Genomic DNA, 144,179 nt, shown 5'->3' with positions numbered 1-144,179 from the left:
TTATCTTAGTTTATTTTTAAAATTTTAAATTTCAACTTGATTTCCTTTTTTCAATCTTCATTTGATGTTTATTGAATTTCTCTCTATCTCATTTTTCTTGAATTTATTTAATTTTCTCTTTCTATATTCTTATAGTTCATCCTAAAATTTAAACTTGATTTTTTTTTTTGTATCTTTATCTTATATTTACAGAATCTACTTTCGCTCTTAATTTTTAGTTGAGTTTATTCTTTTCAGAAGATTTATCTAATTTTCTCTTTTTATATTCATCTTCAAATTTAAACTTAATTTTTTTTAAATTTATCTTTATCTTGTATTTATAGAATTTCACTATTACTCTTCATTTTCAATTAAGTTTATTCAATTGAGTATATTTTAAAAAATTTAATTAGTCTTACATATTTATATAAACATAATCACTCAAATCTATTATTTAAATACACATCTAAATTAATATCATAATTTTAGTTAATTTTTAATATATTTAATATTATTTATTATATTTTATTATTTATTTATGCATAACACGAGTTTTACGCGAGTATAATTAAATAAAAATATATTACTTGTTTATGCATAACACGAATTGTAGGCAAGTATAATTAAATGAAAAGAGGGGGGTTGGAGATTTTATAATCTTGGCTAGTGAGGAAAAAATAAAGTGAGCAAAGCAGATATAGTTGAGTTCAATGCGGATTGGAAATCCTGTCCCTTCCTATCTCCATAGATAGCTTACTCCAAGAAAGTCTTTTGGCACCGTTTGTGAAGTAGTTTTGTGGTTTTTTTTTTTTTTTTTTTTTTTTTTGACTATTTTAGGTACGAAAAATAAAATAGATTATTTTAGTCACAATAAATAAAATATCACATTCAATTCATAATCATTACACTATTCTCTCATAAAAAAGGTTAAAAAGTCAAAAAGTATTTTCCAAGGTTAAAATAGTCAAAAAAATTAAAAAATCAAAAAGTCAACCAACTTCCCAAACCAACCCTTATTTTTAAGTTTGATTCATAGTCCTCTTTTAACTTTTTTTTTTTCCCACACTTATTTTTCATTTTTAGTGATTTTTTTTTTATTTGTAAGTAAATCCTTTAACTTTATAAATACATCTAAACAAGATGATTTTGAAAATTTTTAAAAAATCACACCAAAGAAAAAAATTATACAATTTTTTTAAAAAAAATTGGCTCTTTCATTAAGAAATAGTAAGATCAAGATAAATCATATCATTTTATATATATATAAAAAAAAATAATAACTAATGGTTCTATTTGGTTGAATTTTCATAATTCAATTTTTAAATTTTAAAAAAATAAACACCAAAGATGATGTTTTTAATTATTTATTTTCAATCCTAAAAAATAATCATACAATAAGTAATTATTAGTTTTTTTGGTCTTTCTAAAAACAATGCGATAAACTAAACAATTGTACAATACAATTTACAAGGAATTGAATCATTTGTCTTCTACTAGTGTTCTCTTTTTGTCATTTCCTCTCACTTATTACTATATTCCTTTGTTGTTCGTTCCTCTAATCCGAAAAAACCAAAAAAGAAAAAGTAAAGCAGGCTTGGTTTTCTTAGCCGAGCCGAGGAGAAGCCAAACAAATGAGCAGAGGGCAGAAGCGTAAATTGGTGAAGAAGAGGGGCGAAAAAGGAAATTGAGGAAAAAACAAACGATGACGGGAAGTGGAAGTAACGGCGATAATCGTCGGGTAGCCTGTGACTGTGAGAGAAGAGAGGGTCGGTCAGGTCAGGGTGGACTGAGAAAAAGGCGGGAATCTTTTGCAACGTACGGCTGGAGGTTTCTAAGTGGGTCCCATACACCACCCTAGTAAAATACACTCACGCCTCATTATTACTCCCTCCACCCCCTCGCCGCTTCCACATATGAATATCTCTTATTTATACTATTATTTAATTTTAAAAATTGTGAAAGAAAAATATTTTATATTTTTCATTTTTTTCCCCCAGATATCCCAAAAATACTTAGGAAGATCCTACATAGATATGGAAGGTAATTATTTAACAAATTCATGTTATTTAGGTCAAGTTTGGCAATTCAAAAATAATCTATCTTTTTATCTTTTTATTTTTTTTCATCATATCATCTCTCTACTTTTCTGCACATTTTTTCGTAAAAACATAAAAAATACACTTATTTAGGTTATCCCAAACAACCATTTATTAAGAAAAATTACAATTCAGTGGAAGTTTTCCAATAAAATAAAATAAAATAAGATTAGTAGTAAACTTTATCAACTTGAATAATTAAAGTTGTAATTTCTTTCATGAATTTGTAAATATTTTGTGAAGATCCCACTAATTTGTAATTTTTCCTATTTATTATGATCAAAAATTCCAAATTTAAATATTGTTTTCAAAATTATTTCTCACATTCATGTTTTTCCCTTTTAAGGATTTGATTTCAAAATAACATGAATTTGATTATTAATAAAATTTTTTATTAAAAATAAAATATTTATATGATTATTAAAAATACTTGTGGTTTAAAGACTGTACACGTGTGTAGCGTGGCGTGATGACCGCGGTGTGGCGTCACATGAGGAAATAAAAATATTAATATTTCAACAATGTAGATTGATTTATCAACAAATTTTTACTAAATATTTCACATCAGTGAATGTGAATGTGAGGTATTTGTTAGATTTTATTGATAAATTCCATGAGATCCTCAGCATTTTTCTTAATTTTTAGATTAGCGTTTATTAAATAAACATGTTAATATATTTTTGTTTTAAATTGAAAACACTTAAGTTATTTTAGAATTTATAATAATTTAAAAATTATAAATCTTTTATTTTGATTTTTAATAATATACTACAATCTTATTCATTAAAATTAAGATTTTCGTTCAATTCAGATAATTAAATGAAGACGATTTAAATTTTTAGATGATAGCATGGAAAGTTTGGCAGTATGTCACCGTAAAGAAATATAGATGACAAATGTTTCAAACTCTTCCCCGTTTGTTTTCAGAAATAGAATAGAAGGGATTGATAGTGAGGAAATTAAGTAAAATTATGTTTATTTTGATGATAGTTGTTAATGTAGAGATTGTGAAATTATTTTTATATAAAATAAATATAAAATAATACAAAAATACAAAAAATACAAAAAAAAATTAAACGTTAATGTTTTAAAAAAAATACACAACATGTAAAAATTTTTAAAAAAATAAAACAAATAAAATAATGATTTTTACTTAACAAAAAATACAAAAAATTAAACATTAATGTTTAAAAAAAAATGCTTGACATGTAAAAAAAAAAAATTAAAAAAAAAAATTCTAGTCCGTCGGACTATTTTTCTAATACTAAGTCCTGGAGGCCCATCCGAATCCCCTTAGGAAGGCCCATCCTAATCTAGAGCTCATTATCAATCTCCTCCCCATCTCTCAAAACATACACAATATTAGTGGATCTCACCTCACTACCAATTCCAATCCCCCCTCTAACTCTCTAAACAAACGGGGCCATTTCTTAATTTTTTCTGAATGACAAATTTTCTCCATATATGCCGTGGCGGAGGGAACATGTGACCGGGGGGTCACGTGCCCCCTGAATTTTGAGAATTTTTTTTTTTTTGCAAATATAAAAATATTTTAAGTAAAAAATTACAAAATTATTATTATAGTGAAATGTCAATGACATTTTAAAAATTATGAAAACAATAATGGTTGTTTTGATTGAAAATGAAGAGACTATTATAAATAAATCATATTAACTATGAAATTTTTTGAATGTAACGACGATGTCATTATTATTGATATGCAAGTATAAGTAATCTCACTATAAAGATATGAAATTTATTAGATTGTTAGTTACATTTAACATGTGAGGTTCACTCTTTATGGGTTTATTTATCATTAGTGGCTGATATCACATTCCAATGATGACGTGATATTGCCATTATATTGAATTTTTAATCAAATTTTGTATCAAAAAATAATTTATCATTATATAATTTATTTTAAGACTTATATCCATATTTTTCTTTGTATTGTCCATGATACATTAGTTATAAATAACATTCAGCTTGTTTGTTTCCAGTTTTCAGAAAATTTACTTTTTTATTTTTCTTATTTTAATGTTTTGAATGAATTTTTTTAATATTTTAAGTAATTTTTTTAATTTTTAGACATACCTAACATAAATACACTTAAAAAGTATAATATTTGTGAAAAAAATATTTAAAAAATACATTAAATACCAAAACATACAAAAAAAAAAAAACGAAAATTTAGTATATTTTTTTTTATATTTTTGTGTATTTATTAATTTTTTAAAATATTTTTTTACAAATATTTTACTATTTAGATACATCTAAGTAAGGTGCATCTAAAAAATTACTTAAAATTCAAAAAATATTCACTAAAAATAAAAAAACTCAATTTTCAAAAAACTGAAACCAAACATACTAATTATTTTTTTTTGATATTTCTTGAAATCAATCGTAAAAACTTGTATTAAATATTTTTATAAAAATTATTGTAATTAATAAGTGTCTTTCTAATTTAATTTTCTAATTCCGCCACCCAATATATGCATGTCGATTTATGTAGAAATTAAACATTTTATGACGCAACTTCATTATACGTCATTGTAAATAAATTTAATAATTATATTTTGGAAGTTTCTGCAAAAATTTCTTAGAGAGAGGTGGCTGGTGACAATTTTGGTGATTGCAGCATAGTTTGCATGAGGAGGTTGAGTGAGGAGAGCGTGGGGTGGTCAAACCCTTTCATAAACAGAGTGCGTTTTTCATGCTTCTCTCACTTGTCATTAAATTCAGTTGTAATGTTGGAAATATAAAAAAATATAAAATAAGACACAAAAATTTTATAAGTGGAGTTCACATATAGAAAGTATAGAATAAGAAAAAATTATTTAGGCCAAGTTTGGTATACACAAAATAATTTATCTTTTTTTTCATCACATCACCTCTCTATTTTTCTGCACATCTTTTCGTAAAAAGACAAAAAATACACTTATTTAGATCATTTCAAACAACCCCTTAGTGTTCTTGAAGTGCTACGTAGCGATACTTCTTACCAATCATAATACATCATGTTTCTTGCTATTCCTCAATCACTTAATACAAAATCGTAGATTACACATCCTTTACCAATCAAAACACTTTTGAAACATTACGTGATAGTACCCAGAACCAATGAATAACTTCTCCAAAATGAGACACAAATGTCTTGCAATGAGTCCCAAATCATATCGATCTCACTTTCAGTGAGACATTTGTATCTCATTTGGTATTTGCCATCTTTATACTTAGATTTATTTAAATTTAACCTATTTTTTGAGATATTATTGTTAATTTAGCATAGGTATGATGGACCATATAATCATTGCCGTTAACTATTTAGCTTACATGCCGATATATGAGTTCAAAATAAAAAGTGCTCATAATAATAATAATAATAATAATATAACGATTCTGTACACCATAAATTTGAATTAAAACCACAATTTGACTAGTTTTGAAATATGTTTATCAGCTAATTATATTTTTATTTGTATTTCTCCTTTTTTTTTTTTTTTCTTTTTTTTGGGGGGGGGGGGGGGGTTGTACATCAGAATAAAATTTTGTTTGTATTTCAAGCTATATGATCAGACCACTAGGTTATGACTTTGTTTTTTAAACTTTTAGACCTTACATAACATTGCAAACAAGTATCAATTCCGAAATTTTACTACATTTCACTATTCTTTGGCCTCTTTGGGAATCCTTCTGTTTAGTTAAAAAATTAAAAAATTACTAAATTAATCAAAAAGTCAATAATTCATACAAAAAAATCAAAAATTTTCTTTTCTCTTTACTTTTTACACATTTTTTCGTAAAAAGTTAAAAAGTCGTCCCACACATACTAGTTTTTTTTAATTCATATTTTAGCCAAATAATCAAAAAAATTACTAAATTAGTATGTTCCTAAACGAGACCTTTGTGATAGAGGATATGTGAATAAAGTTACATGATTAACTTAATGAATGAAATATTTTTTTTACTAAGCTCTTGTTTGGTAACATGGTTGAAACTAATTTAGTTCATTAAAAAATAAAATAGACTAAAAAGTTAATAAGATAAAATATCATATTCAAATCACAATTATATCACTTTTTTTTTCTCACAAAACTGTAAATAAAATTTAAAGTTCATCTAAAACGAATTTTTTTTAACAAGACAAGAAATAACCGAAAAATCAAATTAAAAAAATTCTCCTCAAACAGAACCTAAGCGTAATATTTGAATTCGACTCTATCCACTTAATTACACATTCAATTCTCTCTCCTATCAATTATACAAAAAATAATGCCTGTGAAAAATAGGTCAGAAAATTACAAAAGCGGTTGGTCCCCCACTTATTTGTAGAAAGAAAATTGATCAGTGTGTTTAGTTTGAATTTTTTGAATTAAGTTTTTTAAAAATTAAATTTTTTATTTTTTATATTTTTATATTTTTAGTAAATATTTTTAAAATTTTAAGCATTTTTTTTTTTTACTTTTGTAGATGCATCTTACTTATATATGTTTAAAAAATAAAATATTTGTGAAAAAATATTTTAAAAAATTAATAAATATACAAAAATACAAAAAATGTACTGAATTTTCATATATATATATATATTTATATATTTTTGGTATTTAGTAAATTTTTTAAAGATTTTTTTTCACAAAAATTATATTTTTAAGTGTATTTATGTTAAGTGTGTCTAAAAATTAAAAAAATTACTGAAAATATTTAAAAAATTCAATAAAAACAAAAAAAAATTGAAAAACAAGAAAGTAAATTTTTAAAAAAAAATTCAAACCAACCAAAATGAATAATTTTTATACTAAAGTGATATTTTCTCTTATAAAAATGTCCAAGTGAATTGAATGACAGCATCTAACAATTTCAACAAGAGAAATGAGGTATTGGAGCCCAAAGAGGACGGGGTTAGGTTGGATTAGATTGAGGTAGGGGCCTAACACCCTCCTCGATTGGAGCCCCCACATAGGTTTGCGTTGAAATTAAAATTTGTGATATGAGAGCTATAAAGCCCCTACCAAAGTACCTTTCAAATTTTTTTTTTTTTTTTTTTTTTTTTTTTTTTTTTTTTGGGGAGAAATCAACATGTGATCTAACACGCTATGTTAGTGGCAGGCCATACAATCCTTAATTCATGTTTTTCCTTTGGTTTATTGTGTGTATATGAGTTTAGGTGTTTGGAAAATTAGGGTAGCGTTTGATAAAGTTTTAAAATTATAATTTAAAAATAGAGTTATATTTTGAGTTTGTGAGTTTTGAAATTATAATTTGAAAATAAAAAATTTGTTTGGTTATAAATTTTGAAAAAAGTTTTGAATTTTTGATGTGACATATGAAATGAGAAAAGTTGTTTGATTATGAGTTTTAAAAAGAGTTTTCAAAATTTAATTGAAAAACTTATAACTCATAACCAAATACATAAACTTATAACTCATAACCAAATACATAATTCAAAATTTTATTGAAAATTTTATTTAAAACTCACAACCAAACTTTTTTAAAAATTCAATTCAAAAAAATAATTTGTCATTTTGGTTTAAAAAATAATTTCTATATCTAAAAAATATAAAAAACAAATATAACTTTTTTCCCTCAAATAACAGGTGGCGATTGGCAATTGTAAAAAAAAAAAAAAAAAAAATACTGTTCCAGTCAATTGGCTCGACATCCTTCGGATGTCCGGGCGAACAACTGGGTAGACTAAAAATATAAAAACTGGCTGATTTACCAAACATGTTTTCAAAATATGTTTTAAAATTAATTTGAAATCATAATTTAAAAACTTAAATCAAAACATAATATTAAAATGTAAGGATGAATTTAATTTTAAAAAGTTAAACCAAACACAGCCTAGGTCTTTGATAGTGAAACTAATGATAACATAAAGGTTGTGTTTGTTTAGGGAGTTTAGGCTATATTATTAGACTATGTATTTCGGTCAATTTTGAATATTATGTTTAATACAATAGTGGATATTTGGATGAACAGTTTTTCAGAATATATATATACATCCTAGATATAGAAGATTATCAAAATATCATTAAACTGTGGTTATACTAATTACCATTCTAATATAGGGACATTACAAACATGAGATATGACACAGAAAAAAGCTAAGTACACAAAAATAGTACACATAATCAGTTACAGATAAGATACAAAGGGTGGATCCCATCTGTGTGTGTGGGACTTACTTTTTGGTCCCGTTTGTTTGGGGTTATAGGAAGGGGATTGAGACTACTAATATCTTGGTATTACTAATACTTTGTTTGTTTTGAGAAATAGCCTTGGTAATACTCTTGGAAGGGGGATTCATAGTGAGGAGGTAGAGATGGTATTAGAAAAATAGCGAGGGGATTAGAAATTTTTTTATTTTTTATATATTGGGAATTTTTTTAAAAATATTAATGTTTAATTTTTATATTTGTTTTATTATTTTATATAAAAATAATTTAACAATTTCTCACTATTAATCCCTTCACTATCAATCCCTTCCTTTCAATTGTGTGGGACTCACTATCAATGTCTTGTCTGTGATTAATTTTGGTACACCATTTTTGTGTTTGTACAAAGTTCAATGACATAATTATAAGGAATTAATAAACTCAAGATTAGTAGTTTAATCTCGCAAAACAAATATGACAAAAACACAAAATAGACTGATTATCAACCCACGAGAAAATCACTATAGCTGCATATGATCAAGATCAACAAAATATCAAAGGTCCGTGTGCGAACATGTTGTGGAGGAGGAGGACTCGTGATAATTAACTTAAATGTTCTTTTAAAATACATTGCATGTGACATTTGACAAAAGAATACTCAAAGAATTACTCATAATGTGAGTTGGCTTAGCTATCATGAATTTGGAAATGGAGTTGGATACATCATTCTTATGGTGTAGGCCCAGTACCTAATAATTTTGGTAAAAATGCAAAGCCCGAATGATAATAGGTCCCTCTGCGATGATGGTGGTGGACAGGCAGCCTTACCATTTGAATTTGTTTTGGTGAAACCTTTTTCATATGCACACCTTTAACTCGTTTGTACTCTTTTTTTTTTTTTTTTTGAGTTTATAAAATTCATTTTTTGTGGATCCCAAAAAAATAATACTAACAAACTGCCAATGATTGAGAGTTCTAATAGAGTTCCCAAAAAAAAAAAAGAAAAATATATATTTTGTAGACCAATAAATCTATGCTTATTATATTTTGTGGTTGGTTTACTTTTGCATAAAATTTATGAGACAAAAATATTTTAAGCAAAATTAAAAAAAAAATAATTATCAAAATGTTGGAGGATGGACATTGTTAACCTCTACATTAAGATTATCAGCTTTTAATTTGTCAGAATTTGCACCAAATAGGGTAATTTGAAAAGTTTTGGAGCATGTCAATGAACTTTCAAGACTTAAACCTTTGACCTCTATTTGTCAAAAAAATGTACTCAACAAATTAAATTTTTTTTTTTTTGTAATCTGCAGTTGGGTAAATTCTTAGTTTGACAAGGCTTTCACAGGCCAATATGGGTTAATATTTTTATTTGAAGTCAAAAATTCAGGAGGCGAAAATGATTTGGGCTCCCTTGACAAAAGCCTTGATTGATTATGAAATATTCGGCCCAAAAGATCCAGATTTAACGTTAAACAGGCCGAGATTAGGCTAGCCTAGCCTAGCCTAGCCCATTTATTCATGGTTCAATCTGCGTATCATTAGATAGTTTGGGCCAGTTGAACAATGAGCTTGCATTCCAAACTTTTTGTCCCTAGTCTAAACCTTAAGAGTGTGTTCGGTTCATGAATTTTCGAAATAATTTGAAAAAAGAAAGGAAAAAAATAAGTGAAATATAACTGCATCATGTTTTCGTTTCACACCCTTTTTTTTTTCCCTTTCTAAATCCATCTCCAAATCCATCAACTAAACACATTCTAAAAAAAAAATAAAAAATAAAAACAAAATTTTCACTCAACAACATATTTTGGCAATTGAAATTGATTTACATGGTGTGAGAAGTAGATGAGAATTAACACAGGTTGAGATAATAAAAACATTGGACATGTGAATTTAAGTGAAATTAAGACTCTTGATCAAGTGAAATGGTTATTATAATTTTTGAAATTTATTTCATTTAATGTAATAGTTGTTAAAAAAAATTAAAATTTATTATTATTTTTTTATAATGTACTTGTTCAAAAGTTTTTTTTTTTTTTTTTTTTTTTTGTTTTTGTTTTTTTTTTGCTTTTTTAATTTTTTAGTCAATTGATAGGAGAGCCAGAAGTTAGAAAATAATGTTAGAAAGGCACATATCTTTCTTGTCATCCAAACATAATTGTAACATTTTTTTTTCCATGTAGACCATCAAAATATAGTAAACAAAATTTGGGTTAATTAGTCATTAATTATGTACCAATGTAGTATACAACAATAAGATTGCGTTTGGATTAATGAATTTTTAATGAAAGAATTAAGAATTAAACATTAATTATCTAAGGAGAATAAATGAGTTAAATTTATAGTTGATAATATAGATTTCAAGTTCAATAAAAATGCTTTCGGATGATGAATATGAAACAACAATAGGAAAATAGAAAGCTAAATTGATTGGATTATCAACATGGAGAAATATGCTTTTCAATCTTCATAAAGTATGATAACCGTTTCATGCTAAAGAAGTACAAAACACTTCCATTTCTTGCGCAAGTATAAAATATTTGGAATATACTAAACACGTAGAATTTCTATAGAAAAAATTCATACAGAATGATGTATCAGTGGTGTTTTTGGAATATAAATCAGCTTTTCAACTTTGGATTTAAATAGGTCGACATCATTCCATTTGAAATTTTTGTATATAAATTCGATTTGTATAGCATTATTATTATTTTTATTACTATTATTATCATTATTATTATTATTATTATTATTTTGGTTTTATGATTACTAGGCCTTGCTACAATCTATGGCTCTAATATCTTGTTGACATAAACCGCATCAGAGCAGAAGCTTTTTTGAACTTCAAGTGCTAGTTCCTCCACACTCAACTGGCACTCCAGCCCGATCTGTAACAGTTCAATTCTCAAAATTATCAGAAAATTAAATAATTAGAAAGAAAGAAACACAAAGCTCTTGTTAAATTTCATGCAGGCCCAATAAAAAAAAAATAAAAAATAAAAAATCATGTAGGCATAAATTAGTGATAGGAAAGTACACTATCAGTCATTTTAGCAAAGCCAAATAAATAAATAAATAAGAAAAAAAGGTGCATTATCTACTTGAAACTAATTAAAATTTCATAATTGTCCACTGATAAGTGAGAAATGTATTCAATATCATTAATTTTGTTAAAATTTTGAAGATATTCAATTCAAAATCAATTAATAATGGGTGAAAGTAATGATGAGATGAAATAGACTTGATTCGTGTGATATAGACTCGAAATAGATTTGATTCACGTGACATCAAAAAGTAATTGTCATATCATTTTAGAATTTTGGAAGTAAAACCAATATTTAGTAATAGGTATATAAACTGATAATACTATATTATAATTTTAAAGATATCATACTCAAAACCAATTGATAATAAATTTATGAACCAAGAAAACATATTACATTGTAACAGTAGTTGTTCAAAAATATTGTAATCACATTCATCATATTGCCTTGAACCTAGTAAAAACATGGTGTATGGCTGATCTTGCTTCAATATTTTGATATGTACAATGGGACCTGTATGTATCACCGTAGGTATGATGTATGCATAATAGACTTCCATGCATGTGGTGCACATGAATATGAACAACATAACAAAACATAAGAATCATAAAATGGTAATCCTTACTTGTTATTAAGAGTTTAGAAAAACACAGAGAAATTAATGTTGTCTCCAAATTTTCACTTTTTTCCGTTATCATATAGTCTATGAGAGTCTTTAACAATGTTATAAGTCTTGACTGACATACTGTATTGTCAATATTGATACATATAATGACGTTATTATTAAAAATCATGATATGATCATATACCTTGATGACAAAGGAATAAAGGACAGTGTCTTCCATGCTACTAATGTTCAAATGAAGAATCTCAAAAGAAAACTTCTCCAACACATTGATTATCCTCACAATTTGTCCTGGGATTCGCCGCGAAACCGTCCTCAAAATAACATTCGATCCAGAAATCTTTGCCTCCACATCGGCGACCAGGGAGTTGCAGCATGCTCCGAGGCCAAGCTCCTTGACATTTTCAGTCCCAAAGGGGCTATCAGGCGGCTGGGGAGGAGTTAGCTGCAGTGACCTTGGACTTGGACCAGGGCTAGGGCTTAGACTCTTCCTTTGTTTTTTAGACTCCAAGGATTGTAGAACTTGGTGCAACTCCTTGATGAATTCTATTACACCCCCTATGATTGATGCTTGGTCTCCCTAATTCATATGATCATAGAAATAAAGATTCAAGTTCGAGAATATATATGTATGTAAACATGTTTTCATTTCATTTAGGGTTAATTACACTTTATCTCAAGTTATAAATTTATTATTTTTGTTGTATGTCGTTAATAAAGTTGATAGGAATTAACATTTGAGTTGCAAGTAAATTTTTCTTACCAAAATATAAGTAAAATCAACCATCTTTTCTATCATCATTGCAATTTTATCAAAATTTTATTTTGCTCCTCAAAATCAGTATTTTTTTAACTCACTAGCACCATTATACTTTTGTCAAAATTTTAATTTGAATTATTCACTTCATGTATGATTCACAAGCCAATTTTTGTCAACATTATTAATAATACACGAATATAATGGTGACACATTATAATTTAATTCAAAAATGTGAAAATTAAAAGGCTATAGTAATTTTTTTGTGAGAGTAAAAAGAGGTGATAATAACACTTCATTTATCTACAAGGGTTGTGTGTGCAGAGAGAGAGGGAGAAAAGTACCCTCTTGATGTAGAAACATGGAGTCAAGGACCTCAAAACCTTCAGATGTTCATTCATCTGTCTTCTTCTGTTTCTCTCCACTGCTATGTGAGACATGTTTTGGTTGTTCACAACAATCAAACTCTTCTGTATTGCTTTATTTCTTGACCTAGTTATTCTCATCTCCATGCTACTCCCTCTCTCTCTTCCTCTATTTATAGGCAACTGGGTTGCCTTTTCTCCAATCTTGAATGGTCTAGTTCGATCAGTGAGCTCATCACAGCTCTTACACTTTAATGTTCAAATTCGTTTCTTTTTAAATCATTATTTATAAATTATCCACGGAAAAAAAAATTAAATTGATATAATAATTATATTCATATAATTTAATCATGTTTATCTTAGAAAAAAAGAGAACGTTTTATTTTATATTTGCCGTACATTTTTTTCTAGTCAACTATGTTGAAATAGTGTCTCAAATTATTAGATCATTATGATTTTTTCATTTTTAAATGATTTATAAAATATATGAATTGAATTAACGAAGTGAGAACCGTAGTGGGTCAATAAGCTTGAACTGGATTGATTTGATCGATTGTGTGGATGAGAAACAATCCCAACCCAATTGAAAAATTATTGGAAGTTGGGAGAATGATTTTCAACAATCACAAATACGTATATTCTTATGGAAAATGTTTGGAATCCCCACAAAGAAGGATCTCTACGACCCCTATTGATATATTGATTATTAATGTGTTTGAATTTTTTTTGAGAATTATGTCTGACAGTGATATGAATGGTTCAGATTATTTTGGGGTCGTGAGGATTGTGTTTTATGGGGGTCTCTTTCATTACTGATATTCTTATTGTCTCTTAAATATCAACATAAATACAGTAAGCTTCATTATCAAATCAACAAAAACAAAAACAAAAAAAATGTATCGGATGATATCTACAACCTATCCGCACTTAAAAATTTCTTGAACCCTAATGTTGTATTTGGTTTGAAGATTTGGGAAGAGATTTTAAAAGGGAAAGAAAATAGTAGGTAAAATGAGAATAAAACATACATATATTTCACATAATTTCATATATATTTTTTCTTTTTATTTCCAAATTCTTTCTTACATCTCCCAACCAAACACAGTATAAGGCCACTACTAAAGGAAAGAAAATAATTACACCTAGGTTGATATCTCTAAATACTTGTAGCTTCTTATTAAATGCAATATGTTGCACTCCCGTGAGGCTAGTTTTACTGTCTCCCTCTCTCTCTCTCTAATGTATATATTACTACTTCTCACGTTTATTATCTTGGGACAATTACGTAGGTGGTGTGAGTTAAAAGAAGGTGAAGAAATGTATATATTATACTTTCATCTTTGTCATGCACAATACCTGTCCCTTCTCCTCGTCATGCATGCCATGCTTCGTTCTTCATCTCTCCTATCTGCAACTTTGTCTCCTACCTATCCATTTCCCCAAAATAATTTTAGACCTAAGTCAACAATCTGTGTCTTTTTTGCATCCTGATGATGATTCTGGAATAATTTTATATGCAAAGAACATGATCTTTTATTTGGATAGATATATTACCACAGTTAGAAAAATGTATGTAGGTACATGATTGAAAAATGAATATGACTATGGTTACTAAGTTAAATACCTTCACAAGTCTCCATGTCATGTCTTTAATGGCTGAACCACAATTTTGTTGGTTTCTTGTGTTAGGATGGTTTACAGTCAATATGGCTAGTTCAGGTGCTATAAAGGTTTATTTATTTATTTATTATGGCTGATGATTTAAAAAAATTCTCAACGGCAATACTCAATTCTTGTTAAGAATCGTTAGATATTCTCAATTGATATTCCCAATTCTATTATGTCATAATTGATACTAGATTCTAGATATTCTCAATTGATATTTCTATTATGCCATGATTGATATTACGATTTTACATATCGCTATTTAAAACTTGATTGCAACTTAACAACTGAGTAACGTTACACTATCCCAAAGTCATGAAAAAAAGAAATAAGCATTAGAAACTGAAATTGCAGTTACTGTATGGTTTATTTAGGACTATTTTTTTGAAATACTTCATGTAATTTTTGCTTATATGAAGTAAAAATATTTTAAATAAATTAATAATAATAATAATTATAAGTTGGAGAATAGTTACTTCTAGCTTCTATTATTTATTTATTAGCTTAATAGTGCATTTATATAGCATTTGTGATTCATATTGGCCCCACTTTGGTAACTGTTCAAATCGTGACTGCCCCAAAATCTTGCCCTTCTGGTTTCACGAAGGAGAAATTATTAGTTGGTTTTGGGCACCGCGACGTATTGTTCTATGTGTTTTGATTAGTGGGAAAAGATAATATTTATAATTTTGTGTTGAGTAATTAAAAAATATGAAAAAATGTGAGAGTTTATAATTGATCTGGGACATAATAACCTTGGACCAACCAATAATTTCTCTTTCATGAAAAGCACCAAATAATCATATGTAAATAAATAAAAAAATTATAAAGAGCGAAAAAAGAAAGAAAAAAAAAAAAAAAAGAACACCCAGTTTAGTCCCCTTATAGGGTTTGGGAGGAATAGATTAGATGCAAACTTAGATAACATTTGGTTTACTTTTCAAAATTTAATTTTGTTTTTAAATTAGAACTTAAATAAAGTAAGCTAATCAAACATATTTTTAAAATACTACTCAAAATTAAGGTTGTGCGTGAATTGGTTGCGGTCACGAAACCTCTAATTCATTATTCGTCCGCCAGATTGATAGATTGGAGAAAATCAAGCCGTATCCGTTCGCCAATCCAACGGATGTGAATTGAGCAAATTAGCGGATGGATGCGAATCAGTTTGGCAGTTTAAAATTTTATAAATTTTCAACATAGTTCAACTTGTACATTTTCTCAAAAAAAAAAAAAATTACAGTCAATGACTTAAAAAAATATTACAATCACTACATGCCTTATTTAAAGAAAGAAAGTTTAAAACTTTAGAATATTACAATCACTACATGTGTTATCCACATATTACAATCATTGCATATTACAATCTGTAGTTCTTAAAATATAAAAACAGTTCAAACCATCAAAACCACGAACAAAGTAGTAGTAGAGATTTTATGCATCTGTATTGTTACATCTATATTTGTTTTTTAAAACAAAAACCAATCATCATATATCATATTTTTTATTTATTATTTTTAGAGTTAGATTTAAAAACTAAAAAATATAGATAAATAATACATTTATTTTTTTCAATTCAAAAAATATATTTAAGTTGAAAACTCTTTTTCAAGAGAACATATTCAACATAACATTTAAATTATTTTTCAATTGAAAACACAAACAAAATATCTAAACAAATTGAGAATATAAAATCTTACAAATTACTAGGGGTGCTTGCGGTTTAACGATTCGATTGCGACCAAAGGAACCTCAAATCTACCATCCGTCCAAAACTAAGTGGATTCGAAAAAATAATCCGCAACCGTCTGTTCGTCATCACACATCCCTCCAAAATGCGGCGGATCGGTTCGGTTTAGTTGGTTTAGGCGGATCGGTATATTTGCTGCTCACCCCGGTTTGGTTCGGTCGGTTTTGGCGGATCGGTATGTCTGCTGCTTACCCCTACCGATATGCCAAAACTGACCGAACCGAACCGATCCGCCGCATTTTGGATGGATGCGTGATGACGAGCGGACGGTTGCAGATTGATTTTCTCCAATCCGCCAATTTGGCAGATGGATGGCGGATTTGAGGTTCTTTTGGCCGCAACCGAACCGCCAAACCACGAGCGCCCTTAGTAATTTATAAGACTTTGTATTTTCAATTTGTTTAAATATTTTGTTTGTGTTTTCAATTGAAAAATAGTTCAAATATTCTATTGAAAAAAAGTTTTCAACTTAAATATATTTTTTGAATTGAAAAAAATAAACGTATTATTTATCTATATTTTTGGGTTTTTAAATCTAACTTTAAAAGTAATAACTAGAAAATATGATATATACTGGTTGGTTTTTGTTTTAAAAAACATATATAAATGTAACAATACAGAGACATACAATCTCTACTATTGCTCTGTTCATAATTTTGGTGGTTTGAATTGTTTTTATATTTTAAGAACCACATATTGTAATATTTTATGTGGATGATGCATGCAATGATTGTGATATTCTAAAGTTTCAAATTTTCTTTTTTTGGATGAGGCATGCAGTAATTGTAATACTTTTTTAAGTCATTGACTATAATACTTTTTTTTTTTTTTTGAGGAAGTGCACAAGTTGAATTATGTTGAAAATTTATAAAATTTCAAACCGCTAAATTGATTCAAAATTACTTTTAAAACTCCTCTCTTCTCTTCTTTTTATTATTATTATTATTATTATTATTATTATTATTATTATTCAATCAGTCAATCAATTTTTCTCTTTCCTCTTTCCTCTCACATTCTCTCACATTCTCTCACATTTTATACATATCAATCAATCAAAAAAATAAAAAATAAAAAATAAAAAAAATTACAAATCACCAAAACTAGTTTTAAAACTCATAACTATATAAATTTTATCTTTTCATAATTCAAAAATTCAAAATTCAAAGTATAACTCTACACTCAAATTATAATTATAAAACTAAATTAGACGGACCTTAATTTTTAACATAATTTACATAGTAGTTGCCATCATATATATATATATATATATATATTACGGAAAATTACAAATCAGGGGATTAAAAAAAATTATTTATAGAAAAGTAAAAAATATTATAACTATTAATAATTAAAATCATAATATTTTTTTTTTTTTCACTTTTTTGTAAATAATTTCTCGGATCCCCACTTATCAGTAATTTCCCCTCTATATTATTGCTGCTACAAATCACCATTTGATGATACTCTGTAAATCAAATATTTGATTATTGTTGTGCCTAATCAGAAAGGGAAAAATAGGAAACAAAAAGATGTTTGGCATGGGAGGCAGTCTATAAACTACGCTGCCCTGCCGAGAAGGAAAGTGAGCGGCCACTCCAATATTTGGTCCAAACATGGAGCTCGAACAAATAAAACCCGATCAAAAAGTGAACCATGTCGAGGGGGTGTTCACAACTAGTGGAATTGAGAATTGCTGGATGGACGAGGGGCACAATCTCACCAAGACAGGGGCAACATGTGCACAAAGCTCGCAACAATAATAGAAGCAAATACAAAAGAGAATTCTTCCACAAAGACTAAGGTCCATGATCATTTGCACCTAAACTAACAGTTATATTGGGCGTTCAACTTGCACCTACTAACTTTTTGAGCGTCAGAGTCCCCCCCGACTGATCAACTCCACTGGTTAGTACTCACATGTTTGTGATTGCGTGCTACCTGAAAGTTGCCGAAGTTCGTGCTCATCGTCTCTTAACTAATGTGGTTAGATTTTTCTCCACACATTTGAGTAGTGGTATTGCACTGGTAGGGTGATTGCCAGAGGTCTCTATTATTTTTCTTCCAGGATGCTTCAAGTATAAATCCAAGTGCTTTCAGTGCTCACGTTTGACATTAATCATAAGTTAAAATTCTCCATATCTCTGCTAAAATACTGTATGTAAAAAAAATAAATGAAAGCTAATTTGGAGCCATTTCAAATTTAGATTAAGTTGCAAATTCCAAACAGCCTTGCTTTTTCAAACTGTCACTGATTGATTAGTGCTAGAGTAATATGTCAATCAACAGTCTGCTGCTCGTATATCATTTTTCAATTATAAGCTTTAGTAGCAGTCTCATGTACTGAAATGCTCCTTTTCATGTAACCATTGAGAATTTGAAGAATTGAACATCAAAAGAATCTCTTTGACAATTTCATATGCTAAATCATCAACATATGCCAATTCATCTAGTAAACATTGTTCTATTTAATTTTTTTGACAAGCCAACACCGAATAGCCTTAGAGCTTTACCCCACAAGCCTTTCCAATCTTCGTTCCTGCATTCTATTCAAAAGTTGCTTTACAATCGGTGCAACCAACGGAGAAATAACCGAAGAAATGGGACATTGTAACTAAAAATGGTAATGCTCAGGGAACAAATGTGAGGCAAATCATACAAGTTACAAAACATAGGCATGGAAAGCATGATGATATTGGTTGAGACTTTATCAAGCAATAAATGGGAGAAAAATAGAACTATTTTTAAAGTTCCTAAATTACCCTGATCTAAAGTTCAATAAGATAATCTTGAGGAGAATAAATCATCAAGTAGAACATTAAGTGACTTGAGGATAATAAATCATCAATTATGGCAGTGGAAGTTTGTAAATTCAAAACTATTCAACTGCAACAATAATAACACTGTCAAAATACTCGAAACTTGTGAGGGACTAATAGTAGAAACAACTTTCAGCTATTGGGAACCAGAGCTTTGCAAACACTTGCAGAGGGGAGGTAGCACTAAGCGCCTAGAACTATACTATGTCCAGCTAAATTTTCTTAATAGTAAACAGGATCTTGCCAAATAATAGTGATCAACTTTCACCTACAACAGCAAAAGCCTACCTGGTTAAAGAAATTCTAACAACATTGATGATTACAGGAGAATACAATGAACTCTGTTGACAAAGACTTGAAGGGCTCTCTCTATCTCTCAGTGATTCCTCAATCATGACAAAAGTTGAACATCACTAGTTTTCTTTCGTTTTTTCCTTGATCTTTTTTATTTTGTTATTTTTTATAATTAGGAATGATTTGTGAACTTCATATTTCCACTTTTAATTTTCATTGCTTAACTGCCATCGCTTGACACTATCACCCATTTCTTGTTCTTAAGCAACTTCAAGACCATTTTGAAACATTTTCATATTTAAGACGGACACGGTTAAGAACACTCTTTAAAAAAGGAAATTTCTCCAACCTTCCACATCAACATTTTGAACATTGAAAAGGGACAAGAAGAATCAACTATATAGGTAAGGATGAAATATAGAACCACTCTGTTTGATTCAGTGAGAAGTATGTCCCCAAGGACCATGTACCTCGAAGAGATTTCTCAAATTCATGTAGCTGAGACATAAAACCAGAGTTTGGAGCTGCCACAGGTCGCTTACTTCTCACATGTTCCAAAGCTTCAGAAAGGCTCATACCACGCTTTTTCATTAGATAAGCAACAACAATAGTCACACTGCAAGGTAGAACAAACAAACTAAATTCATGGAAATTCAAAATAGTAAAGAAATGTTCTCACTGAAGCAACAATTACCAGGTGTTATTGGCTGTGAAAAGTTATTAGAATAATGAAATTAAACTAATAAATATTAAGGAAAAACAATATGCAACTGGTTGTTATATATTTAAGTCCTAATACATTTCTATAAGACCACTTTATTATTCTACAAAATGTCATTTACGGAGTTTTTTTCTTCTTCTTCATATTCTCCCTTTTAATTTTTTTTTTCCACCCCCACTTCTGCAATTACCATCAAAGTTCTTGAGAATATAAACCTCAATTAGGAAAATAACAAAGGGCAAAGGAAATGCCCACCACGTGTAATTTAATGATAATCAGTTCAACAATTGCTCACCAATGCAAGAAGTTAGATTTAAAAAGGATAAACCAAACTCTGGTAAAGTAAAAGTGCAATATACATTAACAGAGCTAAACAAAAGCATACCAGTGATCTACCTGGCTAGCCTCATTTACAACAACATTCAAAGCATTAGATGAATGTGGTGTATCAGTCTTGTGATTGATAAAAATATTTCAAAGTTCATAGGTGTTTAATTTCAATCCCCACTACGACTATAGAGGATTCATAGAACTATTATCCACAATCTAAGTGCAGGTTTAATATTTAAGGACCAAGAGATGTGGGGTATTAACCATTCTACAATATTTCTTCACTAGACATACAACATAATCCCTGAAAAGCAAGCAAGGTAAATTAAAGCTACGAAAAATCACCTTCTAGATATTCCAGCAAAACAATGAACCATCACACCACCATGCATTCTTTTAGCTCCATCGATGAAATTGAAACACTCATCAAAATACTGTGCTATATTTATGTCTGCTCTGTCTGGGACTACATCAATCCACAAACAATGACATAGATTATTATGAACTCTGGTCATAGAAAGCTCAAGGTGGTTTCAACCATTAAATAACATCATAAATTTCTATTTGACTAGAACATGAGAAACTCTACATAAACAGTAACAATATAACCATAATACTGCAATAAATTGAAGAAGAAAAGAAAACTAGTAGAACAAAATGTATGAAAGTGAAACTAAAACAACTTCAAGGAAACATATGATTGAGCCCCAGCTTCCTAGTGAGATTGAATAGGAGATGAAGGACTTCCTCAAAGGTAATTTAAACATGCAATGTAGATATAACTTAACAACTAATTTCAGTAAGACAAAATAATTCATTATATTCAAGGATCATATATCTTAAAAAGATGTCAGTTCAAAAGAAGAACACCAATCCACAGAAATTGCTAGGAAAAGAAAACCAGAACACAAAAATTGCTTACCAGTAACTACTTTGTATACAAAGTCATTAGGATGAGCCGGTCCCAATGAATTGGCCACAGTTAAAATGTGAGTAACATTCAAGCTTTTCAATGCAGTTTTGTTAACTGTAGCTCCAACAGAACCTAGGTAGAGACCCTGAAAAATTAAATTGTCACTGTGAAAGGAAAATCCCACATCAATGAAGAAACTAACAGGAAAATCTAAAAAATAAACAAATTAAGCACTAAACAAAAAATTATCAACTCACATTTATTTACCTCTTCAATTTGGCAAGGAACATCACTGTCTTTAATGCATGTCATCGCATACATCGCCCGCCAAGCTGCTGCAATTGGTTCCTTACAAATTTCATCAATTCGATCCATTGCTACGAAGGAAACTTTATTTTCCCTCTCTCTCTCTCCCCTTATGAAACTCTTAGAACAGCCAATACTTTTAGTCTCTCTTTCCTCTATTCGTAAATTTCTTCAAACCTAGAAATTGTTTGTATCAGGTTTCCCACTCCCGCGAAGTGTCAACCTGCAGCACATCCTAATGGAGGTGCCAAGAACAATAGCGTAGATCATATGTCGAAAGTCAAATTACGACTTTTATTGAAGAGGTTCCAAATCCCAAATATCATCTTTCATTCATATTATATTAGAGGTTGCAATTTCAGGCATAAAATCACTATATTGCGCTTTACATCCATGTCAAGATAAGTAACAATAATTATTGGAAGAGACTGGCATAATATCAAAACAATATAGAAAAATAAGATCATTCAGTGTAATCCTATCCTAACAATGCTCTCTTCCTTGTGAGTGAGTGTTCACGAAAACAAGAACAAAATTGCATCAAACAGACTCTTTGCACTTGTCAATGGGAGCACTAAATCCCAAAATTTTATCAATATTGATTTGCAAGAAAAGCATGTTACTCAAACCAATCACTGAGTTACAATTGAATTACGAGTCCCATGAATTACGAATCTTCGCACTTTCACCTTAGGGTTCCTGATCAAACTCACGATCATTGATTATACGTATACATATACGCAATTAATTCAACAATTCTAATCAACAAGAAAACGAAAAGCAATATAAAAAAATAAAAAATAAAAACCTAGAAAATTGAAATTCTCATCAAACAGGGTGAAAAAATAGAGAGACAATCATTGTGTCAATAAAAGAAACAAAAATCACTAACAAATTTAGTCGCCTGAAGAACTGAGATCAGAGACTGGTGAGATGCTTCACAAAAAACGAGAGGTGTGTTTTTAGAGCCGCATGACTTTGCTTAATCGGAACATATTTAATTTTAAATTTTGAATTTTATTTTAAAAGAAGATAATTAAAGATATTATTGTTTAATTTTAAGGATAAAATTATTAATTTAATAAAATATAAATTAATTTGATAAAAATAAATGTCAAAAAAATATTTTAAATTTTTAAAAATTTATTTTTATCCACCAACGATAAAATTATGTAAAATTGATAAAAATTACATGATTAATTTTTAAAAATTAATTTTACATGATTATCATCCAAACACATAATAAAAATTAATTTGGTAAAAAAAAAATATAAATGTCTAAAAGATTTATCAATTTTACATAATTTTATTTTTAGTGCGTAGAAATAATTTTTAAAAATTCAAAAATATTTGTTTGACATTTGTTTTTGTCAAATTAACTTATATTTTTATCAAATTGACGATTTTACCCTTGAAAAATCTAATGATATCTTCAATTGTTCTTATTTGGAACAAGATTTAAAATTCAGGGTCAAATGTGTCACAATTGAAAAGTCAGGGACCAAAGTGACACAAACCCCAAATTATAGGGACTATTAGTGTAATTCACCATGTAACAAGAGACTCACTTCCACCAGTATACCCTGCGTTTGCGAATGACTCACCCGTTACTTTTTCTACGTGGCAATTGAGTTACTATTATTTTAATTAAAAAATAATATATAGGGTAAATTATAATTTAGCCTCATGTGGTTTGCTTAAAAAATACGGAACTCCTCTATAATTTCATTTGTAATACTTAAACTCTCTATACTTTTATATCAGAGTGCAAAATCTAACGGAATTGTTTGTTTAAACAGTGCGTGTGTTGCACGACCAGAACTGGTGAGTGGAGTACGTTTTTCCGCCCAAAAACATAAGGCAAATGACCAAAACACCCTTATTACCATATTTATACACAAATCAAGACCCAAACAACATAGAATCCTAAACTAAAATTTTCCCAGATTGTTCGAAAGTTGCCTAGATTTTCCCAAAGTTGAAGATTATTGTTGGATGGCTTCTTTATTTGTTTTCGAACTTGGACAGTTAAGGACAAATGCTCCAAGACTATGTTATTGTTGGAGAGAGATCCCTTGTGAAGACTTCAATGACATTTGGAAATATGGGTAGAAGGTTTTATGGTTGTTTAAGATATAGGGTAAGCAAAACTTCTTTTTTTTTTTTGGAAAAAAAGATTGAATTTTGTTTGAAAATGAATTTGTGGATTCATATTGTTTTATTATAGGTTGATGCAACTTGTGGCTACTTTGAATGGGTTGATCTATCCATGTGCCAACGTGGGAGGGAGATGTTGCCGAAGATGGTTGCAAAGATGAACAGGTTGGAGAAGGAACTAGCAAGAAGTCGTAGAATGGAGAAAATGTTTTGCAAAGCTCTGTTTGGGACATGGGTTTTTTTCTTTATCATGACAATGTTCTAGGTGAAGTTTATTGGAGTGAAGAAAAATGGGTTGTTATTGGGCCATAGAGTTTGAGACATGAAAAATATAGTTAAGGTAGAAAATGAAGGTGTACAATGGTTTGTAAAGTAATTGTAATGAAAGAATGTTTTGGTCATGAATTATATGCATCTGATGAACCAAAGAAATTGTAATGAAAGAATGTTTTGTTGATTACATCTTCCAAGAACATTAAAGAATAGCAACATATTGGTTCCCATTGTTCCCTTATTTGAAACATGCTTCATTTGTTTCATACAAAACAATTTCAGCAAGTAAACCTGTGTATTAATAAAGGTACACAAAACAAACAATAAAGTACAGAAACAACAAACAATAAAGTACACAATACTATTTAAACAAGTAAGCCTGTGGACAAACAACACAAACAATGTGTAAATATCAACTCAGAATTGTATAATTCAATTCATATTACTTTAATATAAGCCATAATTCAACTCACTGGGCTTCTCAAAACATAGTAAACTAAGATAATTGTTTACTAGCCAGTTTCAAATTCAAAAACAAATTGGCACAAGCCACTTACTGGTTTAACAAGTTGAAAAGTACTCAAAACACAACAAAAGCTGACTGAAAATAGAAAAACAGATGCCTAGTCCATCATACATTCCCTTTGCCTTTGTCAATTTGCCTCTGAGTTGTAGCTTTTGCAGACTCACCTCTTCCTCTACCTCTTGCAATGAAGTTACCTCCCAATGCAAATCTAGACATAACCCTGCTACTTCCAACTGGTTCACCCCTTATTTTGCCATAACTAGTGGGCTGCAACACACATAAGCATCCAATTACATTTTGTGAAATACTATAAAAGCAAATAAAGTTATAAGTTATGTAAAAAGCAAATGAACTTGCAAATGAAATTTGAGTATACTTGAGGTGATGAGTAATCAAATTCTGGAGAACTGTATTGAATTCTACTGGGCTGTAATGATAATGGTCCAAGTAAGCAATTATATGTTGTTAACTATGTCAAAAACCAAATGGCACCCATAGGAGAGATAGCTTACCTGAGATGCTGATATGTTGCCTGTTATACTTGGAAATTCTTCAAATGTGTGGCCAACTCTAGTAGGCTGCAATGATGTAACAAATATGCAAATCAAAAATAGAACCGGGCTGCAACGATGTAACAAGTATGCAAAGTGGACAGATATTACTTGAGATGAGGATGTATTGGCCCTCCTACTAGAGAGCTTCCTTCTGGGCTGCAATGATTTATATCTGTACGAAGTTATTGTTGTGGAATGTATTGCAAAATGAAATGAAATTGGAGGTTTAGGTTACTTGATATGTTGTTGCTGTTGCTGGTGTTGATGAAGTAGTTGCAGTTGCTGTTGCTGTTGCTGCTGCTGCTGAAGGTGGTTGTTGCTGGTTACTTCTTGTTGGCTTAAAAAGCTTGGACTTGGGATGGACAGGACCTTTACAAGACCTCTGGTTGTGACCTTTCTGAAGGCATCTAGCACAAACAATGAACCTATTCTGCCTTGAAACTCTGACAGGGTTTCTTGGCTCATCTATACCCTTCTTTTCTCATTTTTGGTGGGCTTCCAGACTACTTTCTGTACAATGAAGGAGCCACTGTTGGTAGTCCTGTTTCAACCCAATCATGCTGGCCTGGAACAGGGTGCATCATTGAGTTATAGGCTACAAGATAATGTTACTTACTGTAATAAAGGTGCACATAGTCCTTTGGCTTCTCTCTTTGAACAAATATGGAACTTATTCATGTTTACAAGGTATTCCAGTCAAACCCCATATCCTACAACTACATTTCTTTTCCTCCAAATCAACAATATGTGTGGTATCACCACAATCTACTTCAAATTTTTTGTCACCACAATAGGTTGCAAAACAATTCCTAGCTTGCATTTTTAGTGCTTCTAAATCTTTGACAATGTTGGGACAAATTTCACCAGTGTATTTTTCCATCTATTCCTTCTTGATTTGGATCCTGTGCATTACCCTCATTCTAATCCATTCAAGCATGCTAATTATGGGTTTGTCCCTAGCTTCCAAGATGTTGTTATTAAATGACTCACATATGTTGTTGACCAATGTATCACATCTAGTTCTTGGGCTGAAATGGGACCTAGTCCATAAAGTAGGATCTATCTCTCTTAGCCACTTGTATGCCTTCTCTTCTGGATCCATCTCCTTCAACTTGTTCATGTGAAATTCAAATTCCCTCACAGTCCCAGTTGCAGTTGCCTTCCACAATAGGTCCTTCAATTTAATCCATTTGAACTTTGCTCTAAAATTGGAGTAAATATGCCTCATACAGAACCCATGTTTCACATTTGGCACTACCTCTTCAAATGCAGGTACCAACCCCTTCTTTTTGTCAGAAATGAAGACTTATCCCATGTCATCAGCACTATCAATATCATCCATGAGTTGCCTTAAAAATCACACCCAAGAATCTTTACTTTCTGCCTCAACAGCTGCCCATGAAATTAGAAAATAGTTGTTGTTCCCATTCCTTCCAAGTGCACATAATAATTGTCCACCATAGATTCCTTTCAAATGACACCCATCCAATCCTATAATGGGTCTGCATCCTCCAACAAATCCTGTTCTAAGGGCTGCAAACCCAACATATAACCTCTGAAAAACTGGGGGCAATTCTAAGTTGGGCCTAAGCATGTCTTAATTAGCCTTATCCACCAATACTTGCATTACACTGTTTGGATTATGCAGCCTCACTGTTTCACAGTAATCATACACCTTTGCATATTGGACCCTTTGATCCCCTTCAATAACTTCTCTTGTGTTTTTTTTAGCCCTATACAATTGAGGCCTACTAACATCAATCATTAACTTCCTCCAAACTGTCTTCTACATAGGCCAAACTTTCATGTTAGGGTTATCCCTTAACTTGTCCATATACTTATGTGCCAAGTAAATTGAGTTCACCAAGTGATTATTTTATGACCTTCCACATGCATGCTTTGGTTGGAATGATTTTATTTGAAAAGTTCTCTCACCTTGCATGGGAGAAGCATGCAATCTCCATCTACATCCATGCTTGCACACTATAGTAATCCTAAAGTTATCATTCCTTATGTACTTTATGTCATAACTATGTTGGATATTCCACTCTTTCATTGCCTTTCTAAAAATTTGAAGGGTGGCAAACTTCATTCCAAGTTTGAGTTGTGGCTTCTTCATATCTACTTCCTCAATGAACTCATGATATTTATCTTCACATTCCTCATTTGATGAGTTATGTACACTTTGTAAATCTCCATCCTCAGGATCAGAATACCACCCTTCATCTGCCTCTTGATCACATGAAAGAGGTTGCCTTTTTCTTTTCTTTATAGTCTTTCTTGGTAAGAAAATATCATCATCTTCTGGCCTCTCTAAACCCTCATTCAACCAGCCAGGTTCATCACTTTCATAGTCTTCATCTCCTGAACCACTATCAACATTCCCATAATCCATGTAATTAGGATCATCACTATCTTCTTCATCCCAGGCTCTATTATCCATTTCCTCATCTCTAACATCTTCATCTGCTGCTTCTTCATCCCCATCTCCAGTATGCATTTCCTCATCACCTACATCTTGCATTCCATCTCTTCAATCCATCTTTTCTTCACTTATGTTTTCCATGTCATGCCAAGTCAGTGCCTGCTTAGCACTAACTGGTACTCTTAGGGGTACCAAATGTTTCCCTTTTGGACTTACCACTTATAATGGGTCCTAACCCTTCTTCACATATAATTGAATCATATCTAAACCTTTATAATCACATATCATGGTATATACATCAACATATTCTTCAATTATTGTCAACTCATCATCCAAAGTTTTTCCAGATTTCTTATACCACAAAATAGAAGTACTATAAACATCTATTTTCATCTTCCTCAAGATGGTATGAATCTCAATAAAAGACAGTTTGTCAGGATCAACATCATATATATATTCCACTTTCCTTTGTTTATAACTAATATTAGGAGGCTTACTAAAGTGCCCATTATAGTTGATCTCAAAAATCTTTTTTTTTTAACCTCATTGCAGAAAACAACAAAACTTCACAATATTACGTTATAAAAGTCAAACTCATTGGGACCACATAACAACAATCATAATCCTTGGACCACATATCAGAATATATGAATGGAATATATGAATACAACTACAGAATACCCCATTTAAAAAGTCAACATCATAAAAAAAATCCCAAAGTTAACATCATAAAAAAATATCTGTTGTTTATGAACCTCTATACCCCACCCCACCCCACCCCACCCCACTTTAACCAACATTCCAAAAAAATAAAGTAATAAAAGGCATGAATACTAAAGTATACAAAAACAAATTTGTGAATAAAAAATACTCAAAGTTAACATCATGAAAAAAAATTTCCATTATTTATGAAGCTCTATTCCCTACCCCGTCCTACTTTAACCACAATTCTCAAAAATTAGAGCAATACGGGCATATCATGCCTAAAACATTACAAATTTTGTAAATCAAAGTCAACACACACTCAGTTATGAATCAAAATTAGGGAAAATCAACATCTAACAATCAAAATAAATTAGGGTAAACAACACATACCTAAACTAGTAGTGGCGTTCACAATATGATGGTGAAATTGATGATGAAACCCTAGATCAATCCAATCAACCATGGTGAGAGAGAAGATAGAGAGAGAGAGAGAGAGAGAGAGAGAGAGAGAGAGAGAGAGAGAGAAAGAGATGCGAATACTGTGAAACGGAACGACTGAGGGATGTAAAATATCTAGGGGCATTTATGACTTTTTACAACTTTGTTACGTCCGTTGAATTTTGCACTCTGGTATGAAGTATAGGGGGTTTAAGCGTTACAAATGAGACTATTGGGGGGCTCCGTGTTTTTGAGGCAAACCACAGGGGGTTAAATTATAATTTACCCTAATATATATGTCTATTGTTTAAACTCATTCTTTAAATTTAATAATTTTTAAGTGATATATAATTTATTAACAATCAGAGAAAATATGAGAAAGAATGTTACTTTTAATATCTTAATTGATAATTTCTTACATTTAAATTTAAAAATTGAGTCTAATTTTTTATTTTATTTTAAATAACAATATTCGTTTAATTATTATTTTAAATAAATTACATTAAACTCATGAGATTTAAAGAAAAATATTAATAATCTCATCATTTTAATATAATTATAATTACGTTTTTTTAATAATGCTTGAAGGACTGAAACTGTGAAAATGCAAAAAAAAAAAAAAAAAAAAAAAAGGAAAGAAAAATATATATTGTACAGTAATAGACATGATAATATTATTTTTATTTATTTATATTACTAATGAATTATTGATGAAAATGGATTAAGATCTCGTTTGTTTTCAGAGATAAAATAGAGATGATTGATAGTGATGGGATTGTTAGTGAGGGGATTGATAGTGATAGAATTAGCAAAATTGTGTTTGTTTTGATGATAGTTGTTAGTGTGAGAATTGTTAAATTATTTTTATATAAAATAAATATAAAATAATAAAACAAATAAAGCTATGATTTTTACTTAGCAAAAAATACAAAAAATATTAAACATTAATGTTAAAAAAAAATCCCAACAAGTTAAAAAAAAAAAAAAAATTACAGTTGACCGGTTAACCTGCCAGACGTCCCCTCGGACGACCAGTCACCCCTAAGCCGAACAGACTGTTTTCTTAATACCATCTCTCAGCGCAGACTCGAATCCATCCGTGTTAGGCCTTTCATAATCCATTAGGACTACCAAGGCCAAAGAGAAAAACAAACATGAGCTTAGTGCGGGAGAGCTCACTGTTAGTCTAGTTCGGAGCCATAACTCAAAATTGTTATGTGAATTATAATCTTAAGAGAGATTAATGTAACTACAAAATTGTGAGACTTGCTATATTTTTTTCAAATTTAAAATCAATCCAATTTACCATAAAAAAGTTACATTTAGCGACAGAACTTAAAAAATGTTGATAATAAATACATTATTAGAGAAAACAAATTTGGAAAAAATTACAAATCAGTGTACTTTTGAAAAATAATTACAAATTCATGAAAGAATTTATAATTTTAATTATTAATATTTATAAAGTTTATAATTTATTTGTAATTATTTTTTGAAACTCTCATTGATTGATATTTCTCATAGTTTCATTCCAAAAACACACTCTATCAAATTTAATTCTTTACTAACTACTTTAGTTGAATATCAAACCACTAGTTACATGTAGTTAGGAAAAATTGACTCAGCAAATGATTTTAACTAATAAAATATTTACTATCATGTATTATATTTATCATTTAATCAATTATTACTATATTAATAACAAATATGTGTTAATATTGTATTAGTTTAATAGATTTCATCATTTATATTTGTTATTAATACAATGTAAACACATGATATTATAAATAAAATATAAACTACAAAAAAATAAAAAATAATATTTTAATAAAATAGAATACAATGTCAATCCATAAGATTATAAATAAAATATAATTAAAAAAAGGAACAAAATAAGAAAATATTTTAATAAAATAGAATTTTAAAATAGAGAGTCTGATGGAGTGTGCACGCAAAACAGAAACAAGCTAAAATATAAGAATAGATTTTGGATTATAATTTGATTTAAATTTTGCTGAGTTTGGTGTGAATGTCATTACAGGAAATATGGGTTTAGGTGGCGTTTTTTTAACGGCGTTTTTTAAAATGCCACTATTTTTAATATTTAACGGCGTTTTATAAACGTCTTATTTTTCTTTAATTGAAACGGCGCCGTTTTATGAATAGGAGGCGTTTATTTACGCCTTCAAATGCGTGTTGTCTCACGCGCCTGTTTCCAATCAATCTGAGAATCTCAACTCCCAAATTGAGCCGATGCACTCACAAATAATCTCTCTCTCCCTCTCCGCTGTCTAAACCCTGATTATCACAGATTCAGTTGCTTATCAATGGAATCCTCAGAAATCGAAGTTCTCTCTCGAAATCGAAGTGATTCATCAGAGCGATTTCGAAGTTCATCTCAGCGATTCAGATCTTGAAATCGAAGTTCATATCTCGAAATTTTAAAATTCTGAGTTCATATCACTTCGATTTCGATTTAGATCGTGATTCAGATCTCAGCGATTCAGATCGGTCTCAGTGATTCATATCTCGAAATCGAAATCGAAGTTCGATTCAGATCGTGATTCAGATATCAGCGATTCACATCGGTCTCAGTGATTCATATCTTGAAATCGAAATCGAAGTCGAAGGTCATCTCAGCGATTCAGATCGAAATCGAAGGTCATCTCAGCGATTCATCCCCTGGCTTCTGGGTTTCTTTTACTCTACAGCAGTTAGAAGGGGAAAATTAGTACGAGGCTGTGGATTCTGATTACTGGGTCTTTTATTTATTTATTATTAATTTTATGTTTGATTTCCTTGTATTATTTTTTATCACAGAGTTGAAAATTTGTCTAAACATAGATTGTGATCCTATTCCTCTTAATTCATAAGTCTCTCTCTCTCTCTCTCTCAATTACTATGCAAATGCCTTTGACCTACATTAGATGTTTGTGGAGGTACCCATCAGAACTATTCCTTCTTCTAATCTTTTATACTGACCAGATGTAATGCCCCACTATTTCTTGTAACCCCTTGTAAACTATGTTGGATGTTACTATAATGCAGCAATACTATAGTTTATGTCATGGATTTAGCGCATTCCTTAAATTTCTTCCGCATTCATTTTTTATTAAACTTCAATTTTTTGTTCCCTTGGAAATTAAATTATAATTGACGTTTAGATTTAACACTTTAACTACTTCCAAAATGGAAGCAGCGAAATGTGGGACTGGCATGGAGAGGGTTATTGTCTCCAGAAGGAAACCAATCTGGGTGAGCCTTGCTTTGCTTTTCGCTTTAATGTTAAGTCAAGATATTTGGGTAAAGTTTTGATGTGGAACGGGTTTATTGTTGTGAGCAGACATATCTCCATGCCTTTGGGATGGAGTAAGCCAGAATGAAGAAGATCTGTCCTACATGTTTGACGAAACAACACCTGTTAAGGCCTGTGGGGATTTGGCTTACCATGTTGCTGACAATGGTAGTTTTATACTTTACTAAAATGTTTCGACATTTGCTAGCTTTTAATGCTTGTTCGATTTGAAGGACACTGTTTTTTATCTGGAAAAAAATGAATTGCAGTAAACATGGACAAGGAATTACAGCAATGCACGGAGATGTCTTCACAAGTAAAGAGACGTCGAATGCTGCAGTTTGACAATGAGATTTTGGGTTCCCCTCTTTGCAATGAGGAGATATCATCTGTCTTCTTAAAATCGAAGGTTTGTGCAAGCCTATTTCCTCGTGGAAAATGTTACATGATACATCTTTTGCTGTTCTTGGGGAAAAATTCTACATAGTGGTCTTATTTTGGTTTCACACAAAAGATAATTGTTGAGATACCTGTTCTGTTGTATATTGACAATTATATGACTTCTATCTTTTGGAAGGGAAACAAATTTATCATCCACCACATATCAAGATAAATTATTTTATGATATCAACATTTTGTCAGGGGATCATTATTGGTCAATGATCATTATTGGTCAATGCAACTTCTGAACTAGTTTAGATTTGGGTTTCACCTAATTAATTTGTTCTTGCTCACTTCATTAAGGAAGTTTCAAACACTTGCATTTATAATCAAAGTTTCAGTTGAAATTACGTTTTAGTATTAATTTGTGTGATTGAATCAAGTTTCACAAAACCATTGGATCACTCTTTTTTGGTTCTTTGATTAGGAGAGAGAAGATTCGCTTGAAGAGGCTTTATCTGATATGTCGCATTAGGAGTCTGGTTTTGAAGGTTTGTCCTGTAAAGTTCTGTTCTGAGATGAATAGGTTCTTAACATTCATACATGTTTTTTTTTGTCTTGCTTGTTATAATGTGCTTAACAGAGGAAACATCTGCAACTGGTCACGAGGGCCTGGATCAGTCATCTGAGGGATGGCTAGCTGATTGCTTCAATAATGATGAGATGCATTGCAGCCCTGATGATCTGTATATATCTCTCAACTTTTCAATTCAGTCTTCTTCATCTTCTCCCTTATTTTATTAAAAAAAAAAAAATTATGTTTCTTTTTTGTTTATTATGTATATAAATTATGATTCAACCACTATAATATGTGGAACACAGAAATCTGTCTGGGCCATCCAATGTTCAAATTGATATTTCAGGTAAATGAAGTAGTATTTTCCATTCAATGTGTTGATTATTTTTTAATTTCTATTTTCCTTGCACTTTTATTATTAATAATTATAGATTATGTTTAAATAAGTTCCCAATTTATTATTTTTTTTATTCTGCTTTCAGTGCAAGCCTTTTCTGGTATTTTTTATGTAGTCCTCTTTGCAATTTAAAATCACTGTTAAATTGTGAATTTCTTCAGAATGCAGTTGGTTCTCATTTATACCCTCAGAATCCAGTCCTCCGCTTTGGAAGTCAGCTCAACTTCAGTGTAGAAGGTTGGTGTATGATAAAATTTTACATTAATTTTTAGTTGGTCACAACTAAAACTCACAAATCCATTTCGGAAATCTAGATCTAAAAGACAACATTGAATTAATGTTTAAAAAGCCATACTAATTGTATATGTCAGGTAGAAATCTTAGTCTGAAATTGATGAATAATTCAAATGCTATTTTTTTTTGTCTGAAATCTATACTAAACCATTGGAACAGCTTAGCTCAGCTAACTCTAATCCTTAAGTTGGATATGCCCAGTAGTTGCAGGAATGCCATCAAGGATTTATCCGTTGGGTTAAGCTTGAAAGCTCAAACATTGAGTGTTTATATTTAAGAGCTTCTTCCTTCCATGCTATTGGAGAATATAGAGAAGCGGTATTAGGGATTCTTTTTCTTGATTTTCCCATTTAAACTACTGGGCATCATGCTCAATTCTTCTTTGCTTTGGTTTACTAAATTTCATTTTATGATAAAGGTGAAGGATAATGATGCAGAAAATTACAAATTATATGAAGAAGTTGGAGAAGGTGTCAGCGCCACTGTTCACCGGGCTCTCTGCATTCCTTTGTGTTGACTGGGATTTGGGAATGTATCCTGCTCAAAATTGTCTTTGTTGTACATGAACCTATTATGATTAATTGAATACGAATCCCTATTCTGCAGTGTAATGATGTGTAATATGCTTGACTATTCCATTGCATCTGCATGTGCAAGCAAATGACTTAACCTATTTTTTCTTTTTATTTTTTGATTGTGTTTGTTGTTTGATTTTGGTTCAGACACAATCATGTAATGTTTATTTAGTCAATATATTGAAGTAGTTGTAAAATTTTATTCATATTATTGTTATTTTTCAGCTTTATTACAGGTATGTTTTTTAGTTAAATATAACAGATTCAGAACAATTTTTTTTTAAAAAAAAGAGCTATTATAACGGCGTTTTTTCAAAACGCCACTACAGTGCCAACGGACTTTTTTTTAAAATAAAAAAATCTATCACGGCGTTTTAAAAACGTCGCTAAATATTGGATGACGTCATTTTATTATTATTTATCGCATTTAGCGGCGTTTTATACTAATTTTACGACGTTTTTAAAGCGTCATAAACTTATAGCGACGGCCGCGTCCTCGACGTTTGGTGATAAGCGTCACTAAAGGAATTAGCGGCGTTTTTCATACATATAGCGGCGTTTTTAAAACGCCGCTAAAAACGCCGCTAAAAGTCATTTTTCCAGCAGTGTGTTGTAGTGGACAATGTGATTTAGCCTTTGTTTGACATCCTATTCTTAGGCTAAAATAGTTACAAAATGATAAAATAGGCTAACAAGTCAATACGATAAAATGTCACATCCAAATTATAATTATTTCATTTTTTATCTCACAAAAGTAAAAAAATTCAAAAATTTCATCTCAAACAAGACTTTTTAACTCAGGCTAAAATAACTAAAAAAGTTAAAAAATCAACCCACATTTCAAACGAAACGTTAACATTACATTCAACTTTGTTAAATTAAATATTTCCTAATATAATTTTTATTACGTTAATACATTTAGGTATATAAATGATGAAATAAAATTGATTATAAATAGCATCTCTCTTAACAATATTTTACTGAAATGGATTATCATTAGTTTGTGGACTGGATAAAAAGGTCTAGTTTGGCTTATTGAGAGTCTATTTTAATGATTTATTTTTTAGGTCTTGTATAAATTATCTATAAACAAAAATTAAATTAATCAAGTAATCATAATTACATACTTATGTTATCTTACTATTAAAAAATATGAAAATTTTATTTTTAAAATCATACTTGCTGTCTATTTTTTTAAAGATAATTATAATAAATTATTTAGCTACATTTATTAAATTAATTAAAAAAATTCATAAATAATTTACATAATGAGATTTCTTTTTTTGATAACCGAGTGTTCAGTTAGCTTATGCACGTTTCAATTAATCAACATGGTCTCAAGAAACATATTGCTACTAGTGAATATTGAAGCTAAAATAAAAAAAAAAAACACACCCCATACTCCATTAAACCAACCCTTGAGGTTTACATAATGAGATTTAAAGGCCAAGTTTGGCATAATTGAAAAAAGACAAAAAGTCAAAAAGTCACTATCCTATTTAAGTCATATCATCTTATTTAAGTCACATCACCTCTCTAACACATCACTTCAAACCCAACACAAACCCAATCCATATTTCATAAAAAGTTAAAAAGTACACTTATTTAATCTTCCCAAACTAGGTCTTAATAGTATATCATGAAAGCAAGACGTGCACAGGGCTAGTCTATTTTAATTATACAAAAAACGACCGGAGAAGACATTTTATATAGCCTCATCTCAAATAATAAAATTTCAATAAAAATAAGACCTTAGTATTTTTATATTTTTTGGCCAAATTTATAAACTGAGACCACTGATTTATAAATAAAAAATTTACCAAACAAGTTTTTATTTGAGTTTTTAAAATTTTTGTAAATATAAATAGGAAACTGAAAATGTAAGTGTTACCAAACGACACCTCAACGTTCTTGGAATATGAATACGTAAGGTGTGTTTGGTTTGTGTTTGTAGAGTAATTTTTGAGATAAAAAGTACGAAAACTTGTTTGGTTTATTTTTTTTCAGAAATGGTTTTGAAAAATTGTTTAGGGAGAGGGTTTTAAAAAAAGTAATTGATTTGATATATATATGTGAGAGAGAGAGAGAGAGAGAGAGAGAGAGAGAGAGAGAGAGAGAGAGAGAGACTTTGGAAAGTAGGTAATTAAACAAAATTTGAAATTTTTTTTGAAAAAATTTGTTTAGTTTGATTACTCTTGAAAATTTGTTTGTAGAGAATATTTCCCAAAAAATTTTCTGAAAACAAACCAAACAAGGCCGTAGAGTTTTTTGATTGGTAGAGAAAGGTCACGATTTATTTATGTTGGGAATAAAAAAATAATATAAGATTAAATAATTAATGATTGATTTAGAATATAATCACATGACATTTCGAGATTATTGAATAATTTTTTAAAATTGACGGAGAATAAAAATCTATAAATAGATAGATGCATGGCATTGCAATAGCACCACCACATCACACGCCAATTTTAATTTTTTCCTATACATTACAGTTACACAATGCCTTCCACTACCCATCTCCCCATCCTCTTCCTCCTCCTCATCTCCGCCACGTTCACCGCCGCCAAACGATCTTTCCAGCCACGCGCCCTCCTCCTCCCAGTCACCAAAGACCCATCCTCTCTTCAATACCTCACTCAAATCAACCAAAGAACCCCTCTCGTGCCCGTAAAACTAACCGTCGATCTCGGCGGCCAATACTTATGGGTTAACTGCGACCAAGGCTACCTCAGCTCCTCCTACCGCCCGGTCCGGTGCTCCACCCCCTTATGTACCCTTTCCAAATCCAGTGCCTGCGGCGACTGCTTCGCCGCCCCCAAACCCGGGTGCAACCACAACACATGTGGTCTCAACCCCATAAACACCGTAGGCAACCGAGAAACTCCCGGCGAGTTTGCTCAAGATATTATCTCGATTCAATCCACCGATGGCTCGAACCCGGGTCGGGTCGTTATTATCCCTCGCTTGACTTTCGTATGCGGCTCTACATGGCTATTAGGGGGCCTCGCTAGCGGGGTTACCGGAATGGCCGGTCTAGGAAGGACCGACATTTCACTTCCTTCTCAATTTTCCTCCGCTTTTCACTTTCCGAGAAAATTCGCAATTTGCTTTAGCTCTTCCACTACATCAACCGGTGTCATGTTCTTCGGCGGCAACGGGACTTATGTTTTCCAACCCTACATTGATATCTCCAAATCTCTCATTTACACTCCGCTCATCAAAAACCGACGCACCACCGCTTCACCGGATTACTTCATCAGAGTAAAATCTATTAAAATCAACGGTAACAATGTTCCTCTTAACACATCATTGCTTAACTTTAAAAAAGGCCGAGGCGGAACAAAGATCAGCACTGTAAATCCTTACACAGTCATGGAAACTTCAATTTACAATGCCATCACTAATGCTTTCATCAAAGAGCTAAGCAACGTCCCGAGAGTGGCGGCGGTGTCGCCATTCGGGGTGTGTTTTAGCTCGAAAAGTATCGGAAGCACACGGGTTGGGCCGGGAGTGCCGCAAATTGATCTGGTGTTGCAGAGGGAGAGTGTGTACTGGAGGATCTTTGGTGCGAACTCGATGGTGAGTGTGAGTGACAGTGCATTGTGTTTGGGGTTTGTGGATGGCGGGGTTGACATGGAGACTTCGATTGTGATTGGTGGGTATCAATTGGAGGACAATCTTGTGGAGTTTGATCTTGCTAAATCGAGGCTTGGGTTTAGCTCTTCGTTGCTGTTCAGACAAACTACATGTGGGAACTTCAACTTCACAGCCAATGCTTAGCCTTAGAGAGTTCGATAATAGTGCTTGTTTTGTTTGACTTGTTACATAAAAATGGCCGTTGTTGCGTCACGCAGCCTTGCAGTTGTATCTTTTGTTTCGAATCAAAGTTTAAAACCCATAAAATCAATTGTAATAAGGGCACATCAATTGAAGGACAATATTTTTCTTAAACATACTTTATTCGTATTGACTTCATATTAATAATCAATAAAATAAAGACTACGTGCTACGGTCATACACTCAAAGCAGAATTAAACTTAGACTTTGTGTCCCCTTATTATTATTATTATTATTTTTTCATTATACAACAAACAGTGCATTATTTATTTATGTTACTTGGTCACAACTCACACAAAGTGGTGACATTACAACTTTGGTCTTATCTTATACAACAAATAACAGTACATTATTTATTTATTTATGTCCCCTTCTGCGTCTTATCTTATTATCCTCAGCATAAAACCACAGATCTCAAGACGTAGTAGTAAAATTGAAGTTACCACATGTGGTCCTAGCAAAGAACAAGGTAGAACTAAACCCCAACCTTGACTGATCCAGATCAAACACCAGGAAGTTATTCTCCATCTGGAATGCTCCGAGGACCATCGCTTCATTGGCTGCCTTTCCCCCATCGACAAACGCCAGACACGCCATGTCGGCATCACCAATCTGCTTCATGGAGTTTGCACCAAATATTGACCAGTTCTTCCCATTACTCAACTGCAAATTGTGTGGGTGATTTTCCGACCACACTGCCCGCCTAGTAATCAGCTGGAGAGCACCGGCAGAATAGATGGCTTCAAGGAACCTACAACAGAAAGAAAAGGCTCCGGCGGTGGCTCCTCCACCCGAGGGCACTCCGACGATCAAGTCAGTATATCTCTCAAAGATAATCAAGTACTAAACTCACAAGCTTGAGTATAAAACTACGTACCTTAGACCCACGGGGTGCCTCTTTTTTATAGTTTACTAAATCCAAGTCCCACTAGAAGTCTGACTTCTATGGACTACAATCCAATGTTGACTTTGGACACTTCAAGAGATAACGATAAACTCCCTAAGAGCTTTATCCTTATCTTAGCAAAGTCTTCTCTTTACTCTAGGACTCTTGTCCCTTATCCGCTTATCTCGGATTCCGATATTTTCGGAGATTACCTCGGCCTTGCCTAGGTAACCTCGGCAGAACTACCAGGACACGTGGCACCTCGGCTGACACGTCGGTATCACCATGCCACGTGTTGGTATTCAGAAAATACATCCCCACAACTGCCCCCTAGGTTCTATTACCTCGGCATTCTGAGGTGATGGAACCTATTTCTGTATTTTCTTCCAGTACCTCGGCATGAGAACTCTTCAGCCGAGATCATTCATGTTAGGCCGACATGCCTTCATCAAAGAACAAGAACTCAAACGAACTCCTCCACGCGCATGAGCTGTCATGCACCTTTTCTCAACCGTTCCCCTCACATGCTTTATCCTCATTGGCCCGTGTCTGTGATGCGCCTGAAAACTGTATTTCACCCATCTGTGCCGTTTGACGTGTGCGTTGCTCCAGGCGTAATAAATGCCCTGCTTTTTGCCGTCGTTTTAAGTTTTTTACAAAACTTTTCTCTCCATCTTCATTTCTTTACTTTTGCATTCGTTTTTCTGGCTCTCTCTCTCTAAACTTTCTCAAACCCGCCATTGCTCTAGCTCCAAGCTCTGCAATTGCCTTCATTCTTCCATTCCAGCGAAGCTTTCGTCGCTCCGTCTTGTCTACAACCGTTGCCTTACCTCGGCGACTTTCATTCCGGCTTCATTTGTTCTGGTAAGACTCTGTTCCTCTTATTCCCAATTTCTTTTATGTGTTTTCGTTTACTTACTGCCATTATTGCGCTGTTCAAACCTTTGATTTGCTGAACTATTCATCTGGATGCGTCTTTTTCATGATTTTACTTATATCTTGAACACTTTGTTCTGTTTAATACTTTTCTTGCCACTGTTCTTGACCTTTTACTTCTGTATTTCTGTCGCTTTTAAGAACCGTACCTCTGTTCTTCGTTTCTGAAACGTCATTCTTTGTTTTGTTGTTTGCTGTTTTTCCTTTCCAGATCTGTGCCTTTGATCTTCATCTTCATAGTTCTTAGGCTTGGAATTTGTTTGTAGAACCTTTAATTTAGGGAAAACCGAAACAATCCTTACCAGCATATACCTAGGGTTTCGCCGAGGTCCGGATAACCCCTTAAGAACACCTTTCTATCTGAAACCTTGCCCTCTGTTTTTAGGCCGACGTTATGGGTATGTGGAGACATAGGGTAGATACCCCAACCAAACTCGAGTACTTTAGGCGGGAGTTCTCTATTCCTGCCGATATCCATCTGAAGCTAGCTGAAGATAGTGACTCTATCATGCCCTCAGATGATTCAATGCCCTTTCCTATAGTAGCCTTTACTGAGTGCGGACTCCGGCTCCCACTCAACATTCTTTTTCACGAAATTCTTCATTTTTACAAGTTGAACCCTATGCAACTGGCCATAAACTCTTATCGAGTGATTAATGGTATCATAGCCTTGGCTAGGCAGGAGAATGTTAGGATCACCCTTGCCGATGTATAATATTGTTATACCATGTGCCCCCTTAACCTGAAGGAAAAAGGTTACATCTACTACCTCAAGCCGAGGTCTACTGAATTCAAAATTGTAGCCGACCTCCCGGACTCCAACGAGGGAGCCGGGGATGACTTTATCATTGCTTCGGGAAATTGGAAATTTGGTCCAGACGAAGATGTTCACCTCTACCCTCTTCCTCGAACAGTTAAAGAGGGCAAGGGTAAGAGCCCAGTGTCAATACTTAATTATTTCTTTTCCAAGTCTTCAAAACTTTGTCTATTTCTAATGTCTGTTTGTTTGTCCTGCAAATCTTCATCAGCCACCAAAAAACTTCCTTCTTCTCAAGAAAAGATTTAAAGAAGCTCCTAGACCTTCCAATCCACAAGCGCAAGGCTCCCCTGTTACTGAATTTTATTCCGACATACAAATCCACATTGCCCGACGTCCCAAAAAGAAAGAAGAAGAGCCTATCTCCTCCCTCTGCTACCACTTTGCAAACAATATCAACATCTCGGGCTGACCAAGGGTCAACCTCTGATCCAGCCGACCGACCATCAACTTCAGCCCCATACTTAATCCCAATACCAGAAAGAAAACGTCGGCGAAGACTCGTAAAAACTGTTGAGATGGGTCACCTGAAGCCTGTTGCCCAAGATCTCCTAGCCGACCTTCCAACCGACGTCGATGCTGTTCCGACCCAACCTTTGCCCCCACCGAAGCCAAAAAGAACTAAGAAGGCCCAGCCTAAGGCCAAGGCTACTGAGGTTGAGGCTGAGAATGCTTACCCATCTCCAAGCTGGCTGAAAGCAGCAAATCTCAACCTTCCGCTGGGAAGAGGCGTGCAGAATCCTAGACATCACAATCTACTCAACCTAAGAAGCCGAGGTCATCGTCTACGACGACCTCGGGGTCCAAAAAATCTGATGTTCCTTGGGCTCCCCAGATTACTCTGGAAGATAGGCCCATAATGACCAATGAAAGCGCCGATGACATAAATGTCGACGTTGCCCTTACTACAGTGCTGCTCCTTCCTGGTGATTTGGAGCGGAACGCCGGGTATAGTGAATATGAGAACTATGCCCTAATGCTCCAGCACTCTGTTCAAGTAAGTGTTCCTGCTCGGTACTTTTTCTTCCATTCTGTTTTGTACTTAAAAATATTTTCTAACACTTCTATTTTTTTTTTTTTTAGGCCATCCAGCATGCCCACTCATTTTCAATGCAATCTTTCCAGAATCGAGAGAAGCTGGTTGACCTGAGGAGGGAGGTTTTTGCCCTCAAAAAGGATAACAAAACTCTTCTTTCAAAAATGAAAAAGCTGGAAGACCAGGCTAAGGCTGCCACCAAAGCCCAAACCTTAGCCGAGGAAAAGGCCGAATCTGCTGAGGCCATCAAGACAGTTGCTGAATCCCAAAAGAAAGAGGCCGAGGTGAGAGCGGCCCAGGCCGAGAAGGAACTTCAAGAAGCCTTGGCCACAAAGGAAGCCGAAATCAAAGAGGATGATGAGAAGGCATATGCTCAGGGCATGGCCGACGTCATTGAGGATTACAAGCTTCAAGTCAGGCAGGCATGCAACAGGGGATTTTCTCTTGGTTGGATGTCCCTGATAAAAAAACTTGATCTCCTTGTTGACTCGCTTTTCCGTAATGTCGATGCTATTCCTCTCCCATTTCCTCCTCTTCCACCTTCAAGTCAAGCCGAAGAAGAATCTGAGTCTGAGTCTGAAGCCAAGGATGAGGATAACAATGACGATGAGGCCTTGGTGAGGAAATCCAAGGATGCTGCTGAGGTCAAGTCCCCTCCTCCAACTGAGCAAGTCATGGACTTAACTTTGGATGAAGAGGGTGATGAGGTTGGGGAGGCGCTCAGGGAAGCTGTTACAGGGCAATTATCATCCGACCTTCTCTTAGCTGAAAGAAGTCTTGACAAAACGCTTGCAGAGATTGATGCCGAGCTGGCTGCAGAGAAGGTTGCCGAAGTAGTTCCCCAGGAATCTGCCGAGGTCCAGACCCAAATTGCTCTTGAAACTGAAGAATCATAACTGTGGATGTATTCCGTACTCTTTTTGTTTTTTGGATAATATAAGTTTTTCTGTACTTCTGGTTTTGAAACAATGTAAGCTCTTCTATTTAGCTGATGTATCTTCTGCTTCTGTTGGATATAACTTTATTTCTGGTTGGCCATAGTGCCTTCTTTGTATACAACTGCAACTGTTTTCGTCTGAACGCTTTAATCTTTAATTTCTCTTGATTGTGTCTGTATGATTCTATACTTGGAATTTTTTGCATGCCTTCCTATTTTGCCTCCTTTGTGCAATCTTCTTCGGGTTTACGTACCTCGGGTACAATAACGTTTTACTTCGGCAAGATACAGACCTGCAAACTCTTCATAAATTCCAACAAGTGTTTAACATATACTATTCAATGTTTAACTTTGCAAGCTTCTTCTCAAGTTTCAACAAGTATTTAAACAGTGATCTCGGTCTAACCTACTTGTAAATTGCTACAAATTTCAACAAGTGTTAACATATACTGTAAATTTTTCTTAAGTTATGACAATGATCTACTTGTAAATTGTTACAAATTTCAACAAGTGTTAAACAATATACTTTAGCTTTTACCTCAACCTGTAAATTGCTGCAAATTTCAACAGATGATCACATGTCGGCTTAACGTCATCTTGTAAATTGCTAGAAATTTCAACAAGTGAAGATAAGGAATCAGTTTAATTCCAACTTGTAAATTGCTACAAATTTCAACAAGTGAATTAAGGAATAATCTCGACTTAACTTCGACTTGTAAATTGCTACAAATTTCAACAAGTGAAGATAAGGAATCAGCTTAATTCCAACTTGTAAATTGCTACAAATTTCAACAAGTGAATTAAGGAATAATCTCGGCTTAACTTCGACTTATAAATTGCTACAAATTTCAACAAGTGAAGATAAGGAATCAGCTTAATTTCAACTTGTAAATTGCTACAAATTTCAACAAGTGAATTAAGGAATAATCTCGGCTTAACTTCGACTTGTAAATTGCTACAAATTTCAACAAGTGAAGATAAGGAATCAGCGTAATTCCAACTTGTAAATTGTTACAAATTTCAACAAGTGAATTAAGGAATAATCTCGGCTTAACTTCGACTTGTAAATTGCTACAAATTTCAACAAGTGAAGATAAGGAATCAGCTTAATTCCAACTTGTAAATTGCTACAAATTTCAACAAGTGAATTAAGTATCTCTGTCTTCTCTCTGCCCCCAATGTGAACCTGAGTTCTACTTGGGTTCTCATTATTCATGTCTCCAAAAACACCAATATGTCACTTTATCCATCATATGTGTTTTAAAGAAAATGGAAAAATTTTTATTGATGACATCGGTCAAAAATACTGCACATCTAATGATAGAAGAATTTTAAATTACAAGTGTTCCAAGGTCTTGGCAGTGCTTTGCCCTCGTTATCTTCTAGCTGATAAGCTTCATTGCCTAATACCGAAGTAATTCTGTAGGGTCTTTCCCAGTTTGGGCCAAGCTTGCCTTCTCTGGGATCCTTCTTGTTGCTGACGACTTTTCTTAGGACTAGGTCGCCGACTTGAAAATCTCTTGGATTGACCTTTTTGTTGTAAGCTCTGGCGAGTTGTTGCTGGTATACTGCGAGCTGATTGCAGCTTTCTCTCTTTGTTCTTCCAAAAAATCTAGCTCTTGGGCTAAGAGTATGTCATCGGTGCCATTCTCTACTCCTTAGGTCCTGATCCCTAGGATGACAACCTCCAATGGGATGACAGCTTCTGTGCCATAAGCCATGGCAAATGGGGATTCCCCTATTGATCTTCTCGGCGTAGTCCGATATGCCCAAAGCACGTTGGGTAACTCGTCTACCCACTTTCTTTTTGCTGCTTGCAGCCTCTTCTTTATTCCATCCAAAATTACTTTGTTGGATGCTTCTGCTTGCCCATTACTTTGGGGAAAACTTGGTGTTGAAAAGTAATTCTTGATCATGAATTTTGCACAAAAGTTCTTGATGAGTTTGCTGTCAAACTGTGTTCCGTTGTCGGCAACTATTGCTCTTGGAATCCCAAATCTGGTGATGATGTTTCTCCATATAAAGTTCTTGACGTCCACATCTCGGATTTTGGCAAGAGGTTCTGCCTCTATCCACTTTGTAAAGTAATCTGTTGCCACCAGCAAGTATTTTCTCTGCCTAGTTGCCTGGGGAAGTTTCCCAACCAGATCCATGCCCCATTGGGCAAACGGCCAAGGGCTGGATACTGGGTTTAGGTCAGCAGCTGGCTGATGTATCAAAGGTGCAAACTTTTGGCATTGTTCACACTTCTTTACGTAGGCTTCAGCATCCTTCTGCATGTAGGGCCACCAATACCCCTGGATAATGGCCCTGTGGGCTAATGATCTGCCCCCAGCATGGCTTCCACAAATTCCTTCATGAATTTTATACAGGAAATCTTCAACCTGCAAAGGGTGAACGCACCTTAAAAGTGGTCCAGTAAAGGACCTTCTGTAGAGGTGTCCATCTTCTGTCAGACAGAATCTTGTCGATTTCAGTCTGACTTTGTGAGCTTCTTTACGATCTTCTGGCAGCTTTCTTTCTTTTAGGAATGTAATAATTGTATCCATCCAGCTTGGCCCCATGTCTACACATATTGCTTCCTGTTCTGTGCTCTTTGGTTCTATGCTTGGGCCCGACATATAGTCGATCATAATTGTTCTTGTTTTTCCAGTCTGCATTGAACTTGCCAGGTTTGCCAACGCGTCAGCGTGGGTGTTGTCATCTCGGCTAACTTGAAGTAGTCGGCAGTTTTGAAATAGGGCTGCCAATTTGATGACCTCTTTTGCATATGCCGACATCCTTTTGTCCCTGGCTGTAAATTCACCTGTGGACTGGTTAACAATAAGTTGTGAATCATAAAAAACTATTACCTCATCTGCTTCTGCTACTGCTGCCAGTTTTAGCCCTGCAATTAATGCTTCGTATTCCACTTTATTGTTTGAGGCCTTGAACCCCAAACGGATGGACTGTTCTATTATTTCTCCATCTGGGGATATCAGCAGTACTCCTGCCCCCGCTCATTGTCGGTTCGAACTTCCACCGACGAACAGTCTGAATGAATCGCCGATGTAGATGCTGTAGGGTCTGAGTTTTTCCTTCCTTTGTTCTTTTGCCCTAGGCTGGGATTCCTTTTGCTTGCTGGGACAATGCTCATCCTGGCTCAACGGAGCCCGATGTTCAATGGTTTCGGGTGTGAATTCTGCCACGAAGTCGGCCAAAACTTGGCCTTTAATTGCTATTCTTGGCCTGAACTCCAGGTCATACTGGCCTAGGGCTACTGCCCATCTTGCTATCCTTCTTGTTAAGTCTCCTTGTTGCAACAAGGACTTCAGTGGGTGCTCTGTTAGGACCACAATCTTGTGCTCCTGAAAGTAATGGTTCAACTTCTTTGAAGCCATTACTAAGGCTAGCATTAATTTCTCCAGTGGTAGATACCTTGTTTCTGCATCGGCCAAGATTTTACTAACATAATAAATAGTTTTTTGCTCTCCTTTTTCTTCTCGGATTAGTACTGCACTTATTGCGTGTTTTGAAACTGACAAGTACAAAAACAGTTTTTCCCCTGGTTCTGGATCGGAAAGAACCGAAGTTGTGGTCAAGTACTTCTTTAGGTCGGTTAAAGCGGCTTCGCATTCTTCTGTCCACAGAAAGTCTGTGGCTTTTTTCACCAAGTTGAAGAAGAGTCTGCATTTATCTGAGCTTCTGCTGATGAACTTATTTAGGGCTGCGGCCCTTCCAGTAAGCATCTGAACCTGTTTTGCTAACGTCGGGCTCTGCAGCTCTAGGATGGCCTTGATTTGGTCTGGGCTGGCCTCAATGCCCTTTCTCGTTACCAGATACCCTAAAAACTTACCTGATCCAACGCCAAACGCGCACTTTGATGCGTTGAGTTGGAGCCGGTATGTTTTGAGTATATCAAAGACCTCTTTTAGGTCGGCAAGATGACCCTTAGATTTCTTGGTCTTCACGACCATGTCATCGATGTAGACTTCTACCGTTTTGTCAATCAGGTGCTTGAACATCTTTGTTACTAACCTTTGGTAAGTTGCTCCTGCATTTTTCAACCCAAAAGCATTACCTTGTAACAGTATAGGCATTTAGGGGTGATGAACGCGGTTTTCTCCTCGTCTGTAGGGTACATGGCAATCTGGTGGTACCCCCTGTATGCATCCAGAAAACTCATCCTTTCATGCCCTGAAGTAGCATCTACGAGCTGGTCAATCTTGGGCAGAGGAAAGTTGTCTTTAGGGCAGGCTTTGTTGAGGCTGGTAAAGTCTACACAAACCCTCCATTTGCCGTTCTTCTTTTTCACCACTACTGTGTTGGATAGCCAAGTTGGGTAGTGAACTTCTCGGATAGCCTGGCCTCCAGAAGTCTATCTACTTCTTCTTCTACTGCTTCGACGTGCATTAACGTCGGTCTTCTGGCTCGTTGAATCACAGGTTTTGCGGACCTGTCGACATTCAGTCTGTGGCAAGTGACCTCGGGGTCAATGCCGGACATCTCGTAAGGTGTCCAGGCGAACACCTTAATGTTGGCTCTCAAAAAATCTTCTAGTTCTTTTTCCTCTTCTTCGGCTAAGCCTGAACCGAGAAGAAAGAAGCGTTCTTCGTCGCCCTCCTGGACAAGGATTTTCTTCAGTGTCTCTTCACTCTTTTCGGTTGGCTCCTTGCCGACATCTTCTAGGACCTCTATGTCCTCGTCTTCAATCTCTGCTTCTTTTGGCTTTTGAATGCTGCAAGTAGACTTCATTGCTGCCATGGAACAACTTTTTTCCTGTAGTTGATCTCCTCTGACTTCTTCAATCCCATGTTCTGTTGGGAACCGTAATAGTTGATGCAACGTTGAGGGAACTGCCCCCATTGCATGCAACCAAGGCCTTCCCAAGACGATGTTATACGGCGAGGGGGTATCAATCACAATGAATTTCGTCTTGATTTTCTTCGTGCCGGCTTGAACTTCCAAGCTTGTTGCGCCAAGTGGCCACGTTGGCGTTCCGTTGAAGCCCACCATCGGGCCATTCGATTGCTCCATGTCGTCTGGGTGAAGGCCCAACTCCTTGTAACATTTGACGTACATGATGTCACAAGAGCTGCCTTGATCTATCAGGATGCGTTTTACTTGGCATTCCCCAACCTGGAGGGATACTACCAAGGCATCATTATGCGGATGTTGGACCAACTCCAGGTCGGCTTCAGTGAAAGTTATCATCGGTCCTTGGCATTCTTCAGGCCGAGGTCTTTTGTATCTGACCTGGTTTACATGCTGCAGGTGTTTTACTCTTTAGGTTTCTCCCCGAATGTTGCTTTCGTTCACCTTTGAGTGGATTACATTAACCACCCGTGGTCCTCCTGCCTGTGGTTGCTGTGCTGGGGGAGGCGGTGCTGCTGGTGCTTGAGGCAATCTTGCATGTTCTTCTCTTGTCCTGGCCTCATCAACAAGGTCCCTCAGATGGCCTTGCCTTACTAGGTCTTCTAAGTGTGCTTTTAAGGCTCTGCAACCTTGAGTTGGGTGTCCTTCTTCATTATGGTAAGCACAGCGCCTACCAACGTTTCTTCCCATAAATTTCCCTGGTGCTCTTGCCGGTGCCCTAAAATAGGGTTGATTTCGTATTTGGTCCAGGACTTTATGGATAGGGATTCGGAACACCGTCGTCACTGCCTAATTACCCTTCAATTCTGTTTCTTGTTTGGTCGGCCCGCTGGTACCTCGGCCTCGCTTCGGCGAGCTGTTTCCCTTCTCCTGCTTTATCTCTTTGTTTCCCGACGTATCTTCTTCGGCTCTGGCGTACTTCTCGATTCTCGCCATGAGTTCCTCCATGCTTTTTGGCAATATTTTTGCCAGAGACTTCCGTAGTGGGCAGTCATCTTTTAGGCCGTTCTTGAAAGATACGACCGCCACTTCTTGGTTGCATTCGGGTATTCGATTGAACACCTCGTAGTACCTCTTCGCGTAGGCCCTAAGGCCTTCTTCCTTGGTGATTCTTAAAGCCATCAGGGCGTCGACTCAAGGGCTGTAATTTGTTCGTTACAAATCTGGCTACAAACATCTCGGCCAGGCCTTCCCATGTCTTTACGCTTCCCTTCGGTAGTTTATGGAACCAATCAGATGCAATTTCCCCAAAGGATGGGGGAAATACTTTGCAGAGCAACGGCTCGTTCCCATTGTATAATGCCATTGAGTTCAGCTATAGTCCAACATAAAAGTTGGGATCTGACTTACCATCATAAATTTGGAACCTTGGCATACTGAATCTCTTTGGTGCTTCAAATTTGTTCAGTTCCACCGAGAAATCTGACTTACCATCATAAATTTGGAACCTTGGCATACTGAATCTCTTTGGTGCTTCAAATTTGTCCAGTTCCACCGAGAACGGTGTTCTCGGCTTAACTGGGGATGTCACCTCGGCTTCAACATTCTGCTGCCTCCTTTTGAGGTAATCCCTCAAGTCCTCCTTACTCCTACCTAGAGCTCGGCTATCTCTGAACTTCAATCTTTTCGGCACACTGCTTTCGGCCTCGTGGTGGGCCCGTTTCGATCTTTCTCCATGGGTTGTGTCAAAGTAGAGTGCCTGCCCTTGAACATGCCGATGTTCTTTGGGCCCTGGATCCTTCATTCTTCGGGACTCTTCTTGCCTCGGCTCCTCTCGTCCGACTTCCCTGGAAGGTCGGTGTGAGTGCCTTCCACTCTTGGTGTGCTGAGGAGCTTCGGGGATTGTTTTCCTTCCTCCCTTCTGGGTGTTAATTGCCGGCATCGGCGTATCTTGCAGCGGGTATGGTGGCTGCATAACATTGTTTTGCATCATGAAGTTGACCACTGACTGTAGGTCTGCCAACTTGTTTGCCAAGTCTTTTACTTCCTCATCTCTCCGTAGGTACCTATCTCTCCATACCTGAAGGTTATCTTTGTTATAATACTTGCTTTGGTCTGTTTGCTTCGAAGTACCGCCCTCCAGGCCGACGTTTTTCTCTCCGTGGCCCTGGTCATGATTTTCTGTACCGTGGTTGTCTCCTTCAACGTCAAGATCAATTGGTCTGCCACTCCTAGCAGGAGTGTCGCCCCTAATGTTTTCCCTCTGTCCGTCACTGGCCATCTATTCTTCTAAGATTTCCACAGACGGCGCCAAATTGTGTGGGTGATTTTTCGACCACACTGCCCGCCTAGTAATCAGCTGGAGAGCACCGGCAGAATAGATGGCTTCAAGGAACCTGCAACAGAAAGAAAAGGCTCCGGCGGTGGCTCCTCCACCCGGGGGCACTCCGACGATCAAGTCAGTATATCTCTCAAAGATAATCAAGTGCTAAACTCACAAGCTTGAGTATAAAACTGCGTACCTTAGACCCACGGGGGTGCCTCTTTTTTATAGTTTACTAAATCCAAGTCCCACTAGAAGTCTGACTTCTATGGACTCCAATCCAATGTCGACTTTGGACACTTCAAGAGATAAAGATAAACTCCCTAAGAGCTTTATCCTTATCTTAGCAAAGTCTTCTCTTTACTCTAGTACTCTTGTCCCTTATCTGCTTATCTCGGATTCTGATATCTTCGGAGATTACCTCGGCCTTGCCTAGGTAACCTCGGCAGAACTACCAGGACTCGTGGCACCTCGGCTGACACGTCGGCATCACCATGCCACGTGTTGGTATTCAGAAAATACATCGCCACACAAATCAATCTGGGGAACCCTAAAACCGACACGAGTAAACCCAAGTGCACATGCCTTGAGACATAGCCCGAATGGCTTAATTGTCTCGACTCTAGGAATACCCTTTGTAGCCTTTGAAAAGCTGTTGAGGAAGTTTTTGTAAAGTTCACTCCTTAGTGTGGTGTAAGGGACTACAGTACTAAGTTTTACCCTTTATGATGAGTATGTTGAAAGGGGAATTGCCATTCCATTGATTGATATGGCCTTGACACCAATGAAATAGTCTGGTGATTTTGGAGTTTTTAGTAATGGAGTGTAAGAGAGAAGGGTTTCCGCATTGAGGTTAGTTGGGGGAAGAAGATAGTATGGCCCATCTCCGAAGAAAATCACCCCTGGAGCCAATGGCGCACTAGGCAAACAAATCGCGAACTTCTTAGCCACGCCGAGAAATGGAGGAGTGAATTGAGAGGAAAGAGAGAGAGGAGACCACGAAAGGCCGGCCAAGCCAACCGTTCCTTTAGGGAGGGACTGGAAGAGAGACACTGGTGCACACGAAAGGTACAAGTGATTGAAATTGATGGAAACACTAGGGTTTCGACCGTTTGTCCAAGAGATGGCGAAATTGTCGTAAGTGAGTTGTGATGGAGAGCACGAATTGGTGACCGGATTGACCGGTGTTACCGTGCAAGTGCATTGGCCATTTTTTGTTGTTTTGTTGATTGGAGGGCATAGAGGGGAGAGATAAGACTGGGCTTGGGCACACGGGGGCGATTTGCAAGCCACCGGGGGGTGTGGTAGAGAGCATTTGAACCATGAGAAAGGAGAGTTGAGGTCAATGACATAGTGTTGATGGAGGTTGAGTGTGATGCTGTAGAAGTAGTGATGGTGTGTTTGTTGATGGGTGCAACTAGTGTTTTGTAAGGTTGAGCTGAGACTTCACCATAGGAAATGAAGGCCAGCACAAGGTCTTGACTTTTTGAACTTGAGTTAAAATACATGAAGAGAAAATAAATTTAAGAGTTGTTTGGGATGACTTAAATAAGTGTATTTTTTATTTTTTTTTATAAAAAGATATGCAAAAAAATAAAGAGATGATGTGATAAAAAAAATAAAAAAATAAAAAGATTAATTATTTGGAACTTTCCAAACTTGGCCTTAAATTTACAATCGGCTAAAATCAAGCGGAAAACTATACTTTGACTTTGGGGTTTGACGGTTTCATTGGATCACATAGTTCATCATGTGCATTGCAAATATAAAAGAAAAAAATATTATAATTCAGCGGTCGTTTTATTAAATAATTAAGTTTTTTTTATTGATCTAAAATTATTTAAAAAAAATTATACTGAATTATAATTATAAAAAAAAACAAAAAAAATGGCATGATTTGAGAATAATATTAAATGTAACAATAATCATATTATATATATATATATATATGGGATTATCGATTAATAAAAAAATTATACAAGTCATTTCAATGGATAAGTGATGAGATTAGTCATTGAGTTAATTGAGTATTTATAACTGAAAAATTTAGAAATTTCTTAAATATTGATTTGTAATTATGTATTAATTTTAAGTAGTAAATAACAATTCTAATTAAACAATCAAGACAAATTGACACAATGATTTTAACGTGAAAATCACAATTGGAATTGTGATAAAAAAACCACAGACAAAAGTCACAAAATAATTCATTAAGAAGACAAAAGGAATTAAACAAGTGTACTCTCAATTACCTAACGAATCCACACCTGAATTGAATCAACCCCTATATGCCTCTTCCACCACGGTCTTCACTTCGGAATCGTCTTGCCCAACATTGAATCCACAATGCCGATGCCGAATCCACGACGATGAGCCACTCCAGAATCTACCAAAGTTTCAGACCCAAATTCCATGAAATCTACCGAAGAACAACTATTTCTTTTTTAATAAACTAAACTAAACAAACCTTTCGATGTAATTCACTCAATTCATGATTAAACTCTCACGGATATTAAAAGAAACAAGCAAAGAAGCTCCAAATGAAAACCCTACTATCCAAGAAGAAGATCTGGAAGCCGTATCCTAAAATTGGATTGAAATACATATTTATAGAAAACAGATCCGTAATCTCCGCTCGAGCGCAAGAATGGCTGTTCGAGCGGATAAACAACTTTGGCTGAATTTTGCATTTTGCTTCGGGGTGCTGCCCCTCGATCCCCGACATAGTCAACGAAGTGGAAAACATAATAGGATTAAGATTACAAATTCCTCTGTACAGACACAATTCAGGTTGGATTCGTATCTAAAACTCATAGTTTCACTGAAATAAAATACCGAAGAAAATTACAATTAAAAGAAATTTTGTCAAACGAGATTGTTAAGAATAAAAATCTAACAATAATCAGGTGTCACTCAAAGGAAAAAAGATTTAAAAATAAAATTTAAAATTTTTAATTTAAATTATTCTTCATTCATAAAAGTTTACGCAGTCATTAATTTTATAATATTGAGATTAGTTAATGTACGTGTAAATTACGTCCAACATCCCGTTTCTAAAAATATAAAAATAAAAATCAACTACTATTGAAATTCAGTTTAAAAAATGAAAAAAAGAAAAAGAAAAAGAAAAAAAAAAGGTTACAATGAACTATAATCAAGGTCTAGTTTGGGAAGACTAAATAAGTGTATTTTTTGACTTTTTTTTATATTATGTGTAAAAAAATAAAGAGGAGAAGTTGATTGATATGATCAAAAAAAAATAAAAAGATGAAATAGATACACTTTTTTTAATTTAGTCAAACTTGACCCAAGTCTTTTAATCAAGTGAGAAAGACAAATTTGACTTTAAAGTTTGACCACCTCTTTGGATCACAGTTCATCACGCGCATTGTACGTAAGGGTGGACGAATGTTGGGACGAGTTCAAGTTATGCCGATATTATATAATAAAGGATTTTACATTTGTTCAAATTCAGTTCTAATATCGGATTTTTACATCTATTTAAGTTCGGTCTAAAAAATAATTTAATAAATTTCAAATTTATTTATCGGACTATATATTTAAGAAAATTAAAACATTATATAATTACATTCCATCACACATTATATTTCTTAAATAAACATATTAATAGCATTATAAATTGAAAGATTTCTTAAATAAATTTAATCACACATCACCACAAATGTGGGTTATAATAAAATCAACAACGATAAATTAGATCCCAATTAACAAAATATATATATTTTGATGTATTATAATTAATTAATTTAATAGTAGGTTGGGCCAGGCCGGGGCGGGTTAAAAGTATTAATCCCAAATCCAGCTTATTAATATTTCGAACTAAAAATGTTAGACCAACCCGTGCCTTATAATCCAAAACAATATTTCTAAACCCTAAAAGATTAGGCTGAGCGAATTGGACGGGCCAGTGGGCTGATATCCACCCTTAATTGTACATAACCAAGGGTGTGATTAGGAAATATATATCACAATGCTAGGTATTTTGAATATTGAAGTATGTTTGATGATTTTTATCAATAATTTTTTTTATTGATAAAAAATGCTAGGTATTTTGAATATTTATTAAAAAAATATTTTTTAAAAATAATATGCAATGAAGATTTATTTTAAATATAAATTTCATTACACAAAAATTAAATTTAACACTACAAGAAAAGGGGGTAAAAAACACGGAAGCATTAGCGACGGCGCTTGTCCCGTCGCAAAAAATTTTTGCGACGGCAGCTTAAACTGTCGCAAATGAAGGCTTTAGCGACGGCGTTGTCCCCGTCGGTAATAAAAAATGCGCGGATAGGGGAATAAATGCATCAGTATTAGCGACGGATGTTTTTACCGTCGCCAAAAAAATGTTTTGAGACGACATACGTTTGCTGTCGCAAATAGTTTACATATTGCGACGGCAATTGTCCGTCGCAAAAAAGTCTAATTTAAACGGCGTCGTTTTATGAACAAAATACTTGCCATTTGCGACGGTGTAAAATCTACCGTCGCAAAAAGTGAAATTTTTTTTGCCCCTGCTCTTCCATATTCATCTTGCCGCTCGATCAAAACATAATCCAAATCCCTAAATGTTTGAAACCAATTTCTTTCCCCCAAATCCCTACGAAGCCGAACGGCTGTATTGATCATTTCAACCAAATCCCTATGAACGGCGAACGGCGAACGGTGGTGCGGTGGTGCTGCGGCGAGGACGACAGGTATGCTCTCTCTCTCTCTCTCTCTCTCTCTCTCTCTCTGTATATATATATACAGATCTGTATCATCTATATATATATATATTGATAATATATACATTATTAAATCTGTATATATATATATATAAATCTGTATCAATATATATATATTGATAAATCTGTATCATCTATATATATATATTGATATATATATATATATATAAATACGTAAATTATATATAAATATATATATACATTATAATTCTAATTACATTGATATTATTCCCAACTTAAAACTAAAATATGTTTTCATTGTTTTCCAATCATTTTATTTTTTTGAAAATAAATAATAACACTTAATTTGTATATTTAAATAAATAATAATAACATTTATGGAAACACTCATTATTTCCAATCATTTTATTTTTTTGAAAAATAATAAACTTTTAAAAATTCACAATCTATTTTTATATATTTAAAAAAAAAAAAATTGTTAACGGGTCTCTTATTTGTGGCCACTTGCTAAAAATGTTGGAAATGAAAATATACATGACTTATAAAAGTGAATGATGTATAATCATTTTTAGCCTGATTAATTAATTGTTTTAGTAGGGGTGTTTACATACTAGTTTAATTTGTTTATGAGATGATCCAAGTACTAAACCTATCCTTAGAGAAATTTTGGAATCATAAATTGTGAAATTTTAGAAATCGAACCAAAACCAAATTGCAAAATTTGTTCAAATCCAGTTTAGTTCCACGATTGAAGAGTTTCAAAAAACTTCATTGGTATATTTCAAATTTCATAATATAACCCAACAAATTTCTCATATTATATACACTACTTAATCACTAAAGTAATGCAATTCTCAATAATATAAGAAGTGTCCAATAAAAAATAATATGAAAAATTACAAAAAAAAAAAAAAAAAAAAAAACTCAAAGTTTAAGTCTTATAATAAAATAAATCATGAGTTTAATTTTGCTGATACTATTATTGATGTACCTATCATTTGTTCTGTTTTTCTTCCAGACAACTGTATCGAAAAGTAGTCTTTTTGATCATTTGATAAACTTTTGGGAATTTAGGCCGGGACTTGATCCAGGAACTTGAAGTCTTTATTTTTTGGTGGATTTTAAGTTCCAGTCACCACTCTATCGACAGGTAATGGTTTTGAGCTTAATTTGGTTATACTGTACATCTATCTAGTCTGTGAACTTCATAATCATAGCTAATGTAGTTCTGCTATCATTTCATTATATGTAGTTTTTGCATTTTCTTTCAAGGAGAGCATATCTTACAATGTTCCCAACATGTAGCGTGCGAGACATTTAAGTATTTACGTTACCTGGTTGATCTTTGCTGGTGTGTTTGTGGAAGTAATTTGTAGTATGGAAAGTAATTGGGCCTCCATATATATAGATAGAAAAGAAACTTGGACTGGGCTTTCTTATTCTACTTTGTTACATAAGATTATGTATGTGATGTTCAAAATTATAATATATAGAATAATGATCCATCTTTATTAAATAATTTTTGAGACAATATACTTGATTAGTGTGTTTTTGTATAACTCATCTATCAAGTTTATAAATAATGCCGCATAGTATTATGAAATACTAATAATTTGGAGAATTCTACCATACACATCCATTTATCATAGGCATCATTAGTTATGTCATTTTTTTTTTCTTTAGTTATGATGAATTATCTTCGTTAATTATGATATTATTTTAGTTAAGACTTATAAGATCTTTGGTTGTGCCTCATGTGGTGTTTGGTTATGATTTATTTATTTTTTAAGTTATGACTCAGAAAGTATGAAATTATATCATTTTTTTCTTCAATTAATTGATCTCACGTGTTGTTGTATAAGTATTTCATTTTTTATGTTATCCTATTAAATCGGTAAATAACTAACTAGGATAAGACTACCTACCTATTTGAGAGAAATTGGATGGATAGGTATCATGGTACATGAATACGTAGGTATTATATTTAGAGTTACTTTGATGAGATATTTTTGTGGATGTGTACAGATGATGGATAAGAGTTGGATCGATTTTCCAAATAGGATGTCGAGCGAATACATTAATGGGATTGATGAATTCCTTGTGTTTGCCTACACCAATAGGGTTGAAAGTTCGATGATCAGTTGTCCGTATAGGAAGTGTGAGAATCGATACTATTTTGTACGAGAGGGTGTACGGGAGCATCTGATTTTGAATGATTTTTTTTTAAAATACAAACATTGGATTAATCATGGGGAATCTTACGTATCTCTGCATGGTAATCGAGAGAATGAAACATTAGCTAATTCAGACATTGGGGATGATATGATTGGAATGATACAAGGGGCTATGGGAAATCCACATGCCGATACAAGTGTCGAGGGTGATGAACCACAGGGGCCTGATCTCCATGCATTTGAACCCCAGCTCGGTCTAAATGCAGAGATTGCAAAGTATTTCAAATTTCTTCAAGATGCACAAAGTGAATTGTATCCTGGTTGTCAGAAGTTCACATCTTTGTCATTCATTGTTCGACTTTTACATTTGAAGGTGCTTAATCAGTGGACAGACAAGTCTGTTGACATGCTGCTTGAGTTATTGAATGAGGCGTTCCCGTTGGGTGTGAAACTCCCGGACTCATATTATAAAGCTCAAAAGGTCACAACAGATTTGGGCTTCACGTATGAGACGTGGGATGCATGTCCCAACAGTTGCATGTTGTTTCGAAAAGAGGACACCAATCTTGATAAATGTGTCATATGCAACAGTTGTAGATGGAAATCAAATGGTGATGGTGGTTCAAATGGTCCTAACAAAGGTGGCAAACGAATAGCTGCAAAACAGATGAAGTATTTTCCTTTAAAGCCAAGGTTGCAGAGGTTGTTTATGTCATCCAAGACGGCCAAGTTAATGAGATGGCATGCAGAGGAACGAACTGATGATGGTGTCTTCAGGCATCCTGCTGACTCCCTTGCATGGAAAGATTTTGACCGTCGGAATATTGACTTTAGTAATGATTGCCGAAATGTAAGGCTTGGCTTAGTATCTGATGGTTTTAACCCATTCAGAACGATGAACATAGTTCATAGCACTTGGCTTGTTGTGTTCGTTTCATACAACTTGCCGCCATGGATGTGCATGAAGCAACCATTTCTAATTTTAGCCGTGCTTATTGACGGCCCAAAAGGACCTGGTGACAAGATTGATGTGTACATGCAACCGTTGATTGAGGAGTTGAAAGACCTATGGAATGAGGGTGTGTCAACATTTGATGCATCAACAAATCAAATGTTTCAAATGCATGCAGCTTTACTGTGGACAATTAGTGATTTTCCTACATACGCAAACTAGTTCCTTAAGAAACTTGAATTCGAGGAGTTAACGCCCCAAAATCACCAAACGGCGTCGGTTTAGCACGAAACCTGGCACGCATGACCGCCTAGGCACGAGAGACTTGTGGGAGAAGACGGGGCTCGAATCGGGTTCCCGGTTTGGGAGTTTGAGCCGGATTTCACTTTAGGCAAACTAGTTCCTTAAGAAACTTGAATTCGAGGAGTTAACGCTCCAAAATCACCAAACGACGTCGGTTTAGCACGAAACCTGGCACACATGACCGCCTAGGCACGAGAGACTTGTGGGAGAAGACGGGGCTCGAATCGGGTTCCCGGTTTGGGAGTTAGAGCCGGATTTCACTTTAGGCAAACTAATTCCTCTAGTCAAAATTATTTACTAAACTATCTTTCTAATTATATGGTAGTTAATTTTTTTATATTTTTCTGTAATTAAAATATTACCACCATTATATTGTTATTAATTATTTTTATTTTGTTTTTTTCAGATATTTCCTGAGTAGCAGTTTGCTTCGTGTGGAATGTAGGCGCGTAAAGATTATGACCAATTTCTGTTTTTGTAACTCACGAAAGAATCAAGACGAAAACTTTTGGTTTTGATTTTGATTTATGTTATTTAAATTTGTGACCAACATTATGTATGTATTATGTGACCAACATTAGGAATTTTTATCATTTGCCAACTTTTGTTTATGTATGGATTTATATTATTATGTCATTTTTTGATTTTTTTTAGCTATTTTTCACTTGCCAACATTAGTTATTTTATTTATGTATTTATATTATTATATCATTTGCCAACATTACAGGTTATTTTTATATTTTAAATAATTGTAAAACAGTGGTTTTTTTTTTTTAAATTTTTTTTGAGACGGCAGAACACCCCGTCGCAAAAAAAAAAAAAAAAAAAAAGCTGTGCCAGGCTTTTTTGCGATGGCAGCCATACCGTCGCAAAAGGTGTGAAATTTATTTGAGAAACAAGGCTTTAGCGACGGTGAAATTGCCGTTGCCAAAAGTCATTAACGCCACATTTTTGCGACGGCATTTTTTGCGACGGAATTTTGCCGTCGGCAAAATCTATTTAGCGACGGAAAGCTTGTGCCGTCGCAAAAAAGCCCAGATCTTCATCCACTATCGGTGACAGAAATTTGCCGTTGCAAAAAAGAAATATTCCCGTCGCAAAAACAAAGGCGACGGCAAGTGCCGTCGCTAAAGGTCTTTTGCAACCCCCTTTGTTGCGACCCCCACTTGCTGTCGCAAAAAAAAAATTTACCGTCGCAAATAGCTTTTGAGACGGCGTTTGGATTATTAGCGACGGCGTTTTGCCGTCGAAAAAAATCATTTTTTTTGTAGTGTTTGAATCGTACATCACATTTTGTAATATATTATTATTTGAATAAATATTGCATACATGCATGTTAATCGATATTGCATACATGCATATGCACCCCTTATCATGTTAATTTTTTGCATACATGCATATGCACCCCTTATCATGCTAATCGATAAGTGATGAGATTGATTAGTCGTTTGTTTTTTCTTCTTTTCTTTTTATCGGTGATTATCCGTTATTAATTGTTAGACTAACACCAATAAAAATTAGCCTCCTCACTTTTGCGAAGGGTAAGTGTTTGCTTCTGTAATTCAATTATCTCTATGGAAGGGTTAAACCAATAGCCTTTTCCTTAGGATTAGGTCCTTAAGAGTTATGGTGGCCGGTTGAATTAGATTTGGATTAATTATATATATATATATATATGTGGAGATGTGTCCACTATTGAAAAAGTAAGTCTGGGTATAGAATCCAAATATAGAATGACATATAGATATTTCACGAGAGATGGGGCTCACATGATATAGGATCTACCGTGGTAAGACATTTATATCTCATTTTGTATTTAATTTTTATATTCGTAACATTACAGCTATTAAGATTAAAGTTTAAATAATAAAGATAGAAAAAATTAATTTTATAATGGGCTACAATAATCAAGTGGCACACCGGTTGGCTCAAATGGTTAAAGATGATGTTGTTAGAGGTCCAACTGAGTTGGTTTGAAAACATACTATTTTAGTAATTTTTTAATTTTTTGATTAAAATATGAAATAAAAAAATAATATGTTTAGAATAATTTTTTTATTTTTTATAAAAAAAAATATACAAAAAAAAAATAGAAAATTTAATTTTTTGGTATAAAATATTAACTTTTGATTTTTTCGGTAATTTTTTAACTTTTCAATTAAAAGATTCAGTAACAAGACCCGAAGTCCGTAGTGTTTTGTAATGGTGCGTCTGACCCTCCACCCTCCTCAAAAAAAATAAAAAAAAACAAAACAAAACTAGGTTCTTAAAATCAAGTGTGCAAATTGACTTTGAGATTTGACTACGTTGGTTCACAATTCATCGTGCGCATTGTACGTTTATAACAGCTCATAATTTGGGAATAAATATTAAATGTAATCCTAATAATACCACCTTACATGGTCTTACTTGTTAATAGAAATTGTATTTAAAATTAGGTGGATATGGTTGATCTCCTCTCATCTTAATAATATAAAATTATTGTCAGCTCTACATACTCGTAATATATATATATATATATATATAATATTGATGTTGATTTCATAAATGTATATAGAGATATGGTTGAAACAAATTTGCTATTAAAATTTTCGAAAATTCATAGTGTGATGATATTGCTTGATAATTAACATAGTAGCTCATAGATCTTATGCCAAATGAATGCTCAATAATCAACAGCTTTATTGTCAGGGAACAGCTAGGGTACACATTTGTTCACAGATTCATTTATCTGGGTTATCAGCATTGCACCAAGCAATAATATTAACCCTTATTTACACATAATAATGGTTAATTTCAATTATGGATCAGCTGTGGAGTGGTACTGGTTGAGTTGCAACCATGGAACATCAGAGGCTTAGAAGGCCTTGTTTTGAGTATTGCATTGTTGTCAAAGAAGTTGAAAGGTCGGAGCTCGAACCCATCACTGAGTGTTGGCATCACTGGAAAATCTTCTTGGGCAGGTATGTGGTGAAACCCTAATGTGTGCCATAACACTATATCCTTGTTCTCAATATCTCTATCCCTGTAGAGTAATAACACAAACCAACATTTACATGGTTAGACTTTCGACAGTATGAATCTAAGTAATATTATACAAACATAATTTTCATATAGAATTTTTATACGGAATGACATTTACTATTTTTTCATTTCAAATCAAAACATTCACCATTATGATTCATAATTTCAAAAATGACAGTGAAAGAAAATTTTCATATTTTATTTTATTTTATTTTTGTTTGAAAAAATTGTGTATAAATCATTTCCCTATTAGTCTGTACACAACAAAACACATCAAACCTTGAGTTTGGAAAATTTAGGCGTTATTTAGAAGTTAGCCAAAATGTAACTTTATTGGCTACAATTTGACCCATAAAACAAGTTAATACTGAAAAATTAACTTGTTTAGCACATTTTTAATTTTTTGACTATTTAATAACTATTTAGCATAAGCATGTTTGGTAATCTTGCTAGTATTTTTTTTTTTTTATACTTTTTTTTATACAAAATAACCAATTTACCCATCATTACTATTGCAGTATAATATAATGTACAAAATAGGAATATAAGAAGGGAAAAATATAAATGTGGCTTATGAATTTAGGTGAGAATTGGGTTTTCCAAACAAGTTAAATTAACAGTAAAGTTTATGATGTTCAAAATTTGAATGTATGATGCAGACACAAGTTTAAATTTGCATCATACATTCAAATTCAACTCAATTTTTTTTTTTCCCGGGTACATAACAGTAGTCCCTTGCATGATACATGTTAGTCCATTCATATAAGTTGTCATTCCCATGGTCATGATCCACATACAACCCTCCTGCCCACTCCTCTGACCTGTTGTAGGGTGTGATCCATACTTGGTACCTTGTGAAAGCTGCCCTATGCTGTGGATAATCATCTTCAAGTAGGAGAGGGGGGGCAGGTGAACCAGGAAGCAACCTATACCCAACTTGGTTCCCAACATTAGTCATCTTATTAGGGTTTGTTATCACTAGGCCAGCTGGTTCCCCTAACTTCATCCTTGCTTCATTTTCAGTTTTTGCAGTCTCTCTAACCACACTCCAGTAACTCTTCCTCGGAATGCTACCATCACTACAAGAAAAGAGGGCAAAAAACACGGAAGTATTCGCGACGGCGCGATCCCCGTTTGCAAAAAATGGTCTTTTGCGACGGCAAAATAAACCGTCGCAAAAAAAAGTTTTAGTGACGGCGTTTAACCGTCGGTAATAAAACTGCACGGGCGGATATTAAAATAAGGAACTATTAGCGACGGCGTGTTGAACCGTTGCGAAAAAAAAAAGTTTGAGACAGCAAAAGTTTGCTGTCGCAAATACTCGACCATTTGCGACGGCAAATGTCCGTCGCAAAAAAAGGATTATTAAAACGGCATCGTTTATTAATCATTTTGTATCATTTGCGACGGTGTAAACCTTCCTGTCGCAAAAAGTAAAAAACAAATTTCCCCCCCTCTTCCCTTTCATCTTGCTGCTCAGTTCGATCGAAATCCCTAAAATTGTTTTGAAGCACGAAATCCCTAAAATCCCTAAAATTGTCCGATCGAAATCCCTTTCATCTTGCCGCTCAATTTTCCCCCAAAATCCCAAACGAGCGACGGGCGACGGGTGACGGGCGACGAACGGCGAAGGGCTAGCGGTGGTGCGGCGACGACGAACGGCGAAGGGCTAGCGGTGGTGCTTCGACGACGACAGCTACTCAGGTATGCTCTCTTTCTCTCTCTCTCTCTCTCTATATATATATATATATATATATATGTATGTATGTATTAGCTGTTCAAAAAAAAAAAAAAAAAAATATACATGAATATAAATTATTTGCCTATATATGTATGTATCCCCAAAAAGTTTCATTATTTTTTCATTTTAATTTTTTAGGTTGTGTTTAGATTATAAATTTGGATAAAAATTCAGAAATGAAAAAGAAAAAAATAATTTATATAGAATGTTGTTAGGAAATGACTTAATGAATAGCCAAAGGACATGCACAAGTTACAAATTCCCAAGATAGCATACCCCTAAGTTTCTTAAGGTAGCAGTAACATCCTCTTGCTGCTGCTGGAGAGTGGTCCTCAGTTCTTGAAATTCCTAGTTTTCATGCAAATCAAGCAAATTTACACATACCATTCTATATAATATCATATATATATATATATATATTAAAAGGTCAAACTAGGAAAAATATTGAGTGTTGTTCACTGATCGAAGTTGGTCAACTTCAACATTGAGTGATTTTTTTAGTTCTGAAAGCTCCTGCATTGAGTAAGAAAAAAAGCATAGAAGTTGCTGGAAGATAACATTGGCAAGTTTAAATAACACTTGAAGCACAAAAAATTGTTTGCAATAATCCAATTGGCAAGGGTTAGATGGAGAAAACTAATGTCTACAAAACATAAAGGTCTACAAAGTATCATTTTCATTTTCTGCATTTCCGTTTTTCATGCTTTCGAAAATAGAACAATGAAACATTAAAAAACACATAATTTGCATATCATTTATATTTTTGTGCGAAAGTAATTTTAGAAAACAATTTCCTAACAACATTCTATACCAACCAAAAAAAAAGCATTATAGAGAACTTTCCCACCATATATATATATACATATCACAAAGGGCGTCTGAGGTGGGGTGGGTGGGTGGAGAGTGATTGGGTTGGGGTTAATTGGATATGATGTGGGGACACAAAGAGGAGTGAAGTGAGTGAAAGATCAATGAGTAATAATATTGACTGATGACACAAGGCATAAAAAAGAAAGAAAGTACTTTGTGGAAGATATGATAGGGGGGTTTTGAGTCTGAGGATTATTGGGGATATGTCTTTGTCAATCACAGCTTTAAAAGCCATCCATGCAGAGCATCTCATGCCATGGAAAAGGAATTTTTACCTTACCCTCTCTTTTATTAGATAGGTTTTCACTTGCATGCCAGAGAGAGAGAGAGAGAATATATGGGAGAAGAAAATGTTTTTTTTTTAATTTATTTATAAATATATTATTGTTACAAAATGATTGTACAAAATTTTACTTCATTTGAATTTAAAAAAAAAAAAAGATTGTATTTTGGTTTTCATTTTTGTTTTTCTTCTAAAAAATTTGAAAATTCATTAACTTTGTTTTTCAAACTAACTTTGTTTAATCTTCCTTATTACAAATATATTACATACATATCCTGACAAACATGTGTCTCGGGGACTTACAATTGAGTTCAAATGTCTTGAAAAATTCATTATTCTCGGTTAGTAAAAGCAAGTGCAATTCAACCTCGTCATGTCAATCTCACTCCCCCTTCCCCCCAAATTCTATCAAACCATCACCAATCATGAAAATTTTGATCAGACAAAAATTTTGAGCGAAAAATTCATTTGATATGAAGCACTGAAATAGTAACCTAAAAAATTTTATGCTTTGACTAAAAATTTCATTTCTTATGAAGCACTTTAGTAACTAATTCAAAATTTTACCTGAGTTTTTTTTTAAAAGGTGTGGTATAGGTTTGAGTTTGCTAAAAGGATCTCTTGATTTTGGGTAATAAAAAAAAAAAGAGTAGAATTTAATTTTGAATAGGTTTGAGTTAAAGAGCATAGATGAGTTTTGAGTATTTTTTAGACAAACTTAAATAGATGAGTTTTGAGTATTTTTTTGAATAGGTTTGAGTTAAAGGTATTATATTTAGAGTTACTTTGATGAGATATTTTTGTGGATGTGTACAGATGATGGATAAGAGTTAGATTGATTTGCCAAATAGGATGTCGAGCGAATACATTAATGGGATTGATGAATTCCTTGTGTTTGCCTACACCAATAGAGTTGAAGGTTCGATGATCAATTGTCCGTGTAGGAAGTGCGAGAATTGATACTATTTTGTACGAGAGGGTGTACGGGAGCATCTGATTTTGAATGGTTTTTTTAAAAAATACAAACATTGAATTAATCATGGGGAATCTTACGTATCTCTGCATGGTAATCGAGAGAATGAAATATTAGCTAATTTAGACATTGGGCATGATATGATTGGAATGATACAAGGGGCTATGGGAAATCCACATGCCGGTACAAGTGTTGAGGGTAATGAACCACAGGGGCCTGATCCCCATGCATCTAAACCCAGCTCGGTCCAAATGCAGAGACTGCAAAGTATTTCAAACTTCTTCAAGATGCACAAAGTGAATTGTAGTCGGGTTGTCAGAAGTTCACATCTTTGTCATTGTTTGACTTTTACATTTGAAGGTGCTTAATCAGTGGACAGACAAGTCTGTTGACATGTTGCTTGAGTTATTGAATGAGGCGTTCCCGTTGGGTGTGAAACTCCCGGACTCATATTATAAAGCTCAAAAGGTCACAACAGATTTGGGCTTCACGTATGAGACGTGGGATGCATGTCCTAACAGTTGCATGTTGTTTCGAAACGAGGACACCAATCTTGATAAATGTGTCATATGCAACAGTTGTAGATGGAAATCAAATGGTGATGGTGGTTCAAATGGTCCTAACAAAGGTGGCAAACGAATAGCTGCAAAACAGATGAGATATTTTCTTTTAAAGCCAAGGTTGCAGAGGTTGTTTATGTCATCTAAGACGGCCAAGTTAATGAGATGGCATGCAGAGGAACGAACTGATGATGGTGTCTTCAGGCATCCTGCTGACTCCCTTGTATGGAAAGATTTTGACCGTCGGGATATTGACTTTAGTAATGATTGCCGAAGTGTAAGGCTTGGCTTAGCATCTGATGGTTTTAACCCATTCAGAACGATGAACATAGTTCATAGCACTTGGCCTGTTATGCTCGTTTCATACAACTTGCCGCCATGGATGTGCATAAAGCAACCATTTCTAATTTTAGCCGTGCTTATTGACGGCCCAAAAGGACCTGGTGACAAGATTGATGTGTATATGCAACCGTTGATTGAGGAGTTGAAAGAACTATGGCATGAGGGTGTGTCAACATTTGATGCATCAACAAATCAAATGTTTCAAATGCATGCAGCTTTACTGTGGACAATTAGTGATTTTTCTGCATACGCAAACTTGTCAGGATGGATCACTAAAGGCGAATATGCATGTCCTTGTTGCAATAAGGAAACTACATCGTGTTGGTTGAAGCATAGTAGGAAACAATCATACTGGGGTCATCGCAGATTTTTACCTACTGGCCATAAATTCCGGAAGGATAAAGTATCATTTGATGGTAGTCGGGAAGTCAGACTCAAACCCAAATTGTTGTCTGGAACTGAGATGTTGCTACAATTAGAATCTGAGGGTATTTTAACCCAATACAAGAGGGATGACCTTAAGGAGAGGCATATGAGACAGGTAGAGAAGGAGAAAGCTGGACATCGTATCCACAGTTGGAAGAAAAAGAGTATCTTTTATGAATTGCCATATTGGGAGCACAATCTAATAGGACACAACCTTGATGTGATGCATATAGAGAAGAATGTTTGTGACAATGTGTTGTGGACAATATTAGGGGTTGCAGGAAAATCGAAGGATGGTGTTAATGCTCGGCGTGATTTACAAGATATGAATATTAGAAAACCCTTATATTTGCAGTTAAGAGGGTCGAATAAAGCCTATTTACCACCAGCACAATTCACGATGACCAAGGATGAGAAAGATTTGTTCTTGAAAGTGTTGAAGGAAGTAAGAGTTCTCGACGGGTATTCATCCAATATATCACGTCGTGTGCGCTCACATGATAGAAGTATTGGGGGTCTTAAGAGCCACGATAGTCATATTCTGATGCAACAACTTATTCCATTGGCTATTCGAAGATCGTTACCGAAGAATGTAATTGAACCCTTGATTGAATTGAGCAATTTCTTTAGACAATTGTGTTCAAAAGTGAATCGTGCGACGGATTTGCAATATATTCAAGATCGTATCGCTATAACACTTTGTCATCTAGAGAAAATATTTCCTCCGAGTTTTTTTGATATAATGGAGCACTTGCCTATACATCTAGCTGATGAAGCCTTATTGGGTGAAGCGATTCAGTTTCGATGGATGTATTCAATTGAGAGGTATCTTCTTACTTTGAAGCAATACGTACGTAATAGAGCTCATCCTGAAGGATCAATTGCTAAAGGATATCTTATGGAAGAATGCATGAATTTTTGTGCACAATATCTCAATGATGTGGAAACCAAATCTAGTCGACCCGTGAGGAACTATAGTGGTGCTGATAATTTGGGTCATGCTATTGGTGAAAACACAAGCTTTTATCTTGATAATACTTCTTGGGTACAAGCTCATCGGTACATCTTATTCAATACAAGCACGGTTTAACCATTCATAAAGTAGGTTAAGTCACTCACTCAATATTTTATTATGTTTTATTGATTTTTTTACAAAATTTTTTGTATTGCTTAAATTTCAATCTACACAGCGAACACCTTGAAGTACTTAAGCTCAAAATGCCTCGTGTTGACGATCATCAGCTTCGGCGTGAACATTTTGAAACTTTTCACATTTGGTTCAAAGAACATGTATGTATTTAACTCTATAGATTCTAGTTACTTAAGTCGAACTACATTTTAAAATTTACATTTTTGTGTTAAATAGGTCCAAACTTTGCGAAGGACTACTGATGTCATATTTTCTAAAGAGATTATTCTATTGGCAAATGGTCCTCATAACTTGGCAAGGAGGTTCAACGGGTGTATACTGAATGGGTTTCGGTATCGAGTAAAGGCCATGGATGATCGTCGAGCCACACAAAATTGTGGTGTAGCTTTGAAGGCAGATACCATAAGTTATGCTAGTCGAAAAGACAAGAATCCTCGTGTGGGGTCTGTGTACTATTATGGACAATTGATAGATATTGTTGAGATTCGATATTCCAATGAGAAGAAACATGTGTTGTTTAAGTGTGATTGGATTGACAACATTCACGGAAAGAAAGAAGATGTCTTCAATTTCACGTTGGTGAACTTCAATCATTTGTTGTACCGAGATGATCGAATTACCAATGAACCTTCATCTTGGCGTCCCAAGCAGAGCAAGTTTGGTATGTTGCAGACCCGTTACAACCAGACTGGCAAGTCGTGGTGAAGATGTCTCAAAGAGGTTTATTTGATATAAGTTCGACTGATCCACAAATCGAGCCATACATGAGCCAACAATTGGAAGAAAATATAATGCTTCGTGATGAAGAAGTTGGTTGGGTGAGGGAAGCCGCAGAAGGGGAAACAGTTGATGTTCAAATAGGCTGATAGTGGTGGAAACATTAGTAATTCTATTAAGGCCAAGGTTGCAGTTAATCATCAATTTCTTAATTTACTTTGTCTTTGTAATTGTATTAGTTCAATTAATGTCATATTATAGTTGACGACAAACCATTGTCTATGTTTCTAATGTCAATTAATGTTATATTGCTTGCAGATTATTATGGGAAGGAAGATGAAGCCTGATCATCCCCGGCGCATGATGTCTAATGTGCTACATAACAGGACATCAGTAGCACCACCATCAGAGGAGGCATCACATCGGCCACTATCGGAGGGGCCTTTAGTGGCACCACAGCAGCTACCATGTACTCAGCCTCCACACTTACCATCGGTGCGTCCACCATCAGTGGCACCACAGCAGCTATCATCATCAGCTTATGAGCCATCCGCAGGTATATAAATTTGCTTTGATTTGTATGAAAATTATTTAAACATACATTTATTTATGCCCATTATATATAACTTGTTTATTCTCATTGTATTTTGCAGACCCTTCGACTTCTTCACAGCCCACCTCAGGTTTATTTGATATGATTTGTATTCACATTATTTAAATTTGCATTTGTTTATTACCATTGCATATTGTTTATTGTTATTGTATCTCGCAGGTCATGTTAGTTCTTCATCAACCTCGACTAGGCGTGGTAGAGGATGTGCCAAGGGCATTAAAGAGTGGGGTACTGGTAAAAAGCTAGACATACAATTTGATGGAAATTACTGCCCAATAGGGGATAACATGGCTAAGTTAACTACTCAACTTGGCATTATTGTGCGGAATGGTAACATTGTTCCTCTTACTTTTCTTGACTGAAACAATGTGCCTGATGATATTATTGATGCTATTTGAAAGGATGTGAAGGTAAAAGTATATTTTTGCCCACAAATTCGAATTCCAAAATTGTGTTATTATTATTTAAACTTTGAAATTGTGTTTTATAGGACAATTTGAATATATGTCCAGAGGAGTACAAGCCAATCTGCATGAAAAACTGCAACAACATATGGAAGGATCACAAGAACAAGCTTAAGGCTAAGTATTTCAAGCCTAGAAGTTCTGATCCTAATCTGAAGGATGATGTTCCTATGCACATTGTGCCAAGCCAGTGGGAAGAACTTGTGGAGTATTGGCGTACTTCCGATGCTGAGGTATACAAATAAGTTATATTTATGATATGTAAACATACAAATCATATTTACATACTCACATTTGTCGAACCTGTTATAGAAAATTGCAAGTAGAAATGCTAAAAATCGGCGAGCTCACGGCATAGCTCATACCACAGGGCGTACTACTTTCTCTCAGATACGGCATGAGGTTTACATTTTATTGTTTTATTTTTGTATATAAATAAACATTGTATATTTACAAATTATTTAGATTTTAATTTTCATATTTCTAAAAAAATGCAGATGACCAGTAAGGGGGAGTCTACTGATAAGATGAATGTTTGGCTTATGACACGTAGAGTAGATGACCCAGAGGTTATCCAGACCTTGGTAGTTTCCAAACACCTTTGATTGTATTTAAAGTTTATTTTTTGTGTGTCAACCATATTAATTTGACATATACTTGTATGTCTTATTCAATACAGGATGAGTTTAATTGTCAACTCTCTATGCTACCTGAGGATGGTCGGACTTTGGAGGCTAGGAATGCCATTTTTCATGAGTTGATAGGTCATGACGGACATGGATATTGTCGCACATACGAGAGAATTATGCCTCGGAGAGCGGTGTATAAAGATGGTGCTGGGCCATCACAGTCAACACCCCAGCCATCGACTATTGATCAGATCACGTAGAAGGTTCGTGCAGAGCTAAGGGATGAGTTGAGGGAGGAGCTACGAGCAGAGTTCTCTACACATTTACAGCAGATGAGAGCTGAGATGATGGTCTTAGTGTCACAGGGGGCGAGTGTGGATCCCAACAGACAGGTTCGATATAAATTAAATTGTTTGATAGTTCAATTTTCACACAAGATTATGTATAAAATTCGAATATGATTAACACATTATGTATTGACTATCGTAGGTTCCTGATGCATCGAGTGGCCACCGGGCATTTAGAAAATCTGCAGAAGACGAGAATCCATATACACCACCACCAGAAGATCAGGTATAAAATGTATCTTTGCATTCTAAGTTAAAATGTACCTTTGCATAATTTAGACATTCTAAGTTAAAGAGACTTGTGGGAGAAGACGGGACTAGTTAGAGCCGGATTTTGCACGAAACTTGGCACACACGAGGGCGTAGGCACGAGAGACTTGTGGGAGAAGACGGGGCTCAAATCGGGTTCCCGGTTTGAGAGTTAGAGCCGGATTTCACTTTAAGCAAACTAGTTCTTTAAGAAACTTGAATTCGAGGAGTTAACGCCCCAAAATCACTAAACGGCGTCTGTTTAGCACGAAACTTGGCACACACGACCGCCTAGGCACGAGAGACTTGTGGGAGAAGACGGGGCTCGAATCGGGTTCCCGGTTTGGGAGTTAGAGCCGGATTTCACTTTAGGCAAACTAGTTCTTTAAGAAACTTGAATTTGAGGAGTTAACGCCCCAAAATCACCAAACGGCGTCGGTTTAGTATGAAACTTGGTACACACGACCGCCTAGGCACGAGAGACTTGTGGGAGAAGACGGGGCTCGAATCGGGTTCCCGGTTTGGGAGTTAGAGCCGGATTTCACTTTAGGCAAACTAGTTCTTTAAGAAACTTGAATTCGAGGTGTTAACGCCCCAAAATCACCAAACGGCGTTGGTTTAGCACGAAACTTGGCACACACGACCACCTAGGCACGAGAGACTTGTGGGAGAAGACGGGGCTCGAATCCGGTTCCCGGTTTGGGAGTTAGACCCAGATTTCACTTTAGGCAAACTAGTTCTTTAAGAAACTTGAATTCGAGGAGTTAACGCCCCAAAGTCACCAAACGGCGTCGGTTTAGCACGAAACTTGGCACACACGACCACCTAGGCACGAGAGACTTGTGGGAGAAGACGGGGCTCGAATCGGGTTACCGATTTGGGAGTTATAGCCGGATTTCACTTTAGGCAAACTAGTTCTTTAAGAAACTTGAATTCGAGGAGTTAACGCTCCAAAATCACCAAACGGCGTCGGTTTAGCACGAAACTTGACACACACGACCGCCTAGGTACGAGAGACTTGTGGGAGAAGACGGGGCTCGAATCGGGTTTCCGGTTTGGGAGTTAGAGCCGGATTTCACTTTAGGCGAACTAGTTCCTTAAGAAACTTGAATTCGAGGTGTTAACGCCCCAAAATCACCAAACAGCGTCGGTTTAGTACAAAACTTGGCACACACGACCGCCTAGGCACGAGAGACTTGTGGGAGAAGACGGGGCTCGAATTGAGTTCCCGGTTTGGGAGTTAGAGCCGGATTTCACTTTGGGCAAACTAGTTCCTTAAGAAACTTGAATTCGAGGAGTTAACGCCCCAAAATCACCAAACGGCGTCGGTTTAGCACAAAACTTGGCACACACAACCGCCTAGGCACGAGAGACTTGTGGGAGAAGACAGGGCTCGAATCGGGTTCCCGGTTTGGGAGTAAGAGCCGGATTTCACTTTAGGCAAACTAGTTTCTTAAGAAACTTGAATTCGAGGTGTTAACGCCCCAAAATCACCAAACGGCGTTGGTTTAGCACGAAACTTGGCACACACGACTGCCTAGGCACGAGAGAGTTGTGGGAGAAGACGGGGCTCGAATCGGGTTCCCGGTTTGGGAGTTAGAGTCAGATTTCACTTTAGGCAAACTAGTTCCTTAAGAAATTTGAATTCGAGGAGTTAACGCCCCCAAAATCACTAAACGGCGTTGGTTTAGCATGAAACTTGGCACACACGACCACCTAGGCACGAGAGACTTGTGGGAGAAGACGGGGCTCGAATCGGGTTCCCGGTTTGGGAGTTAGAGTCGGATTTCACTTTAGGCAAACTAGTTCTTTAAGAAACTTGAATTCGAGGAGTTAACGCTCCAAAGTCACCAAACGGCGTCGGTTTAGCACGAAACTTGGCACACACGACCGCCTAGGCACGAGAGACTTGTGGGAGAAGACGGGGCTCGAATCGGATTCCCAGTTTGGGAGTTAGAGCCGAATTTCACTTTAGGCTAGTCAAAATTATTTACTAAACTATCTTTCTAATTATATAGTAGTTAATTTTTTTATATTTTTCTGTAATTAAAATATTGACACTATTATATTGTTATTAATTATTTTTATTTTTTTTTCAAATATTTCCTGAGTAGCAGTTTGCTTCGTGTGGAATGTGGGCGTGTAAAGATTATGACCAACTTCTGTTTTTGTAACTCACGAAAGAATCAAGACGAAAACTTTTGGTTTTGATTTTGATTTATGTTATTTAAATTTGTGACCAACATTATGTATGTATTATGTGACCAACATTATGAATTTTCATCATTTGCCAACTTTTGTTTATGTATGGATTTATATTATTATGTAATTTTTCGATTTTTTTTTAGCTATTTTTCATTTGCCAACATTAGTTATTTAATTTATGTATTTATATTATTATATCATTTGCCAACATTACAGGTTATTTTTATATTTTAAATAATTGTAAAACAGGATTTTTTTTTAAAATTTTTTTGAGACGGCAGAACACCCCGTCGCAAAAAAAAAAAAGAAAAAAAATTGTGCCAGGCTTTTTGCGACGGCAGCCATACTGTCGCAAAAGGTATGGAATTTATTTGAGAAACAAGGCTTTAGCGACGGTACAATTGCCGTCGCTAATAGTCATTAGCGCCGACATTTTTTGCGACGGAATTTTACTGTCGCAAAAACCTATTTTAGCGACGGAAAGCTTGTGCCGTCGCAAAAAAGCCCAGATCTTCATCCATTATCGGCGACAGAAATATGTCGTCGCAAAAAAGAAATATTCCCATCGCAAAAATAGTGGCGACGGCACTTGCCGTCTCTAAAAGTCTTTTGCAACCCCCCTTGTTGCGGCCCCCACTTGCCGTCGCAAAAAGAAAATTTACCGTCACAAATAGTTTTTGAGGCGGCGTTTAGATTATTTGCGACGGCATTTTGTCGTCGCAAAAAATAATTTTTTTTTGTAGTGCATCTGTTTTCATCGTCTTCATCTTGGCTTTGACAAAGGAATTCTCTCCACCATCAATATCGAGGTCAAGATAGTATGTGAGGAAATGGTCATGGTTTGTGGCAATGGTGTTTTCTGCTACAAGTGTGCCATAAACATCCTCTTTAATGGGGGTGTTTGGGAAGCCTTGGGTTAGGCTATTTTAGCCACATTTGAGAAAATAGCCAAAAAGCTCACCTGTGCATGATTTTCAAAAAAAAAAATAAAATAAGTCAAATGATTCGGCTGCTGCAGCACGCAGCCTACACTGCCACCAACAGTGTAGGCTGCAAACAGGTGCAATTACAATATTACCCCTACATAGTAATTTCGAAAAAAATAAAGTGAGGGACAAATTTGTCATTTCAATTTAAACATCATTTCAAACACATTTTTCTATACAACAACTCAAATTAAAATTCATCATATCTTCCCAAACACAAAAACTAAAATAGCCTACTAAAATAGTTAAATAGCCAAAAAATCTAAAAAATAGCCACTTCCCAAACGAAGCCAATCTCTTGCGCATTGGCGTAGAATGAAGCTTTGGCTTCTATTATACCACTTAAGCTCGCCTAGAAAAATAGAATACCAAAATAAAAGGGAATGTGTTATTATCTTTCAATGGCAAAAGAAGTATGTTCAACATTAATTAAACACACTATCTAAAAATATTTATAAAAAAAAAAACGTTAATTAAACATGAAAAAATGATATTCATATAGAATTTTATTTTTTATTTTTTATTTTTTTAACATAAAAATTATAGGGCAAATTACACTGATGGGTCCCTATAGTTTGGTCCCTATGTCATTTTGGTCTCTGACTTTTTAATTCTGACACATTTAATCTTGAATTTTAAATCTTATTCCAAATAAGAACAATTGAAGATACCATTGCTCAATTTCAAAGGCAAAGTCATCAATTTGATAAAATATAAACTAATTTGCAAAAACAAATGTCAAAAAAATATTTTTGAATATTTATAAATTATTTCTACCCACTAAAGACAAAATTATGTAAAATTGACAAAATTTTGACATTTTTTTTTACGAAGTTAACTTTTATTATGTGTTTGGATGATGATCATGTAATGGTTGGTTGTTTTTATTTTCATTAAATTAGTTTCTATTTTTTTAAAAGTCAAATATGGTGATAATTTTGATATTATTATTAAATCAATCCATTAAATTAAAAATCTAAAACTAAAATATTCCATATATTAAATATATCGATTACACATTAAAAGTCTAACAACCATCCATTACATGATTATCATCCAAACACATAGTAAAAATTAATTTGGTTAAAAAAATAAAAAAATGTCTAAAAGATTTATCATTTTTACATAATTTTATCTTTGATGGATAGAAATTATTTTTAAAATTTTTTAATTTTTTTTGATATTTATTTTTGTCAAATTAGTTTATATTTTATTAAATTTGCTCTTGAAATTAAGCAATAATATCTTCAATTGTCCTTATTCAAAACAATATTCATGGTCAAATATATTATAATTAAAATGTCAGAGACCAAAATAATATGAGTCTCAAACCATAGGAATTGGTAATGTAATTCGCCCAAAATTATATATAAAATTCATATAAATGTGAGAAGTCTTAATCTTATCACTTTAAAACAAAAAGACCCATCTAGTCAAAAATTATAAGGTGAGTTGAGAATTCCATCGTAGTCGTGTGCCCACCCGTGCAATGACAAAAATTGCATTACAAATAGAATATTTACACATGTTTTGAAATATGAGTCAAAGTGATAAGAATTTTGATTTGGAATAAAAAAATTATAAGAGATCACATCTTTTTATATTAAAATTCTGTACAAAAATTATGTTCATATATCTCATTAATCTTATAAATAAAATTATTTCGTTTAAAGTTTAAATATATAAATTTAATTGTATGTATTATTTTTTAATTTAATTGTAATTATCACCCTAATTGACACTAGAAATTTCTTACCCAAACTTTGATGGAGCACTTTGCTTGAACTCCCAATCCATGATGTAGTCGTAGTTACCAACCACTGTTGCGGACCGAACTACCAAGCTAATCTCTGGCCTAACGCCTACTATCTGCAAAATCAAATCATCATCTGCAAAGTGGACCGTCGAGAAACAATTCATAGATCTCTACCAAAATAAATAAATAAATAAATAGGCGCTACATTCATGTGTAGGGTCATCTATCTTTTTCCCTCTTCCAAAAAAAAAAAAAAAAAATTATCGTTAGTCTTTATATTTTGATCTTTATATTATTTTGGTCCATATAATTTTAATTGTCTCGATTTTAACTATAAATTTATAATTTTATCTCAATTTTGTTCATTAATTATAATTTTTTTTAAAAAAAATTTCGCGTAAACGGCATATCTAATGGTTTTATAGGTAAAATTATAAACTTATTAAACTCAATGAATTAATCTTCACTAACTCAATTACCATATTCCATTAAAAATCCTAATCGACATTATCAATTAGACGTTGGTACAAAATCTAAAATTAAAAAAAAAAAAATTAAGCTAATTAAAATTACAAAAATTAAAATGACATAACGAGAAAAATATAGGTACTATTGATATAATTAATTTGCACCAAAAAAGAGTTACCTCTTCGTTAGGAATAGAAACCTCAGTGTGGCGCCAAGCAACATCACCACTATAGCGTTCAAACACACAAAACACATTTGAAATTTTCACTGGGGTTCCATCTTGATTGGCATAGTACCGATCCATAAAGACGGCATTTGGAGGGCAATCAGTGTGAGGTTGAAGTGAAATAGTTGAGGAGCCAAACCCAAATTCCCCAGCATCAAAATAGGTCTTGTAGTACTGTGTGGGTAATTTTCTTACCACACTGTCCGTCTAGTAATCAGCTGGAGAATACTAGCAGAATAGATGGCTTCAGCAAACCTGCAACAGAAAGAAAAGGCTTCGGCGGTGGCTCTTCCATCCGGGGACACTCCGACGATCAAGTCAGTATATCTCTCAAAGATAATCAAGTGCTAAACTCACAAGCTTGAGTATAAAACTGCGTACTTTAGACCCATGGGGGTACCTCTCTTTTATAGTTTACTCAATCCTAGTCCCACTAGAAGCCTGACTTCTATGGAGTCCAATTTAATACTTACTTTGGATTCCTCAAGAGATAAAGATAAACTCCCTAAGGATAAAACTCTTAGGGAGTTTATCTTTATCTTAGCAAAGTTTTCTCTTTTATCTAGGACTTTTGTCCCTTATCCGCTTATCTCGGATTCCGATATCTTCAGAGATAACCTCGGCACAGCTACCACGACACGTGGCACCTCGGCTGACATGTCGGCGTCATCATGCCACGTGTTGGTACTCAGAAAATATATCCCCACAACTGCCCCCTAGGTTCTATTACCTCGACATTCTGAGGTGATGGAACCTATATCCGTATTTTCTTCTATTCCCTCGGCGTAAGAGCTCTTTGGCCGAGATCTTTTAGGCCCACATGTCTTCATCGGAGAATAAGAACTTCAAATGAATCCCTTTATGCGTACGAGCTGTCATACATCACTTTTCATCCGTTTTTTTTCATGCATTACATCCTTATTGGCCCGTGTCCGCGACGCGCCTGCAAGCCGTCTTCCATCCGTCTGCGCCATCTGACGCACGCGTTCCTTCAAGTGTAATAAATGCCGTTTTTTGCCACCATTTCAAGTTTTTTACAAAACTTTTCTTTCCCTCTTCCTTTCTCCACTTTTTGCATTCTGATTTCTTGCTTTTTCTCTCTCTAAAAGCTCTAGCATTCTTCGAATCTGCCATTGCTCTAAGCCCCAAATTCTGCGACCGTCTTTATTCTTCCATTCCCGTGAAGCTTTTGCCACTGTTACAACTGTTGTCTGATCTCGGCGAATATCGCTCCGGCTTCATTTTATCCGGTAAGCAACTGGCCCCCTTACCCTCTTTTTCTAATTCTTGATTGTTTCTGAAGTTTCTTGCTATTACTGTTCTTCTTAAGCATTATTTGTGAATCATTCACCTGAATGCGTCTTATTTCATGATTTTTCACATGCCATGAACACTTGCACTGTTTTACCACTGTTCTTGGCCCTTAACCCATTGTATTCTTCGTGTTCTTGATAGCCCATCCCTGTTCTTGTTTCTGAAACGTCGCTTTTGTTCTCTGTTTTTTGTGTCTTTACTAGATCTGTGCCCTCGATCTTCGTCTTTATAGTTTTAGGTTTCAGATTTGTCTGTAGAACCTTCAATCTTTAGGAAAAACTGAAACAAACCTTATTAATCCTTACCCAGGTTTGAAACCGAGGTTCTAGCAACCCTTCTGAAACACCTATCTTTTGAAACACAGCCTTCTTTGTTTAGGCCGACGTAATGGGTATGTGGAGACACCGGGTAAACACCCCAACTAAACTTGAATTTTTTAGGCAAGAATTTTCCATTCCTGCCGATGTCCACCTGAGGCTGGCTGAAGATAATGACTCTATCATGCCCATGGATAATTCAATGCCCTTTCCTATAGTAGCTTTTACTGAGTGCGGACTCCGGCTTCCACTCAATCCCCTTTTTTGCGAGGTTCTCCACTTCTATAAGTTGAACCCCATGCAACTTACCATCAACTTCTATCGAGTGATTAATGGTATCATAGCCCTAACTAGGCAGGAAAATGTTAGAATCACCCTTGCCGATGTACAATATTGTTATACCATGTGCCCCCTTAACTTGAAGGAAAGAGGTTTCGTCTACTACCTCAAGCCGAGGTCTACTGAATTCAAAATTGTAGCCGACCTCCCGGACTCCAACAAGGGAGCCAGGGATGACTTTGTCATTGCTTCGGGAAATTGGGAATTTGGTCCAGACGAAGATGTTCACCTCTACCCTCTTCCTCGAACAGTTAAAGAGAGCAAGGGTAAGAGCCCAGCATCAATACTTAGTTATTTCTAAGTCTTTAAAACTGTGTCTGCTTCTAATGCCTGTTTGTTCTGCAGATCTTCATCAGCCACCAAAAAACTTTTGCCAATCGTACTTCCCAGGAAAAGATTTAAAGAAGCTCCTTGATCTTCCAATCCACAAGCGCAAAGCTCCATTATTACTAAACTTTATTCCGACATACAAATCCGCATTGCCCGACGTCCCGAAGAAAAAGAAGAAGAGCCTCTCTCCACCTACTGCCACAACTATAACCGCTTCTTCATCCCGAACAGATCAAGAGTCCACATCTGACCCAATCAATCAACCATCCACTTCGGCCCCATACTTGATCCCAATACCAGAAAGAAAACGTCGGCGACGCCTTGTCAAAACTGCTGAAATAGGTCGCGCAAAACCAATTGCCCAAAATCTCCTAGCCGACCTCCCGACTGATGCTGATGCTGTACCAACCTAACCAATGCCCCCACCGAAGCCAAGAAGAATCAAGAAGGCCCAGCCTAAGGCCAAGGCTATTGAGGTTGAGACTGAGGATACTTTGCCTATCTCAAAACTGGCTGAGAGTAATAAGACTTCTTCTGCTCCTTTAAAAAGGTCTGCCGAGACCCAGCCCTCCGAGTCCACCCAATCAAAGAAGCCGAGGTCTGCCTCAGCTACTACTTCGGGGTCCGAGAAACCCGATGTCCCCTGGGCCCCAAAGTTGACTTTGGAGGATAGGCCAATTTTGTCAACTGAGAGTGCCGACGATATTAATGTCGGTGTCGCCCTCAGTACTGCTCTTCTTCTTCCAAGAGATCTGGAGTGAAATGTTGGGTACAGCGAGTATGAGAACTATGCGCTAATGCTCCAGCACTCCGTTCAAGTAAGTGTTTCTTGTTTTGACTTTTCTTTCTGCTTCATACTTAGAAGATTTTCTAACACTTCTGTTTTCTTTCAGGCCATCCAGCACGCCCATTCGTTTTCAATGCAATCTTTTGAAAATAGACAAAGATTGGCCGACATGAAGAGGGAGGTTTCTGCCCTAAAAAGGAGAACAAAGTTATTCTGACAAAGATGAAGAACCTAGAAGATCAGGCCGAGGTTGCCACTAAGGCCCAACAAATGGCCGAAGAAAAAACGGAGTCTGCTGAAGCCATCAAAAAAGTTGCTGAGGCCGAGAAGAAAGATACCGAGGTAAAAAAAGCTCAAGCCGAAAAGGAGCTCGAGCAGGTCCTGGCCACTAAAAACGCCGACATTACTGAAGCCAATGAAAAAGCTTACGCCTAAGGAATGGCCGATGTTGCTGAGGACTACAAACTGCAAGTTAGGCAAGCATGCAACAGGGGCTTTTCCCTTGGTTGGATGTCCTTGGCCAAAAAGCTCAATGTTCCTGAAGATTCTCCTCTGCACAAGGCTGAAGCTATTCCGCTCCCATTCCCTCCTCCTGCTCCATCTTCAAGTCAAGCTGAAGATGAGGCAGAATCTGAGGCTGAGGATGAAGATAATAATGAAGATAAGGCCTTGGTGAGGAAATCCAAGGATGCTACTGAGGCCAAGTCCCCTCCTTCAACTGAGCAAGTCATGGACTTAACTTTGGATGAAGAGGGTGATGAGGTTGGGGAGGCGCCTAGGGAAGTTGTTACAAGGATATTATCATCCGACTTTCTCCTAGCTGAAAGAAGTCTTAACAAAATGCTTGCAGAGATTGATGCCGAGCTGGCTGCAGAGAAGGCTACCGAAGTAGTTCCCCAGGAATCTGCCGAGGTCCAGGCCCAAATCGCTCCTGAAACTGAAGAATCATAACTTTGGATGTCTTCCGTACTCTTTTTGTTTCTTTGGATAATATAAGCTTTTTTGTATCTTTGGTTTTAAAGCAATGTAAGCTCTTTAGCTGATGTATCTTCTGCTTCTGTTGAATACAACTTTATTTCTGGTTGGCCGTAATGCCTTCTTTGTATACAATTGCAACTATTTTCGTCTGGATGCTTTAATTTTTAATTTCTCTCAATTGCGTCTGTATGACTCTATACTTGGAATATTTTGCATGCTTTTCCCTTTTGCCTCCTTTGTGCAATCTTCTCGGGGTTACGTACCTCGGGTACAATAACGTTTTACTTCGGCAAGATACAGACCTGTAAACTTTTCATAAATTCCAACAAGTGTTTAAACAGTGATCTCGGTCTAACCTACTTGTAAATTGCTACAAATTTCAATAAGTGTTAACATATACTGTAAACTGTTCTCAAGTTATAACAAGTGTTAAATAATGATTTACTTGTAAATTGCTGCAAATTTAAACATGTGTTTGAACAATATACTTAGCTTTTATTTCAACCTGCAAATTGCTGTAAATATCGACGGATGATCACATGTCGGCTTAACATTATCTTGTAAATTGCTACAAATTTCAACAAGTGTTAAGCATCTTCTTTGGTTGGATCAACCTGTAGATTGCTATAAGCTACAAACTATAACCTCGGCTTCACTTTGACTTGTAAATTGCTACAAATTTCAACAAGTGAAGATAAGGAATCAGCTTAATTTCAACTTGTAAATTGCTACAAATTTCAACAAGTGAATTAAGGAATAAGCTTGACTCCAACTTGTAAATTGCTACAAATTTCAACAAGTGAAGACAAGGAATCAGCTTGACTCCAACTTGTAAATTGCTACAAATTTCAACAAGTGAAGACAAGGAATCAGCTTAATTTCAACTTGTAAATTGCTACAAATTTCAACAAGTGAATTAAGGAATCAGCTTGACTCCAACTTGTAAATTGCTACAAATTTCAACAAGTGAAGACAAGGAATCAGCTTGACTCCATCTTGTAAATTGCTACAAATTTCAACAAGTGAATTAAGGAATCAGCTTGACTCCAACTTGTAAATTGCTACAAATTTCAACAAGTGAAGACAAGGAATCAGCTTGACTCCATCTTGTAAATTGCTACAAATTTCAACAAGTGAAGACAAGGAATCAGCTTGACTCCAACTTGTAAATTGCTACAAATTTCAACAAGTGAAGACAAGGAATCAGCTTAATTCCAACTTGTAAATTGCTACAAATTTCAACAAGTGAATTAAAGAATCAGCTTAATTCCAACTTGTAAATTGCTACAAATTTCAACAAGTGAATTAAGGAATTATCTCGGCTTAACTTCGGTTAAGCATCATCTCGGTCTAATTTCAGTTTTAAACATTATCTTGGTTTAACCAACTTGTAAATTGCTACAAATTTCAACAAGTGGTAAACGCATTCTTCTTCTTCCTGCCCCCAATGTGAACCTGAGTTCTACTTGGGTTCTCATTATTCATGTCTCCAAAAACATCAGTATGTAATTTTATCAGTCATATGTGTTGAAAGAACTCTTGAAAAAACTTTATTAAAGACATCGGCAAAAAATACTGTACATCTAATAATAGAAGAATTTTAAATTACAAGTGTTCCAAGGTCTTGGCAGTGCTTTGCCCTCGTTATCTTCAAGCCGATAGGCTCCATTGCCTAATACCGAAGTAATTCTGTAGGGTCCTTCCCAGTTTGGGCCAAGCTTTCCCTCTCTAGGATCCTTTTTGTTGCCGACGACTTTTCTCAAGACTAGGTTGCCGACTTAAAAATCTCTTGGATTGACCTTTTTGTTGTAAGCTCTAGCAAGTTGTTGCTAGTATACTGCTAGCTGAATTGCAGCCTTTTCTCTTCGTTCTTCTAAAAGTTCCAGATCTCGGGCTAAGAGGATGTCGTTAGTGCCATTCTCTACTCCCTGGGTCCTGATCCCTGGGATGCCGATCTCCAATGGATGACAGCTTCTGTGCCATAAGCCATGGCAAAGGGAGATTCCCCAGTTGATCTTCTCGGCGTAGTCCGATATGCCCAAAGCACGTTGGGCAATTCGTCTACCCACTTTCCTTTTGCTGCCTGCAGCCTCTTCTTTATTCCATCCAGAATTACTTTGTTGGATGCTTCTGCTTGCCCATTACTTTGGGGAAAACTTGGTGTTGAAAAGTAATTTTTGATCTTGAATTTTGCACAAAAGTTCTTGATGAGTTTGTTGTCAAACTGTGTTCCGTTGTCGGCAATTATTGCTCTTGGAATCCCAAATCTGGTGATGATGTTTTTCCATATAAAGTTCTTGACGTCCACATCTCGGATTTTGGCAAGAGGTTCTGCCTCTATCCATTTGGTAAAGTAATCTGTTGCCACTAGCAAGTATTTTCTCTGTCCAGTTGCCTGGGGAAGTTGCCCGATAAGATCCATGCCCCATTGGGCAAACGGCCAAGGGCTGGATACTGGGTTCAGATCAGCAGCTGGCTGATGTATTAAAGGTGCAAACCTTTGGCATTGTTCACACTTCTTCACGTACGCTTCGGCATCTTTTTGCATGTAGGGCCACCAATACCCCTGGGTATTGGCCCTGTGGGCTAATGATCTGCCCCCAGCATGGCTTCCACAAATTCCTTCATGAATTTCATATAGGAGATCTGCAACCTGCAAAGGGTGTACGTACCTTAAAAGGGGTCCAGTGAAGGATCTTCTGTAGAGATGTCCATCTTCTGTCAGACAGAATCTTGCAGATTTCAATATGACTTTGTGTGCCTCCTTACGATCATCTGGCAACTTTCCTTCTTTCAGGAATGCAACAATTGCATCCATCCAGCTTGGCCCCATGTCCACACACATTGCTTGCTGCTTTGTGCTGTCTGGTTTTATGCTCGGGCCCGACATATAGTCGATCATAATTGTTCTTGTTTTTCCAGTCTGTATTGAACTTGCCAGGTAAGCCAACGCGTCGGCGTGGGTGTTGTCATCTCGGCTGACTTGCAGTAGTCGACAGTTCTGAAATAGGGCTGCCAATCTGATGGCGTCTTTTGCATATGCTGACATCCTTTCGTCTCTGGCTGCAAATTCTCCTGTTGACTGATTAACAATAAGTTGTGAATCACAAAAAATAATTACCTCATCTGCTTCTGCTGCTGCTGCCAGTTTTAGCCCTGCAATTAATGCTTCGTACTCTGCTTCATTGTTTGAGGCCTTGAACCCCAAACGGATGGACTGTTCTATTATTTCTCCATCTGGAGATATCAGCAGTACTTTTGCCCCCGCTCCTTGACGGTTTGAACTTCCATCGACAAACAGTCTGAACGAATCGCCGATGTAGATGCTGCAGGGTCTGAGTTTTTCATTCCTTTGCTCTTTTGCCTTTGGCTGGGCTTCTCCTTGCTTGCTGGGATACTGCTCATCTCGGCTCAACGGAGCCCGATGTTCGATGGTTTCAGGTGTGAATTCTGCCACGAAGTCGGCCAAAACTTGGCCCTTTATTGCTGTTCTCGGCCTGAACTCCAGGTCATATTGGCCCAGGGCCACTGCCCATCTTGCTATCCTTCCTGTTAAGTCTCCTTGTTGTAACAATGACTTTAGTGGGTGCTCTGTTAGGACCACAATCTTGTGCACCTGAAAATAATGGTTCAACTTCTTTGAAGCCATTACTAAGGCCAGCATTAATTTCTCCAGTGGTAGATACCTTGTTTCTGTATCGGCCAAGGTTTTACTTACATAATAAACAGCTTTTTGCTTCCCTTTTTCTTCTCGGATAAGTACTGCACTTACTGCGTGTTCTGAAACTGCCAAGTACAAAAACAGTTATTCCCCTGGCTCTGGATTGGAAAGAACCGGAGTTGCAGTCAAGTACTTCTTTAGGTCGGTTAGAGCGGCTTCGCATTCTTCTGTCCATAGAAAGTCTGTGGCTTTTTTCATCAGGTTGAAGAAGGGTCTACATTTATCTGAGCTTCTGCTGATGAATTTGTTTAGGGCTGCGGCCCTTCCAGTAAGCATCTGAACCTGTTTTGCCGACGTCGGGCTCTGCAGCTCTAAGATGGCCTTGATTTGGTCTGGGCTGGCTTCAATGCCCTTTTTCGTTACCAGATACCCTAAAAACTTACCTGATCTAACTCCAAACGCGCATTTTGATGCATTGAGTCGGAGCCGGCATGTTTTGAGTATATCAAAGACCTCTTTTAGGTCGGCAAGATGACCCTTAGATTCCTTGGTCTTCACGACCATGTCATCGATGTAGACTTCTACCGTTTTGCCAATCAGGTGCTTGAACATTTTTGTTACTAACCTTTGGTAAGTTGCTCCTGCGTTTTTCAACCCAAAAGGCATTACCTTGTAACAGTACAGGCCTTTAGGGGTGATGAACGCAGTCATCTCCTCGTCTAGTGGGTATATGGCAATCTGGTGGTACCCCCTGTATGCATCCAAAAAACTCATCCTTTCGTGCCCTGAAGTTGCATCTACTAGCTGGTCAATCTTGGGTAGAGGAAAGCTGTCTTTGGGGCAGACTTTGTTGAGGCTGGTAAAGTCTATACAGACCCTCCATTTACCGTTCTTCTTTTTCACTACCACTGTGTTTGATAGCCATGTCGGATAGTGAACTTCTCGGATGGCCCTGGCTTCCAGAAGTTTGTCTACTTTTTCTTCTACTGCTTCGACGTGTATCAACGTCGGTCTTCTGGCTCGTTGAATCACAGGTTTTGCCGACCTGTCGACATTCAGTCTATGGCAAGTGACCTCGGGATCAATGCCAGACATTTCATAAGGTGTCCAGGCGAACACCTCAATGTTGGTTCTCAAAAAATCTTCCAATTCTCTTTCCTCTTCTTCGGCTAAGCCTGAACCGAGAAGAAAGAAACGTTCTTCGTCGCCCTCCCGGACTAGGATTTTCTTTAGTGTTTCTTCACTCTTTTCGGTTGGCTCCTTGCCGACATCATCTAGGACCTCCATGTCCTAGTCTTCAATCTCTGCCTCTTTTGGCTCTCGAATGTTGCAAGTGGACTTTGTTGCTGCCATGGAGCAACTTTTTACCTGCAGTTGATCTCCTCTGACTTCTTCAATTCCATGCTCTGTGGGGAACCGTAGTAGTTGATGCAATGTTGAGGGAACTGCCCTCATTGCATGCAACCATGGTCTTCCCAAGATGATGTTATATGGTGAGGGTGTGTCAATTACCATAAATTCTGTTTTGATCTTCTTAGTACCAGCTTGTACTTCCACGCTTGCTGCGCCCAATGGCCATGTCGGCGTTCCATTGAAGCCGACCATAGGGTTGCTGGATTGTTCCAGGTCGTCAGGATGAAGGCCCAGCTCCTTGTAACATCTGACGTACATGATGTCACAAGAGCTGCCTTGATCTATTAGGATGCGTTTTACTTGGCATTCCCCAACCTGGAGGGATACTACCAAGGCATCATTATGCGGATGCTGGACCATATCTAGGTTGGCTTCAGTGAAGGTTATCATTGGTCCTTGGCTTTCTTCAGGCCGAGGTCTTTTTTCCCCGATTTGGTAGACATGCTGTAAATGCCTTACCCTCTGGGTCTCTCCTCTGGCTTCATTCTCGTTGACCCTTGAGTGGATCACATTAACCATCCTTGGTCCTCCTGCCTGTGGTTGCTATGCTGGAGGTGGTGGAGCTGCTGGTGCTTGAGGCAATCTTGCCTGTTCTTCTCTGGTCCTGGCCTCATCAACAAGGTCCCTCAGATGGCCTTGCCTTACCAAGTCTTCTAAGTGTGCTTTTAGGGCTCTGCAACCCTGGGTTGGGTGCCCTTCTTCATTGTGGTAAGCACAACGCCTACCCATGTTTCTTCCCATGAATTCCCCTGGTGCTCTTGCTGGAGGTCTGAAATAGGGTTGATTTCGTATTTGATCCAGGACTTTATGGATGGGGATTCGGAACACCGTCGTCACTGCCTGTTTGCCCTTCAATTCTGTTTCTTGTTTGGATGGTCCGTTGTTACCTCGGCCTCGCTTCGGCGAGCCGTTTGCTTTCTCCTGCTTTATATCTTTGTTTCCCGATGTATCTTCCTCGGCTCTGGCGTACTTCTCAATTCTTGCCATGAGTTCTTCCATGCTTGTTGGCAGTGTTTTTGCCAAAGACTTTCGTATTTGAGGCCGTTCTTGAAAGATACGACCGCCACTTCTTGGTTGCATTCGGGTATTCGATTGAACACCTCGTAGTATCTCTTTGCGTAGGCCCTAAGGCCTTCTTCCTTGGTGATTCTTAAAGCCATCAGGGCGTCGACCCTCAGGGGCTGTAGTTTGTTCGTCACAAACCTGGCCGCAAACATCTCGGCCAGGCCTTCCCATGTCTTTACGCTTCCCTTTGGTTGTTTATGGAACCAATCGGATGCAATTTCCCCAAAGGAGGAGGGAAATACTTTGCAGAGCAACGGCTCGTTCCCACTGCATAACACCATTGAGTTCAAGTATAGTCCAACATGAAAGTTGGAGTCTGACTTACCATCATAAATTTGGAACCTTGGCATACTGAATCTCTTTAGTGCTTTAAATTTGTCTAGTTTCACCGAGAATGGTGTTCTCGGCTTAACTGCGGAAGTTACCTCGGCTTCAACATTCTGCTGCCTCCTTTTGAAGTAGTCCCTCAAGTCTTTTTTACTCCTCCCCGGAGCTCGGCTATCTCTGGACTTTAATCTTTTTGGCACACTACTTTCGGCCTCATGGTGGGCCCGTTTCGATCTTTCTTCATGGGTTGTGTCAAAGCAGAGTGCTTCGCCTTGAACATTCCGATGTTCTTTGGGCCTTGGGTCCTTTATGTGATGTGTCCTTCGGGATTCTTCTTGCCTTGGCTCCTCTCGTCCGACTTCCCTGGAAGGTCGGTGAGAGTGGCTTCCACTCCTAGTGTGCTGAGGAGCTTCGGGGATTGCTTTTCTTCCTCCCTTCTGGGTATTAATCGCTGGCATCGGCGTATCTTGCAGCGGGTATAGTGGCTGCATAACATTGTTTTGCATCATGAAGTTGACCACTGACTGTAGGTCTGCCAACTTGTTTGCCAAGTCTTTTACTTCCTCATCCCTCCGTAGGCACCTATCCCTCCATACCTGAAGGTTTTCTTCGTTATAGTACTGGCCTTGGTCTCTTTTCTTTGAAGTGTTGCCCTCATGGCCGACGTCTCTTTCTCCGTGGCCCTGGTCATGATTTTCTGTGTTGTGGTTGTCTCTTTCAACGTCAAGGTCAATTGGTCTGCCACTCCTAGCAGGAGTGTCGCCCCTAATGTTTTCCCTCTGTCCGTTACTGGCCATCTATTCTTCTAAGATTCCCACAGACAACGCCAAATTGTGTGGGTAATTTTCTTACCACACTGCCCGCCTAGTAATCAGCTGGAGAATACTGGCAGAATAGATGGCTTCAGCAAACCTGCAACAGAAAGAAAAGGCTCCGGCGGTGGCTCTTCCACCCGGGGGCACTCTGACGATCAAGTCAGTATATCTCTCAAAGATAATCAAGTGCTAAACTCACAAGCTTGAGTATAAAACTGCATACCTTAGACCCATGGGGGTGCCTCTCTTTTATAGTTTACTCAATCCTAGTCCCACTAGAAGCTTGACTTCTATGAACTCCAATTTAGTACTTACTTTGGATTCCTCAAGAGATAAAGATAAACTCCCTAAGAGTTTTATCCTTATCTTAGCAAAGTTTTCTATTTTATCTAGGACTTTTGTCCCTTATCCGCTTATCTCGAATTCCGATATCTTCGGAGATAACCTCGGCATCGCCAAGATAACCTCGGCACAGCTACCATGACACGTGGCACCTCGGCTGACACGTCGGCGTCATCATGCCACGTGTTGATACTCAGAAAATATATCCACACAAATACCATTCCTTTGAAGGGTTCATGTAGAGCACAAACACTTCAGAGAGGCGCCCTTTGTACATCACTCTTCTATAATGACCTTTTTTAGGGCTGGTTTGGGGTGTCCTAAAAAAGTGCATTTTTTGTCTTTTTGGACTAAAAAAGTTGAGAAAAAAATATGAAGGTTTGGGTTAACTTTTTGACTTTTTATAGAAAAATGTGTATTAAAAAATTGTATAAAAAAAGTGTGTAAGAGATGATTAGAGAGGGGTGGCCCCAGCCGTACAACCGGCTGGAGTGAATTGGGGTTGGAAATTATTGGCTAATTTTTGTACAAAGCACTGGACGGTTTTGTTTGGCCCGTGGGGGTCATCACGGGTCCCATTTTAATAATCTGAACCGTTCAATGTGTGTAACTCATCGAACATTATGAACCTATAAAAAATCACGTTAATCGGATATCGATAGGTATCTGATCAGATTTATTTATTTTTCAATCATTAATTATAACACCATCCATTTGTTGTACATAACTGATTTGATCATATAGTTATCGATATTCGATCAATGTGATTTTTTGTAGACATATAGTACTTGAAGATTTCTACACATTGAACGGTTCAGATTATTAAAACGGGACCCGTGATGACCTCCACGGGACGAACAACAGTGTGTGTAAAAACCACACCCAATCATTTCTTTTTCCTCCACTGCCGCATGCAGCACTGCCGCACACATCAATTCGGTGAATAGTGATTTTGAAGAAAATTGATTTTTTAATTTTTTTTTTTGTGAATAGTGATATCTTTTTAGATTTTAGAGTAATTTTTTGACTTTTTGACTTATACAGAATAAGCCAAACCAGCCCTTAATATCAAAGATTGATGGATGTGAAATGACTATGCCAGCTCGGGCATTAAAGTCCACGTGGAAATTCCAATCTGCCCAGCTGCAATTATTAAGGAAACAAATTGAGATCCCTCATGTTTCAAAATCAATTGGGCCATAGGAAATTATGGCAATCAAAAAAATCAATCAATGTATTTGGTTTTAGTTTTGTAAATTTAATTTTTTGAAAATTAAATTTTTTATTTTTCGTATTTTTTAATGAATATTTTTAAATTTTAAACAATTTTTTTTTATTTTTTTAGATGCACCTTACTTTGATGTATCTAACTAGTAAAATATTTGTAAAAAAATATTTTAAAAAATTAATAAATATACAAAAATACGAAAAATATATTGAATTTTTGTTTTTGTTGTTGTTGTTGTATTTTTTGGTATTATTTTTTAATGATTTTTTTCACAAATATTATACTTTTTAAGTGTATTTAAAAAATTCATTGAAAACATTAAAATACGAAAAATAAAAAAGTAATTTTTTTAAAACAATTTTTTGAAAACAAGAACCAAACAAAGTGAATATACGTCAACAATTAGACCAATTAGAGACAAACAATTGATAGATAAAATTAAGGGCAAATATCAAATCAATAGTATTTTTTAAAAAATAATTACAAATCAGTGATAAATTTTATAAATATTAATAATTAAAATCTTAAATTTTTTCATGAATTTGTAATTATTTTTAAGAATTCCACTAAATTGTAATTTCTTCTAAAATTAATATAACTGAAACCACATAACACAAATAGCAAATTATAGGACCGCCAATGTATAATTTGCAAAATAAACTAATATAATCATAAGTCCTGTATAGTTAAGAAATATACACGTAGGTTACTGAAAAATTCAACTTAAAAAAAAATATATTATAAAAATAATGTGACAATATTAATTTTATGAATAAAAATTATCGTGGAAGGTTCACATTGAATTATATCATTATGTACAGTCAAATTTCTCTATATAAAAAATTTACTATGCAAGTGGATATGAAAGATAATAAATTCACTATTTTTGCTCATTTATGGCTTTGGTGGTGTAGAGGTAGATGTATTGTTTTCATTAACTAACCTTATCTCGTGCCCATTAATCTTGAAACTAGGGCCACCAGGCTGAACAACACTGATAGGATTAACATGGGCTGCAAATGGAGGCTTGAGTTTCTTTGCTTGATACTCAGTTCCCTCAACTTTTGGCATTGGAAGCACTTCATAATCAGAGTACTCATCAATGGCCATCTTATCAAGATCAACTCTAATTGTTATGCCCTCAATGGGTCTAGCCCATATATTAGCTGACCCATCTTTGTAAAAACCCATCACCATAACCACCCTCTTCTCATTACCCTTCTCTCCAAACCACTCCACTGGAAAAACACTCAAAACCACCTCTTTCGCATCAAGTTTTATCTTCTTAAGAGATTCTAAAAAGGGTTTGTATGTGAATGGGAGAGTAGTGGCTACATCATTATCTTTAGAGCTTAGTGTAGGGAACCCAGTACCGGTATAAACTCGGTGCGACTCTATTGAATTGTTTGTTAAACTCACTATGATTTCATGGGTTTTTTGTTTCGCTCGAGCGATTGCAAAGGCTTGTCGTGGCGGTGGTGGTGGGTTTTTGGATTTGTTTGATAACCATGAGAGGACGGCTTGTTTGTGTTGGAAAATTTATAAAGAGAGTTGTGAATTGAAATAGATTCCATTTTAAATGAAAGGGTGTAATTTTTTATGGTGTCTTTTTGTTTTAAAGGAATGGTCAAACCTCCATTTGAATGAAAGGGTGCAAACCTTTCATGATGTCTCTTTATTTTAAAGGAAAGGGTATGTCCCTTCTTCATACCTTTTCTATTCAAATTGAATAGGTGCCAACAAAGCCTATATAAAGGCAACCCCATTCCAATTTTGATTGATTCCAAAAATTCATTTTCCTTGCCTTCATTTTGCTTTCTTGCGTCCTTTATTCTTCATATTATTTTAGAGTAATTTTCAGAGAGTTAGAACACAGGTTTGGTTCAACGAATAAATTGTTTGGAGTGCTATTACAATTTATGAAGATCATTGTATCCTGGGAGATAGACGCCACTCAACCGTAAGCACCGTAGCGGGGCGAATCTGTCTTAAGGACAGAGTGTCACACACTTGACTTGGTCTTTTATTTTTAATTCGGTAAGTTATTTATTTTATTTTATTTTATTTGACTTTGTTTTAATTTATTTTATTTACACAGAAGATTGTTCCAACAATCTTAAAACAGATACGAATTATTCTGTTTACAGAATTTTTCGTTTGTTTCCCTTTTTTCATGCTTCGTAAATAATTTCGAAAGAAAATTATTTTCTGTAGATTTACAAAATAATATTCTGGTTGGAAAAACAAATAGTGATTATATGCTATTTGACAGATAGTAGTAATACACCGTCTCTTTTCTTGGACAACAACTAGTAGTACGATACTGGTGTCATTAACAATTCAGAATATATTTTTGTGGAATTTTTTCAGAAATTAATTTTGGGTTTTAGAAATTATTTTCCGAGTTTTCATTACTTAAAATTCTATTTTAGTATTTTAATTATTGAAGTGCTATAGAAATTAATTTTCTGTGTGGAATTAATTTGGTTGAATAAAATTTTATTTTATTTTCAAATTAATTGAAAAATAAAAGTTATTTTCTTATTTCTTTTATTTTACCGAATTTAATTTCTTGTGTGGAATTAATTTGGTTAAATAAAATTTTATTTTATTTCCAAATTAATTGAAAAATAAAAGTTATAGTTTTTATTTCTTTTATTTTACAGAATTTATTTTTCTGTGTGTAATTAATTTGTTTAAATAAAATTTTATTTTATTTTCAAATTAATTGGAAAATAAAAGTTACATTCTTGTTTCTTTTATTTTTACAGAATTTAATTCTATGAATTTGGTTTAATTTTCTGTGTAGTGAAAATTCTAATTATAAATTTATTTTATAAATTAGAATTGATGGCTACTGAAACAAATGCCCAAACAAGTACTACAGTGGTGGCTGCAATTGCACCAACCCCCTCTCCTGTGATGACAGTACCAATAAATCATGGAGGGAAGCCAGAGAAGTTCTCAGGAATTGATTTTAAAAGATGGCAACAGAAACTGATGTTCTATCTTACAACTCTGAACCTGACTCGTTTTCTCCGTGAAGATGCTCTTATCCTGAAAGAGGATGAAACCGACCGGCAAGTGGTTGCTGCGGTTGATGCTTGGAAACATGCCGATTTCCTTTGCTGGAATTACGTCTTGAACGAACTTGACAGCACATTATACAACGTCTACAGTCCAATCAAGACAGCAAAGGAACTTTGGAAATCGTTGGGGAAAAAATACAAAACGAAAGATGCCGGCTCAAAGAAATTTGCGGTTGGCAGATTCTTGGATTTTGTAATGGTTGATTCAAAAACTGTGATCAGCCAAGCTCAAGATTTCTAACTCATTCTGCAGGACATTCACGCAGAAGACATGTCTTTCAGTGAATCCTTCCAAGTTGCAGCCTTAATTGAAAAATTACCAAAAGGCTGGAAGGAGTTCAAGAACTACTGTCACGACCCAAACCCGCCTCTATGGGTTTAGTACCGTAACCGACCAGTAATCCGAGATTACCGAAGGCCTGCTTAACAGAAGAACAGTAATACAGAGTACAAGGGCTAGCGGAAGCCAAAATAGTAAATAAATAATGTCCAATGAGCTGTGACAGTCTGTATGCCAAAAAAGACTTACCATACAAATATATACAGTCGGACAAAACAGTATGTACATATATACAATCGTTCAGTTCAGGGACCTAATCCTTGATAAACAGTACAGTACAGTACAGTAAACAAAACAGTTACAGAAATAGAAGGGGAAACTAAAACACCCTTAAGCCATAGCTTGACAGGCTCGGAACTTAGCAGTGAGGCACAGTGGTTGGCTTGACAAAACTGGAGCTTACCCCGACGCTTCTAACACGGTCTGGTGCCTGTACACCTACATATATATATGAGCAGTGAGCTAAAACCCAGTGAATAACGTAATGCGTAAAGAGGTTAAGAATGAATGTCCTTACAGTAATGAAAACAATTCATTAAATCAGTATTTCGGTCGTTCAGTCAGTACAGTCATATGTGGTACATCCTTTAGCATAACAGTACAGTAAACAATAGGCTTTAAAAGACTGAACAGTAAATGATGGCCATTAATCAGTAAACAGTAGTGGTTCCAACAAGGGAACCGACAGAGATCTCTGTAACAGTAACAGTCAGTAACAGTAGTTGCTAAGGATGCCACAATACAGTTCAGAATATAGGACATACATTCATTCAATTAACAGTATCAGTTCAAAAAGCAGTACAGTTCAATTGTTCAGAAGATAATCATTTTGAACATATCTTTACACAGTTGTTACTCATAGAGTTCTGGGCTACAGTAAAGCTAGAGCGCGTCCCCAGTCGCCAACCCTACACAGTTACAGATTGAACACACACTAAGCTACACAATTGGGAAAGATAATAACTTAATCCCTAATTTGCCTCGGTGTGTTCTACATCTATATCCTCGATAAGATGCCTTAAACTAAGCCTAATAATGCCTAGGATGGGATGAGGATACAAAGATGCACTTTAAAAGCATTTTCAGAATTTTCAGAAAATAGGGGTCACGCTCGAGCGTAGGTTACTCCGCTCGAGCGGACATGCAGATAAAGGTCTCCGCTCGAGCGTAGACTTACCCGCTCGAGCGTTCTGCAAAACAGTCAAAAGTGCTGGATAGGTGAAAATCACGCTCGATTGGGCGCTCGACGCCCGCTCAAGCACGAGACACAAAGTCCCGCTCGAGCGTCAATTATTCCGCTCGAGCGGAATGTAAAACAGTGCAAAGTACTGAGAGCACGAATTTCACGCTTGAGCGCCAGTCACCCCGCTCAAGCGTGAGTTCAAAATCTGAAATTCCCAGATTTGAACCTCAAGCTCAAATACAACTTTTAAAACATAAATTTCGATCCTCTTGGGCTAATTTTTCAAAAAACATCCCAAAACTCATAGTTTAACATGATTCCAAAGCTCAATTGTAAAATCAAAGCCCAAGGGTGTTTCAAACAACTCAATTTCAAACCAATTTTCATGAATATGAAGAACATGCAACATGCATGAACTTAAATCATTTCAAAGCTTCAATTTCATGCTCTAATGAGCCAATTCTTCCAAGGACAAGATGAAAACATGGACTTAACATAACTATAAGCATGCATATAACATTTTACCATGAAATTAACTCCCAACTCAACAATTCAAACATGCATGCATGGAATGAGCTCCAATTCAACATTAATGAACCAATTCTTGACTTAGTTCTTTAAACTACCATGATCCATGCTAGAATGGACTTAAATACGCAATAAGAAGGATGAAATTCATACCTAGGTTCCTCAATTACAAGGCTAGAGGCTCAATTATGCACTTAAGCTTTCAATTCCTCAAGATTCAAGCCAAATTGTGAAGAACTCAAGCTTTTACTACCTCTCACTCTCTCAAGTCGGCAAGAACAAGGAAAAAGGGCTGATGAAGTGTGTTATGTGATCAAGTGTGTGTAAGGCTCAAATGTTTAGATGATAGGCCACTTAAGTGCAAAATTGTGAATAAGGCCAACTTGCAATTTATCAATAATTAATCTAATTTAATCGTACCAAATCACATTTTAACTAAATATGCCATAAAATCACATTAATTCTAAGGATCACAAATCATCAATCAATTTCAGATTCGGCCGCCGATAAGGCCTTTAATTCGCAATTTAAACACAAAGGCATGAACAGATAATCAAACAGTCAACAGATAGACATACAATTGAACAGATATACTTAATCAATTCAGTTCCAGATTTCAGTCAATCAGTTCAGTACTTCAATCAATTCAGTTCCAGATTTCAGTCAATCAGTTCAGTACTTTAATCAATTCAGTTACCAATCATAATCGGTCTCAGTTTAGCAGTAATCAGTGGTTAATCGGTAAACAGTGAAGAGGGTTGTTACAGTCTCCCCTCCTTAAAAAGAGTTTAGTCCTCTAAACTCTAGTTACCTTCGTTTTGAAAGAAAACGGGATTCAGTGGAAACAGTTCAGGATATCTTTTAGCCATGTCATCTTCCCTCTCTCAAGTGGCATACACGCCACCATGGTTTTGCCAGTCAACTTTCACTAACGAGATCTCTTTGTTTCTCAACTTTTTGATCCGTCTGTTTACAATCTGAATAGGCCGTTTCTCGTAAGTGTAGTCATCACTCAGCACTACATGAGTAGGCTCTATCACATGGAAAGGATCCCGGAGGTAGTCCCTCAACATAGAAATGTGGAAGACGTTGTGCATATGCTCAATTTCAGGAGGAAGTGCGACTTGATATGCCACTGGATTGATTTTCTTAATAATCTCATACGGTCCGACGTATCTCGGCGCTAACTTGCCTTTGACTCCAAAACGAGTCTGGCCTTTCATCAGTGTCACTTTCACAAACACGTGATCACCCACTTCGTATTCTCTATCCCGTCTTCTGACATTAGCATAACTTTTCTGTCTGCTCTGTGCGGTTTTCAGTCTCTGCTGTATCAGTTTCACTTTCTCAGTCGTTTCATATACAATCTCGGGCCCAAGCAAAGGCCCATCTCTAACTTTTGCCCAGCAAATCGGAGATCTACATTTTCTGCCATACAATGCCTCGAAAGGCGCCATACCAATACTTGAATGATAGCTGTTGTTGTAGGCGAATTCAACCAATGGCAAATGGCTTTCCCAGTTTTCCTGAAAATCAAGGACACACATTCTCAGTAAATCCTCCAGAGTCTTGATGGTCCTTTCTGACTGGCCATCGGTCTGAGGATGATAAGCACTACTCAGTCTCAATTCGGTACCCAATGCAGTCTGTAAGCTTTGCCAAAATCTCGATGTAAACTTCGAATCCCTGTCAGAAACAATGGACACAGGCACTCCATGCAGTCTAACAATTTCATCAATATAGAGTATAGCCAATTTGTCCGCATTATAAATTGTCTTAACAGGTAAGAAGTGAGCAGATTTAGTCAGTCTATCAACAATAACCCAAATTGAGTCCATACCTTTACTGGAGCGAGGCAATCCCACAATAAAATTCATGGTGATATGCTCCCATTTCCACTCCGGTATGGGTAAGGGCTGCAATAGGCCTGCGGGTCGTTGATGTTCGGCTTTAACTTGTTGTCAATGAAGACATTTTGATACAAAATCAGCAATTTATTTCTTCATTCTCGGCCACCAGAAATTTAGTTTCAGGTCTTGGTACATTTTCGTATTCCCTGGATGGATAGAAAATTTTGAATTGTGGCCCTCTTGCAGAACTCTTCTTTTCAATTCAGTATCATTTGGTACACACAGTCTTTCTTGAAATTTCAGTACATTACTTTCAAATTTGAAACCCGGTCTGGGTTTAGTTTCCCTTTCTTCGATGATCTTCTTCAAGAAGTCATCCAGTTGCTGTTTCTCTTTAATCTCTTCAATCAGTGTTGATTGAGTAGAAATAGCAGCTAAGGTTCCACCTTGTTCTCGCAAAACGATTTCAATTTCAGAGTTTTCAAGGTCACAAAGTAATTCCTTTTGCCCGGTAAGTAAACAGGCTAAATTTCCAATTGATTTTCGGCTCAGTGCATCGGCGACGGTGTTGGCTTTTCCCGGATAGTACAAAATCTGTAGGTCATAGTCTTTAATCAGTTCTAGCCATCTCCGCTGTCTCATGTTCAGTTCTTTCTGTGTGAAGAAATATTTCAAACTCTTGTGGTCAGTATATACTTCACATGTCGCCCCATACAAATAGTGACGCCAGATTTTCAGCGCAAATACTACTGCAGCAAGTTCCAGATCATGGGTCGGGTAGTTCTTTTTGTACAGTCTCAGTTGTCGGGAAGCATAAGCAATAACTCTCCCATTCTGCATTAAAACACATCCCAAACCCTTATGAGAAGCATCACTAAATACAGTATAACCATCCGTACTTGAAGGTAGGGTAAGAATCGGTGCAGTTACAAGTCGAGTTTTCAACTCTTAGAATGCCGATTCCCTTTGGTCAGTCCAGTCAAATGATATCCCCTTCTGAGTTAACTGAGTCAACGGTAATGCAGTTTTGGAGAAATCTTTGACAAATCTTCTGTAATACCTGGCTAGTCCTAAAAAGTTTTGGACTTCTGTCACATTTGTTGGTCTAGGCCAGTTTACTACAGCTTCAATTTTCTGTGGATCAACAGAAATTCCATCTTTGCTAACAACATGCCCCAAAAACATAACATGATTGAGCCAAAATTCACATTTAGACAGTTTAGCATAAAGTTTCTGTTCTCTTAGGGTCTGTAAGGTAAGTCTCAGATGATGTTCATGTTCTTCTATACTTTTAGAGTAAATCAGTATGTCATCAATGAATACTACAATAAAGTCATCAAGGTATGGTTTAAAGATTCTGTTCATGAGGTCTATAAATGCAGCAGGTGCATTGGTAACTCTGAAAGGCATAACTAAAAATTCGTAATGTCCATACCTCGTTCGAAAAGCAGTTTTGTCAATGTCTTCTGGTTTAACTTTCAACTGATGGTATCCTGATCTGAGGTCGATCTTAGAGAACACTTGAGCACCCTGTAACTGATCAAATAAGTCATCAATACGTGGCAATGGGTATTTATTTTTCACAGTTACCTTGTTCAGTTCACGGTAGTCAATACACAGTCTCAGTGAGCCGTCTTTCTTTTTCACAAATAAGACAGGAGCGCCCCATGGCGAAGTGCTAGGCCAGATGAACTTCTTATCTAGCAGTTCTTGCAGTTGCACTTTCAATTCTTTCAGTTCAGTTGGAGCCATTCGGTAAGGAGCTTTAGATACTGGCTGTGTTCCCGGAATTACATCAACGGTAAATTCAATCTCCCTGTCAATCAAATCCCCTGGCAGATTATCTGGAAAAATATCTGGAAATTCTCTGATTATAGGAATACTATTCACGTTAGCATTATCATTAGTAGATACAGTCAATACAGAACACAGATATCCCTTACACTCTTTTCTAATCAATTTAACAGCTTTCACAGATGAAATCAAGTACGGAGGAGGTACTACTCCAACCCTATTAAACACAAATTCGGGTAAACTCGGTGGACGGAAAACTACTTGTTTCGTTACACAGTCTATGGTGGCATGGTATTTCGTTAACCAATCCATTCCCAATATTACATCAAAATGATCAATGTTCAGAGGCAGTAAGGCAATAAACAAATGTGCATCTCCAACAATAATTTCACAAGCAGGGTACATATATGCACAGGTCATAGATCCCCCAATGGGTGATGATACAGCTAACAGATAATTCATGGGTTCTAATGGTCTATTCAATTTTCGCGAAAAAGCATATGACACATATGAATGCGTAGACCCCGAATCAATCAGTACATAAGCATTTTGAGTACAAATAGAGAGAATACCTGACACAACGGTCTCGGTATTCTGCACGTCTCCCGGTACTAGGGCGAACACTCTGCCTTGCCTCGCCTCGCCTCATGGGCTCTTTCCCGGTAACTTTGGGGTTCGGATTTGGTGCAACAGTTGATGCTGCTACGCTTGGTGCAGCTTTACTATTGGCTTGTGGAGCAGAGGGGCAGTCTTTAACCATGTGGCCCACCTTGCCACACCTGTAATAGGCTCTAGATATTTTGTAACAGACCCCTTTGTGCTTCTTACCACACTCAGAACAAGGTGGTATGAAACCACCCTTGGCTGGGGCTAGTTGTTAACCCCGTATTCTGTTTCTTGTTCAATGGGTTATGCTTGCCTTTCTTGAATTTAAAACCCTGCCTTTTACCACGCCATTCAGATGCTGGTGTTTCAGTTTTCAGTGCTTCGATGTTCGATTCAGCCATCAAGGCTCGGTCAAGAACATTTACATAATTTGGTAATTTCAGAACGTTTATTCTGTCCAGTATTACAACATTGAGGCCGCCTTCAAACTTTCTGGCCTTCTTGTAGTCAGTGTCAACCATGTGTGGTGCATAACGGGCAAGTTCAGTAAATTTTCTCTCATATTCAGCAATGGACATCGTGCCCTGTCTCAGCTGTTCAAATTCAGTTACTTTTCTGTCCCTAACACACTGAGGGAAATACTTTTCAAAGAAGGCTCCTTTGAATTGAGCCCAAGTCATTACAGGGCTGTTATCACGGATAAGCATCCACCACCTTCTAGCTTCTTCTTGTAGAGTAAAGGTGGCCAATAGCACTTTATGTGCTTCGGAGCACAGAAAAACCTCAAACAATTTTTCTGTCTCAAGAACCCATACTTCAGCTTTTAACGGTTCAAGGCCTCTCTGAAAGGACAGCGGTTTCATTTTGCTGAACTTATGGGTGAGAGTAATTATGTTTCCATCATTAACATTCACATTCTGTTCCGGCTGTACCGGAGGAGGATGTGGGGGCTGTTGATTCTGTTGTTGATCTAGTCTTTCAGTTATTAGTTCCATCATTCTTTCCAGTCTTGCCATTCTTGCCTCAGAGGATGAGGATTCAGATTCATTTGCAGTTCTCGCATTATCCATTTCACTATAGGCAGTTATAACAGTTATTAACATAGGCAGTCATTCGTTTAAACAGATTAACACATTAGCATACATTCAGTCATGTCATACCCACACACACTTATCATGCTCATGTAATGCCCTAATCGCTTTTCTAAGACATCCTATAGCTCATTGGGACACGTATGTGCGGTATAACTCGTCGTAAGTATCGCTCTGATACCACTCTGTCACGACCCAAACCCGCCCCTATGGGTTTAGTACCGTAACCGGCCAGTAATCCGAGATTACCGAAGGTCTGCTTAACAGAAGAACAGTAATACAGAGTACAAGGGCTGGCGGAAGCCAAAATAGTAAATAAACAATGTCCAATGAGCTGTGACAGTCTGTATGCCAAAAAAGACTTACCATACAAATATATACAGTCGGACAAAACAGTATGTACATATATACAATCGTTCAGTTCAGGGACCTAATCCCTGATAAACAGTACAGTACAGTACAGTAAACAAAACAGTTACAGAGACAGAAGGGGAAACTAAAACACCCTTAAACCATAGCTTGACAGGCTCGGAACTTAGCAGTGAGGCACAGTGGTTGGCTTGACAAAACTGGAGCTTACCCCGACGCTTCTAACCACGGTCTGGTGCCTGTACACCTACATATATATATGAGCAGTGAGCTAAAACCCAGTGAATAACGTAATGCGTAAAGAGGTTAAGAATGAATGTCCTTACAGTAATGAAAACAGTTCATTAAATCAGTATTTCGGTCGTTCAGTCAGTACAGTCATATGTGGTACATCCTTTAGCATAACAGTACAGTAAACAGTAGGTCTTAAAAGACCGAACAGTAAATGATGGCCATCAATCAGTAAACAGTAGTGGTTCCAACAAGGGAACCGACAGAGATCTCTGTAACAGTAACAGTCAGTAACAATAGTTGCTAAGGATGCCACAATACAGTTCAGAATATAGGACATACATTCATTCAATTAACAGTATCAGTTCAAAAAGCAGTACAGTTCAATTGTTCAGAAGATAATCATTTTGAACATATCCTTACACAGTTGTTACTCACAGAGTTCTGGGCTACAGTAAAGCTAGAGCGCGTCCCCAGTCGCCAACCCTACACAGTTACAGATTGAACACACACTAAGCTACATAGTTGGGAAAGATAATAACTTAATCCCTAATTTGCCTCGGTGTGTTCTACATCTATATCCTCGATAAGATGCCTTAAACTAGGCCTAATAATGTCTAGGATGGGATGAGGATGCAAAGATGTACTTTAAAAGCATTTTCAGAATTTTCAGAAAACAGGGGTCACGCTCGAGCGTAGGTTACTCCGCTCGAGCGGACATGCAGACAAAGGTCTCCGCTCGAGCGTAGACTTACCCGCTTGAGCGTTCTGCAAAATAGTCAAAAGTGCTGGATAGGTGAAAATCACGCTCAATTGGGCGCTCGACGCCCGCTCGAGCACGAGACACAAAGTCCCGCTCGAGCGTCAATTATTCCGCTCGAGCGGAATGTAAAACAGTGCAAAGTACTGAGAGCACGAATTTCACGCTCGAGCACCAGTCACCCCGCTCAAGCGTGAGTTCAAAATATGAAATTCCCAGATTTGAACCTCAAGCTCAAATACAACTTTTAAAACATAAATTTCGATCCTCTTGGGCCAATTTTTCAAAAAACATCCCAAAACTCATAGTTTAACATGATTCCAAAGCTCAATTGTAAAATCAAAGCCCAAGGGTATTTCAAACAACTCAATTTCAAACCAATTTTCATGAATATGAAGAACATGCAACATGCATGAACTTAAATCATTTCAAAGCTTCAATTTCATGCTCTAATGAGCCAATTCTTCCAAGGACAAGATGAAAACATGGACTTAACATAACTATGAGCATGCATATAACATTTTACCATGAAATCAACTCCCAACTCAATAATTCAAACATGCATGGAATAAGCTCCAATTCAACATTAATGAATCAACTCTTGACTTAGCTCTTTAAACTACCATGATCTATGCTAGAAAGGACTTAAATACATAATAAGAAGGATGAAATTCATACCTAGGTTCCTCAATTACAAGTCTAGAGGCTCAATTATGCACTTAAGCTTTCAATTCCTCAAGATTCAAGCCAAATTGTGAAGAACTCAAGCTTTCACTACCTCTCACTCTCTCAAGTCGGCAAGAACAAGGAAAAAGGGCTGATGAAGTGTGTTATGTGATCAAGTGTGTGTAAGGCTCAAATGTTTAGATGATAGGCCACTTAAGTGGCAAAATTGTGAATAAGGCCAACTTGCAATTTATCAATAATTAATCTAATTTAATCATACCAAATCACATTTTAACTAAATATGCCATAAAATCACATTAATTCTAAGGATCACAAATCATTAATCAATTTCAGATTCGGCCGCTAATAAGGCCTTTAATTCGTAATTTAAACACAAAGGCATGAACAGATAATCAAACAGTCAACAGATAGACATATAATTGAACAGATATACTTAATCAATTCAGTTCCAGATTTTAGTCAATTCAATTCAATTCAGTTCCAAAAATGGGATGTATGTAGGAAAAGGTTACATGTCTAATGGCCTTTTCAAGTTAAATATAATGACCGTTGTACCCTCAGTTATTAATAATACTACATCTTCTTCTTACTTGCTTGAGTCTTCAAATTTATGGCATGATAGACTAAGACATGTTAATTATGGATCTTTGCGTAGATTAATTAATATGAAATGTTTACTTAAATTTAACATTGATTCAAATCATAAATGTGAAGTTTGCGTTGAGGTAAAATTATCTAAAACTCCTTTTTCATTCAATTGAAAGAAGTACGGAACCACTTGAATTAATTCATAGTGACACTTGTAATTTTAAATCAATTCAAACTAGATGTGGGAAAAAATATTTTATCACTTTTATAGATGACTATACTAGATATAGTTATGTTTATTTAATTCGAACCACTGATGAAGTTTTGAAAACTTTCATTCAATATAAGAATGAAGTTGAAAATCAACTTGGTAAGAAAATCAAGAAACTTAGAAGTGATAGAGGTAGTGAATATAAATCACCTTTTGGTGAGTTTTGTGAAGAAAATGGAATAATTAATCAAACCACCGCTCCTTACTCACCTTAGCAAAATGGAATTGCTGAAAGGAAAAATAGGACTTTAAAAGAAACGATGAATGCCATGTTAATCAGTTCTGGATTACCTCAGAACTTGTGGGGGGAAGAAATACTTTCTGCTAATTATATTTTAAATAAAGTACCCCGAAAGAAAGTGAATCAAACACCTTATGAAATGTGGCATGGTAGAGTACCATCCTACAAATACTTAAAAGTGTGGGGGTGTTTGGCTAAAGTGGCTATTCTTAGTCCTAAAAAGACTAAGATAGGTCCTAAGACCATTGATTGCATGTTCATTGGTTATGCCAAAAATAGTAGTGCATATCGGTTTTTGATTCATAAATCAGAACATTCCGAAATGCATGTAAATACTATTATTGAGTCTCGGAATGCATCATTTTTTAAACATGTATTTCCAAATAAAACTAGACAAGAGACTAGTAATAATAAGAGATCTTTTGATACTATTACTAGTAATGATCAAGAACATGATCAAGAGCAAGAGTTAGCCCAAAATGAGGAAGAAGAACCTAAGCGTAGTAAACATGCTAGAACCTCAAAATCTTTTGGTCCAGATTTTCTAACATTTTTGTTAGAAAATGAGCCTTTAACTTTTAAAGAGGCTATGTCCAGTCCTGAAGCTCCTTTATGGAAAGAAGCTGTCAACAGTGAAATTGAATCCATCTTGCAAAATCACACTTGGGAATTGGTGGACTTGCTACCAGGTTGTAAACCTCTTGGGTACAAGTGGATTTTTAAAAGGAAAATGAAAGCGGATGGATCAATTGACATAAACAAGGCAAGACTTGTGGTCAAAGGTTTTAGACAAAAAGAAGGTCTTGATTACTTTGACACATACTCACAGGTTACTAGAATAACATCCATTAGAATGTTAATTGCCATTGCATCTTTATACAATTTAGAAATTCATCAAATGGATGTGAAAAACCGCTTTCTTAAATGGTGAGTTAGAGGAAGAAATTTACATGGAACAACCAGAAGGTTTTTCTGTTCCAGGAAAAGAAAAGAAAGTGTGTAAATTGGTTAAATCATTATATGGTTTAAAACAAGCGCCAAAGCAATGGCATGAGAAATTTAACAAGACAATGATGTCAAATGGATTCAAAATTAATGAGTGTGACAAAGGTGTTTATATTAAAAATACAGACAAAGGTTATGTCATTGTATGTCTTTATGTAGATGATATGCTCATCATAGGTAGTAATAATGATATGATTAAAACTACTAAGAAAATGTCGAATAAACATTTTGACATGAAAGACATGGGCATTGCTGATGTAATTCTTGGTATGAAAATTACCAAAACATCAGAAGGATATGCTTTGTCACAATCTCATTTACATTGAGAAAATACTTGAAAAATTCAGCAAAGATGATGATCATCTTGCTAGAACACCTGTAGATGTTAATTTGTATCTTTCTAAGAATATACAGGAAAGTATTTCTCAATAAGAGTATGCCCAAATTATTGGAAGCTTAATGTACTTGATGAACTGCACTCGCCCAGATATAGCTTATGCAGTAAGTAAATTAAGTAGATATACGAGTAATCCAAGAGTAGAACACTGGAAAGTAATTATAAGGGTTCTAAGATATCTTCGATTTACTCGTAACATTGGGTTAAATTATACTAGATATCCAGCAGTACTTGAAGGTTACTGTGATGCAAATTGGATATCGGATATTAGAGACTCAAAGTCCACCAGTGGGTATGTCTTTATTCTTGGTGGGGCGGTTGTATCATGGAAATCTTCCAAACAGACTTGCATTGCTAGGTCTACTATGGAATCAAAATTCATAGCTTTAGACAAAGCAGGAGAAGAGGCAGAATGGCTTCGCCACTTCCTTGAAGATATTTCAATTTGGCCAAAATTGGTGCCTGCTATATACATATATTGAGATAGTCAATTAGCTATAGGTACAGCACAGAGTCATATGTATAACGGTAAGTCACGACACATTCGTCGTCGACATAACACTGTGAGACAACTACTCTCTAATGGAATTATTTCCATTGAATATGTGAAGTCTAAAGACAACATAGCGGATCCACTAACCAAAGGGTTAGCAAGAGAGTTAGTTGAGAATTCATCGAGGGGAATGAGACTTAAGCCTATTTAATAAGAGTTACCACAACGGCAACCCAACCTAGTTGACTGGAGATCCCAAGATCTAGGTTCAAAGGGACAACCGAGTTGTGAATGACTTAGAAGGATCACTGGGGAGTCTAACTCCTACCCATTTCTATGATGAAATAGTGATGTCTGCAGTGTTTTAGGTTAAGTAATACTTTTAATGATTCTTATATCTAGGTATACCTAGTGGAGTATGGTAGGATACTCTTCATAAGAATCACCTATATGAGTGTGAACTGGCCGGTTCTATGAGATTTGTGAAGGGCTACAATTCTCTAGAGCACTCATGAAAGACCAGGTTGTTCAGGGCCAAAATGAACACAATAGTGAGAACTAAACTGTGTCTGGAGATATACTGTGTGAGTTCTATTGTCTTGGTTTACACAAACGGCTGAACAGTTCAAGACATCATGTTCACTAGTTAGCTAGTAAATTCGATAGTGTCTCACAAGGGAAGGTTCAAAGCCAAAAGCTACCTATCATTTGCAGAATATTTTCAATTTTTGTACTCTCTGTATTTACACCATGTTGTTGCATTTTCTCTCTGTCAATTTCATTCATGTGGGGGATTGTTGGAAAATTTATAAAGAGGTAGTTGTCAATTGAAATAGACTCCATTTTGAATGAAAGGGTGTAACCTTTCATGGTGTCTTTTTGTTTTAAAGGAAGGGTCAAACCTCCATTTGAATGAAAGGGTGCAAACCTTTCATGGTGTCTCTTTATTTTAAAGGAAGGGGTATGTCCCTTCTTCATACATTTTCTATTCAAATTGAATAGGTGCTAACAAAGCCTATATAAAGGCAGCCCCATTCCAATTTTGATTGATTCCGAAAATTTATTTTCCTTGCCTTCATTTTGCTCTCTTGCGTCCTTTATTCTTCATATTATTTTAGGGTAATTTTCAGAGAGTTAGAACACAGGTTTGGTTCGCCGAATAAATTGTTTGGAGTGCTACTACAATTTGTGAAGATCATTGTATCCTGGGAGATAGACGCCACTCAACCATAAGTACCGTAGCGGGGCAAATCTGTCTTAAGGACAGAGTGTCACACACTCGACTTGGTCTTTTATTTTTAATTCGGTTCGATAAATAAATTCGATAAGTTATTTATTTTATTTTATTTGACTTTGTTTTAATTTATTTTATTTACACAGAAGATTGTTCCAACAGTTTGGTGGGTTCATGGAAGCCTACATAGTGAAAACAAAGGTTTTGGAAAGAGGGTATGCTGGAGTTTGAGATTATGTCGGCGACTTCATTGATTTCATGTGGAGTGAGAGAGTCTAGGGGGTGAGAGTGAGCAGTGTTGAGGGAGAGAATGAATAGGAGAGAGCACACTGTGAAGAGAATTGATGCCGTGGATGGATATCTAAAATGAAGTCTTTATGCTGGCTTTTATAGAGTTGAGGTAGGTCCTTCCATGAGGGGATTCAAATTCAATATATAACATCTTTAAATTTTTAAATAAAAAACTTCCTAGGATACGTTTTAAAATTGGTAATAGTATGGTAGGCGTGGAGGAGATAATACAAATAATATAAATAATAGGATAAATTATAAATACATCCCTTGAGGTTTGATTAAAATATGAATCGTTCCTTCTAGTTCTAAAAATTATATTATACCTCCTGAGATTTTTAATTTCATAACAAATCGTCCATTTTATTAATAAATCATCAAGTCAATTAATAGCTTTTAATAATATTATAAATATGTTTCAATCAATAATTTAGGTAATTTTATTCATATATAGGAGAACAATTATGAATTTTATTTTTTTAGTTAATTTTATTAAATAAAAAATTCTAGGGCAAATTACAGAAATAGTCCTTGTAGTTTACCTTGTATGTCATTTTGGTTCCTGTCATTTCAATTTGCGCGATTTAACCCCTGAATTTAACAACGTGTGTCAATTTCGTCCAATAATTGATGCCCTGTTTGAAAATTTGGTTAGAAAGCCATTATTTGCCTCTTACGTACTCCCTCTAGCAATTATTGAGGGGCAAACTCGTCTTTTCACCTCAAACACTAACCATGCCATCTTCATCATTTTAGCATAACTGGTAAGGTCGGCGACACACCAGAAATGTTGAGTTGACAACACAACCCGGCGACACACCAGAACAAAAACTTCTAAATACAAACCAACACATGCCGGTGGTCGTAGCTATGGTCTACCTAACAACCTGGTCGGACTACCTCTCAATCAACCGAGAATCAGAATCCAAAATTCTTGAATCCTCTCTCTCTCTCTCCCCATCTAGGTCTTTAATGGCGAGTTGGGTTTTATCATAATGTGGCCTAAGACCTCTTCCACGAATCTACCTTAAACCCAGAACAGCTCTAACCTCTCTCATTGCCAACCCTTCTAAGATCAAACTAATTCAATCCGACCCAGTTCGTTCTTCTTCGTTTTGGGTATCATCAACTAGGTCTAGAGATAGAAACTGGAAAATCAAGGTTAGTACCCCCCGTAAAAGTCCAACATATTGAAGAAGTAGAAGAAAGAGAAACAAAGAAAATCAATGGCGTCAATGGGGTCAAAGAAGAAGACGAATTCAACCTAGGCGTGCCGCCTCTGTTCCGGCTAGCCGACACTTCAACAAAATGGTTCTTTAATGACAAAATCACTTTGTCTCCAATAGTGAAATTTTCGTCACTAAATTGATCCGTGACGAAACAATTTCGTCACCACGTTCGTCATCAATTCGTTGTCACTAAAAGTACATGATGACGAAAATTTATTTTGTCACCTATTATTGGTATTTGGTGACGAAATATTTCGTCACTAAATGTTAAATATTTTGTCACCTATAATGTCCATTTCGTCACTAGAATTAAATAAAATTTTATTATATTTGTTTTGGGTGACAAAATATTTCGTCATTAAAAATAACGATAGAATTTTTAGTGACAAAAATATCGTCACTAAAAGATGGAAAAAAAAAACCTTTCAGTAACGAAAACTTTTGTTAACAAATATTTTAATTTAGTGATGAAATAGTGAATATGTGTAATGAAATTATTTGTTGAGATTAAAAAGTTTTAGTGTCAATTTTTTTTCGTCGCCAATAATAAATAAATTTTAAAAATTGGGGGAGGGTTATATTTGTAATTTTTTTTTTTCAATAAACAATACCTGTACATTTTAATAATCTATTAAATAAAATATCTAATACAAATCAATATAAAATTAAACTGTTCATTATCATAAAACCCAAACAAAATACATGTCTCATAGTATCAAGAAATTAATATATAACATCCAAACTATAACATCTATTCTAGTAAAATCAAAAACTACAACATAATCAAAATAACTTGTGCATTTTAATAACCTGCTGAATATAATATCCATTATAAATCATTACAAAAACTTGTTCATTTGGTAATATCAACAAAAACCTGTTCATTTTAATCTATTCAATAAAATATCAACAAAAAGATAAGATCCATCACAATATAATCATAACCCACAACAACATAGTCAAAATACATGTTTGGTAATATCAACAAAAAGTACAACTACACTGTGATGTGTCTGGTAATATCAACAAAAAAATTCTTGTTATGCAGGTTACCAAATTCGTTCATCTCCAATCTGCCATTTAAAAAAGAAAAAAAAAAAACGACAACAACAAAAGGTTAAGGTAACCATTCACTAAATATGTTATTATGCAACTTAGAAGAGAAAAAATAAAAATTTCAAATTAAATTTTAAACCAAATTTTACCGTGCTTGTTTCGTAAATTTTTACAACTTACATTAGTTCCTCCCAAGGTGTTCATGATATTTCTCAGCCTTTTAATGACTATTTCAAGATTTTACTCCCTAATGGCCTATTTTCAAGCCTAAATGTTTTCCAACCGAGAGTTCTATGATTGTTTTGTAAGTTTTCACAGCTTATGTTGATCCCTCCCAAAGTGTTCATGATAGTTTATGATAATCTCAAGGTGTTTGTGATGTTTTTCGGGCCTTTAGATGCATATTTCACTATTTTCCCGGGACCCTGTGCCTAAATGTCAAAAGTAATTTTTTTTATTCTACCCTAGTTGAAGAAGAAATGTTCTACTAAATTAACATATAAACATAATATACTAACCAAGAAGCTTGTCCATCAGAATCTGAACTTTCCCCACTCTCAAAATTTCCCGTGATACCTTTCTGCGTCAAACACTCTATGATACTTTGTATCTTCTTGCTTTGTTTGTTCTCTGACTTTTGAAACCTTGCAATTTGTTCATTTTGCTGTCCTATTTGCATCTCAAGGCGTTGAACATAGTCACTACTTTCAGCAGGTGCAACAATAGTCTTCATAGAAGAAGAAGGCCTCAAGCCGAGTCGTTTCACATAACCTGACCTTCGCTTAAGCACCTTGACTGACAACTCCTTTGGGCTCAAGGGGATCACACCAGTCTGCGAGAGGTGTTCTGCTTGCGTCTGTATCATGTTGTCCTATTAATTTAAAATAAATCGAAAAATTATTAATTATTCTACCCTACAAAGCAAATAAATAATTTTATCAAAATTAATATGCATTGCCTTGTACATACATAATTAGCTTGGCTCTCCGACGAAATCCATTCATGCGTGTTCGAATTATAGTGGATGGACTTGTAAAATTCTGCCAACTCGGGCACTTCTCCATTTGTAATTATCTGATTCATTTGTTTTTGAATGTTATTTCAAATATTTAAATAACAAAGCCTACTAATCTAACAAAATAAAATAGCAGAACACAACGAGCTGTGCACCCTGACCGGGATTGATTTTGATCCACATCTATGTTTTGTTTTCATTTGCATCCTATTATTCACATTAGTTAGTAATTGTTCCTACACGATTCAAACACCAATAAAAACAACAAAATTTAACATTAGTAAGAAGAAAATTAATTTTTGACAATTAACATAAAACATTATACCATGAATTCTTTACTATTCCACTTCTTGTCAATTAGTGATGTCCATTGATTAAGAGTCACACTTGTAGGTGGGTGGCTTCTCGCATACTCCTCCCCTCTTGCATCCTTAAGTTTCTTGTATTGTTTGTGCAACCTATAGGTGAAGCTACTCAATCGCCGACCAAACTATATGTTTAAAGTCCTTGCTACATCACTCGGATTGCCTTGTAGATCAAACTGATCCTGCAAAATCAAATCATTTTTTTTATAAGTTAAATAACTTAAATTTTGTTCACATACACAATTAGACGTAGCAGCAACCAACTGTGATATATACATTTTATTTTGTAGGCTTCACTAGTTATATTAGAATTTCGTGGAAGCTCTCAAATCTAATTTCACACTAACCAGAAATTCTATATTTAGATGTTCATTTTATCTTATTTTAGTTTATTTTCCTATAAATGTGAAATTGCTCTTTCATTGCTAAGAACAACCAACTCAGTAATTAAATTTCCAAGCACCTCTGTTAATGTAACAAGCCCGCGGGGGACCTCGCTACAGCTCGGACTCGACTTTGTAGTCACGGTTCTAAGTCTGAACCAAAGAGTCCAAATCCGGCAAATCGTTTTTGAGAAAACAGATTTTTTGAAAGAAGTGCCAAACATGGACTGTTTTGCCAGATACAGAGTCGCCACCTAAATATTTTTTAATGGGAAATTTAGGAAACCCTGACTCGGTGCCAAAAGGCCACGTGTCCGTCATCACCAAAGTTGCCTCGGCTCGGGAACTTGGGTACGATTGGGGAAGGTCACTTCGTGAGCACCCCCGCTCGCCCGGTCATAGACCGGCCTCTACTAACCATGATATCTATTTTTGAAAACATTGTGAGTTCTTATTCCGGTTATTAGCCTAGGTTACTATGTGATGCGCACAGCATACAAGTATAGACTGGGTCGCCTGAATTGGAACAAAACATTTCATGTTTGTTTTAGAAGATGGTTTGCTACTCACAAGTAGGCTTAAAGTGCAGATTTTGCCACCCTCGGGTGGGCTTAGAAAAGATGGTTTTGCCACTATCTAGTGGGCTTGAAACAAACATTTGATGATTCATTCCAATTTAAACAACCCAACCTTCACCCACAGGCATTCAGGCAGTTATATCACATAAGCATATTGCCTCATGGTAAGCATGCTATCATGGCATTCACTCACACGCATGTAAGGATGCTAAAGCATAAAACTCACCGAGTACTCCAAGCCAAAACAAAAACTCATTAGAAATCATGCATGAATCCTAAGTATACAGAAATGCCTAATGCAACACATGCAAAAATGCAAACTATAGCAGGCTTGGCTACTCTAAGATGGCATATGAAATGCTACAGCTAACACGTATTCAACTTGGAATTGAAAATACAATGCAGTTAGTATGATGCGCCGAACCCGGTGCATGCAAAACAGATGAATGATGCAAACATGCTGTCATACTGTATGCTAATTGAAATATGCCCTAATCTAACCATCATAAGCGGATAAATAAAATGGAGAAAGACGTGGGGTTGGAAGACATACAACACACACACACACACACTTATTACAGTTATGCCCTCGCGCAGAGGGTCCGAATAAATAATACAGTTCCGAATAAAAGAATAGTATAGTCCAAATATTACAGTCCGAATAATATACAAATTCCTAATTAATTAATGAATTAACTAAGAAAGCAAGTAAAACTGGCGTGCAAGCCCGGGGTTGCCTTGCTTCTGATGAATGATGCACGTCTGGGCTGTCTTGCGCGGAAATCCACCGGGATGCCCCAATTAGCCTCTGTTTAGCAGTTATTCTTAAAAAGCGTGCCAAGCTCTGAAAAGTTGCTGATTCTTCATTTGCTGCAACAGAGAGCAGGAAAGGGGCATAGCAATGTATTTTCACAGATATATGCATGCCTCGATCCTCGTGCCACCAATCACGCATATCGATGCATGATGGCAGAGGAGTCGAAATGTGCAACTCAATATAGAATGAATGCACATGAAAACACAACAAGAACCTAACTCCATCATGGATGATCCGGAGTGTCGGTGACTAGGGAATTGAGACACGTTCCGTCACTCGGAGTACGAAACGCACCTCGTTTCCCGTGCCTGGGCTAACTCCTATCCCGAACACGATGCAATATGCATGATATGCATGAAATGCAACTAAGATACAGCCTAGCATGCACAATGCTATGAAAATGAGATGTCTCGAAATGCGTGCACACAGGCACGTAAACCGAGAAAATGATAGAATGCGATCTAAGATACAACCTAATATGCACTATGTTGTAAAAAAGAGATGTCTCGAAATGCGTGCACATGGGCACGCAAACCGAGAAAATGACATATGCAATGTAAATGACATGGAAATGTGATATGGGCTTACACTAACATGAGAGAGCCTCAGCTACACTCACATAAGAGGCCGGTAAATGAAAATGAAGTGCCTCGAAATGCGTGCACACGGACACGCAAACCGAGGCAATGGCATATGCAATGCAATATGACTAAAATGGCATATAGAATGCAACATGGACTTATACTAACATGAGAGAGCCTCAGCCGCACTCACATAAGAGGCCGGTAAATGAAAATGAAGTGCCTCGAAATGCGTGCACACGGGCACGCAAACCGAGGCAATGGTATATGCAATGCAATAGCATGGAAAATGATATATAAACATGCTAATGGATTTTCAGCAATGAAAAGTGGGGGAAAACAGCCCCGAAACGAGGTGAAAACACACCCAATGCACGGAATAGTCCTGAAACACGAATTTTGGCACCCGAAATGGCCTATAGCTATACCAAGCATGCATAATTGGTACATGGAATGAAAATAAAGAAGCAAGGAAGCCCCAAAATAAGCATTTTACTAGTACAAAACATGGCCAAACAGCAAACCAAGATAGGGAAAAACTAGCATGCAAGAAATGGCCCTAAACATGGGATTAAGAAGCAACTCATAGCTGCTGGCCCCAAACAGGTTAGGGTCCTTCAACAATGTTTAAGGGGGACCCAAAATAAGACTATTTACAGTTTATGGAAGCCCCCAAAACAGTATACAAATATATTAGAAATGCAATGCAAAAATGAGGCTCAAAAGTGGCTATAACATGAGGTATGCAAAATATTCACCAAACAGTCAAAGACCCTTAATGAAACATGTTAAGAAGGTCAAAATAAGACTATCTCTAGGCCTGTAAAATGGCCAAAAACAAAATCATGATAGGCTAACTAAACATGCAAGAATGGGGAATAAAAGAGAGATATAGCATGAAGTGGCATATGGAGGTCCCAAACCATGAAAGGCCCTAAATGAAACATGAAGAATGGACCAAAATAAGACTATTTCCAGAACTGTAAAATATCCAAAAACAAAAGCATGGTAGGCTGCCATAGCATGCAAAAATGGGGGCCAAATAAGGGATATAACTACAAGTGGCACATGGAGGCATCAAATGGTGAGGGGTCCTTCAACAATGTTGAAGAAGGGCCCAAAATAAGCACATTCACAGATTACATCATGCTCAAAAACAGATTACTCATGGGCCAAAAATAGCATGCAAGATTATGACATATAAGAGGATCAATGAAGCAAGTGCATCATGGAGGGCTCAAACAGGGTTGAGTCCTTAATGAAAAGTGAAAATGAGCTCAAAATAAGGCCACTTTCAGTTAGGGCCGGAGCTTGAAGCAATAAGCATATAGGGCTTACAAATGGATCAAGAAAAAGGGTCAAAAGAGGAGAAAGGTCACTCACCCTTGAAGACCAAAGCTTTTGTTGCTTCTTGGACCAATTTGCAGCTCCTTTAGCCTTTGAGAAGCCCTCCTTGTTGCTGGAAATGAAGTGGTAATGGTAGAGCTTGGTGGTGATGAAGAAAACAAGGTGTAGGACTTAGGGATTTTTAGGAAAATGAGAGGGATGGAGGAAGATTTGTGTCTTGAGGCTTGAAGAACAAATTTTCTCACCCCTAAATGTGATGCCACCAGCTGGTTATATGGACAAGAAGAGGGGAGTAAAGGAGGGGCAAAAGGTGGGGGAAAATAGGCAAGTTTTCCCCCACAAAATATCCCCCGGATTGGGATATTTTCTAGGGGAAAGGGCTACACAGCTGTAAAGTGGAAGGAGAGAGGAACATGGCCGGCCACCTATTGGGCTTGGAAGTGGCCGGCCGGCCACCCCCCCTAGCCGGCCAGCTAGGGGTCAAAAGGGTCAACTTGAAATAGTGGCCGGCCACCACATATTGGTGGCCTCCCAGGTCTCCTCTTCACAACCCTGTGGTTCGAATTTGGAAACTCTAAAACAGGAGAGAGAACAAGCCATTTTGAGGAGGGGTTCATAAGGTTCAAATGGAATTAATGGCCGGCCATAAACGTTTAGGGTCCTCCCATGTGTGTACATCACAAATATGTGGTTCAAAGTTCAAGAAAGTGGCCCAAGGATGTTCAACATTGGCTCGGAAGGAGGGGTTCAAAAGGGTCAAGAAGCATTAGTGGCCGGCCATGAACTTTTAGGGTCCTCCCATGTGTGTACATCACAAATATGTGGTTTGGGTTTGAAGAAAATGGCTCCAAGGTGTTCAACATTGGCCCGGAAGTGCGAAAAACGGGTGTCGGAGGGCGCCGGAGGAGTAAAGAACTGGTTGTTGAAACAATTGCTAGCCTCCCACCCTTCCATGACCTTCCTAGTGATGAAACAGAGGTACCTGCCAAAAATGAACGAAAAGCAATGCAAAACGAATGCTCGGGGGCCAAAACACGCAGTTCGGGGTCCCGAAAATGGGCTGCCAAGCACCGAAAGCGGCGTTCGGCCACCAAGTGGGTTTCTTAGGCCCCAGTGTCCCTTGAAAGGGAGAAAATAAGATGTATGCCAAAATTTAGAGCAAACGGAGATGGTTAGGCGGTCCCGAACCGAGGCACACGGCCAACGGTCCCGAAAAAATCGGAAACCGGACTCCGAAATGGGCAAAATGGCCTGCGGCCACAAAATGTAGCCTACGGACATTGAGAGATGGTCTACGGGACCTCTCCCTCCCCTCAGGAAAAGAAACAGAGAAAACCGAGTCTAGTTCGCAAACTGAGGCAAGGCACAAAAGAGGGTTCGGAAGTCCGGAGGCAGGGCTCGCAGCCAAGACTCTGAAACTCCTGAACGAGCACATTATGCAATATCCCCAAGTGCTCAACTGGTGACGTCTGAGTCTCAAGGTCGGTCAAAAATGGGGTGTCTACAGTTAACAAAACCAATCCTATGTTTGCTAAGAAACCCACAATTATATAAATATTCTGGTTATGAAAGCAAAAATCATCCCAGTAACAACTTGCAAGTTGAAAGCCTAGAGAACATATTAGCTAATCCTAAACTTTGTAACGCTGTTGAACTTTCAACAGAACAGTGGACACTGCAACATTCAAGCAATAGTTGTTTTTTCTAGTACTAGTATAGTTTCAAATACTCTTTTTATGCTATTTTTGATTCAATGGCTGTTGACTATTTTATGGTATATATAATAAGTAAAAATGGTAGTCAATAAAAGAGTTGAGGAACCATTTGTTCAACATGGTTTCAATTCAACTAAGATCATTTACATAAACTATAGCTACTTGAACTATTTGATACAACCACCAACTGAGAACTTTTAATATGCCAAGAGCTCTTACAAAAACTAAGCAAAATACCCATCAGGACTAGGGGCTTTGTTATCGCAAGGCCCAAAAACAACATATTTAATTTCAACTTAAGAAACAGAAGAAATAAGCAAAGGGAGATGAGATTCAGATAAACAAGGTTGAATAAGCTCAGCAACTTTGGCTTCCCCATCCCTAGGATAATTAACAGAAGAACAAGCATATTTTTGAAATGAGAAGTAATATTCATCATACTTTTCATGCCTATTACCATCAAAGTCATCTATAGAGAGAGGATCTTGTTCTTAGCTCTGTCAATTTTCAGCTTCTTATGAAATTAGGATGCATTCTGATGCCCAAATGTTATACCATTATCCCTGGGCCTTTTGTTTATAAAAATATTCCTCAGCAAGAAGAAGATCAACATATGCAGCAAAGGCAGTCTTTTCAGAAGCAATAGCAGCAACATGATCAGGATTAGCTTGAACATCAATTTGGAGCTTTTCTAACTGAACTTTGCTTCAGCAACTCTAACTGAGGTATTACTATAGTGAGTCTTTTTAAAAGATTTAAGAACTGCTTTAAGAGATTTGAGCTTAGAGACAAGTTGGTACATAGGACTAAAAAATTAAAAAAATTGAAAGGCATACGATCATGTTTTGCTTCAGGCCTAACCATAACAATTCCAGAACTGCTTTATTTTCTCTTTTGAACAAGAAGGAATGGGCAGTTCATAAGGGTCAAATACATCACACAATCTAAAACAAACATAAAAAAACTAGTCTATCATTCTAATGCATGTGGGCAAAGTAATAACAGAGTACCAAGAGCATCTCCAATCCTTCACCAATTCTTTCATCAAATTCAAATCATTTCATCAAACTTGTATCAAATCATTTTCACCAAATCAAGGATGAACCAAATCCTTCACCAAATTTCCAAGAGTCGCATTTTTATTCAAATTTGATGAAATTTTAAAAAGAGCAAGTATTGGAAACAAATTTTTAGAATAAGTTTGGAATTTTCCAAAAAGATTTGATGAAACAAAGAGAGTAAGGATTGGAGTGTTCACATCAAGCCCAAAAGATGCAACCACCAACTGAGAAAAAGAGTAGAAAAGAGCAATATGTAGAACACCAAACAAAATATATTTTGATCCCAGAGAGCAATTTTCTTATTTAAAAAAATAATATCAATCTTGGTAAAATGCATTAGTCTTATCAGCTGACAGAAAATGAGGTTACCTACTCATCACACAACTTATCAAGTGAAAAGTGGCCCATCAAACATGCTAGAGTTACTGCCCTTGTTTTAGCTAATTCATCTGTTTCTGAATTGGACAATTCAGGCACCTTTGATTCAGCTAACCAAGGATCTCTGCCTCCTTCCTCCATCTATTCTAATTAAATCAAATATCCTCTGTTGTCTGTCACCTTCCTGAAGCCAACATAATGACCTCCATCTATTCATAGCTATTGTTTCCATGATTTGATTAGTACTAACAAGAATACTTCCCTATTTATTTGTTGGCATCACTAGTTATATTAGTGTTTACTAATATATGCATCACTAATTAAATTTTTAGATTTTCTATTGTGTTTCACTACGCAAGGATACAAACTGAATACATAGTTATAGTTGCATTCTTACTAATCGTTAAATTCTTTCCAAAACTAGAAGTCTTTGATATGCTACCATGTAATATCTTGTTTAGTAGCAAGTTCTTGTAATCACCCTAACAAAGAGAGTAGTTTTTTCACACAAAAAGCAAAAACTTGAGCATAACCGAGCAACAAACTGAAATAAACCCCTATGCTACACTATTTTTCTCTAATCCTTTCCATCTATCACCTCAATTTCAGTTTTAAAAAATATAGAAGGTGTGGGGATATATTTTCTAAGTACCAATACATGGCAAGGTGACGCCGACGTGTCAGCTGAGGTGCCACGTGTCCTGCTCATGATGCCGAGGTGATCTCGGCAAGGCCGAGGTTATCTCCGAAGATATCGAAATCCGAGATAAGTGGATAAGGGACAAGAGTCCTAGAATGAAAAGGGAACTCAACTTGGATGAGGGACAAGAGTCCTAGAATGAGAGAAGACTTCAGTTTGTATTAAGATAAGACTCTTAGAGAGTTTATCCTAATCTTACTGGGAGTCCAAGATTAGCAGTAATCCTGAGTCCATAGAAGTTAGGCTTCTATTGGGACTAGGTTTATGTTGGCTATAAAAGAGAGGCACCTCCATGGGTCTAAGGTATGCTTTTTTGGCTCAAGCTTGTGAGTTGAATAATTGATTATCTTTGAGAGATATACTGACTTGATCGTCGGAGTGCCCCCGGGTGGACGAACCACTGCGGGATTCTTATATTTCTGTTGCAGGTCAGTCAGGTGCCATCTATTCTGCCAGTGCTCTCTAGCTGAATTACTGAGTTGGTAGTGTGGTCGGAAAATTTCCCACACAATTTGGCGCCGTCTGTGGGAAAGAAAGAAGAATAGATGGCCAATAAAAGAAAAAAGAATAGATGGCTAATGACGGACAGAAGGATCAGACTGGAGACAACGCTTCTGCTGGGAATGGAAGATCTATCAACCTCGACGTTGAAGGGGACAACCGCAACACAGAAACTTGTGACCAGAGTCACGGACTGAAAGACGCCCGCCAGGAAGGTGACGCAGCAAAGACAACAGATCGAAGCGGATACTACAACGAAGATGACCTCCAAGTATGGAAGGATAGATACCTGCGGAGGAACGAAGACCCTTCTAGAAGGGATGCAAAGACAGGGGGCATGAGCGCTCCCAAGGAGATAATATTCAAGTATAGAAAAACTTATCCTGAGTAAGTAGATCCCGGATTCCAGATCCTGGATCCCGGATTCGAGAAGACATGATCTCAGCTTAGACAAGTAGGCTCGAGAAGATGAGAGCTCAACCTAAGTGAGCAGATCCCAGATTCTAGATCCCGGATTCTAGAAGACATGATCTCGACCTAGATGAGTAGGTCCGAGAAGAGAAGAGCTTAACTTGAGTGAGCAGATCCAAGATTCTAGCAGACAAGATCTCGGCACCTAAGTCCGAAAAGAAAAGAGCTCAGTGAGCAAATCTCAGATCCCAGAAGATAAAAAAGAAAACACACAAGGTTGGACTGCAGTTAGCCACGTTGAAGATCTTTTATAAGGTTCGCAAAGGAGTATGTGGAAGCCATGCAGGGGGCAGAGAAAAGAAGAATATGTTTACCACTTGTTGAAATTTGTAGCAATTTACAAGTTGGTTAAACCGAGATGATGTTTACCACTTGTTGAAATTTGTAGCAATTTACAAGTTGGTTAAACCGACATGATGTTTACCACTTGTTGAAATTTGTAGCAATTTACAGGTTGGTTAAACCGATATGATTTTTACCACTTGTTGAAATTTGTAACAGTTTACAAGTTGGTTAAACCGAGATGATGTTTACCACTTGTTGAAATTTGTAGCTTTACAAGTTGGTTAAACCGAGATGATGTTTACCACTTGTTGAAATTTGTAGCAATTTACAAGTTAGTTAAACCGATATGATGTTTACCACTTGTTGAAATTTGTTGCAATTTACAAGTTGGTTAAACCGAGATGATGTTTACCACTTGTTGAAATTTATAGCAATTTACAAGTTGGTAAACCGAGATGATGTTTAACACTTGTTGAAATTCTGTGTGAATTTACAAGTTGAAGTTAAACCGAGATCATATTTAACACTTGTTGAAATTCTGTGTGAATTTACAAGTTGAAGTTAAACCGATGTCATGTTTAACACTTGTTGAAATTCTGTGTGAATTTACAAGTTGAAATTAAACTGAGGTCATGTTTAACACTTGTTGAAATTCTGTGTGAATTTACAAGTTGAAGTTAAATCGAGGTCATATTTAATACTTGTTGAAATTCTGTGTGAATTTACAAGTTGAAGTTAAATCGATGTGATATTTAACACTTGTTGAAATTCTGTGTAAATTTACAAGTTGAAATTAAACCGAGGTCATGTTTAACACTTTTTGAAATTCTGTGTGAATTTACAAGTTGAAGTTAAACCGAGATCATATTTAACACTTGTTGAAATTTTGTGTGAATTTACAAGTTGAAGTTAAACCGATGTGATATTTAACACTTGTTGAAATTCTGTGTGAATTTACAAGTTGAAGTTAAACCGAGGTCGTATCGGAAGAAGATTGGTTTAAACACTTGTTGAAATTCTGTGTGAATTTACAAGTTATAGTTAAACCGGGGTTATGATAAAGGAAGATAGTTTAACACTTGTTGAAATTTTGAAACAAATTTACAAGCTGAAGTTAAGTCGAGGTTATGATAAAGGATGATGGTTAAACACTTGTTGAAATTTTTGAGAAAAATTTACAAGTTAAAGTCAAGTTCAAGCAATATCTGCGTACTTGCCGAGACTACCAGGTTATCAAAACTTAAAATATGGAAAACTGAAGTTTTGATAGAAGACATTGAGAAAGTGACAAGTCCTAAGCAATACTTGTGAAAATATTTGTTACAATATTTTTAAGTGTTAGGACAAGGCCGAGATGAGCAAGATTAGAAGCTGTGACAGAGGTATTTCACCTGAAGAGATTGCACAGTCAAGGTGTACTTTGAAGACATGCAAATTATTCTAAGTATAGAATCATACAAGAGCAGAAAAAAGAAGACATACATTCAAAGAAGAAATCAGAGAAATGCATTTAAAGAAGAAAGAAGGCACTTCGGCCTGAATACTGAAAAATAAATTATTCAGACTACAAAAATGGCACGTCAGCCGGATTAAAAGCATACAAAGACGGACAAAGTACAAAGTACAAGGTACAAGGAGTAAAAGAAAGAAACAAAACTACTCGACATCAATGGCAAGATATAGAAGATAGTTGGGAAGACTTCTCAGCAGCCTTATCGGCCTCAAGCTCAGCATCGATCTCCCGAAGAGTTTGATCAAGGCTCTTCTCGGCGATTGGCACCTCGGAGTTTGAAGGCAAGGATTAAAAGCAAGAATCTGGAAAAAGACACAGAAAACAGAAACAAGAATGTAATTCGTAATCAAGAATGGTGATGAAGCTATCAGGAAATCAAGACAAAAAGATTGCACAAGTGTGTCAAGCCAAGAACAGTGGCATAAATCAACAGATGTGTGAACAGTGACGGGTAAAACAACAATGGTGATTAACAATGAAGCAGAGCTTCTTGGAAAGCAACAAGAAATAAAACCAAGAGGAACAGTGGCTTACCAGAAAGAGGGAAGCCGGAATGAGAATTACCGAAGTCTGATGACAATGACAGAATGACGCAAGCTTCACTGGAGGAGAGGAACGAAGACAGTTGCAGAAGCTTGAAAGCTTGGAACAATGACGGATTTAAGCAAAAGAGCTAAAAAGAGAAAAAGCCAGAGGATTGAATGAAAAAAGAGAAAAATAGTCAAGAAGACGACAAAGTTCAGGAATAAAGCCAAGTGCACAGGCACTAAGTAAGTATGTGAAGAACAAGAAAGTAATGACCCAGACACGATGCTAGCAACAGAAAGCGGATATGACAAGAACAGTGCCAGGCATTCAAACAATTCAAAACTTGAAGATAGGCGAAAATAGAAGGCAACAGATGGCAAGTAAATAGATTCAGAAGAGTTATAAAAGGTTGAGCTTAATAGCAAGTAAAGAGTTTATGAACCTACCAAGTGAAATGAACGCCGATATGAAAATCGCCGGAGTCAAATAGATGACTGGAAATCGGGAACTCACTAGAGAGTGTGAGTGGAGCAGTTGCAAAGCTCTTGGAGTTTACGAATTAATGGAACCAGAACCTCGGCTAGGAGGTACGATTTCAAGCAGCTTGGAAAGCATGAAACTTGATTTTTGACACCAGTGGACAGTAAAATCCAGGGAACTTTGAGGTCGGCGAGTTTGATCTCGGACAGAGGGGCACAGATGAACGAACAGTGTAGGTTCCATTACCTCAGAATGCCGAGGTAATAGAACCTAGTGGAAAGTTGTGGGGATATATTTTCTTAGTACCAACACGTGACAAGGTGACGCCGACGTGTCAGCCGAGGTGCCACGTGTCCTGCTCATGACGCCGAGGTGATCTCGGCAAGGCCGAGGTTATCTCCGAAGATATCAGAATCCGAGATAAGTGGATAAGGGACAAGAGTCCTAGAATGAGAGAAGACTTCAGTTTGTATTAAGATAAGACTCTTAGAGAGTTTATCCTAATCTTACTGGGAGTCCAAGATTAACAGTAATCCTGAGTCCATAGAAGTTAGGCTTCTATTGGGACTAAGTTTATGTTGGCTATAAAAGAGAGGCACCCCCATGAGTCTAAGGTATGCTTTTTTGGCTCAAGCTTGTGAGTTGAATAATTGATTATCTTTGAGAGATATACTGACTTGATCGTCGGAGTGCCCCCGGGTGGACGAACCACCGCGGGATTCTTATATTTCTGTTGCAGGTCAGTTAGGTGCCATCTATTCTGCCAGTGCTCTCCAGCTGAATTACTGAGTTGGCAGTGTGGTCGGAAAATTTCCCACACAGAAGGCAATAATTACCTTCTATATTTCAGTTTTATGCAATAATTACCATGTAATTTCAGTTTCAATTTCAATTTTCATGTGTCATGCCTCTTTTACTTGACAATAATTACCTCTAAGCGTTGGATTATCGACTTCTTATCAACATCGTGAACCTTCTTCCACCTACAAATGCTCAAGTCTGGTAATTGCGTTCGAACCTCTATGCCAATCTTGGAGGCCAACTTAGAGGCTTGATCTCCTACTGGCGCACGGAATTGTTCAGGTACAGAAACCAACATCTTTCCATCTTTCTCGACAATGCGTTGGCTTTGTATGTCGCGTGTTGGACCACGGCCACGTCTGTCATGTGATGCTGTAAGGACATAATATTAATTGAGTTAATAAGTAAACAGATGCAAGTTAGACCTTAAATTGAATATAAACAACTTTGCAAACTTACCAACACTGCTAGATGCAGTCACCTCATGCACATGTTGCACATTATGAGGTGGTAAGGGTTGGGTACCAATCTCTTGACCTGGGGGATCCATCCCTTCTTCTGGGGTGGGAGTTAATGGCCTCGAATGAGGCTGTAAACGTAACCCCGGTGGCATCTCTTGTTCCTGAAATAACATAATCAAATAGTAAAGAAGATATTTAACACAGTTAAAATATATTTTAAAAAAGATATGATGTTTAAGATATATGAAGAAGATATTTAAATAGTAAAAGATATGTTCATACACAAATATAAAATAATGTATATAATACCTTGCGATAAAAGGAACCCAATGATTCATTATCACTATCGTTCTCACTCTTTGATGGATTATACTCATCATCATCATCATCTACCTCAACCCTAATTCCCTTTTCCTTTGCATTTGCACATTTGGGCAGAACCACACTCATCAAAGAATTTGTAATATTCTTCACTCCAAGATTGTTCATTACCTCATAGTTCTTCTTGATTCGCTTATTTCTTTGTTTCTCATATTCTATTGGCTTCTTAATTCTCAAATCACCTGGTTTCAGCCATTGTCTTTTTCCTTTGACCATTTTCTACAACTATATAACATAATTCAACTTTAATTGGAAAATATAGACAATATAATTATTCACCATTAAATAAAAGAAGAAAAACATAATCTCAAAATATCCAAAACACCTTAATTGAAAAGTACTTTACGTAAGCTTGTCATACCAAAATAGATCAAATGTTTTTAGCGAACTTGTCGCCAAACCATAATCCAAAAGGTACAAAATATAAACTTGGCACATGACAAAAGTACTCAAAAACATTACTCATCATGTGATCCATGTATTTTTGGAAAGCAACATCGTGAAAATTTTATAGTTCAATTTGTATGAGCTCAAAATCTGTGATGTGTATTGCCACTTAAACCTTTGACAGCCTAACATCAAATTAGATTTATAAGATTGCAATAGACTTTGATTTACCACGAGTAAAATGTAGGTAAATATGGTACCCAAATGCAGCACTTAAGTACGGAAAGAAATGCGAACAGAAAAAAGACGAATGTAATAGTTATATATGTTAGGAAAAGTTGTTAGATTTATAGTCCAAAAAGGAAAAAAAAATTATTGGTTCCACCTTTGACATTAACCATATTGTAGAGTAGTAAAGGTTTCCATGGAAAAAAAATCAAGACAAGAGATCCTCTTCTTAAAAGAGGTGATGTTCCTGTAATACATATATTTTAACTCCAATTAGGATTGATGATCATTGATGCTTAACATAATTATGTTTTGCATTAATCATATATTACATTTGATTTTCTAATTGTTATACATTATGCAATATTGAAAATTCTAAAAATATTTTTTCATAGACATCCTAACCATATTTGTATTTTTATTTATTTTTTGCTATATCGATGTATAGAATTTTATTACTTTTTAACTAAACTTGATTTTGAAATAGAATAAATATGCACTTATTTTCATTTTTTTGTTTTGAAAAACAGCTTAGATATGGTAGTGAGTATGCAGAGAAAGCTTAAAACAGTGGCAGTAGTAGTACAAGAAGCCATGGCCATGATCATATGTTGAATGAAGAATATGGAAGATATATTTATCCTACAAATGAGTCACCTTCTATCTCTTATAACAATAAGGCAAAGTAGCAGCAGCAACAGCTCAGGCAGAGCAGCAGCAGCTCCATAATTCTAAAACTATCAAGTTGCTCCATAATTCTAAACAATGAGATCTTTTGATAAGGCAGAGCAGCAATGTAGCCACAAGCAAAACAGCAACAGCCACAGCAGTCAGCTGCAGCCAAGGCCAAAGTCCACAGACAGAGCAGCAACAGCAGCCAGCTGCAGCCAAGATCACAGTTCACAGACATAGCAGCTAATACTACCGCAGCTGCAGCTGCAGCTCTCTCTATAGTATAGTTAGACAGTTATAGTCAGGTTTAGTTAAACAGAGCAGATAAAAGTTAATTTGGTTGGGGAAGCAAGCTAATTTGGCTGATTGTATTGTTGGTGGAGGTGTTAGGAGATTTAATATATAGGCAACAAATTGTTGATGGGTTTGGTGAATCAATGGTTGAGCCATGGTTGGCTTCTCATGATGATCCTTCTAGGTAACATGCTTTTGGTGTTCTTACTCATTTGTTCATAATTTTAATTTTTATACCTTTGATTAATTTTGGGTTTTGCTTTAAATTGGAATTAATAGTGATATTTTTTTTTTAATCAGCAAACAAAGGAAGTATATAAATATTAAAACACAATTACAAAAGAAGCATCCAGCATAGCTAATTGAAACCATACAAAAATTGGCATCAAAAAGCTAGCCCAACATCCGCTAACAATACAACAGTTGGTGAGAAACCAACTAGAGGAACCACAGAATACCAACCAAAATCAGTAAAACAAAGTAGACCTCATACCACCACCCAAAAACCAAAGAAAAACAACCAAAACATAGGAGAAAAAAAACCAATAAGTAGCACCAATAAAGTACCAGCAGCAGGCACCAGAAAATAGCACCAAAACAGAGGAGAAAAGAAAAACACCAGCAGCAGATCAGTAGCAGGAATGCACAACTTCAAAATAGATCAGAAAAACAAGACACCAAGCCATGCACAACTTCAAACTAGTCTGCTTGCACCAATCATCAGAAGAGAAAAGAAATAAGAAATAAGGCTAATAACACTCCAGTAGCTGCACACTGAGGAGAAAAATAGAACAAGCACAACTTCAACCTATCCCTCTTCTACAAAACTTAATTTGTTGTAAGTTAAACAAGAAATCATTGACAGAGAAAGGCAGCTTCGGATCAGCAGCTGTAACCCATATATAAGTCAAGTCCCACTAGTCTAAACTATGGAGTTTCTGAAAAAATGCATATTTTCATTCTACATAACAACGACGTAATTCCAATTCCATGGAAATCCATGAAAAATTGCGTCTTAAATTAGCAGAACCTAAATACAACATTGAATGGGGATCGACAAGAACAAAGAAACTACAACTAAAGTCCATATAACTCTATTGGCATGAAAGCTATAAACCAACATCTCTATTATAAAGCAAGAACTAACAAGATAGACAACGGTTTAATGATGTCCAGCTTGGGGTTTGCTTTTCATTTGAATCTTATAAGTGGAATTCAATGCTCATTTACATTCTATGTGTGAAATAAATTGATAATATTGTCCATTGGTCATATCAATAGTACAGTGGTTTCTTATTTTGCCTCATGTACATAATCCTAAAAATATTAATAGATGCATAATCAACCTTATAGCGGTTTGATGGAAAAATATTACTTCTAAAAATACATACAGGTAAACAAATTAATAAAGATGGGGGCATGTTCATGCAAGAGAGAGAGAGTCTGAAGAAATGGTAACTGACATAAGTTTTGTAATCAAGTTTTTCTACAATGGAAGCATCAGTTATGGTATTTACATTGGCTTCACATTGGTTCATCCGGTGGTTCTTCAAAACACTAGATCACTACACCATTCCATCTCACCCTCTCACTATTCTCCAAAACACTATTTCACCTGTTTTCTACAATCTAAAAAAACATTACAAACAAACTTCACACACACACACACACACACACACACACACACATATATATATATATATAAGATCAAATAATTTAAGATTAACTCTCATTCCATAAGAATCCACATACTGCACATTCAAATGGACAGGTTTGGATGGGTTTGGGTGGGTTGTAAATGGGTTGGGTTGGGATGGAAGTGCTGGCAAATGCGGTGGCTATAGGGGTAGTGGGGAATGGCGGTGGTAGAGAAGTGGTTGTGGTAAGGTAAGTGATGGTGGTTGCGTAGTTGGGCTGACTCAAAGAACAAAAAATAAATAAGTTGGGTTGGGTTATCTAATGGATAATTATTAGGTAGTTTAGTACTTACCCACCATGTAAGATTCAATTTTTTTTTTTTTTTATAGATTCATTTTAAATTGGTCTAAGTAGGTCATGACTCATTTAAATTTCTAATGAGATTGGTCTGTACTTACCCTTCTATTTCTCTAGGAGGAGTCTAGCATGCACAGTTTACCAAACGAAAAAAATAAAATTTGTAATTTCTACTACAAGTATAATGTATAACTTCAAAGTCTCATGGAATTTACAAGGCCCAATCAAGGGAAAAATAATATACAATCTAACTTTATTCACTAATATATCAAATTCAGGTACTGTTTCTTTCAAAGTGGAAATGGCCTGAATGATTCTGAACCCCTAAATGACTGAAAACTTTACATCTTATAAGAACAAACTCATGAAACCTAGAGATTCATATCTTTCTAGAAACTGATTTATATTGATTTCCTTGTTGAGAAACCAAATTGTGAATATTTTTATTTTTTCAAAAAAGGCATGCCCATTAGAAATATAATGAATCAATTATGGCTCACATGAATGGACAGTAATTGTTCCAAGTTATATGAATCATATTGAGAACCAATGATGTTTTTAACTAAAGATGAAATATAGCATTTTAAGTTAGTGACATATTGGCTAAGCTCCAAACATTGTATACAACATACATACATATAAATACCCCTAAGTGAAGGGGGAGGAGGATGCAGCTCATGAGACTCAAATCACCAAGCTAAGTCTTGTCATTGAGAAGCCATTTTGATAATGGTAATTTTTTTAAATTTAATAAAATAATAGTAGTCCAAAAGCATAAAGTAGGCAACAAATTAATCAGCATTTTAGTGGGTCATGCAAGAGTTCTTAACTAAGTTAAGAAATTAAATACCAAAATTCAAATAACATGGTTCAATGGAAAATAAATTCAATCTTTTTTTTACAGAAAATAAGCAAACAATGGTTCAATGGAAGCTGCATAAATGGCCAAATTCCACAACCCCAATACATAATCTTTTTCTCTCGACACAAATTCAGTCCTTAGGCCTACTTTCAAGAGGTTAGATTAGATTAACACGAACAAAGAAGCAAACCCACTAAAAAGCAAGGCAAACCCAGAATTGATAATAGAGCACCAATCGAGTATTTGGCTTTCACAAGCCCCTAATAGCACAAATCAACGCAACAAGAAGAAAATCAAGACATGTGAATCCAAAAGAACAGTTATAAAACCCTAATAAAAAATAACAAACACAGATATGACAGAGCCAAACAAATATTCGGAGATAATGAAATTCGAGTATCAAATTAGAAATTGAGAAAGGGTTTGTAAAGCACAGGGCGTGTTTGGGAATTTTGAAGAGGAAATTTCAAAAATGGAGTGATTGTAAGAGAGAGAGAGAGAGAGAGAGAGAGAGAGAGGGGAATCCGAACATACCTTAAGAATGGAACAGTCAATCGTTGCCGCCGTCGAATGGAGAGCACCGTTCGAAGTCGAAGTTGTCTTTCCTTCAAACCCTCTCTCTTCTTCCTCTCTTCTACTAGGTTTTACAGCTTACAAATTCTATGTTCAGAAGCCAAACGAAAAAATTAGTAGAGTCTATTTTGGGTTTTCTTTTTCCGCTCAATTTTCCCTCTGAAATTGGTGACAAAATTATTATTGACAACGGAACTGTTTTCTCACCAAATGATATAAAAATATTAAAAACTATTGGTGACGAAAATATATTCGTCATTAATAATTTTATAATTTGTGACTAATTTTTTCCTCACCAAAAGTTTCAAAATTTTGGAGCCATCCAAAAAAAAAAGGGAAAAATCTTCAATGGCAAAAAAAATAAAAATAATGACAAAAAATAATTTCGTCACCTACTTTTTTTATTATATATGTGGATTGGTGACAAAATTTTATTTTTTTCTCTAAAAATGGTACATTTGGAGACGAAATATTATTTTCTTCATTAAAAGGTACGTCTTTCGTGACAAAATTTATTTTTGTCATTAATTTCCGTCTCCAAAGACTCTTTTTATTGTGGTGCGATATTCGAGCTGTGATTCCGAAACATTGATGGGTTAAGAATCCATGGAGATCTATGAGCAATGTTCTGAGAGATGTTGTGGTGGTTTTTGTATTGGCTGTTATGACGGCTTATTTTAACAACTGGGCTGTTTGGTACTGAGGCATTGACCCTTCAAAAAGCACCACCAACTACAAACAACAACGGTACTGAGGCATTGACACCATGAACACATATTTACCCATCATTTATACCAAGCTATAGATGGTGATTTCACTATAAAAAACGGGAAATTGTATTTCCACACACTTAATAAGTTCAGGGCACACACTTAATGAAATATTAATTTAATGACAATTATATCCTAAACAAAAATGACTATAATAGACATCAGCAACACTCATACACGTCTTTTAAAAACAAATAATCATGCATAATAATGAAACCCATTAATTTAGATTCAATAAATCCAAATCAACTAATTCAATTCAACTAATTTTTAAATCTATTTAATTGATATATGTATATATATATATATATATACATGAGCAATTCTTCCATGTCCAAGACACCCATTGCCCCTGTGCAAGCACTCAAAAGGCTAGTTAGCGTAAACCCATTTCATTTGGCAGTTGAATTTCTCATTCGATGGTAAAGTTCCAAACACAAATCAATATTCCACTCTTGTGCAAACCCAGTAATCATTGTTGTCCATGAGACTACATTTCTCACAGGTATTTCGTCAAACAAACACTTGATACGCACTGCCTAACTCGTTGCATTTGCAATACAAACTGATCAAAGAACTCCCAATATAGAACATTGGTGAAAACCCCAGTTTTAATTGCCAAACAATGAACTTGAATTTCAAAAAAGACAGTGTTTGGACACCCATAAGAACTCAAAGTGTGAGACAGAACAATTAGGTTGGCTTTCAATTCTTCCCTGTTCAGCCTAAATAGAATTGAAATAGGACCCTCCTTTGAGTTTGAATCAATGGGTTCATGTGAATTTGTTGGCAAAATGTCTTGAACAAGACGAAGATGGATTTGGCGACCACCGTGAATAACACTTGGTTCAGACCCATCACTCAATCTTCTCTCAAAAGGTTATAATTTTTCTAGCGCAAAGAGACCAAAGTACCAGCAAGAGGAAAGCCTTGGTTTCAACAGATCTAAGCATAGCAATTTCTAAGTTTTTGTTTTGAATCGTGGGTTATCGTCAATGGTTTTCAATCAAAAGTGTGTGTAAAGGAAGGTTAGTGTTGTGTGTACAATAATTAGGAGTGAAGAGTATAATTATAACTTTTAAGTGTGTGATTTGAGAAAATTAATTAATAATCAAATTAATAGGTGTGTGTAATGAAAAAAAATGTACCTGAGTTAATTAGGTGTGTGAAAATAGAATTCTCATAAAAAACAGAGGCTACACCAGTGAAATTTTGAATATACCCCTAGTTCACACTATTACAAATTTACAACTCGCAAATCTAAGCTAAATATTCAACAGGTGATCAATAGACGATTGTAGATTCTGGAACCAAACAAGCCAGTTTCAAGGATAAACGAAGCAACACAAAATCGATCTATTCCAGCAGTTCGACATCTCACAATTTGAGCAATCAAGCCCCACGATCCATACTAGCTTAAACAGGACTCCATCGGGAGAGCTTTCTCTCTCTAGATTCTAGAGAGAGAGACTCTACTTTATTCCTCTTCCTTCAACTATAGGTTACACAAGCAATATCTCAATCATCACACCAGTAAACCGACACAGACCAAAACCGACACAGGCCAAGACACTGACTAACGGCATTAGGACCCTCGATACTGACAGGTGAACCTCTCACCGACGAGATAGCACTTGGACGAATATCCTGCCTGAGATGAACTCCCATTTCCACCAGCCATAGCCGACCTCCAATCAACATGAGCCATGGAGGCCGAAAGCAATTGAGACATAAATGCATCTCAGAACCAAACAAAACCAAATAGGGACAACGGAGGTGACCTAGGGTTTGAAGTGAAAAGACGAGTTTGCCCCTTAGTAATTGCTAGAGGGAGCATGTAAGAGGCAGGTGATGGCTTTCCGTTCATAATTTCAAACGGAAGTCAATTATTGGACGAAATTGACACACGTAATTAAATTCAGGGGTTAAATTTGGGCAAATTAGACAAATTTGATGTGTAATGACAAATTTCAGGGGTTAAATTTGGACAAATTACACAAATTAACCTTTTGTTAAGTGCTATAGCAGGAAGAAGTGGGTGTCATAGTAGGAAAAAGTATATTATAGCTTTTTTTAAAACCCTTCATTGTGATGATACATGCCACATTAGTACTCCCAACTTTTTGTTGTGTTTAAGTTGGGTGTTTTAGTAGGAAAAAATGGGTGTTACAATAAAAAAATAAAAAATACTATAACTTTTTAAAAATCCTTCCTTGTGGTGGAATATTCTATATGCCACATCAGTTAGGTTTTATTATGTGTCATAGTGGGAAAAAGTGGGCGTCATATTGAAAAAAAGTACACTATAATATTTTTAGAACACTTCCTCGCAGTGGAACATATCACATGCTACATCAGTTGAGTTTTGTTGGGTGTTATAGTAGGAAAAAGTAGGTGTTATTGTAGGAAAAAATAAACTATAGTGTTTTTAGAACACTTCCTTGCGGTGGAACATGCTACATGCAACATCAGTTAGGTTTTTGTTGGGTATTACGGAGGGAAAAAGTGAGTGTCACAGTGAGAAATGATATAACCATTCAACAAAAATTACCAAACATACAAAACAAGATCTTACGGTTATATTATCAATACCAACTGGATTTATCAAAGTAATAGAAAAAAAAAATATAAGATTGATTGGTGTAACTGTTTATGAGATGAGACTTTTTGATAAATTTTTTTTTTTAATGTTATAAAATGAATTGAAATGTAATTTCCCTAGAAAAATGGGACCCATTGCATGCAATTCGTTTCAAGCAATTAAATTTGCTACCTAATGTAAACATCTAACGAACCCAACACGTGTTTCGTAACCTTTGGATTTTTTTTAAAATTATTTATTTTTTATGCACATAACTTTGGAATTCATGCAATCAATAATTTGCTACTTGATTTGCCAATTAAAAAATAAAAATTTGATACGTAATTTGTCAATAAAATAAAAAAATAATAATAATTTGCTACACATTTTGTCTTATATATATTTTTATGGATAGATTCACCATCATATAATGAATTATTTGTTCGTTGGTGATACACAACTATGACCCTGTTTGGTAGAGTTGTGGGAAAGTACTTATACCTTACGCCTTAACAGTTTATACCTTATAACTATAAATATAAGCTGATTTCTGACTTATAAATTAAGCATCTCCTGCCCCACTCAAAGAATAAGCTGATTTCTGGCTTACAAAAAGCTATAAGCTGCATTGTTAAGCTATACCAAACACATCAAAATAACTTAAATTATACTGAAAGCTGAAATAAGAAACTTTTAAGCTGCACCAAACAGACACTATATCCAGTGTCACCTGGTGACCAAAGGGGTCACGTGTCCTGAGGATTTTTTTATTTTATTTTTTATATTTATATATGTATATAAATAAAATTTTAAATAAAAATAATATTTAGAATAAAATGTCAATGGTATTTTAAATTTATGATAATAATAGTGATTGTTTTATTGACAATGAAGTGACAACAACAAATTATATTTTTATATATGAAAATTTTGTGAAAAAAATCTCAATATAAAGGTAATATCCATCATTATTGATATGCAAATATAATTAATCTCACTATATATATATATAAATTACTAGAGTATTAGTAATATTTACATGTGAAGTTCACTCTTCATGTGTTGCTTTACTGTTGATTAGTGATATCATATATCAATGATGACGTGATATCACTATTATATGAAATTTTTACTCAAATTTTGTAAAAGTTTAATTTATCTTATTATATAATTTATTTTAATACTTAAATATATGACTTTTTTATATTGTTCATAATATATTAGTTACACACAATATTTTCTTTTCGATTTTACTCGAAATTAATTGTAAAATTTTATGTGAAATATTTTGTAATAATTTATTAAAGTTTTTGTAATTGATATTAATTCAAAAAATATTATTATCTTTCTATTGTTGTTTATGGGGAAAAAAATTAAAGTTATAATTAATAAGTATCATTTTTAATTTAGTTTTCCAACTCTCACTGACTATATCATTGGAATAATACTATATGAATCGATTAATGTACTAATTAATATACTAACAGATGATGTGACATAATTTTAAAAATTTTGCGTATTTATAATTTATATAATAAGTGGAGTCAATAATAATATTAAAATACTAGTTGATATATTAGTGTATACATTAATTAGTACATGCAGTATCACCGTGGGCGGAAAGGACACGTGGTGTATGCGATCCTTGTCTCTTGTCGTACTATGAAACGGCACTGTTTTTTATTTTCTATTTTTTTGGTGAGGGTTACTTTAATTTCTGTAGAATAAAGGGATGCCATTAAGTGTTATGCTAAAGACACATGGAGTGATGTAGAGTTTATAACGCATTTTATCTTTTACTGTATGATTTATACTAGCAAAAAATTTATGCTATGCACAAAATGAAAATTTTTGTATTTTTTAAATACAAAATGTAATAAAATAAAATAATTCATCGTACAAATTAATTTATCAAATTAATTTTTTTTTTGAAATTAAAATCAAACAAACCATACATGTGTTTGACTGCTTCAAAACTCACTTAAATGCATCAAAAGTGAAATTGAAAGGGAAAAAAAATTGTAATTGAACAAATCAATTTATCAAACCAAAAGCAAAAAAATGTAACTTCAAAAAAAAAAAAAAAAAAAAAAAAAGAAAGAAAGAAGAAGAAAAGAAAAAGAGTAGTTGTACGAAAAAAAAAACAGTTCAAGGCCAAAATATATTCAATTAACATCTAGCATCTGTATAAAAAAAACAAAAAAAATTCCGAGGCATTCAAACTTTAAAATCTCCTGTCAAATATCCCAAAACTTGGCAGGAAATTTAGAACTTTGGTTACCTCAAAAAATTTTTTTTTTTTAAATATATAGATGTTGGATGTGAATTGGATATATTTTGGCCTTAAGTGAGTTTTTTATTTTTTTATTTTTATATAGCTACTTTTTTTTTTTAAGTTACATTTTTTTTTTTTTTGCTTTTAGTTTGATAAATTGATTTGTTCAATTATAATTTTTTTTTCCTTTCAATTTCGCTTTTGATGCATTTAAGCGAGTTTTGATGCAGTCAAAACATGTATGGTTTGTTTGATTTTAATTTCAAAATTAATCTTTTAAAAAAAAATACAATTTGTAACACCTTGAATAATAACTTTTATAAAAATTATATGTTAATTTATTTTGAAATACCTTAAACTAAATTAGTTAAATTGACACTTGGAAAATTATTTATACTTTTATGATTGTATGCACTAAAATATAATTTGAAATTAGGAATCATTATGTTTTATCAAAAGTTATAATGTAATTGTATATTTATTTTGGGCCAACTGTAATTAGGAGAACAAAAATGTTAGAGGTCTCAAAAATTCTACCAAAAGTTTTACCAAATATCTCACATGGGTGTGGGACTCACATAGGACCCACATTGTGTGGGTCTCATACCCATATGAGATGCTTAGTAAAACTTTTAGTAGAATATTTAGAATTTCCAACATTACTCTTAAGAGAAAGTGTGCAATTATTTGGGGAACCTGTGCAATGCATTTATTGCATTTGAGCGAATTATGGATTGCAGGGTGTGCCATGTGCTTTCACTATATGATTGCACAGTATTAAATAGTGCAGTATACTGTTGCACGGTTGTTGGTATCATAAATTTTTAATTTTATTATTTATTATTTATATAATTGTAGGACATATGACACTCTTTTACTCATTTGGAGGTTGTAAGAAGTTATAAAATGTGAAAAGATGATAAAGAATAAAGTAGAGAACATGGAGCGTGAAGTGGAGGCTGAAGGAAGTTATAGAAGATCATGGGGTATGAAATGGAGGAGGTGGAAGAGTGGACAATTTTATGTAGTTTATTCCTACAATGTTTACCTATAAATAGCCATTCATTGTTATATTGTAAAAAGATCCAGAACTAAAATAAAAGACAATTGATTCTTATTTTTTGTCATTTATGTTTCGTGCACTTTATTTTATATACTTCATTTTCGAAGCATAGGAGTAGAAGTAAATTTTCCGCACTTTATTTTATTCACTTCATTTTCGAAGCATAGAAGTAGATGTAAGTTACTTGTTAGTTTGATTGTTCATTCAATCACCTCGATTGTTCACTCAATCATTCATCCTCCTTTTAATTTTTTCTTTTCTCTACACTGGACAATTTTGAAATCCTCTTCATTGAGGCAAAAGAACCGTTAACATAATCGCTTGATAATTGGCTTGAATTTAATCTGTAAAGATTTTTCAATTCTTATTGGTACGCTCGCATTTATGATATTTTTCTTCGTAGGAAAAATAAGCCAACAATAATAAGGGCCTTTGTAGCAATCTTGATTTTTCGTAGGTCATTATTTATTATTACTTTATTTTATTTTTTTGACTTTATTAATCGCGTGATTACATGAGAATTTAATGTGTTATTTAATTAATTAAATGTGTTGTTTAATTATATATAATTAATTTAAATATTTATATATATATATATATATATATAAAAGGTGTTATATGTATTATTTTTATAAAAAGTATTTATATATGTTGTAATACTTGTAAAATATGATATAATGTCTGTGTTTGGCAAGTGGATTTGCAGGCTTTTTTAGCTATTTTAGCCACAAAAAACAAAATAGGCTATTTTAGTCATAACAAACAAAACATCACATCTAACCCATAATCATTACATTCTTCTCTCACAAAAAAACTCAAAAAAGCCAAAAAGCCAAAAAGCCCTTCCCAAACCAAGCTTTTAAGCCCAGGCTAAAATAGCCAAAAAAGCCAAAAAGCTAAAAAGCCAACCCACTTCCCAAACCAAGCCAATATCAATTAGGTTATCACTTAGAGAGCTGTTGAAAAAAAAAAAACAAAATAAAACAAAAATTGAGGCGGCAGTCAAGAGGGAGAGAGAGATGATCAGGGGCTGTTGTCAAGAAGAGAAAGAAAAAAAAAATCAAAAGAGAGACGGCAGGCGGAGGAAAAAGGAAGAAAAAAAGGGGTTAGGATTTTATTTTGATAGTTTTATTAATTGTTCAAGTGATTTTTTGATCTTAAAAAAAATATTGTGAGTACAAAACTCACTTTCCTTGATTATTGTTTAATTCGTTATTTTTATTTATTTATTTTTATTTATTTGATGTTAGTTTGATTTTGTATTTACATGAAGATGATATATTGATTTTAATTATTTTGATTAGTTGTGTATGTCAGGTTTAGGACTTTTATATGTATTTATTTTATGATTATAATCGCATTCATGGTTGTATGAAATTAAAATAAATTTAGAACCCATAGATAAATTCGTTATACTCCACCATACCTCCATGAATTGTTATTTTATTTGAGTATTGGTGAGAAAGAGTGTATAAAAAAAAATTGAGGATTTTGAGATTTATTTAAATGTCTTAGGCTTGGCATTGTTATATTTGTTCCCATGAGTAGATGAGATTGTGTATATATATATATATATATATTGTTACCTCGTTCTCATGAGTAGACTTGTGTTTTGATTTACGCGCATACGTATATGCTAACCATCTGGGGAGTGTGGGTCAAACTCAAGATGATATTCCCGTACAAGTTTGGCTTTGGAGCGGTGCTAGGTATACGGGAGGCACATGAGATATATGTGTAGGTCGGAAGTGAAGGGCCGAAGTGGTGGAATTAAGATACAAATAATTAAATATGAGTTTATTGGTATAGTGTGAATTGTATTGATTTGTACATCTTAAAAAATAGTAAACGACCTTGATAAATTATGAAATTTGGATAGAGGAATGTATACATAATTCTAGACAACTTTTGTATTTTAACTTTGTATTAAAAAGATCGATTAGAACTTGTAATCAGATGATCCTGGTTATAGTAATTTTTATTCATTTAGCAATGCAGATTTTAGACGCTATTTTAACCCACGAAACTGAAGTAAAACATTATTCTGAACACTTTTTGTATTTTGAACTTTTTTGAAAAAAATCATCTTAGGGCAGTTTTTTTCTAATTTCAGTTCCAGATTTTTCAATCGAATTTCGTCTAGATTATTCTATTAAATTTTTCTCTCAACCTGTTCAGTTTCTACTAAATTTGTTTGCATAGTCTTTTAGGAAATTTAATTTTGTACAACTTTTGTTCTTTGAATTTTGGTCAATTCGAATGATTTAAGCATGAAACAGGACGTTTTTATACTTATTCAGCAGTTTACTTATGATTAAATTATACTAACTTCATTTTTTTTTTTTTTTTGCAAAATGGTGGGTCTTACTAATTTTTTTTATCTAGGGCTGACCCACCATATTTTAATGTTTATTTTTTACTCAATTTATGTTTAGTTGTGTACGGGTAAAAAACTAAATGTCACCGCAACTCGAGAAACTACCACATCGTCTCGATGCAGGCGGAACTACCTGTCTTGTCCTATAACAATAATTAAATGTAATCTTGTTTGTGTCTGGTGGACACGTGGGTGTCAAATCTTGTACTCACACCAGTATACTTGTATACTGACCTATTTTGTCTTTTGGCATCTCGGGTGCGTTCTATTTGAGCGCAGCCGAGCTTCCTTTGCAGGATTAGTTGAGGCTACGGTGGTGACGAGAAATAACTATAGTTGTTGGACATGTCTTTCAGACTTCTTTTATTTTTTTGGAGTTTAGGATTGATATTAGTTTATTTAGTTATTATTATTATTATTTTTACCTTAGTATTTTGACAATTTGGTATTGTGGGTTATTTTTCAACTTTACATTATTTAAGTGGTTTTAACTATTTGTTGTTACTTTATGTTGGAGGTATTAGATAGTCATAAATTATGATGGATAGTTTGGTTGGCATTTTGTTAGTTTTTTTTTAATCCGTTGTAATCTTTTGAGCATTGAAATTTACTTAAATCTTATGGAGACGAGAACAGTTAGATTTTTGTTTCACCATTAGGATTTGGATAATGAAATATTGATTAGAGTTTAGTCATAATTTAATATTTAATTGTCCAAATTTTGGGAGGTGACAATCTTCTTACCTATAAATAAGTGAGTTGCATGGTAATTGTTAGGTTTTTGTTATTGGCAATCTCGTTTGACAAAACTCCTTTCAGTTGTAATTTTATTCGATCTTTTATTTCAGTGAGGGTATGAGTATTTAGATGTGAATCCAATCCGAATTGTGCCTATGAAAAGGAGTTTGTGATCTTAATCCTATCATGTTTGCCACTTTGCTGACTATATGGGGGATTGAGCTGCCTGGCCAGCTCGTGGTGATCCATAGGCCAGCGCCCCATGTCGAGTCCAGGGTAACTGTAATGACCCCAAAGTGCGTATAGAAGGTTATCCTTATTTAATTAGGGGTTAATGTGTTTGCCATTGGAATTGAAGAACTATCCGTTGAGTTATGTCTTTGAAATTGGAGTTGGTGACCTTTTCCAAACAATCTGAAAATTTTTCCCTCCGCTCGAGCGGAGTAGTTGGCGCTCGAGCGTACTTTCGGGGTTCCCAGCAAATTTTGCAGACGGCCTGAGATTCTGGGAGTTGTGATTTCCCGCTCGAGCGGTGGAGTTGACGCTCGAGCGGACATCTTTGTTGGTCTTCGCGCTCGAGCGCAAGGTTGGGCGCTCGAGCGGGTCTCCAGGTTGAGTTGTATTTCTGAGGCGTGGGTTCGTTTTGGACATTTTATTAGTGTACTTAGAACCTTCTTATGTTATTTGGAGTATGGGTTGAGGTGGTAAAATGAAGGTAAGGTAGGATGGAACCAAAAGCTTTAATTTGAATGATTCGTCTACGATCAGTCGCCATGCTTTTGCCCTTTTCTTTTTCCACACTTTGAATTTGGATGTGAGGTTAGAACCATTAAAAAGCTTATTTCCGGGGCTTCAATTTGGACACAAGAACGACCTAAAACGGAGTCCGGATGGGAGAGTTACACCTGTTCAAAGTTTCAAAATCTGTGTTGGGTGCAGGTCCGCTCGAGCGGGAATATGGACGCTCGAGCGGGTTTTACGGGCCAGCAGCTTTAAAAACGGGATTTTGAGATCATTTCTTACATTTTTCCTTTCCCCTCTTCTTTCCTCCGTCCTAGGACCGAAAAACCCTAGGTCCTTGATCCTCAATACCTTCTATTTCCCTTAGTTTTGATCTAGATTACCCATCAAGAAGTGAAGAAGCTTGAAGATTATCGTGTTCTACCGATTGGAATTTCGAAATGGTAGAGGGATCTCATCCAAGCTCACTCCTTTGTTTGTTCCTCGAGGTAGGGGTTCTAGATCTCCTTAATATTTACATCTATGGATGGATTTAAGGTAATTTCAGTATATAAAGGCAAAGATCTTCATTTTTTTTTTTTATTTAGAGCATATTATGAGATTTGGGGATTTAGAATTTGAGATGTTGGAAGTTAAATTGTTAGGTTAAAATGATGGATTGTGAACCCTAGATGTAAAATCATTGGGAAAATTGGAATTAAAAGTGGTGATTTAAGAAGTTTGAAATTTTGTTAAAAATCCTCATTTTTCTTGAAACTCTAGGTTGATTGATGATGATAACCAATGAATTGACCCAAATTGATAGTAGAATTATGAAATTGAGGTATTGAATTATATATTTACAAATTTAATTGAATTTTAGAGATGTTTGAAAATGGTGTTTAAAATTTACGAATGAACCTCAATTATGGACATTGTGAACCATGCTATTGTGTGAGATGAAAATTAGGGAACAAGATTATTAATGTTATGGATGATAAGTGCCTTGGGAAGAATTGATGAAATGGGATTTAAGACTTCACCTTGAAAGATGTTGAATTATATTTAGGGGTGATAAGTTGAATCATGCCAAATGGTGTAGCTTATTTTGGATTGTGTTGAGATATGTATGGAAACGTATGTTGAGTTAATGATGTGAATTGCAAATTGATGTATACTTGTGAATTGTGTAGGGCTAGCTACAGGGACGGACCAAGCATCTAAACACTGTGAGTAATAGTACCTCAACCGTACGTTATTTACCATTAATCATTATTGTTACTGACATTTCCTTCTCTCTGAGCAAATATGCCAACATGTGTGTTGGTTGGGAATCAAAGTGGGCATTGAAAGAATTAGCACACAACAAAATGACTCTGAAACCATTCTGTATTCCGACTACGTTTATCGTTTATCGGTAATGTGCCATAACTTATAAATTATCGGTGATTCCGCATAAGAATTGTACTCATGGAAGTAAACCCTGTTTACCGGGAACTTGATATTGACTTCTGTTTGATTTAATGTATGTTTTGTGACATAGATATTCGTCTAAAGGGATTAAAGGACAATATTAATGTTTTGTTATCCATAAATTAATCTTAAGGAAGTGCGATAATTAAATAGAATAATGATGCTTGGGCATTACGAATCATTCTGTTTTGCCAATGATGAAACAAGACTAGTATGAGATAAATTATTTTGTCCTTACAAATAGTAGGGTGATGATACATATACTCTTTATGGGATATGCTGTACTTATTGCTGACGATTGTCATTGGTATTCTGTTAAACGTAAACTAATTATGTTAACTCATGTAAATGATTGAAAGAATCTGTGTGTGCCTCTGCCTAACTTGGGACTAATCAGTTTTGATGACATCTGAAGTTATTCTGCTTTGTGGGTTGTCCCGAGATCTATTGAATTATGGTATGAAACTGTGGTATCTACGTATTTCTGAAAGCATTCAAGCTAAAAATATGTTTATTCGTGGGATTAATGGGAAAAATGTGTTTATCTGTATTAATTTGTTCTGATATTTTCTGGTATGGAACAAAGTGCTGTACAGAACTAAGTGCTACACCTTGGTGGGAGCCACCTCTAGAATCCGTACGAGCCACCTCTTGAGTCCATACATTTGTTATTTCTGTTACCCCACGCTTATGTGTTCTGTTGCCACGCTTATGCGTTCTGTTACCCCACGCTTATGCGTTCTGTTACCCCACGCTTATGCGTTCTGTTACTACGCTTATGCGTTCTGTTACCCCACGCTTATGCGTTCTGTTGTTTCTGGGCTGATAAGCCGTTCTGTTATTTCTGGCCGATGGTAGTTTTGATATTTGTGGACCCATGGCAGTTTTGGAAATATTTACGGAATGTAGTTAATCATATGATCTGCGGTTATATGTTTGATTATTCAGGTTAAACAATACATTATTTATGTACTATTATTCATTGAGTTTCGCTTATTCTGTATTTTGTTTGTTTCTGTAGGTAATCAACCGAGAGGTCAATCATAACCCTAAGGCTTACCTCTCTCTTGTCAACCTCAGGGTGTCCAGGCACTTAGCTGAAGCCATGCATTCTGTAAATTTTTGCTAAGTTTTGGCTTATACTTTGGTTGTCTTTCATTAATGTTTGATATATGCCCAATTGCAGGGCCGAGCCTGTATATATGGATGCATATAACCGATGTTCAGGTGTATGTTTGGATTTAATTTGCATGTTTTGAATTTCGTGATCCTGGCATGATAGTAGTAGCTCAATGGTGTTTGTTTCGATTGTCTAATTTTGATATTTAATGCTTCCGTTCAGACCCCATATGTTATGTATATCAGGTTACAAGTCTGTTTTTTTGAATAGGTCATGCCTAAACTTTGGGGGCGAGATAGGGGTGTGACAGTAGCGCCCAGGCAAGGTCAAAGGGCAACGCCCCAGAAGCAAAAAGCAAAATTGCAGTTGAAGTTGTTTGACCGCTCAAGCGGCCATTCTTGCACTCGAGCGGAGATTGCGACCTTTCCGAAGTTTCACTATCCTGCAAAAGTATTAGAAGTTGTATTTTTATGCTCGAGCGGCCTCTTCTACGCTCAAGTGTCCATTCTTGCGCTCGAGCGGAGATCGCAATTCTGTTTTCTATAAATCTGCGATTAATTCAGTTTCAAGTATACGACTTTCAGATCTTCTTTTTGGGTATTAGGATTTTCATCTGGAGCTTCTTTGCTTGTTTCTTTTGATATCTGTGAGAGTTTAATCATGAATTAAGTAGATTATATCAAAGAGTTTGTTTAGTTTGTTTTATTCACAAAAGAGAGAGTTGTTCTTTGTTGGATTCTATGGAATTTGGGCCTGAAGCTTTGGTGGATTCTGGAGTGCCTCTTCGTTGTTGATTCAATGTTAAGTAAGACAATTCTGAGGTGAAGATGGTGGTAGAAGAGGCATATTAGGGTCGGTTCAATTTGAGCGTGGATTCGCTAGGTAATTGATAGTACACTTGTGTAATTCTTTTTGGTTTTCTTAGTGGATTGTTTTGTGGCTTTGACTCGTAGTTTTTTATCATAATTGGAGGCGCTCCAATTGTGGTTTTTCTACGTTAAAATCATTGTGTCGATTTGTCTTTGATTGTTTGATTGGGATTACTATTACTGGTTAAAATTGATACATAATCACAAATCAATATCTGGGGGACTTTAGATTTTTCAGTGATGAAATCAGAAGAATAACAAATGAGAGGTATATGAGAGAGTTGGCCAAAGTTAGAAGTAAGAGTTAAGGATCAATTTTAAGGTGAGTTGTATTATATTTTGAGCTACCATAAACTGTTTTATGTAAAATTTGTTTTGCAAATGATAGTTTTTAAAGCATATTATTTGATAAATGAACCCTATTTGCTTAAAAAGAAAAACTCATGGATAAAACTGTTTATTAAATGTGACTCCCTGTATATCAAACTCATGGATAAATGAACCTTGTTTATTAAACTCATGCCTTGGGAGACTTAAATAACCATTACCCTCTGTATTGTCATTTTAAGTGACCCCCTATTTGTCATGGATCTACTGACCCTCTAATTTCTAGTATAGAGCAAAGTGATGTGCGGAACTAAGTGCTACATTATTGTAGGAGCCATATCTAGAATTCGTACGAACTATCTCTTGAATCCATACATCTGTTTTGTTGTGTACCGTGATTATGATTATTTACTTATATGATTTCCGTATTATGCTTATGTTATGTAAAAGGATTTGTGTATTTCTGTTATCAAACAAGTCTCTGTTTGGTCAAATAATTATCCATTGTGATTTTTATACCCTTATGCTTTCAGTATAATATTTCTCATTTTGCTATGTGTGTGGGGTAAGCACACGGCACTTTGTAATCATAGTTCAGCTATGACAATGTAAATGAATAGAAGTTTTAATGTATATGTTTTTGTTATAATTAAATTAAGATTTGGGTACTATTTTATTTTACTCCATTGTACTATTAATTTGTTATGACTTCAGTTATTGTCTTGTTGCGACGCTGAACCTCCGGGTACTAGATTTGGGTTGTGACACAATTTAGTTTGATAAATTGATTTGACCGATGAATTATTTTATTTTATTATATTTTGTATTTAAAAAATACAAAATTTTCACTTCGTGCGTAGCAAAGATTTTTTGCTAGTATAAACCATACAATAAAATGGGTTACAAACTCTACATCACCCCATATGTCTTTAGAATAACACTTAATACTTAGTTGGCACCCCTTTATCCTACAGGAATTAATGTAACTCTCACAAAAAAAAAAAAAAAAGGTGTTGTTTCATAGCACAACAAGGAGACAGAAAATCTCCATACCATCATTCATCCGCTCCGTTCAGTTCCCCACAACTATTCTACTCTTGGATGCAATGCCCAACACTCAAAGTGTTCACTCATTTTAATTGAGATATAAATCATACTCTATTGCCAAATTTGAAATGTTACAAATCACATAGCTATTAATTGTTACCATAGATATGACCATAGCAGTCTTGTTCAACAAATATGGCAATTTTGTCACTTAGAATATTTCTCAACTTATCCATCATAATGACTACCACGGTCCTGATACATTGAGGGTTAGTAATGGTAGTGGCGGATTTAGAAATTGTGCAAAGGGGAAGTGGGCTAAAGTAGAATTATTTAGATTTTAGAAAAATTGAAGTAATATTATATAGATTTTTGGGACTAAGATACTAATTTATTTATAAATACTTAAAATTATATGAAAGTAATGAGATATTTTAAAGTTTTAGGATATCAAACTAGTAAATCATTTTATAATTACTGAAAATTATATGAACATAAATGAAAATTTTCAAAACTTTGTGTAGTGATAAAGGTAAAGTTTTTTTAGATTTTTGGAGGGGATGGAGTAAAATTATGGAATTTTTGGTGAAACCCCCATTTTTGGGCATTTTTTAAAGATAAAGGACAACTCAATAAATTCTTCTTCAAAAAGCCCCTGAGTAGGAGAAGCCCAACTCAATAAGGATATCCTATAATTTATATTTTTTTTGACCATATTGCCCTCATATATATATATATATATCATATATTTGAACAATCTCAGCTCATGCCTACACCGATCTTGAAGACAATTTGCGAAGTAAAGATGATTTACGAAATCCATGAAGACGATCTCAAAATCTGAAGATCTCACCGCCGACGATCTTGCCCTTGGTCAACAATACACGATCTCGACATTGAAAATCAACACTCTCAATTAAATGAGAGATTATATTTCAAATCTGTACAAATCTGTATCAGATTTAGAGAGTTTCATCGAGATTTGTGAGTGCTGATGGAGTTTTAGAAGTTTTGCTTCAATCCAGTGTTTGATTATTGTTCGA

The 144,179-nt window shown here is 35.5% G+C and overlaps 6 protein-coding genes and 1 pseudogene across 10 annotated transcripts; 3 read left to right on the top strand and 4 right to left on the bottom strand.

Annotated features, from left to right (window-relative positions):
• Positions 1 to 10,936: 10,936 nt before the first annotated feature.
• Positions 10,937 to 13,191, bottom strand: MUTE (basic helix-loop-helix (bHLH) DNA-binding superfamily protein). The gene is made up of 3 exons (XM_028239170.2): positions 13,007 to 13,191; positions 12,090 to 12,485; positions 10,937 to 11,124 (listed from the first exon to the last, which is right to left on the bottom strand). The coding sequence occupies exons 1-3, from the start codon at positions 13,172 to 13,174 to the stop codon at positions 11,023 to 11,025; spliced, it is 666 nt and encodes a 221-aa protein (XP_028094971.1). The 5' UTR covers positions 13,175 to 13,191; the 3' UTR covers positions 10,937 to 11,022.
• Positions 13,192 to 18,780: 5,589 nt separating this feature from the next.
• On the bottom strand, positions 18,781 to 22,807 carry LOC114295005 (dual specificity protein phosphatase 1). Of its 4 annotated transcripts, none has more exons than XM_028239174.2 (6): positions 22,715 to 22,807; positions 21,784 to 22,057; positions 21,526 to 21,680; positions 20,949 to 21,069; positions 20,023 to 20,168; positions 18,781 to 18,985 (listed from the first exon to the last, which is right to left on the bottom strand). In XM_028239174.2, exons 2-6 carry the CDS (start codon positions 21,804 to 21,806, stop codon positions 18,885 to 18,887), a joined length of 546 nt encoding a protein of 181 aa, XP_028094975.1. In that variant the 5' UTR covers positions 21,807 to 22,057; positions 22,715 to 22,807; the 3' UTR covers positions 18,781 to 18,884. The 4 variants fall into 4 exon arrangements, with proteins under 4 accessions (XP_028094975.1, XP_082731795.1, XP_028094972.1 ...); XM_082875669.1 differs by having other exon boundaries at positions 18,781 to 18,978; XM_028239171.2 differs by having other exon boundaries at positions 21,526 to 21,661.
• Positions 22,808 to 31,613: 8,806 nt separating this feature from the next.
• On the top strand, positions 31,614 to 34,625 carry LOC114295013 (protein XRI1). The gene is given in 7 exon segments (XM_082875668.1): positions 31,614 to 32,155; positions 32,244 to 32,363; positions 32,465 to 32,604; positions 33,064 to 33,127; positions 33,220 to 33,322; positions 33,459 to 33,499; positions 33,712 to 34,625. Coding segments are annotated over 7 exon segments (624 nt in total). The 5' UTR covers positions 31,614 to 32,103; the 3' UTR covers positions 33,816 to 34,625.
• A 2,247-nt stretch (positions 34,626 to 36,872) lies between these two features.
• LOC114295011 (putative aspartic proteinase GIP2 pseudogene) lies at positions 36,873 to 38,375 on the top strand (annotated as a pseudogene). The gene has a single exon (XR_014331892.1). The product of XR_014331892.1 is annotated as a putative aspartic proteinase GIP2 pseudogene (transcript).
• Positions 38,376 to 38,673: 298 nt separating this feature from the next.
• On the bottom strand, positions 38,674 to 51,192 carry LOC145793919 (chitinase CLP-like). Its single transcript, XM_082876821.1, has 3 exons — positions 51,180 to 51,192; positions 50,742 to 51,040; positions 38,674 to 38,922 (listed from the first exon to the last, which is right to left on the bottom strand). Exons 1-3 carry the CDS (start codon positions 51,190 to 51,192, stop codon positions 38,674 to 38,676), a joined length of 561 nt encoding a protein of 186 aa, XP_082732947.1.
• A 9,730-nt stretch (positions 51,193 to 60,922) lies between these two features.
• LOC114305750 (amine oxidase [copper-containing] alpha 3, peroxisomal-like) lies at positions 60,923 to 122,981 on the bottom strand. Its single transcript, XM_082876820.1, has 12 exons — positions 122,694 to 122,981; positions 122,383 to 122,545; positions 122,054 to 122,295; positions 108,981 to 109,275; positions 90,015 to 90,465; positions 88,904 to 88,986; positions 88,065 to 88,137; positions 76,108 to 76,333; positions 75,462 to 75,574; positions 73,472 to 73,640; positions 61,897 to 62,234; positions 60,923 to 61,151 (listed from the first exon to the last, which is right to left on the bottom strand). Exons 1-12 carry the CDS (start codon positions 122,979 to 122,981, stop codon positions 60,923 to 60,925), a joined length of 2,670 nt encoding a protein of 889 aa, XP_082732946.1.
• LOC145792549 (uncharacterized) lies at positions 68,535 to 69,187 on the top strand. The gene is made up of 3 exons (XM_082873214.1): positions 68,535 to 68,768; positions 68,866 to 68,895; positions 68,985 to 69,187. Exons 1-3 carry the CDS (start codon positions 68,537 to 68,539, stop codon positions 69,185 to 69,187), a joined length of 465 nt encoding a protein of 154 aa, XP_082729340.1. The 5' UTR covers positions 68,535 to 68,536.
• Positions 122,982 to 144,179: the final 21,198 nt, after the last annotated feature.

The sequence above is a fragment of the Camellia sinensis genome, chromosome 6 (assembly GCF_055761805.1).
Source record: "Camellia sinensis isolate YWXY chromosome 6, ASM5576180v1, whole genome shotgun sequence".
Taxonomy (NCBI): Eukaryota; Viridiplantae; Streptophyta; class Magnoliopsida; order Ericales; family Theaceae; genus Camellia; species Camellia sinensis.
This window is presented reverse-complemented; position numbering and strand designations above follow the sequence as displayed.

Excerpts from the sequence above, each read along its gene's own strand:
- MUTE (XM_028239170.2), bottom strand. The coding sequence starts at position 13,174 with ATGGAGATGAGAATAACTAGGTCAAGAAATAAAGCAATACAGAAGAGT. Across the intron at positions 12,486-13,006 it reads CATGTTTCTACATCAAGAGG|GGAGACCAAGCATCAATCAT; the intron begins GTACTTTTCTCC and ends CATATGAATTAG. Across the intron at positions 11,125-12,089 it reads TTTATTCCTTTGTCATCAAG|ATCGGGCTGGAGTGCCAGTT; the intron begins GTATATGATCAT and ends GAACTGTTACAG.
- LOC114295005 (XM_028239171.2), bottom strand. The coding sequence starts at position 21,891 with ATGGATCGAATTGATGAAATTTGTAAGGAACCAATTGCAGCAGCTTGG. Across the intron at positions 21,662-21,783 it reads TTCCTTGCCAAATTGAAGAG|GGTCTCTACCTAGGTTCTGT; the intron begins GTAAATAAATGT and ends TTAATTTTTCAG. Across the intron at positions 18,986-20,022 it reads ATTTGAGAAATCTCTTCGAG|AATGCAGGAACGAAGATTGG; the intron begins GTACATGGTCCT and ends ACTTTTGAATAG.
- LOC145793919 (XM_082876821.1), bottom strand. Across the intron at positions 38,923-50,741 it reads CCATATCAATCAATGGAATG|TTGAGTAATGGGAAGAACTG; the intron begins GCAATTCCCCTT and ends CACAATTTGCAG.
- LOC145792549 (XM_082873214.1), top strand. The coding sequence starts at position 68,537 with ATGGGAAGGAAGATGAAGCCTGATCATCCCCGGCGCATGATGTCTAAT. Across the intron at positions 68,769-68,865 it reads AGCTTATGAGCCATCCGCAG|ACCCTTCGACTTCTTCACAG; the intron begins GTATATAAATTT and ends TGTATTTTGCAG. Across the intron at positions 68,896-68,984 it reads TTCTTCACAGCCCACCTCAG|GTCATGTTAGTTCTTCATCA; the intron begins GTTTATTTGATA and ends TGTATCTCGCAG.
- LOC114305750 (XM_082876820.1), bottom strand. The coding sequence starts at position 122,981 with ATGGTCAAAGGAAAAAGACAATGGCTGAAACCAGGTGATTTGAGAATT. Across the intron at positions 90,466-108,980 it reads AGAGTGTTTGACGCAGAAAG|AGTCGCACCGAGTTTATACC; the intron begins GTATCACGGGAA and ends ACAATTCAATAG. Across the intron at positions 75,575-76,107 it reads TTTCTATTCCTAACGAAGAG|ATAGTAGGCGTTAGGCCAGA; the intron begins GTAACTCTTTTT and ends TTGATTTTGCAG.